This window comes from Drosophila suzukii, chromosome X, assembly GCF_043229965.1.
Source record: "Drosophila suzukii chromosome X, CBGP_Dsuzu_IsoJpt1.0, whole genome shotgun sequence".
NCBI lineage: Eukaryota > Metazoa > Arthropoda > Insecta > Diptera > Drosophilidae > Drosophila > Drosophila suzukii.
The window spans coordinates 25,552,797-25,692,715 of NC_092084.1; the positions used below are offsets into that span (position 1 = coordinate 25,552,797).

The following is a 139,919-nucleotide window of genomic DNA, read 5'->3' on the forward strand; positions in this document are numbered from 1 at the left end:
CGAACGTCTGTATCCTTTAGATGTTTATAGAAATTGGTCAATCCCAAGTCCATAAAATTTTGAACGTGGATATTCAGGCGAACCATCGCCTTCGTAATTAAGAAGTCTCCGCCGCTTTTAATGTTAAAAATGGTTTTATTCCGTTTGCGTGTATATAAATAAGTAAAATCATTGTAGTATCAACATATTTCAACTGTGTGTGGTGTTTTCGCGGGGGACACAGGTCTGTCCCCCTCCCCCCTTTCGCTTAGGCGCTAAAACATAAATAATTTAAAACTTATTCCACTAAGGCCACTTTCCTCGCAGCACTTTACAAAAATTTTAAAACAAATACGTGCTATATGTCGCTGAAAATATAATTCAATATGCTAATAACGCTGCCTTTGCTTAAATTCTCGAAATACCATAGAGTTAAAGTTATAGCAAAAAGTTTTTATCTTTTTCCTTCTTTGTCTATTTTCTCAAAATTGGCTTTAACGATTTTTTGTTAATTTCTAATTATATAGGCCCAGAGATTCTTCAACTTTAAATAGCTAACACTTTGAGCTATAATTATTGAGCGATAAAAAGTGGAACCCCATCCAGTTCAAACCAAAAAACATTTCATGCTTACCTTGAAGGCCCAAAACTATGCATCATTAATTTGGTGACAAAAAAATGATTGTACAATATTTTTTAAGTAAAAGAATAACACTTACAAGTTTGTCATCAACTAAAACTTTTTGTAATAAGTAATAAAGTGAACGTTAGTATAGTTGGAAAACAGTTCACTCTTTTTTAAGAGTCTAAAAATGATACGATATTTGTATATCTTAGCAAGAGCCAGAGTCACCATGCAAGTGAGGAATTCGACTTCGCCAGGACATACTATCAGGATTCGGTAAGTTTCGCACTTGAAAGCTTCCACGAGGCTAAAGAGACGAAAATTCGGCGGCTATGAAGTTGTAGTGCCCTACAAGTCCATTATCGCCGAATATCTGAGCTATTATGACTGCCTGATATCCAGCTCACAGACAACAATAACATTGCAGCCAGGTAAGCCCCTAATTGTACTAAACTAAATAAGATTTTGAATAAAATATAATTCTAATGTATTATTCTTTAGGACCTATTTGGGAAGCTGAAGCTTACCAAAAAGTCCTTCTCTATCTTCGATGTGATCCTGGGTAGCTCGGGAAGTACGCCCAGATGGCTTCATCTAAGAACAAGACAGAAAAGCGCGACATCAGGAAAATGCCTTGAACTCAAGGGTAAGATTAGTTTTCGAAAATTGTTACCCTGTACACTGGGGCGGTCAACATTGTATGGTCATTTTTATACTTTATCAGAGGGTATTATGATTTCAGTCAGAAGTTTGCAACGCAGTGATGGAGACGTTTCCGACCCCATAAAGTATACATATTCTTGATCAGCATCACTAGATGAGTCCATCTAGCCATGTCCATCCGTCCGTCTGTCCGTCCGTTTCTACCCAAAATTGTCCCTCAGTTTTAAAGCTATCGGGCTGAAACTTTACCAAAAGTCTTCTGTCTTTTGCAGGTAGTATATATGTCGGAATCAGCCGGATCGGACAACTATATCTTATAAAAATAAGGAATAATCGGGAAAAAAACAAGGAAGAACGCTATAGTCGAGTACCTCGACTATCAGATACCCGTTACTCAGCTAAAGGGACCAAAGGGAAATGAAGATATGCAAGCAGCAAAGCGAGATTAAAATGCGCCACCTACCGGCGGTAGACCGATTTAAGCGTTATGGGCGTTAGAGTGGGCGTGGAAAATTTTTTTTCGATCAATCGATAGGTATTGACGAGACCAATACATTTAAGCTAAAATTTTTTATCCAGCATGAAAATTGTGGACGTTACAGGTTTGGGGGATTTGTGGGCGTTAAGGTGGGCGTGTCAAACTTTTTTGGGTCAATCGATAGGTTTTGATAAGAGCAATACATTTCAGTATTTCTGTAGAAGCCACAGTTTTGGGCGGTTTGTGGGCGTTAGAGTGGGCGTGGCACATTGCTGAAACAAACTTGCGCTGCATAAGAAGCTCAGGAGTCTGCACGCCAAATCTCAATAGCCTAGCTCTTATAGTTTCCGAGATCTCAGCGTTCATCCGGACAGACGGACAGGCGGACAGGCGGACAGACGGACATGGCTAGATCGACTCGGCTAGTGATCCTGATCAAGAATATATATACTTTATGGGGTCGGAAACGCTTCCTTTTGCCTGTTACATACTTTCCGACGAATCTAATAATCTTAATTTTATCAAAATCGGACGACTATATCATATAGCTGCCATAGGAACGATCGGAAAATTGGTGGGAAAATAATATGAAACAAATTAAAGCTTCGGTGTTTTTTGACATATTATCTTATACTATTGGGAATATCATTTTTTTATATTTTTAAATTTAATTATTATAACTACAAGCGTATACAAGCTTCGGCTTGCTGAATATTGACCGAGACAAAGTTGGGGAGGGGAAATCGATCTATTTGAAAAAGTTATGGCTGGTATACATGTCGTATGAGTAATTTTCGAAGAATCTTTGAAGACGTTTCGCAAGGTCTGAAACTCGACCAAAAATTTTAGTACGCTTAAAAAATGATTAGCACTAAATTCAAAAAATTTGATAACAAAACAGATATAGTTTAAAATATTGCCACGGCTTCTTATAGTATTCTGTTTGTAGCATTTCAAAAATGCTTTGTTTCAGCCTTTAAAGAAATTACTCCCGTAGCAATAGGAAGTAGTCAAAATTACAAATACTGCTTAGCATAGCATTTTGACCCCTGACTAAAATATTATTTTTATTTTTTCAAGAAAGGTACAAAAGTTAGAAGAAAAAAATACATTATTATTATTATTATTACAGATAGAAGGTTTACAAAACTAGACTAACTTAGTTGGTAAAGCACTGGCAACAAGGACTTCGGCTTTTAAGGTTAGAAAAAAATACATACATACGTCTATATACTTGGTTTTCCGAAAATATTTGAAAAGGCTGGAAACACCTTTTTACTTAAAACAATCAACAACGAACAGACTACATGACCCTAAATAATACATAATACTTACATACATAAATACATTGTCGACGACAAATGAGAAATTCGACGCGTTTGCCACCTTAACCTGCTCGTCACAATAAATGTTCACAATATGTATTAATAAATTTAAACATTTACATTTTTTTGTGTGTAGTAGTTACTTAAAATACTTATTATAAATTTCTAGATTCTCCAACGCAATTCCAGAAACAATTTAATTTAATTTTTTTAATCATAATAGAACAAATGATAACCCTTTTTGTATCTGGGTTGGAATTTCTTCATCTGTACGTACTTAGTTATCCTCTGTCTCTCTGTCCGAAAGTCAGACCGTATGAACGCTGAGATATCGGAAACTTTAAAAGCTAGAGGGTTGGGATTATGCACACAGCATACACGCAAGTTTGTTTACCGGAGTGCCATGCCCACTCTAACTCCCAGAAACGGCCACAAAGCTAAAGTCTGTCTGGGGCCCACATTTTTTTTTAATATAACTAATTTAACTATTTTATCCGTATTGGTGAATTTTAACAATTAATTTTTGTTGTGTGAAGTAGTTACAAATTTAATTATATTCATAATTTATTATACATTTATAGATTCTCCAGCGCAGTCCTGAGCAGTTGCATCGATCTGGCCTTGATCATTAATGAGGAAGCCAAGCAAATCCCAGCCCATCCAAAACCCGAATGGGATGAGCCCAAGACCCCAATGTTTCAAGACTAGACTGCCAGACTACTTTGAGGCCATGTCCTTATCCATTACCCCGTCCCTCAAGTGGATTTGGTCCAGCCCTATTTGGGACAGAACTTAGCCTTCAGGTGCGGAACTCACTGGATTCTGATAGCATGTCTTGGCGAAGTCGAATTCAACACTTCCATGGTGACTCTGGCCACCTTATAACAACTGTGCGATTTCAGCTGCGCAGTTTCGATGAAGCCAATGCGAATTTGAGCCAAATTTAAGACCAGTTGGTAATCTCCAATGAAATGGTAGTAGGTCGCAAGAATACTTAAGACTACTGGATGGCATTCATCAACCTTATAGGCCGCATTGAGGGGACTTAAACCATCCCTATAAAGTCTTGGGTCGCGTTGATTCAGTTTCATAACGACCCTTCCAAGTAGCGCATTTTGACATCGACTGTTGGCTTCAGATCCATCTCAAAGGAACGGCGGCACTGTTCAGATCTCCCATCCTAAAATTCGATTCCATTCGAAGTTTGTCCAAGTCTTTGTAGGCCTTCTTGTCAAAGTAGGCCTCCAGCAGGTCCTCTCCAGATACAATTTATAGGAGCTGCACGGTGTTGTACATCTTAAAACCTGCCTTTATGAGCTAGGAACAGACTGCAAGGCAACTAAGGAATCTGTTTGTATATAAAATTGTGTGCAGAAACATTTCCTCCAAGTTGGGACTAATGTCCTTCGACTAAAAACAGCTTCCATTTTTTACAAGCACCTGGCACAAGCACGTTTTTAAAGTCGCGTTGATCCAGTTTCAGAATGACCCTTCCAAGTGGGGCATTCTGACACCGACTGTAGTGCTTCAGAGCCCTTTTAAAGGAACGACGGCACTGTTCGATCTCCTATCCAGAGAAAACAATGTCCTATCACAGAGCGAACATCAGCAGGTCTCCGAGGTTGGGTCACTCTTGAAATAGCGGAAGGATCCTATGTAATCCTGACGCTTGAAGGCCAATGACCCACGTTCAACTAAGTTCGGCGGATTTGGTGACTTCTGGAGAGGGAGGAGGAAAGAGTCGACTCATGTCCGAAGAGGAAAATTGTGATTTAAATGCAAGCGAAATCGAGTCAGCTGATTAAAAATGTGCACTCCAATGCCACACATCTCTAAACCAATTAAATAATTAATAAAATAGGCATTATTTATTTCAAAAATATTATTTGTTTCTAATTATAATAGAATAATTTGTATCTGGGTCATAATTTCTTCATCCGTAAGTACTGTGTTCTTTTTTATGGACCCCGTTCCCATTCTCTGTTTAACAAATTAATTTCCTTCTATTTTATGCTAGCAGTCATAAGTTTGCAACACAGTGGGACGCATTTCGCCCACTCTAGCTAAGACAAACCGCAATCCAATGGCGCACACATTCTTGAAGATTTTTTCAGTGTTCATTTCGTTTTATTTCTTTTATATTTTCGTTTCTTACGATTTAAAGAATGTGTTTTTTTTTAAATCGAACGTCTGTATCCTTTAGATGTTTATAGAAATTGGTCAATCCCAAGTCCATAAAATTTTGAACGTGGATATTCAGGCGAACCATCGCCTTCGTAATTAAGAAGTCTCCGCCGCTTTTAATGTTAAAAATGGTTTTATTCCGTTTGCGTGTATATCAATAAGTAAAATCATTGTAGTATCAACATATTTCAACTGTGTGTGGTGTTTTCGCGGGGGACACAGGTCTGTCCCCCTCCCCCCTTTCGCTTAGGCGCTAAAACATAAATAATTTAAAACTTATTCCACTAAGGCCACTTTCCTCGCAGCACTTTACAAAAATTTTAAAACAAATACGTGCTATATGTCGCTGAAAATATATTCAATATGCTAATAACGCTGCCTTTGCTTAAATTCTCGAAATACCATAGAGTTAAAGTTATAGCAAAAAGTTTTTATCTTTTTCCTTCTTTGTCTATTTTCTCAAAATTGGCTTTAACGATTTTTTGTTAATTTCAAATTATATAGGCCCAGAGATTCTTCAACTTTAAGCAGCTAACACTTTGAGCTATAATTATTGAGCGATTTCATGCTTACCTTGAAGGCCCAAAACTATTGTAGTAGACAGCTAGGGTTTTTAGGCCTGCGTTCACTAGGCTATGGATAACCTAGTGTATAGGAAGATTCGGGTTCGTGCACTTCTAGCATTGCTCGGTGCTAAGCTCGTCGGATTGTCGTGGGATCTTCCTAGTCTTCTCTATAACACGCACCGTACTACGCGAAAAAAGTTTTAAGTGCACTAAGCGGTAATCTAAAAGGATCGAACAACAAAATAATGGGTGTAAACGGACTCAAGGCACGCGGACGGACGTTGAAGGCACAAGCGAATCAGGAAACATTAAGAGTTAGGGTGGCTCGATGATATTGCCGCCCCTTTCTGTACCCTCCCTACCATGATAACTCGTGTGAAATTGTTTGCGGTTATCCCTTATTCAATGTTTATTCATTATTCACATTTTTACTTTATATAGCTGCGGCATAGCAAGATCAATCACGATTCCGCGTTACAAATTTATTCAACCATTGTTGAACTATCAACTTCAATTAACAAAAGAAAATTAGAAACTACAATCATGATTTCAATACAACTTAAATCCTTTCATTTTCAAAAATCAAATTTAACTCAAAATATAACAAGACTCAATCTGACCGAATAATCGTCCGTTTGTTTTGGCACGCATAATCATAATATCATTTATATATATAGGTCAAATGTCAGAAAATCAATATGGTGGTAACAATATTTCACTTACGCAAAACTCCGGCGATGCAGGTTCGGTGGGCCCATCGAAGACGCTGTGCAAGGATGCTTTTAAGACAAGTTATCATATTAATTTCTGACAAGATCAGTTATGTGGAATGTACGGATGGTCATTGTCAGAACTCAAAGAAAAATTACTACTAAGTCAATACAAAGGTACGCTACATGAGCTAGTACCGAGAAATTACTCTACATAGATCGAAAGTTAAACTACACAAAAGTTAGCGCCTCCGACAGCTCACTACATACGAAGGGATCTGCGTCTTCGCATGCCAGACAGCGGGTCTGATCAATCGATGCTTTCCTCCAAATACATTCGCCTATGGCGAGGCTTCTCCCATCGGCAAGCCGCACGTGGCGAATACGGGAAGTGCCGGGTCTGCTGCGCTTACAACACGCCTTCCGAGATACTGCTCACTGGACTAGCCAGAGCTGAGACTTCCTTTGCCGCGCGTGGCGCGTGTTGGTGAGGCGATGTGGGTGTAGCAGCAAAAGTCACATCCGGTATACGTTCACTTCCTTATCCAAGTATGACCACGGCTCCGATCAGTGGTCCAAAAATGACTGATGTACTGGTACCATAACCCTCCAAAATGTCGCTCTATGGCTTAGCCAGAGCTGGGGCGGTGGATGCCGCGCGTGGCGCGTGTGGGTGAGGTTATGCACTAGCCACAGTGGTCACTCAGGTAGACTTCCTTCGATTAGGGCGGTTCTTACAAGGCCGCACGTGGCATGCGGTTGGTGGGATGCCGGGCCAGAGATTTACGCCGTTCGCGGCAATCTGTAGCCTCGGTCACCTTCCAGAATGTTCGCGCCTTTGCTGATCGCAGGGGGCACCTAGCGCGACACGTGTCCGCAGGTGGCAACCCCGCCGTGGCAGGTTGACTTGAACTGACACCCGACAAAAAGTCTCGTCTTGGCCGACCGGTTGCGAAATTAAAAACGGTGTGATCACGCCGCGCTGGCGCTGATGTTGCCGGCCGGCTTCGACAGAACCTCTTCTCCTTTCCTATTACAAAAAAAAAATACATAGAAATACACGCCACTTAATAGCCTGCCTATGCGGTTAAATTTGTGTGTTCTTATTTACCAGTAGTTGGGTGTAAAAATATATATGATCCTCCTGTTAGCTTAGACTTGGCTGGTGCATACACACTTAGACAGAATTCGAACCGCGTGGGTTGTAATTTTCCGTTTGTATTCTACTTACGGCAGCAGCCTTGCGTCCGTTTTCATTCAAAGTTTTAAACGAAGTGAACGAGAACTCTTGACGCGAGAAGCTGGCTGTACGCTGCGGCGTTGCTAAGCACACCTAACGGGATCTTTCCAGATTCTGTTCTCCTTCCTGCCTTCACACGTTTTCGGTGCGCGCGAGAAAGAGAGGCTGTTATGCTGACAGACTATACGTGTAAGCTGGTCAGCTAGACGATATTCGCTGCTCTCTGCTATACTCTGCGTTTAGCTGTTAGACATATGCGACTTTACATGCAAAATGACTTTACTCTAATTTCTCTCAAAAGTTTTTATTTCCATTTACGACTGGCCCCCACACTATGCATCATTAATTTGGTGACAAAAAAAATGATTGTACAATATTTTTTAAGTAAAAGAATAACACTTACAAGTTTGTCATCAACTAAAACTTTTTGTAATAAGTAATAAAGTGAACGTTAGTATAGTTGGAAAACAGTTCACTCTTTTTTAAGAGTCTAAAAATGATACGATATTTGTATATCTTAGCAACCCTTTAAAAGGTTGTATTTTTATAGTATTAATCAACCCTAATTTTACTTGTCAAAAAAAAAATCTGTGTTCCATTAAACGTGCTGGTGATAGGTGCTTGTAAAAAATAGGTGCGGTTTTTAGGGCGAAGGACATTTGTCCCAGTTTGGAGGAAATGTTACTCCACACTTTCATTCAAGACGCGGTAAGTTATTGGGTTAAAGGTAATCGGATTTGGAATTATATATATAAATACATTCCTTAGCTGCCTTGCAATCTGTTCCTAGCTCATAAAGGCAGGTCTTAAGATGTACTACACCGCGCAACTCATATAAATAGTATCTACTCAGGACCTGCTGGCGGTCTATTTCGCCAACAAGGCCTACAAAGTCTTGTGCAAACTTCGAATGGCAACGCTTCAGGATGGGAGATCTGAGCAGTGCCGCCGTTCCTTTGAGATGGCTCTGGAGCCAACAGTCGATGTCAGAATGCCCTACTTGGAAGGGTCATTCTGATACTGAATCAACGCGACCCACGTCTCTATAGGGAGGGTTTAAGTCTTCTCAATGCGGCCTATATGCTTGATGAACCCCATCCAGTAGTTTTAAGTATTCTTGCGACCTGCCACTATTTCATTGGAGATCTGGTGATCTGGTCTTTAATCTGGCTCAAATTCGCATTGGCTTCATCGAAATTGCGCAGCTGCAACCGCATAGTTGCTGTAAGGTGGCCAGAGTCACCATGCAAGTGAGGAATTCGACTTCGCCAGGACATACTATCAGGATTCGGTAAGTTTCGCACTTGAAAGCTTCCACGAGGCTAAAGAGACGAAAATTCGGCGGCTATGAAGTTGTAGTGCCCTACAAGTCCATTATCGCCGAATATCTGAGCTATTATGACTGCCTGATATCCAGCTCACAGACAACAATAACATTGCAGCCAGGTAAGCCCCTAATTGTACTAAACTAAATAAGATTTTGAATAAAATATAATTCTAATGTATTATTCTTTAGGACCTATTTGGGAAGCTGAAGCTTACCAAAAAGTCCTTCTCTATCTTCGATGTGATCCTGGGTAGCTCGGGAAGTACGCCCAGATGGCTTCATCTAAGAACAAGACAGAAAAGCGCGACATCAGGAAAATGCCTTGAACTCAAGGGTAAGATTAGTTTTCGAAAATTCTTACCCTGTACACTGGGGCGGTCAACATTGTATGGTCATTTTTATACTTTATCAGAGGGTATTATGATTTCAGTCAGAAGTTTGCAACGCAGTGATGGAGACGTTTCCGACCCCATAAAGTATACATATTCTTGATCAGCATCACTAGATGAGTCCATCTAGCCATGTCCATCCGTCCGTCTGTCCGTCCGTTTCTACCCAAAATTGTCCCTCAGTTTTAAAGCTATCGGGCTGAATCTTTACCAAAAGTCTTCTGTCTTTTGCAGGTAGTATATATGTCGGAATCAGCCGGATCGGACAACTATATCTTATAAAAATAAGGAATAATCGGGAAAAAAACAAGGAAGAACGCTATAGTCGAGTACCTCGACTATCAGATACCCGTTACTCAGCTAAAGGGACCAAAGGGAAATGAAGATATGCAAGCAGCAAAGCGAGATTAAAATGCGCCACCTACCGGCGGTAGACCGATTTAAGCGTTATGGGCGTTAGAGTGGGCGTGGAAAATTTTTTTTCGATCAATCGATAGGTATTGACGAGACCAATACATTTAAGCTAAAATTTTTTATCCAGCATGAAAATTGTGGACGTTACAGGTTTGGGGGATTTGTGGGCGTTAAGGTGGGCGTGTCAAACTTTTTTGGGTCAATCGATAGGTTTTGATAAGAGCAATACATTTCAGTATTTCTGTAGAAGCCACAGTTTTGGGCGGTTTGTGGGCGTTAGAGTGGGCGTGGCACATTGCTGAAACAAACTTGCGCTGCATAAGAAGCTCAGGAGTCTGCACGCCAAATCTCAATAGCCTAGCTCTTATAGTTTCCGAGATCTCAGCGTTCATCCGGACAGACGGACAGGCGGACAGGCGGACAGACGGACATGGCTAGATCGACTCGGCTAGTGATCCTGATCAAGAATATATATACTTTATGGGGTCGGAAACGCTTCCTTTTGCCTGTTACATACTTTCCGACGAATCTAATAATCTTAATTTTATCAAAATCGGACGACTATATCATATAGCTGCCATAGGAACGATCGGAAAATTGGTGGGAAAATAATATGAAACAAATTAAAGCTTCGGTGTTTTTTGACATATTATCTTATACTATTGGGAATATCATTTTTTTATATTTTTAAATTTAATTATTATAACTACAAGCGTATACAAGCTTCGGCTTGCTGAATATTGACCGAGACAAAGTTGGGGAGGGGAAATCGATCTATTTGAAAACGTTATAGATGGTATACATGTCGTATGAGTAATTTTCGAAGAATCTTTGAAGACGTTTCGCAAGGTCTGAAACTCGACCAAAAATTTTAGTACGCTTAAAAAATGATTAGCACTAAATTCAAAAAATTTGATAACAAAACAGATATAGTTTAAAATATTGCCACGGCTTCTTATAGTATTCTGTTTGTAGCATTTCAAAAATGCTTTGTTTCAGCCTTTAAAGAAATTACTCCCGTAGCAATAGGAAGTAGTCAAAATTACAAATACTGCTTAGCATAGCATTTTGACCCCTGACTAAAATATTATTTTTATTTTTTCAAGAAAGGTACAAAAGTTAGAAGAAAAAAATACATTATTATTATTATTATTACAGATAGAAGGTTTACAAAACTAGACTAACTTAGTTGGTAAAGCACTGGCAACAAGGACTTCGGCTTTTAAGGTTAGAAAAAAATACATACATACGTCTATATACTTGGTTTTCCGAAAATATTTGAAAAGGCTGGAAACACCTTTTTACTTAAAACAATCTTACGAACAGACTACATGACCCTAAATAATACATAATACTTACATACATAAATACATTGTCGACGACAAATGAGAAATTCGACGCGTTTGCCACCTTAACCTGCTCGTCACAATAAATGTTCACAATATGTATTAATAAATTTAAACATTTACATTTTTTTGTGTGTAGTAGTTACTTAAAATACTTATTATAAATTTCTAGATTCTCCAACGCAATTCCAGAAACAATTTAATTTAATTTTTTTAATCATAATAGAACAAATGATAACCCTTTTTGTATCTGGGTTGGAATTTCTTCATCTGTACGTACTTAGTTATCCTCTGTCTCTCTGTCCGAAAGTCAGACCGTATGAACGCTGAGATATCGGAAACTTTAAAAGCTAGAGGGTTGGGATTATGCACACAGCATACACGCAAGTTTGTTTACCGGAGTGCCACGCCCACTCTAACTCCCAGAAACGGCCACAAAGCTAAAGTCTGTCTGGGGCCCACATTTTTTTTTAATATAATTAATTTAACTATTTTATCCGTATTGGTGAATTTTAACAATTAATTTTTGTTGTGTGAAGTAGTTACAAATTTAATTATATTCATAATTTATTATACATTTATAGATTCTCCAGCGCAGTCCTGAGCAGTTGCATCGATCTGGCCTTGATCATTAATGAGGAAGCCAAGCAAATCCCAGCCCATCCAAAACCCGAATGGGATGAGCCCAAGACCCCAATGTTTCAAGACTAGACTGCCAGACTACTTTGAGGCCATGTCCCTATCCATTACCCCGTCCCTCAAGTGGATTTGGTCCAGCCCTATTTGGGACAGAACTTAGCCTTCAGGTGCGGAACTCACTGGATTCTGATAGCATGTCTTGGCGAAGTCGAATTCAACACTTCCATGGTGACTCTGGCCACCTTATAACAACTGTGCGATTTCAGCTGCGCAGTTTCGATGAAGCCAATGCGAATTTGAGCCAAATTTAAGACCAGTTGGTAATCTCCAATGAAATGGTAGTAGGTCGCAAGAATACTTAAGACTACTGGATGGCATTCATCAACCTTATAGGCCGCATTGAGGGGACTTAAACCATCCCTATAAAGTCTTGGGTCGCGTTGATTCAGTTTCACAACGACCCTTCCAAGTAGCGCATTTTGACATCGACTGTTCGCTTCAGATCCATCTCAAAGGAACGGCGGCACTGTTCAGATCTCCCATCCTGAGATTCGATTCCATTCGAAGTTTGTCCAAGTCTTTGTAGGCCTTCTTGTCAAAGTAGGCCTCCAGCAGGTCCTCTCCAGATACAATTTATAGGAGCTGCACGGTGTTGTACATCTTAAAACCTGCCTTTATGAGCTAGGAACAGACTGCAAGGCAACTAAGGAATCTGTTTGTATATAAAATTGTGTGCAGAAACATTTCCTCCAAGTTGGGACTAATGTCCTTCGACTAAAAACAGCTTCCATTTTTTACAAGCACCTAGCACAAGCACGTTTTTAAAGTCGCGTTGATCCAGTTTCAGAATGACCCTTCCAAGTGGGGCATTCTGACACCGACTGTAGTGCTTCAGAGCCCTTTTAAAGGAACGACGGCACTGTTCGATCTCCTATCCAGAGAAAACAATGTCCTATCACAGAGCGAACATCAGCAGGTCTCCGAGGTTGGGTCACTCTTGAAATAGCGGAAGGATCCTATGTAATCCTGACGCTTGAAGGCCAATGACCCACGTTCAACTAAGTTCGGCGGATTTGGTGACTTCTGGAGAGGGAGGAGGAAAGAGTCGACTCATGTCCGAAGAGGAAAATTGTGATTTAAATGCAAGCGAAATCGAGTCAGCTGATTAAAAATGTGCACTCCAATGCCACACATCTCTAAACCAATTAAATAATTAATAAAATAGGCATTATTTATTTCAAAAATATTATTTGTTTCTAATTATAATAGAATAATTTGTATCTGGGTCATAATTTCTTCATCCGTAAGTACTGTGTTCTTTTTTATGGACCCCGTTCCCATTCTCTGTTTAACAAATTAATTTCCTTCTATTTTATGCTAGCAGTCATAAGTTTGCAACACAGTGGGACGCATTTCGCCCACTCTAGCTAAGACAAACCGCAATCCAATGGCGCACACATTCTTGAAGATTTTTTCAGTGTTCATTTCGTTTTATTTCTTTTATATTTTCGTTTCTTACGATTTAAAGAATGTGTTTTTTTTAAATCGAACGTCTGTATCCTTTAGATGTTTATAGAAATTGGTCAATCCCAAGTCCATAAAATTTTGAACGTGGATATTCAGGCGAACCATCGCCTTCGTAATTAAGAAGTCTCCGCCGCTTTTAATGTTAAAAATGGTTTTATTCCGTTTGCGTGTATATCAATAAGTAAAATCATTGTAGTATCAACATATTTCAACTGTGTGTGGTGTTTTCGCGGGGGACACAGGTCTGTCCCCCTCCCCCCTTTCGCTTAGGCGCTAAAACATAAATAATTTAAAACTTATTCCACTAAGGCCACTTTCCTCGCAGCACTTTACAAAAATTTTAAAACAAATACGTGCTATATGTCGCTGAAAATATAATTCAATATGCTAATAACGCTGCCTTTGCTTAATTTCTCGAAATACCATAGAGTTAAAGTTATAGCAAAAAGTTTTTATCTTTTTCCTTCTTTGTCTATTTTCTCAAAATTGGCTTTAACGATTTTTTGTTAATTTCAAATTATATAGGCCCAGAGATTCTTCAACTTTAAATAGCTAACACTTTGAGCTATAATTATTGAGCGATAAAAAGTGGAACCCCATCCAGTTCAAACCAAAAAACATTTCATGCTTACCTTGAAGGCCCAAAACTATGCATCATTAATTTGGTGACAAAAAAAATGATTGTACAATATTTTTTAAGTAAAAGAATAACACTTACAAGTTTGTCATCAACTAAAACTTTTTGTAATAAGTAATAAAGTGAACGTTAGTATAGTTGGAAAACAGTTCACACTTTTTTAAGAGTCTAAAAATGATACGATATTTGTATATCTTAGCAACCCTTTAAAAGGTTGTATTTTTATAGTATTAATCAACCCTAATTTTACTTGTCAAAAAAAAAATCTGTGTTCCATTAAACGTGCTGGTGATAGGTGCTTGTAAAAAATAGGTGCGGTTTTTAGGGCGAAGGACATTTGTCCCAGTTTGGAGGAAATGTTACTCCACACTTTCATTCAAGACGCGGTAAGTTATTGGGTTAAAGGGAATCGGATTTGGAATTATATATATAAATACATTCCTTAGCTGCCTTGCAATCTGTTCCTAGCTCATAAAGGCAGGTCTTAAGATGTACTACACCGCGCAACTCATATAAATAGTATCTACTCAGGACCTGCTGGCGGTCTATTTCGCCAACAAGGCCTACAAAGTCTTGTGCAAACTTCGAATGGCAACGCTTCAGGATGGGAGATCTGAGCAGTGCCGCCGTTCCTTTGAGATGGCTCTGGAGCCAACAGTCGATGTCAGAATGCCCTACTTGGAAGGGTCATTCTGATACTGAATCAACGCGACCCACGTCTCTATAGGGAGGGTTTAAGTCTTCTCAATGCGGCCTATAAGCTTGATGAACCCCATCCAGTAGTTTTAAGTATTCTTGCGACCTGCCACTATTTCATTGGAGATCTGGTGATCTGGTCTTTAATCTGGCTCAAATTCGCATTGGCTTCATCGAAATTGCGCAGCTGCAACCGCATAGTTGCTGTAAGGTGGCCAGAGTCACCATGCAAGTGAGGAATTCGACTTCGCCAGGACATACTATCAGGATTCGGTAAGTTTCGCACTTGAAAGCTTCCGCGAGGCTAAAGAGACGAAAATTCGGCGGCTATGAAGTTGTAGTGCCCTACAAGTCCATTATCGCCGAATATCTGAGCTATTATGACTGCCTGATATCCAGCTCACAGACAACAATAACATTGCAGCCAGGTAAGCCCCTAATTGTACTAAACTAAATAAGATTTTGAATAAAATATAATTCTAATGTATTATTCTTTAGGACCTATTTGGGAAGCTGAAGCTTACCAAAAAGTCCTTCTCTATCTTCGATGTGATCCTGGGTAGCTCGGGAAGTACGCCCAGATGGCTTCATCTAAGAACAAGACAGAAAAGCGCGACATCAGGAAAATGCCTTGAACTCAAGGGTAAGATTAGTTTTCGAAAATTGTTACCCTGTAGACTGGGGCGGTCAACATTGTATGGTCATTTTTATACTTTATCAGAGGGTATTATGATTTCAGTCAGAAGTTTGCAACGCAGTGATGGAGACGTTTCCGACCCCATAAAGTATACATATTCTTGATCAGCATCACTAGATGAGTCCATCTAGCCATGTCCATCCGTCCGTCTGTCCGTCCGTTTCTACCCAAAATTGTCCCTCAGTTTTAAAGCTATCGGGCTGAAACTTTACCAAAAGTCTTCTGTCTTTTGCAGGTAGTATATATGTCGGAATCAGCCGGATCGGACAACTATATCTTATAAAAATAAGGAATAATCGGGAAAAAAACAAGGAAGAACGCTATAGTCGAGTACCTCGACTATCAGATACCCGTTACTCAGCTAAAGGGACCAAAGGGAAATGAAGATATGCAAGCAGCAAAGCGAGATTAAAATGCGCCACCTACCGGCGGTAGACCGATTTAAGCGTTATAGGCGTTAGAGTGGTTGTGGAAAATTTTTTTTCGATCAATCGATAGGTATTGACGAGACCAATACATTTAAGCTAAAATTTTTTATCCAGCATGAAAATTGTGGACGTTACAGGTTTGGGGGATTTGTGGGCGTTAAGGTGGGCGTGTCAAACTTTTTTGGGTCAATCGATAGGTTTTGATAAGAGCAATACATTTCAGTATTTCTGTAGAAGCCACAGTTTTGGGCGGTTTGTGGGCGTTAGAGTGGGCGTGGCACATTGCTGAAACAAACTTGCGCTGCATAAGAAGCTCAGGAGTCTGCACGCCAAATCTCAATAGCCTAGCTCTTATAGTTTCCGAGATCTCAGCGTTCATCCGGACAGACGGACAGGCGGACAGGCAGACAGACGGACATGGCTAGATCGACTCGGCTAGTGATCCTGATCAAGAATATATATACTTTATGGGGTCGGAAACGCTTCCTTTTGCCTGTTACATACTTTCCGACGAATCTAATAATCTTAATTTTATCAAAATCGGACGACTATATCATATAGCTGCCATAGGAACGATCGGAAAATTGGTGGGAAAATAATATGAAACAAATTAAAGCTTCGGTGTTTTTTGACATATTATCTTATACTATTGGGAATATCATTTTTTTATATTTTTAAATTTAATTATTATAACTACAAGCGTATACAAGCTTCGGCTTGCTGAATATTGACCGAGACAAAGTTGGGGAGGGGAAATCGATCTATTTGAAAACGTTATGGATGGTATACATGTCGTATGAGTAATTTTCGAAGAATCTTTGAAGACGTTTCGCAAGGTCTGAAACTCGACCAAAAATTTTAGTACGCTTAAAAAATGATTAGCACTAAATTCAAAAAATTTGATAACAAAACAGATATAGTTTAAAATATTGCCACGGCTTCTTATAGTATTCTGTTTGTAGCATTTCAAAAATGCTTTGTTTCAGCCTTTAAAGAAATTACTCCCGTAGCAATAGGAAGTAGTCAAAATTACAAATACTGCTTAGCATAGCATTTTGACCCCTGACTAAAATATTATTTTTATTTTTTCAAGAAAGGTACAAAAGTTAGAAGAAAAAAATACATTATTATTATTATTATTACAGATAGAAGGTTTACAAAACTAGACTAACTTAGTTGGTAAAGCACTGGCAACAAGGACTTCGGCTTTTAAGGTTAGAAAAAAATACATACATACGTCTATATACTTGGTTTTCCGAAAATATTTGAAAAGGCTGGAAACACCTTTTTACTTAAAACAATCTTACGAACAGACTACATGACCCTAAATAATACATAATACTTACATACATAAATACATTGTCGACGACAAATGAGAAATTCGACGCGTTTGCCACCTTAACCTGCTCGTCACAATAAATGTTCACAATATGTATTAATAAATTTAAACATTTACATTTTTTTGTGTGTAGTAGTTACTTAAAATACTTATTATAAATTTCTAGATTCTCCAACGCAATTCCAGAAACAATTTAATTTAATTTTTTTAATCATAATAGAACAAATGATAACCCTTTTTGTATCTGGGTTGGAATTTCTTCATCTGTACGTACTTAGTTATCCTCTGTCTCTCTGTCCGAAAGTCAGACCGTATGAACGCTGAGATATCGGAAACTTTAAAAGCTAGAGGGTTGGGATTATGCACACAGCATACACGCAAGTTTGTTTACCGGAGTGCCACGCCCACTCTAACTCCCAGAAACGGCCACAAAGCTAAAGTCTGTCTGGGGCCCACATTTTTTTTTAATATAACTAATTTAACTATTTTATCCGTATTGGTGAATTTTAACAATTAATTTTTGTTGTGTGAAGTAGTTACAAATTTAATTATATTCATAATTTATTATACATTTATAGATTCTCCAGCGCAGTCCTGAGCAGTTGCATCGATCTGGCCTTGATCATTAATGAGGAAGCCAAGCAAATCCCAGCCCATCCAAAACCCGAATGGGATGAGCCCAAGACCCCAAAGTTTCAAGACTAGACTGCCAGACTACTTTGAGGCCATGTCCTTATCCATTACCCCGTCCCTCAAGTGGATTTGGTCCAGCCCTATTTGGGACAGAACTTAGCCTTCAGGTGCGGAACTCACTGGATTCTGATAGCATGTCTTGGCGAAGTCGAATTCAACACTTCCATAGTGACTCTGGCCACCTTATAACAACTGTGCGATTTCAGCTGCGCAGTTTCGATGAAGCCAATGCGAATTTGAGCCAAATTTAAGACCAGTTGGTAATCTCCAATGAAATGGTAGTAGGTCGCAAGAATACTTAAGACTACTGGATGGCATTCATCAACCTTATAGGCCGCATTGAGGGGACTTAAACCATCCCTATAACGTCTTGGGTCGCGTTGACTCAGTTTCACAACGACCCTTCCAAGTAGCGCATTTTGACATCGACTGTTGGCTTCAGATCCATCTCAAAGGAACGGCGGCACTGTTCAGATCTCCCATCCTGAGATTCGATTCCATTCGAAGTTTGTCCAAGTCTTTGTAGGCCTTCTTGTCAAAGTAGGCCTCCAGCAGGTCCTCTCCAGATACAATTTATAGGAGCTGCACGGTGTTGTACATCTTAAAACCTGCCTTTATGAGCTAGGAACAGACTGCAAGGCAACTAAGGAATCTGTTTGTATATAAAATTGTGTGCAGAAACATTTCCTCCAAGTTGGGACTAATGTCCTTCGACTAAAAACAGCTTCCATTTTTTACAAGCACCTAGCACAAGCACGTTTTTAAAGTCGCGTTGATCCAGTTTCAGAATGACCCTTCCAAGTGGGGCATTCTGACACCGACTGTAGTGCTTCAGAGCCCTTTTAAAGGAACGACGGCACTGTTCGATCTCCTATCCAGAGAAAACAATGTCCTATCACAGAGCGAACATCAGCAGGTCTCCGAGGTTGGGTCACTCTTGAAATAGCGGAAGGATCCTATGTAATCCTGACGCTTGAAGGCCAATGACCCACGTTCAACTAAGTTCGGCGGATTTGGTGACTTCTGGAGAGGGAGGAGGAAAGAGTCGACTCATGTCCGAAGAGGAAAATTGTGATTTAAATGCAAGCGAAATCGAGTCAGCTGATTAAAAATGTGCACTCCAATGCCACACATCTCTAAACCAATTAAATAATTAATAAAGTAGGCATTATTTATTTCAAAAATATTATTTGTTTCTAATTATAATAGAATAATTTGTATCTGGGTCATAATTTCTTCATCCGTAAGTACTGTGTTCTTTTTTATGGACCCCGTTCCCATTCTCTGTTTAACAAATTAATTTCCTTCTATTTTATGCTAGCAGTCATAAGTTTGCAACACAGTGGGACGCATTTCGCCCACTCTAGCTAAGACAAACCGCAATCCAATGGCGCACACATTCTTGAAGATTTTTTCAGTGTTCATTTCGTTTTATTTCTTTTATATTTTCGTTTCTTACGATTTAAAGAATGTGTTTTTTTTAAATCGAACGTCTGTATCCTTTAGATGTTTATAGAAATTGGTCAATCCCAAGTCCATAAAATTTTGAACGTGGATATTCAGGCGAACCATCGCCTTCGTAATTAAGAAGTCTCCGCCGCTTTTAATGTTAAAAATGGTTTTATTCCGTTTGCGTGTATATCAATAAGTAAAATCATTGTAGTATCAACATATTTCAACTGTGTGTGGTGTTTTCGCGGGGGACACAGGTCTGTCCCCCTCCCCCCTTTCGCTTAGGCGCTAAAACATAAATAATTTAAAACTTATTCCACTAAGGCCACTTTCCTCGCAGCACTTTACAAAAATTTTAAAACAAATACGTGCTATATGTCGCTGAAAATATAATTCAATATGCTAATAACGCTGCCTTTGCTTAAATTCTCGAAATACCATAGAGTTAAAGTTATAGCAAAAAGTTTTTATCTTTTTCCTTCTTTGTCTATTTTCTCAAAATTGGCTTTAACGATTTTTTGTTAATTTCAAATTATATAGGCCCAGAGATTCTTCAACTTTAAATAGCTAACACTTTGAGCTATAATTATTGAGCGATAAAAAGTGGAACCCCATCCAGTTCAAACCAAAAAACATTTCATGCTTACCTTGAAGGCCCAAAACTATGCATCATTAATTTGGTGACAAAAAAAATGATTGTACAATATTTTTTAAGTAAAAGAATAACACTTACAAGTTTGTCATCAACTAAAACTTTTTGTAATAAGTAATAAAGTGAACGTTAGTATAGTTGGAAAACAGTTCACTCTTTTTTAAGAGTCTAAAAATGATACGATATTTGTATATCTTAGCAACCCTTTAAAAGGTTGTATTTTTATAGTATTAATCAACCCTAATTTTACTTGTCAAAAAAAAAATCTGTGTTCCATTAAACGTGCTGGTGATAGGTGCTTGTAAAAAATAGGTGCGGTTTTTAGGGCGAAGGACATTTGTCCCAGTTTGGAGGAAATGTTACTCCACACTTTCATTCAAGACGCGGTAAGTTATTGGGTTAAAGGGAATCGGATTTGGAATTATATATATAAATACATTCCTTAGCTGCCTTGCAATCTGTTCCTAGCTCATAAAGGCAGGTCTTAAGATGTACTACACCGCGCAACTCATATAAATAGTATCTACTCAGGACCTGCTGGCGGTCTATTTCGCCAAAAGGCCTACAAAGTCTTGTGCAAACTTCGAATGGCAACGCTTCAGGATGGGAGATCTGAGCAGTGCCGCCGTTCCTTTGAGATGGCTCTGGAGCCAACAGTCGATGTCAGAATGCCCTACTTGGAAGGGTCATTCTGATACTGAATCAACGCGACCCACGTCTCTATAGGGAGGGTTTAAGTCTTCTCAATGCGGCCTATAAGCTTGATGAACCCCATCCAGTAGTTTTAAGTATTCTTGCGACCTGCCACTATTTCATTGGAGATCTGGTGATCTGGTCTTTAATCTGGCTCAAATTCGCATTGGCTTCATCGAAATTGCGCAGCTGCAACCGCATAGTTGCTGTAAGGTGGCCAGAGTCACCATGCAAGTGAGGAATTCGACTTCGCCAGGACATACTATCAGGATTCGGTAAGTTTCGCACTTGAAAGCTTCCACGAGGCTAAAGAGACGAAAATTCGGCGGCTATGAAGTTGTAGTGCCCTACAAGTCCATTATCGCCGAATATCTGAGCTATTATGACTGCCTGATATCCAGCTCACAGACAACAATAACATTGCAGCCAGGTAAGCCCCTAATTGTACTAAACTAAATAAGATTTTGAATAAAATATAATTCTAATGTATTATTCTTTAGGACCTATTTGGGAAGCTGAAGCTTACCAAAAAGTCCTTCTCTATCTTCGATGTGATCCTGGGTAGCTCGGGAAGTACGCCCAGATGGCTTCATCTAAGAACAAGACAGAAAAGCGCGACATCAGGAAAATGCCTTGAACTCAAGGGTAAGATTAGTTTTCGAAAATTGTTACCCTGTACACTGGGGCGGTCTTCTGTCTTTTGCAGGTAGTATATATGTCGGAATCAGCCGGATCGGACAACTATATCTTATAAAAATAAGGAATAATCGGGAAAAAAACAAGGAAGAACGCTATAGTCGAGTACCTCGACTATCAGATACCCGTTACTCAGCTAAAGGGACCAAAGGGAAATGAAGATATGCAAGCAGCAAAGCGAGATTAAAATGCGCCACCTACCGGCGGTAGACCGATTTAAGCGTTATGGGCGTTAGAGTGGGCGTGGAAAATTTTTTTTCGATCAATCGATAGGTATTGACGAGACCAATACATTTAAGCTAAAATTTTTTATCCAGCATGAAAATTGTGGACGTTACAGGTTTGGGGGATTTGTGGGCGTTAAGGTGGGCGTGTCAAACTTTTTTGGGTCAATCGATAGGTTTTGATAAGAGCAATACATTTCAGTATTTCTGTAGAAGCCACAGTTTTGGGCGGTTTGTGGGCGTTAGAGTGGGCGTGGCACATTGCGGAAACAAACTTGCGCTGCATAAGAAGCTCAGGAGTCTGCACGCCAAATCTCAATAGCCTAGCTCTTATAGTTTCCGAGATCTCAGCGTTCATCCGGACAGACGGACAGGCGGACAGGCGGACAGACGGACATGGCTAGATCGACTCGGCTAGTGATCCTGATCAAGAATATATATACTTTATGGGGTCGGAAACGCTTCCTTTTGCCTGTTACATACTTTCCGACGAATCTAATAATCTTAATTTTATCAAAATCGGACGACTATATCATATAGCTGCCATAGGAACGATCGGAAAATTGGTGGGAAAATAATATGAAACAAATTAAAGCTTCGGTGTTTTTTGACATATTATCTTATACTATTGGGAATATCATTTTTTTATATTTTTAAATTTAATTATTATAACTACAAGCGTATACAAGCTTCGGCTTGCTGAATATTGACCGAGACAAAGTTGGGGAGGGGAAATCGATCTATTTGAAAACGTTATGGATGGTATACATGTCGTATGAGTAATTTTCGAAGAATCTTTGAAGACGTTTCGCAAGGTCTGAAACTCGACCAAAAATTTTAGTACGCTTAAAAAATGATTAGCACTAAATTCAAAAAATTTGATAACAAAACAGATATAGTTTAAAATATTGCCACGGCTTCTTATAGTATTCTGTTTGTAGCATTTCAAAAATGCTTTGTTTCAGCCTTTAAAGAAATTACTCCCGTAGCAATAGGAAGTAGTCAAAATTACAAATACTGCTTAGCATAGCATTTTGACCCCTGACTAAAATATTATTTTTATTTTTTCAAGAAAGGTACAAAAGTTAGAAGAAAAAAATACATTATTATTATTATTATTACAGATAGAAGGTTTACAAAACTAGACTAACTTAGTTGGTAAAGCACTGGCAACAAGGACTTCGGCTTTTAAGGTTAGAAAAAAATACATACATACGTCTATATACTTGGTTTTCCGAAAATATTTGAAAAGGCTGGAAACACCTTTTTACTTAAAACAATCTTACGAACAGACTACATGACCCTAAATAATACATAATACTTACATACATAAATACATTGTCGACGACAAATGAGAAATTCGACGCGTTTGCCACCTTAACCTGCTCGTCACAATAAATGTTCACAATATGTATTAATAAATTTAAACATTTACATTTTTTTGTGTGTAGTAGTTACTTAAAATACTTATTATAAATTTCTAGATTCTCCAACGCAATTCCAGAAACAATTTAATTTAATTTTTTTAATCATAATAGAACAAATGATAACCCTTTTTGTATCTGGGTTGGAATTTCTTCATCTGTACGTACTTAGTTATCCTCTGTCTCTCTGTCCGAAAGTCAGACCGTATGAACGCTGAGATATCGGAAACTTTAAAAGCTAGAGGGTTGGGATTATGCACACAGCATACACGCAAGTTTGTTTACCGGAGTGCCACGCCCACTCTAACTCCCAGAAACGGCCACAAAGCTAAAGTCTGTCTGGGGCCCACATTTTTTTTTAATATAACTAATTTAACTATTTTATCCGTATTGGTGAATTTTAACAATTAATTTTTGTTGTGTGAAGTAGTTACAAATTTAATTATATTCATAATTTATTATACATTTATAGATTCTCCAGCGCAGTCCTGAGCAGTTGCATCGATCTGGCCTTGATCATTAATGAGGAAGCCAAGCAAATCCCAGCCCATCCAAAACCCGAATGGGATGAGCCCAAGACCCCAATGTTTCAAGACTAGACTGCCAGACTACTTTGAGGCCATGTCCTTATCCATTACCCCGTCCCTCAAGTGGATTTGGTCCAGCCCTATTTGGGACAGAACTTAGCCTTCAGGTGCGGAACTCACTGGATTCTGATAGCATGTCTTGGCGAAGTCGAATTCAACACTTCCATGGTGACTCTGGCCACCTTATAACAACTAAGCGATTTCAGCTGCGCAGTTTCGATGAAGCCAATGCGAATTTGAGCCAAATTTAAGACCAGTTGGTAATCTCCAATGAAATGGTAGTAGGTCGCAAGAATACTTAAGACTACTGGATGGCATTCATCAACCTTATAGGCCGCATTGAGGGGACTTAAACCATCCCTATAAAGTCTTGGGTCGCGTTGACTCAGTTTCACAACGACCCTTCCAAGTAGCGCATTTTGACATCGACTGTTGGCTTCAGATCCATCTCAAAGGAACGGCGGCACTGTTCAGATCTCCCATCCTGAGATTCGATTCCATTCGAAGTTTGTCCAAGTCTTTGTAGGCCTTCTTGTCAAAGTAGGCCTCCAGCAGGTCCTCTCCAGATACAATTTATAGGAGCTGCACGGTGTTGTACATCTTAAAACCTGCCTTTATGAGCTAGGAACAGACTGCAAGGCAACTAAGGAATCTGTTTGTATATAAAATTGTGTGCAGAAAAATTTCCTCCAAGTTGGGACTAATGTCCTTCGACTAAAAACAGCTTCCATTTTTTACAAGCACCTAGCACAAGCACGTTTTTAAAGTCGCGTTGATCCAGTTTCAGAATGACCCTTCCAAGTGGGGCATTCTGACACCGACTGTAGTGCTTCAGAGCCCTTTTAAAGGAACGACGGCACTGTTCGATCTCCTATCCAGAGAAAACAATGTCCTATCACAGAGCGAACATCAGCAGGTCTCCGAGGTTGGGTCACTCTTGAAATAGCGGAAGGATCCTATGTAATCCTGACGCTTGAAGGCCAATGACCCACGTTCAACTAAGTTCGGCGGATTTGGTGACTTCTGGAGAGGGAGGAGGAAAGAGTCGACTCATGTCCGAAGAGGAAAATTGTGATTTAAATGCAAGCGAAATCGAGTCAGCTGATTAAAAATGTGCACTCCAATGCCACACATCTCTAAACCAATTAAATAATTAATAAAATAGGCATTATTTATTTCAAAAAGATTATTTGTTTCTAATTATAATAGAATAATTTGTATCTGGGTCATAATTTCTTCATCCGTAAGTACTGTGTTCTTTTTTATGGACCCCGTTCCCATTCTCTGTTTAACAAATTAATTTCCTTCTATTTTATGCTAGCAGTCATAAGTTTGCAACACAGTGGGACGCATTTCGCCCACTCTAGCTAAGACAAACCGCAATCCAATGGCGCACACATTCTACGATTTAAAGAATGTGTTTTTTTTAAATCGAACGTCTGTATCCTTTAGATGTTTATAGAAATTGGTCAATCCCAAGTCCATAAAATTTTGAACGTGGATATTCAGGCGAACCATCGCCTTCGTAATTAAGAAGTCTCCGCCGCTTTTAATGTTAAAAATGGTTTTATTCCGTTTGCGTGTATATCAATAAGTAAAATCATTGTAGTATCAACATATTTCAACTGTGTGTGGTGTTTTCGCGGGGGACACAGGTCTGTCCCCCTCCCCCCTTTCGCTTAGGCGCTAAAACATAAATAATTTAAAACTTATTCCACTAAGGCCACTTTCCTCGCAGCACTTTACAAAAATTTTAAAACAAATACGTGCTATATGTCGCTGAAAATATAATTCAATATGCTAATAACGCTGCCTTTGCTTAAATTCTCGAAATACCATAGAGTTAAAGTTATAGCAAAAAGTTTTTATCTTTTTCCTTCTTTGTCTATTTTCTCAAAATTGGCTTTAACGATTTTTTGTTAATTTCTAATTATATAGGCCCAGAGATTCTTCAACTTTAAATAGCTAACACTTTGAGCTATAATTATTGAGCGATAAAAAGTGGAACCCCATCCAGTTCAAACCAAAAAACATTTCATGCTTACCTTGAAGGCCCAAAACTATGCATCATTAATTTGGTGACAAAAAAATGATTGTACAATATTTTTTAAGTAAAAGAATAACACTTACAAGTTTGTCATCAACTAAAACTTTTTGTAATAAGTAATAAAGTGAACGTTAGTATAGTTGGAAAACAGTTCACTCTTTTTTAAGAGTCTAAAAATGATACGATATTTGTATATCTTAGCAACCCTTTAAAAGGTTGTATTTTTATAGTATTAATCAACCCTAATTTTACTTGTCAAAAAAAAAATCTGTGTTCCATTAAACGTGCTGGTGATAGGTGCTTGTAAAAAATAGGTGCGGTTTTTAGGGCGAAGGACATTTGTCCCAGTTTGGAGGAAATGTTACTCCACACTTTCATTCAAGACGCGGTAAGTTATTGGGTTAAAGGGAATCGGATTTGGAATTATATATATAAATACATTCCTTAGCTGCCTTGCAATCTGTTCCTAGCTCATAAAGGCAGGTCTTAAGATGTACTACACCGCGCAACTCATATAAATAGTATCTACTCAGGACCTGCTGGCGGTCTATTTCGCCAACAAGGCCTACAAAGTCTTGTGCAAACTTCGAATGGCAACGCTTCAGGATGGGAGATCTGAGCAGTGCCGCCGTTCCTTTGAGATGGCTCTGGAGCCAACAGTCGATGTCAGAATGCCCTACTTGGAAGGGTCATTCTGATACTGAATCAACGCGACCCACGTCTCTATAGGGAGGGTTTAAGTCTTCTCAATGCGGCCTATAAGCTTGATGAACCCCATCCAGTAGTTTTAAGTATTCTTGCGACCGCCACTATTTCATTGGAGATCTGGTGATCTGGTCTTTAATCTGGCTCAAATTCGCATTGGCTTCATCGAAATTGCGCAGCTGCAACCGCATAGTTGCTGTAAGGTGGCCAGAGTCACCATGCAAGTGAGGAATTCGACTTCGCCAGGACATACTATCAGGATTCGGTAAGTTTCGCACTTGAAAGCTTCCACGAGGCTAAAGAGACGAAAATTCGGCGGCTATGAAGTTGTAGTGCCCTACAAGTCCATTATCGCCGAATATCTGAGCTATTATGACTGCCTGATATCCAGCTCACAGACAACAATAACATTGCAGCCAGGTAAGCCCCTAATTGTACTAAACTAAATAAGATTTTGAATAAAATATAATTCTAATGTATTATTCTTTAGGACCTATTTGGGAAGCTGAAGCTTACCAAAAAGTCCTTCTCTATCTTCGATGTGATCCTGGGTAGCTCGGGAAGTACGCCCAGATGGCTTCATCTAAGAACAAGACAGAAAAGCGCGACATCAGGAAAATGCCTTGAACTCAAGGGTAAGATTAGTTTTCGAAAATTGTTACCCTGTACACTGGGGCGGTCAACATTGTATGGTCATTTTTATACTTTATCAGAGGGTATTATGATTTCAGTCAGAAGTTTGCAACGCAGTGATGGAGACGTTTCCGACCCCATAAAGTATACATATTCTTGATCAGCATCACTAGATGAGTCCATCTAGCCATGTCCATCCGTCCGTCTGTCCGTCCGTTTCTACCCAAAATTGTCCCTCAGTTTTAAAGCTATCGGGCTGAAACTTTACCAAAAGTCTTCTGTCTTTTGCAGGTAGTATATATGTCGGAATCAGCCGGATCGGACAACTATATCTTATAAAAATAAGGAATAATCGGGAAAAAAACAAGGAAGAACGCTATAGTCGAGTCCCTCGACTATCAGATACCCGTTACTCAGCTAAAGGGACCAAAGGGAAATGAAGATATGCAAGCAGCAAAGCGAGATTAAAATGCGCCACCTACCGGCGGTAGACCGATTTAAGCGTTATGGGCGTTAGAGTGGGCGTGGAAAATTTTTTTTCGATCAATCGATAGGTATTGACGAGACCAATACATTTAAGCTAAAATTTTTTATCCAGCATGAAAATTGTGGACGTTACAGGTTTGGGGGATTTGTGGGCGTTAAGGTGGGCGTGTCAAACTTTTTTGGGTCAATCGATAGGTTTTGATAAGAGCAATACATTTCAGTATTTCTGTAGAAGCCACAGTTTTGGGCGGTTTGTGGGCGTTAGAGTGGGCGTGGCACATTGCTGAAACAAACTTGCGCTGCATAAGAAGCTCAGGAGTCTGCACGCCAAATCTCAATAGCCTAGCTCTTATAGTTTCCGAGATCTCAGCGTTCATCCGGACAGACGGACAGGCGGACAGACGGACATGGCTAGATCGACTCGGCTAGTGATCCTGATCAAGAATATATATACTTTATGGGGTCGGAAACGCTTCCTTTTGCCTGTTACATACTTTCCGACGAATCTAATAATCTTAATTTTATCAAAATCGGACGACTATATCATATAGCTGCCATAGGAACGATCGGAAAATTGGTGGGAAAATAATATGAAACAAATTAAAGCTTCGGTGTTTTTTGACATATTATCTTATACTATTGGGAATATCATTTTTTTATATTTTTAAATTTAATTATTATAACTACAAGCGTATACAAGCTTCGGCTTGCTGAATATTGACCGAGACAAAGTTGGGGAGGGGAAATCGATCTATTTGAAAACGTTATGGATGGTATACATGTCGTATGAGTAATTTTCGAAGAATCTTTGAAGACGTTTCGCAAGGTCTGAAACTCGACCAAAAATTTTAGTACGCTTAAAAAATGATTAGCACTAAATTCAAAAAATTTGATAACAAAACAGATATAGTTTAAAATATTGCCACGGCTTCTTATAGTATTCTGTTTGTAGCATTTCAAAAATGCTTTGTTTCAGCCTTTAAAGAAATTACTCCCGTAGCAATAGGAAGTAGTCAAAATTACAAATACTGCTTAGCATAGCATTTTGACCCCTGACTAAAATATTATTTTTATTTTTTCAAGAAAGGTACAAAAGTTAGAAGAAAAAAATACATTATTATTATTATTATTACAGATAGAAGGTTTACAAAACTAGACTAACTTAGTTGGTAAAGCACTGGCAACAAGGACTTCGGCTTTTAAGGTTAGAAAAAAATACATACATACGTATATATACTTGGTTTTCCGAAAATATTTGAAAAGGCTGGAAACACCTTTTTACTTAAAACAATCTTACGAACAGACTACATGACCCTAAATAATACATAATACTTACATACATAAATACATTGTCGACGACAAATGAGAAATTCGACGCGTTTGCCACCTTAACCTGCTCGTCACAATAAATGTTCACAATATGTATTAATAAATTTAAACATTTACATTTTTTTGTGTGTAGTAGTTACTTAAAATACTTATTATAAATTTCTAGATTCTCCAACGCAATTCCAGAAACAATTTAATTTAATTTTTTTAATCATAATAGAACAAATGATAACCCTTTTTGTATCTGGGTTGGAATTTCTTCATCTGTACGTACTTAGTTATCCTTATTTAAGGGGACTTTTCTCAATCTCTGCTTAAGAACTTTATTTCATTTTATTTTATATTTTAATTGTATATCTAGTCCAGAAAAGCCCTGAAAATTGAAGGTCACAAATTGAAACATTTTCAAAACTTTAAACTTAATTTCATTAAATTAGAAAAATAAATATTTGCTATGCACATTGTTCCTTAGGATCTATCGGGGAGACTTTATCTACAATGAGTTCCTGAGAATCTCTGGAAATAAAGCCAAGGTAGCTGTGGAAAATTTCAATCTAAGAGAATATCAGAATAGCGCGATGAATTGGGACTTATCATCAGCCAAAATGCCTTAAACTTCTACATAGGGGTATAAATCACATGCCTAGTCGATCTATCCATGTCTGTCTCTCTGTCCGAAAGTCAGACCGTATGAACGCTGAGATATCGGAAACTTTAAAAGCTAGAGGGTTGGGATTATGCACACAGCATACACGCAAGTTTGTTTACCGGAGTGCCACGCCCACTCTAACTCCCAGAAACGGCCACAAAGCTAAAGTCTGTCTGGGGCCCACATTTTTTTTTAATATAACTAATTTAACTATTTTATCCGTATTGGTGAATTTTAACAATTAATTTTTGTTGTGTGAAGTAGTTACAAATTTAATTATATTCATAATTTATTATACATTTATAGATTCTCCAGCGCAGTCCTGAGCAGTTGCATCGATCTGGCCTTGATCATTAATGAGGAAGCCAAGCAAATCCCAGCCCATCCAAAACCCGAATGGGATGAGCCCAAGACCCCAATGTTTCAAGACTAGACTGCCAGACTACTTTGAGGCCATGTCCTTATCCATTACCCCGTCCCTCAAGTGGATTTGGTCCAGCCCTATTTGGGACAGAACTTAGCCTTCAGGTGCGGAACTCACTGGATTCTGATAGCATGTCTTGGCGAAGTCGAATTCAACACTTCCATGGTGACTCTGGCCACCTTATAACAACTAAGCGATTTCAGCTGCGCAGTTTCGATGAAGCCAATGCGAATTTGAGCCAAATTTAAGACCAGTTGGTAATCTCCAATGAAATGGTAGTAGGTCGCAAGAATACTTAAGACTACTGGATGGCATTCATCAACCTTATAGGCCGCATTGAGGGGACTTAAACCATCCCTATAAAGTCTTGGGTCGCGTTGACTCAGTTTCACAACGACCCTTCCAAGTAGCGCATTTTGACATCGACTGTTGGCTTCAGATCCATCTCAAAGGAACGGCGGCACTGTTCAGATCTCCCATCCTGAGATTCGATTCCATTCGAAGTTTGTCCAAGTCTTTGTAGGCCTTCTTGTCAAAGTAGGCCTCCAGCAGGTCCTCTCCAGATACAATTTATAGGAGCTGCACGGTGTTGTACATCTTAAAACCTGCCTTTATGAGCTAGGAACAGACTGCAAGGCAACTAAGGAATCTGTTTGTATATAAAATTGTGTGCAGAAAAATTTCCTCCAAGTTGGGACTAATGTCCTTCGACTAAAAACAGCTTCCATTTTTTACAAGCACCTAGCACAAGCACGTTTTTAAAGTCGCGTTGATCCAGTTTCAGAATGACCCTTCCAAGTGGGGCATTCTGACACCGACTGTAGTGCTTCAGAGCCCTTTTAAAGGAACGACGGCACTGTTCGATCTCCTATCCAGAGAAAACAATGTCCTATCACAGAGCGAACATCAGCAGGTCTCCGAGGTTGGGTCACTCTTGAAATAGCGGAAGGATCCTATGTAATCCTGACGCTTCCCGAAGAGGAAAATTGTGATTTAAATGCAAGCGAAATCGAGTCAGCTGATTAAAAATGTGCACTCCAATGCCACACATCTCTAAACCAATTAAATAATTAATAAAATAGGCATTATTTATTTCAAAAATATTATTTGTTTCTAATTATAATAGAATAATTTGTATCTGGGTCATAATTTCTTCATCCGTAAGTACTGTGTTCTTTTTTATGGACCCCGTTCCCATTCTCTGTTTAACAAATTAATTTCCTTCTATTTTATGCTAGCAGTCATAAGTTTGCAACACAGTGGGACGCATTTCGCCCACTCTAGCTAAGACAAACCGCAATCCAATGGCGCTCACATTCTTGAAGATTTTTTCAGTGTTCATTTCGTTTCATTTCTTTTATATTTTCGTTTCTTACGATTTAAAGAATGTGATTTTTTTTTAAATCGAACGTCTGTATCCTTTAGATGTTTATAGAAATTGGTCAATCCCAAGTCCATAAAATTTTGAACGTGGATATTCAGGCGAACCATTCGCCTTCGTAATTAACTAGTCTCCGCCGCTTTTAATGTTAAAAATGGTTTTATTCCGTTTGCGTGTATATCAAAAAGTAAAATCATTGTAGTATCAACATATTTCAACTGTGTGTGGTGTTTTCGCAGGGGACACAGGTCTGAAAAATATATGAAAATGATTTCCTCGTAACTGCAATCGCATACTTTTTAGCTTGCCCAGCGCTAATAACAAGGAAACTGACGTTATGCATAACAACTTGCACCAAATTCTTACGTTCCCCAACACTGAAAATTTAAAATAACGTTTAACGGCCGCTGCTCCCGAATACTGAACTTGGGTATATACGTTTAAAAATCTGTAAAAAATCGATTTACCAACGGATTGTCGTGATCAATGGCGCTTATTCTCCGTTAAGGTTCAGCCTTCAAGAAAACAACATAAAACTAATTTCGGGTTTTAGGCGTGTATTTTTAAAGAAGCCATTTATGCCATCGTTTTTGCATTTTTTCCAAATTTTTCAACTTTGACGAAGTGTAGATTTTAAACTAATGAATGGAACTCAACGATGTGTATAAAAAAGTTAAAGGGCATTCTATTACCTGTAAAATGAGTCTTCGATGACCGAATTCGGTTTATCACAACTCGAGTTAGACAATAAAAAAGTGCGAAAAACGTTTTTTACACTTAAAAAAAAATTGGTACCATAGAAAAAATTTTAAGTGCCCTTTTCTTAATCAGGGAGATGTATCTTAGCGGAAAACAAAGGTTTCCTGAAAGGCGTATTTCATCAATTTTTTTTGTAAACTGGTGTAGTTTAAAACTTATTCCACTAAGGCCACTTTCCTCGCAGCACTCAACGATGTGTATAAAAAAGTTAAAGGGCATTCTATTACCTGTAAAATGAGTCTTCGATGACCGAATTCGGTTTATCACAACTCGAGTTAGACAATAAAAAAGTGCGAAAAATGTTTTTTACACTTAAAAAAAAATTGGTACCATAGAAAAAATTTTATGTGCCCTTTTCTTAATCAGGGAGATGTATCTTAGCGGAAAACAAAGGTTTCCTGAAAGGCGTATTTCATCAATTTTTTTTGTAAACTGGTGTAGTTTAAAACTTATTCCACTAAGGCCACTTTCCTCGCAGCACTTTACAAAAATTTTAAAACAAATACGTGCTATATGTCGCTGAAAATATAATTCAATATGCTAATAACGCTGCCTTTGCTTAAATTCTCGAAATACCATAGAGTTAAAGTTATAGCAAAAAGTTTTTATCTTTTTCCTTCTTTGTCTATTTTCTCAAAATTGGCTTTAACGATTTTTTGTTAATTTCAAATTATATAGGCCCAGAGATTCTTCAACTTTAAATAGCTAACACTTTGAGCTATAATTATTGAGCGATAAGAAGTGGAACCCCATCCAGTTCAAAACAAAAAACATTTCATGCTTACCTTGAAGGCCCAAAACTTTGCATCATTAATTTGGTGACAAAAAAATTCTTCTACAATATTTTTGAAGTAAAAGAATAACACGTACAAGTTTATCATCAACTTTGTAAATTATTAAAAGCTCAAAATATTTTGTAGGTTGAATTTCCGATGTCTGCCTAAAAAAATTGCCCTCGATGTACGCGCAAAATACGCTACTTTAAAACTATTTATTTAAATTAAGCTACAGGGAGGGATGACAGCCATAGCTGCTGAGGCTTACGGCTGATTATATTTTCATCTATTTCTTATTTATTATATAAGATTTAACACTTAACATTTAGCTTACGATTAAAAAATAACACTTAATTTGGAGACATAGAAATCTTAATTTTGATACTTGATATTAGAAAGTAGCTTTAAATTCTCATCTTGAAGCCTTATAGTTCATTCATGACGTTGGCTTTTTTTTAGAAATGTAAGAAGGATAAGTATGTTTTCAGGTTTTGGACTAGTTAAGAAAGGGAGAGATCGGAGTTTGGGGGTTTGGGTCTAATATTGTGGAAGGATGGGCATTCGTTACTTTAAAACTAAGTTACAAGAGAACCACGCATATCTTAAGAAATCGCGGTCCATCAAGGGTAAGTTTTTTTTTTAGACCAATGTTTTGCTCTTTCTTAAACGGAGAACGTTATTATAGTTGGAAAACAGTTTACTCTTTTTCGAGAGTCTAAAAATGATGAATGAAAATAGGTGCGGTTTTTAGGGCGAAGGACATTTGTCCCAGTTTGGAGGAAATGTTACTCCACACTTTCATTCAAGACGCGGTAAGTTATTGGGTTAAAGGGAATCGGATTTGGAATTATATATATAAATACATTCCTTAGCTGCCTTGCAATCTGTTCCTAGCTCATAAAGGCAGGTCTTAAGATGTACTACACCGCGCAACTCATATAAATAGTATCTACTCAGGACCTGCTGGCGGTCTATTTCGCCAAAAGGCCTACAAAGTCTTGTGCAAACTTCGAATGGCAACGCTTCAGGATGGGAGATCTGAGCAGTGCCGCCGTTCCTTTGAGATGGCTCTGGAGCCAACAGTCGATGTCAGAATGCCCTACTTGGAAGGGTCATTCTGATACTGAATCAACGCGACCCACGTCTCTATAGGGAGGGTTTAAGTCTTCTCAATGCGGCCTATAAGCTTGATGAACCCCATCCAGTAGTTTTAAGTATTCTTGCGACCTGCCACTATTTCATTGGAGATCTGGTGATCTGGTCTTTAATCTGGCTCAAATTCGCATTGGCTTCATCGAAATTGCGCAGCTGCAACCGCATAGTTGCTGTAAGGTGGCCAGAGTCACCATGCAAGTGAGGAATTCGACTTCGCCAGGACATACTATCAGGATTCGGTAAGTTTCGCACTTGAAAGCTTCCACGAGGCTAAAGAGACGAAAATTCGGCGGCTATGAAGTTGTAGTGCCCTACAAGTCCATTATCGCCGAATATCTGAGCTATTATGACTGCCTGATATCCAGCTCACAGACAACAATAACATTGCAGCCAGGTAAGCCCCTAATTGTACTAAACTAAATAAGATTTTGAATAAAATATAATTCTAATGTATTATTCTTTAGGACCTATTTGGGAAGCTGAAGCTTACCAAAAAGTCCTTCTCTATCTTCGATGTGATCCTGGGTAGCTCGGGAAGTACGCCCAGATGGCTTCATCTAAGAACAAGACAGAAAAGCGCGACATCAGGAAAATGCCTTGAACTCAAGGGTAAGATTAGTTTTCGAAAATTGTTACCCTGTACACTGGGGCGGTCAACATTGTATGGTCATTTTTATACTTTATCAGAGGGTATTATGATTTCAGTCAGAAGTTTGCAACGCAGTGATGGAGACGTTTCCGACCCCATAAAGTATACATATTCTTGATCAGCATCACTAGATGAGTCCATCTAGCCATGTCCATCCGTCCGTCTGTCCGTCCGTTTCTACCCAAAATTGTCCCTCAGTTTTAAAGCTATCGGGCTGAAACTTTACCAAAAGTCTTCTGTCTTTTGCAGGTAGTATATATGTCGGAATCAGCCGGATCGGACAACTATATCTTATAAAAATAAGGAATAATCGGGAAAAAAACAAGGAAGAACGCTATAGTCGAGTACCTCGACTATCAGATACCCGTTACTCAGCTAAAGGGACCAAAGGGAAATGAAGATATGCAAGCAGCAAAGCGAGATTAAAATGCGCCACCTACCGGCGGTAGACCGATTTAAGCGTTATGGGCGTTAGAGTGGGCGTGGAAAATTTTTTTTCGATCAATCGATAGGTATTGACGAGACCAATACATTTAAGCTAAAATTTTTTATCCAGCATGAAAATTGTGGGCGTTACAGGTTTGGGGGATTTGTGGGCGTTAAGGTGGGCGTGTCAAACTTTTTTGGGTCAATCGATAGGTTTTGATAAGAGCAATACATTTCAGTATTTCTGTAGAAGCCACAGTTTTGGGCGGTTTGTGGGCGTTAGAGTGGGCGTGGCACATTGCTGAAACAAACTTGCGCTGCATAAGAAGCTCAGGAATCTGCACGCCAAATCTCAATAGCCTAGCTCTTATAGTTTCCGAGATCTCAGCGTTCATCCGGACAGACGGACAGGCGGACAGGCGGACAGACGGACATGGCTAGATCGACTCGGCTAGTGATCCTGATCAAGAATATATATACTTTATGGGGTCGGAAACGCTTCCTTTTGCCTGTTACATACTTTCCGACGAATCTAATAATCTTAATTTTATCAAAATCGGACGACTATATCATATAGCTGCCATAGGAACGATCGGAAAATTGGTGGGAAAATAATATGAAACAAATTAAAGCTTCGGTGTTTTTTGACATATTATCTTATACTATTGGGAATATCATTTTTTTATATTTTTAAATTTAATTATTATAACTACAAGCGTATACAAGCTTCGGCTTGCTGAATATTGACCGAGACAAAGTTGGGGAGGGGAAATCGATCTATTTGAAAAAGTTATGGCTGGTATACATGTCGTATGAGTAATTTTTGAAGAATCTTTGAAGACGTTTCGCAAGGTCTGAAACTCGACCAAAAATTTTAGTACGCTTAAAAAATGATTAGCACTAATTTCAAAAAATTTGATAACAAAACAGATATAGTTTAAAATATTGCCACGGCTTCTTCTGTTTGTAGCATTTCAAAAATGCTTTGTTTCAGCCTTTAAAGAAATTACTCCCGTAGCAATAGGAAGTAGTCAAAATTACAAATACTGCTTAGCATAGCATTTTGACCCCTGACTAAAATATTATTTTTATTTGTTCAAGAAAGGTACAAAAGTTAGAAGAAAAAAATACATTATTATTATTATTATTATTATTACAGATAGAAGGTTTACAAAACTAGACTAACTTAGTTGGTAAAGCACTGGCAACAAGGACTTCGGCTTTTAAGGTTAGAAAAAAATACATACATACGTCTATATACTTGGTTTTCCGAAAATATTTGAAAAGGCTGGAAACACCTTTTTACTTAAAACAATCTTACGAACAGACTACATGACCCTAAATAATACATAATACTTACATACATAAATACATTGTCGACGACAAATGAGAAATTCGACGCGTTTGCCACCTTAACCTGCTCGTCACAATAAATGTTCACAATATGTATTAATAAATTTAAACATTTACATTTTTTTGTGTGTAGTAGTTACTTAAAATACTTATTATAAATTTCTAGATTCTCCAACGCAATTCCAGAAACAATTTAATTTAATTTTTTTAATCATAATAGAACAAATGATAACCCTTTTTGTATCTGGGTTGGAATTTCTTCATCTGTACGTACTTAGTTATCCTTATTTAAGGGGACTTTTCTCAATCTCTGCTTAAGAACTTTATTTCATTTTATTTTATATTTTAATTGTATATCTAGTCCAGAAAAGCCCTGAAAATTGAAGGTCACAAATTGAAAAATTTTCAAAACTTTAAACTTAATTTCATTAAATTAGAAAAATAAATATTTGCTATGCACATTGTTCCTTAGGATCTATCGGGGAGACTTTATCTACAATGAGTTCCTGAGAATCTCTGGAAATAAAGCCAAGGTAGCTGTGGAAAATTTCAATCTAAGAGAATATCAGAATAGCGCGATGAATTGGGACTTATCATCAGCCAAAATGCCTTAAACTTCTACATAGGGGTATAAATCACATGCCTAGTCGATCTATCCATGTCTGTCTCTCTGTCCGAAAGTCAGACCGTATGAACGCTGAGATATCGGAAACTTTAAAAGCTAGAGGGTTGGGATTATGCACACAGCATACACGCAAGTTTGTTTACCGGAGTGCCACGCCCACTCTAACTCCCAGAAACGGCCACAAAGCTAAAGTCTGTCTGGGGCCCACATTTTTTTTTAATATAACTAATTTAACTATTTTATCCGTATTGGTGAATTTTAACAATTAATTTTTGTTGTGTGAAGTAGTTACAAATTTAATTATATTCATAATTTATTATACATTTATAGATTCTCCAGCGCAGTCCTGAGCAGTTGCATCGATCTGGCCTTGATCATTAATGAGGAAGCCAAGCAAATCCCAGCCCATCCAAAACCCGAATGGGATGAGCCCAAGACCCCAATGTTTCAAGACTAGACTGCCAGACTACTTTGAGGCCATGTCCTTATCCATTACCCCGTCCCTCAAGTGGATTTGGTCCAGCCCTATTTGGGACAGAACTTAGCCTTCAGGTGCGGAACTCACTGGATTCTGATAGCATGTCTTGGCGAAGTCGAATTCAACACTTCCATGGTGACTCTGGCCACCTTATAACAACTGTGCGATTTCAGCTGCGCAGTTTCGATGAAGCCAATGCGAATTTGAGCCAAATTTAAGACCAGTTGGTAATCTCCAATGAAATGGTAGTAGGTCGCAAGAATACTTAAGACTACTGGATGGCATTCATCAACCTTATAGGCCGCATTGAGGGGACTTAAACCATCCCTATAAAGTCTTGGGTCGCGTTGATTCAGTTTCATAACGACCCTTCCAAGTAGCGCATTTTGACATCGACTGTTGGCTTCAGATCCATCTCAAAGGAACGGCGGCACTGTTCAGATCTCCCATCCTGAGATTCGATTCCATTCGAAGTTTGTCCAAGTCTTTGTAGGCCTTCTTGTCAAAGTAGGCCTCCAGCAGGTCCTCTCCAGATACAAGTTATATGAGCTGCACGGTGTTGTACATCTTAAAACCTGCCTTTATGAGCTAGGAACAGACTGCAAGGCAACTAAGGAATCTGTTTGTATATAAAATTGTGTGCAGAAACATTTCCTCCAAGTTGGGACTAATGTCCTTCGACTAAAAACAGCTTCCATTTTTTACAAGCACCTAGCACAAGCACGTTTTTAAAGTCGCGTTGATCCAGTTTCAGAATGACCCTTCCAAGTAGGGCATTCTGACATCGACTGTAGTGCTTCAGAGCCCTTTTAAAGGAACGACGGCACTGTTCGATCTCCTATCCAGAGAAAACAATGTCCTATCACAGAGCGAACATCAGCAGGTCTCCGAGGTTGGGTCACTCTTGAAATAGCGGAAGGATCCTATGTAATCCTGACGCTTGAAGGCCAATGTCCCACGTTCAACTAAGTTCGGCGGATTTGGTGACTTCTGGAGAGGGAGGAGGAAAGAGTCGACTCATGTCCGAAGAGGAAAATTGTGATTTAAATGCAAGCGAAATCGAGTCAGCTGATTAAAAATGTGCACTCCAATGCCACACATCTCTAAACCAATTAAATAATTAATAAAGTAGGCATTATTTATTTCAAAAATATTATTTGTTTCTAATTATAATAGAATAATTTGTATCTGGGTCATAATTTCTTCATCCGTAAGTACTGTGTTCTTTTTTATGGACCCCGTTCCCATTCTCTGTTTAACAAATTAATTTCCTTCTATTTTATGCTAGCAGTCATAAGTTTGCAACACAGTGGGACGCATTTCGCCCACTCTAGCTAAGACAAACCGCAATCCAATGGCGCACACATTCTTGAAGATTTTTTCAGTGTTCATTTCGTTTTATTTCTTTTATATTTTCGTTTCTTACGATTTAAAGAATGTGTTTTTTTTAAATCGAACGTCTGTATCCTTTAGATGTTTATAGAAATTGGTCAATCCCAAGTCCATAAAATTTTGAACGTGGATATTCAGGCGAACCATTCGCCTTCGTAATTAACAAGTCTCCGCCGCTTTTAATGTTAAAAATGGTTTTATTCCGTTTGCGTGTATATCAATAAGTAAAATCATTGTAGTATCAACATATTTCAACTGTGTGTGGTGTTTTCGCAGGGGACACAGGTCTGTCCCCCTCCCCCCTTTCGCTTAGGCGCTAAAACATAAATAATTTAAAACTTATTCCACTAAGGCCACTTTCCTCGCAGCACTTTACAAAAATTTTAAAACTCTTTGCACAATGTTACAAAAAATACGGACATACAAAAAAATAAACAAAATACTCTTGGATAATTTCAATCAATCGACAAGGGACTCGAATCAAGGCAGATCAGTGGCCTAGCATTGCCAGGCACAACATAGTAGTATATAGTACAATTAATTTAGTTCGATTTAGTAGGGGGCAAACATAAAACGACGAATGCTACGAAAATATCAATAAAACGTTACACTCCTTAAGCAAGTATGCTCTGTGTGCACATTTAGTTTCCCCTTCTTAGCAATACGGTTTAGAAAGCACTTGAATTTCGCTGTTCACGACAAAGGCAACATTGTGTTGGATTAGTGTTTCGATGCGTTCACATAAATTGCACCCGGAGGCTCCGCCGATCTCCTCCAGCTGTTCTGGGACCAGTGGACCGGTTGGTGGCGATGACCAGTTTGGCTCCAGTTAGCCGCTGCAACACAAAAAAATGGGGTAAGTATAACCAAGTTTCGCAAGGGGTACAAGTGCTAGGTGCTAGGTGAGTGGGTGCGGGTGGGGTAGTCTTAAGCGCTAGGGGAATGGGAAACCATCGACAAGGCGACACAACAGGCACGCGAAAGGGAAAGAGAGAGCGAGCTGTTGGATAGAGACAGACAGAGGCGGGGCGAGCAAGCGGGCGAGAGACAGCGAAGATGGGGTGAAAAGTCAGTGGGTCATCGGTACTTCTTACTTCGATCCCGCCTTAGTTGTTCCTTCTCTTTTTCAGCCAGAGTCGCCTCGGTTCTTGTTACTCGCGTCTCGCAGTTGTTGTAGTTGGGGGTTGTGGTGTTGGTGGTGATGTTGTTGTTGTTGTTGGGGGTTTGTTGGTTAAGTGTCTACTTAAATGCAAGTTGCAACATGCGCGCAGCACTTACTTTAGAAAGTCATTCATATTGATGTAATTTTTATAACTAAATAAAGAGAAATCACAAAAATGCATTCGGTTAAAAAAGGAATGGCAAACAAAACAGGTACAGAAACGAACAAATGACGAGTGAGGGTGGTGGTTGGTTGTGGTTGTTTGGGGTTGGCAAGACACAGGGTTAATAGAGAAGCGCATTCGGATCGAAGTAGGATTGTTCATATTTGAGGCGAATGGACGGAACACACAGAAAACATCATGTATAAAATATATCAAAATCATATCCATCCAGTGCGATACCGAATTGTGATCTCGAGGGGCTATTTGCTAGCGGCTATCAACAATCCTACCGGCGGTCAGGGTCATGCAGTTGGTTAGTGGGTGGGCGTGGCCCGGGTGGGCGACCAGAACGACCAGGTGGCGTACCTCTTGGCGGACGTGGTGCGTGAATAGGGATTCTGCAAGATCTTCGGGTGCGTCTCCATCACGCGCAGCAGCAGGTTGTCCAGGTAATCCTCCAACTCTTTTACGCGCTGCCGTTGCAGCAAAGCCTCGTTCTCCATTCCGTTGGCAATTAGCATTAGTTCCTGATGGGAAACAAGAACATGAGCTCTTCAAAACACAGGAAGTACGAAAGAGACCCTTACCTCCCGGGACTTGCCCTCGTATTTCTTGGCCAGCTGGGCGGATATCTCCGAGCGTCGCTCCGCATGTGATCCAGACTTCTCGTGGCCAATAATTATGCGCTCCGTGGACTTGGGACTAGGCGAGTTGCTCTCGTTGTCGTTGTTGTATTTATCTGCGGAGCGTTAAGGGAGCTGGTTAGTGGAGATACTAAAGAAAGGGCAGGCGGATGAGGGAGGAGCTGAGGTGGCTCAAGCTCCGATGCAAATTCACTGGCGGATGCAAAAAACACAACGGAAACAACATAAAACAGTCAAGGGAACAGACGGGAAAGACAGACAGGTGTGGTGGAAAAAAGGGGGAAATAGGAATCGCTTCGGAGGAGGATGACGCGATAGATGACAGCGTTGACTGGAAGTTAGCTTGGTTCGGTTTCGAGTGCGCTTCGCGATCCGCCAGCGATTTGCCCGCCGCCATATTTTTTGGAGAGGTCAGGAATTGCCCTGGATTTGGTTCGGTTTCGGTTTCGGTTTGGTTCAGTTCGGATCGGATCGGGTTCATCAGCTCACCTCGCTTGTTGCCGTATTTGAACTTGCCCAGCCGCTTTTCCCAGCGCTCTCCGCTTCCACTGCCACTGCCATTCGTCTGGAACTCCTTGGGCGACTGCTCGGGCGTGAGGAAGTTGTGCTCCGGCTCTGGCGATTCAACTTCTGGCTCCTCTTTCGGCACAAGCTCCCTATCATGCTTCAGCTCCTCTTTCTCTGGAACTGGCTCCTCTAGGGAAGTGGATCGTTTGGCGAAGCTTAGAAGTCTTTGGTCTTCCTCCCTGCGCTTGGCCTCGCGTCTCTGCTGCTCGTCCAAGTGCATCTGCTTCTGGCGCTCCTTCTCCTCCTCCAGCTCTCTCTGCATAGCCGCCTCCTCCTCGCGCAGACGCTCCTCATTCAGGCGCAGCTCCGCCTCCAAGCGGGCATCTTCCTCGGCGCGCTGTTGCCGTGCAGCCTCTTCCTTGGTTTTCTCCTCCTCTGCCCTCAGATCTGCCGTGGCACGAGGCTGTGGCTTGGGGCGTGCTGTGGGTGTGGGTGTAGCCGCCGGCTTCTCCAGCTCCACGGTCAGGTCTTCCAGCTCGGGTTCATCTGAAAAGATGGCCGTGCTGTTGCGCTGCTCGAACTTGGCGAAGCTGGCGTTGAACGTATCAAAGTTGCGGTGCTCCCCATCGGGGGAGAAGAGCGAGGAGGAGGTGGCCACTACTGGCTCAGCAGCAGCGGACGGAACGGGAATAGTGGCAGGCACGGGCACAGACACAGGCACTGGTGGTGGAGCAGTCTGCGGCGGGTGCTCGTCGTCGTCCTCGCTATCCGAGCTGGAACTAGACGATGAGCTGGAAGAGGGGACTGGTGGCGGCTCTTCGACACTGGCCGGCAGTGGGACCCGATCCTCCCAGCTGCGGCGTTTCAAGGAGTCACTGCTACCGATCTCCAGGTACTTGCCACTGCCATACAACTTTGATGCCCACTCATCTTTGGCGTTCTCCGGCTCGGTTGGCTTCTCCCCGGGCTTCTCCCGCTCCAGGCTTCCAGCAGCCGGCTGCTCGTCGGCCTGCGACAAAGGGATGCGCGGCGGCTTCGAGGGAGGCGGCAGGGTGCTGGCGCTACCGCTGGCGTTGGCGCGGGCGTGGGCACGGACACTGAAATCGAGCTCAAGCTGTTCCATCTCCGCGTCGATGGGCGCGTCCTCATCGAGCGTCACTGGCAAAACCGCTGGCTTACCTTTCCCGCTGCCGCTTCCTACGCCGGCCAATCCGTTGTTCAGCAGGGGCGATGGGTGGCGCGGCGCAAAGTTGGGCGTTCCGACTTGCGGCGGCTGAAGGCCGGTGCGTTGGATGTTGAGCGAGCTGCCCGAGCTCTTGTGTGAGAGGTTGTCGAACACGAACTCGTCCTCGTCCTCGCTGATCACGCCGGGATCGGCCTCGCCCGCCCGCTGGCCGCCGCGTCGTCGCCCACTGCCGCCGTTCTGGCCCCTGCCGTTGGAGCTGTTGGGCGTGCCCAGGCTGGCAAAGGATCCGCCGAAGGAGCTGCTGTCATCGCCCCCAGCCTCCGGGTGCTTCTTCCTGCCGCCGATGTGCAGCTTGGAGCTAATCGACCCAGCCAGCTTCCTGATGCTGCGCCGCTTCTCGCCGTTGCCGATGGACAGCAGGCTGCCGCCCACGGAGCTGGCCAGCTGGCCGATGGAAGACTTGTGCTTGTCCTTCTTGCTGAGGTCGGTCAGCGAGCCGGACTTGACCACGAAGGCGATGCGCACCTCCAGCTCGCCGCGCTCCTTGTTCTTCTTCTCTTTGCCGGGCTTGCTCTCCAGCTTGAACCACTTGGCGCGTGGCCGGTCGTACACATCCATCTCGTTAAGGGGCAGCGAGGCCTGGCCGAGGAACTCATCGATGCCCAGATTGTTCCTGTGCAGGCAGGTCAAGGTGAGCTCAGCGCGATTGCCCTGGTCGGGGATTTTCCTGTGCGAGGAGATTGGAAACATTGTAGATTAAGCATTACAATATTAACTCTCGACTTACAGCTCGCACTCCTCGTTCCAGTTGACGCTCGTCTCGGCCTTGTCTTTAACGGACGTCTGGTACTTCTCCTTGCCCAGCGCGATGGTGACGAAGCAGTTGTTGGTGCCATTCTTGCCCTTGGTGAGCAGCCCCCGCGCTCGCTGCACTGTAATTGAAGGGAAATTTGGCAAAGATTAGAGATTTGTGTTTGCAAGGGTAGTGGGTAGTGTAGTGCTCTAATCTTTACTCGGCACCAGGCGGTTTGAATCACATCCCAACGTATCGGCGACCCACATCAGAAAGTGAGTAACGTTAGTGAATATATCGCTCATGCTACTGATTAATTATACGAGTACACCAACTCTAATGATTAATTCTCACCAAAACAAGTATGAGTTTGACATTTTCAGCTTCGACTAAATGTAACAAATGGAACGTATGATCCACATAAAAGTTTGTGGATCATGCATCATCAACTGGAGAACAAATGCCGATGAAAGAAGAGATCCGCAGGCCATGCATAAATGTATATGGAGGAGTCGGCCGCGTGCAAACAATGCTGGGACTGGCATTTGCCATTTGGGACTTGAGATTTGGGATGGTATGGGATGCGAACCGCGGTTGTGCGGTTGCGTGGTTGGCGTGTCGGTGGTGATGGCTTTCATATCTGCCGGATGCTCTGGTCGGGCGCTCGAGGTCACGAGGCGCTCGAGTGAAACTCGAAATTTGTTTTTGGGTCCGCTGGACGGAGCCCGCAAAATTTGGGAAGTGATTCACTCGAGCGAACGGCGAATGGCGACAATCGCTGGCTTAGATTCGCTTTTTGTTTGTCTTTGGTGCGGAGACCTCGGCGCCGGCTCTGCCGATTCCGATTCCGAATCCGATTCCAGTTCAGGGCTGTTTTGGCTACACAACTGCCGGAAACGGGAACCGAAATGAAATGGAGACGAAATTAAGTCATTGGCAGAACAAAACCGCAGCGAGCAGAACTCGGAGCCATCTATTTTTGGGCTTGTCCCGGGGTGGAGGTCATTCCACTGGCCAGATGTTCACCCCGCATGTGCAAACTCCTCCCCTTTCCCCGGCAGTTGCCACACATTTCGATTATTCAAATGTGATTGTGCACTTGTGCACAAAGTCTGTTTTCGCAATCCCCCCGAGCGTTTCGTAATGCCAAAAAATAAGCAAAGAAAAGAAATGAAAAAGAGTTGTAGGGAAAAGAAGCAATTACCGGGCATAAACAATATGGTAAAAAGTGAAAAGCGGTGTCAACGAAAGGCGGTGAAAATTGCCCAGAAGAAAGGCGGGAAAGCGCAACAACAATGGCTAATGGGCCTGGCCCGAAGATTTGTGCATCTTGTTCGTTTTCGTTTTCGGTTGCAGTTCGAGTGCAAGTGCCACCCAGCCAGCTTGGCCTTTTTCCGCCTCCCGGTGGGCGGTGGGCGGGTGCTCGGCTCATAATTATTATCGCATTAACAGTTTTTCCCGTCTCTCCATGCCTGTAAGCCAATTTGGGATCTCTGTGCTGCGGCTCATTTCTCCCGTTTTCCCGTTTTTCCCCTTTCTGTCTTACTGGCCCATAATTGAGGCTAAAGACGGGGCAAACCGGTGCTTGAATATCGATAATCCAGCCGCCTCCAGAGATCAATGATGCGTGGCCACCGGCTCATCTTCGGGTCGCTCTTGGCTCGGTTTTTCTCCAGCTAATAGCCAATGGTTAATGGCGTTGGAAGACGAGAAGATGGATGTACGGCTGTCAATAACCCGCCCGGCGATTTCGTGCAGCGGTTCATGCAAATCCGCCAGAGATCGATGGACTCCTCCAAATGCCCTGCCTGCCAGGCCGATTCCCTCATAACGCGATGATGAGATGATGGGCTGATGGCTGTTGGCTGATGGCTGTGTGCCTTGCATGGAGGGGCGCCCCGAAATAGAAATGCCAAATGCTAAATGGCAAAGCGGTGGGGAGACAAGGCAAGCAGCGCCAAAAACAAAACCAAATATCAATCCGCCAACGGCGAAACCGTTAAGTTGGTCCGCTTTTATGGCCGCCTCTCGAAACTAATGACGCTGCTCCCACAGTGGGTCGAAATCGAACTATTTCGGGTACATTTATGGAGCATTTAGGGTATTCTGTTTGGGGAGCTGTTCCATACAATCTCCGCTCTCGGAACCAGAGTTGTCACCTTATTTCATACTTAAAAAACAATTTAGAATGAATATCTTAAAATCTTTTTATAATTTCAGTAATTATAGACAGTGATAACCAACAAAATCAAATTATAATGAAAATTTCTAGTTCTTTGTACATATTTTATTAATTGTAGGCAGTAATTACGAATAATTTGACAACTAATTATAGCTAGTATAAATTTCAAAAGTAGCCATTTTGGCCCGTTCCCTCTAAATTGAAATTTTCTGTTTAATTCTTAGCAAATCAACAACTCAAGAGTTTAGGAAACATGGAGATTTTTGGGTTCAAGTAAAGACATTTTCCACCAGAATTCACTCCGCAGCCCACTGTGCCAATTTGTGGCGCATTTGATTTTCGCTTGATGATCACCATGTGAGCACCAGTGCCCCGAGTGCCCCGAGTGCTCCGATCCGACAGAGGGGCGATATAATCACTGCCAAAACAGAAGCCCAACACTCTTTGCACTTTTCCCATTTCAATTTCGATTCAATCACGTGCGAGGGCGGGGAAATCGAGAGTTTTTCGGTGGCGATGATTCAATTAATATCGCCAAACTCGCGGAATTATCTATGGCATGCAATAGAAGCCCGGGAAGGGATCGTCTGGATGGATTACTCATGCCAGTCGAGCACCACAACTCCATGAGTCACCTGTCACTCGATTTCGGCGCGTGGCCCAAATAGCAGCCGAAAATAACGGTCGGCTTCGATGCCAAAAAAGAGAAATCTCTCGGTGCCGGTCGATGCTCAATCGATTCCCAGTTGCTGTCCAGAGTTCCAGAAGTAACCCCCGATTGGAACTGGGCCCATGATGATTTAATCCCCCCAACCAGCCCAGTTTTCCCTTCAGTTTACAGTCAATTATAGCTAAAAGCCTCCTAAACAAGCGACTGCACCTTTGTTTTTTGTTTTATGCGACCCCAGAGAGACGGCAACAATAGAATAAACATCTGCCGTCGCATATTGTTGACCTTTCTGAACTGACTGACTGACTGACTAACTGTCTGTGTGTGGCAAGAGGAGAAGAGAGGCGCAGAGGCGAGAGGTCAACTTTTGGGTTAATTAATTTCAATGAAATCATTTCTCGGTGTGCCTCTGCTTGTTTGTTTGATTTTCCGGCTGCTTTTCTGGTTTCTGTGCCAGCACTGCAGTGCCTTGATGCTCCACAGGTGACCATTTCCATTTCCACATCCACATCCACATCATCCATTTCCCAGAGAAGAGAAACTTCAGGTGCCCGGGCATTGGAATGAAGATCGCACCAGTCACGGGGATTATTCCCGGACTGTGCTTGTGTGTGTGTGTGTTTGTGAAACTTAATTGGCGGGGAAGTCCCCGCCAGCCCAAGAAACAGTGCAGCGATCGTAAAAGAGCCATGTAGCTTCTTCTGGCTTCTTGTATCTCACTTTAAACGTGAAATTCCCAGCACGCACTTTCGTGTTCCACTTTTCCCGCTCTCGCACTCCCCTCGGGGGCGGGGCGGGGGCGTGGCCGAGTGCCAGAAGCAAGGCACATACATATAGTAATAATACCACTGCGCCCGAGGCCAATGCTCCTTGGGGCATGGGCATCCAAGCACGCATGCTAATGAGCCACTGCCTCGTTCCAATTCTCGGTTTGGTTCTTCTAGAGACACTCTTTCGGCTTGCTGGCAGCCAGTTTGGCCAGATATTGAGGCTGATTTCCCAACGGATGCCAGGGGAGCTGCCTCAATCAGGGCGGGTCAGGGGTCATGGGTTACAGGGCACCACTCGAGGGTCAGCACGTGCTACAAGCTCACCCAACTGGGGCCAAACCGGGGGCCAGTCCGCAGCTTTATAGCCCGGCATTACAGCACAGATCCCGTTTGATGAAAAGCATTAGCCACAATTAATGTTGCAACTGCAACATCGAGAAATGTTGCTGTGTGCGGATCGTGCGAAAATGCGAAAATGCGAAAATGTGCAAAGGCGGCGATCAAAGTAAACGGTCTATCAATGGATCCCACCATCTAACTGCGGATCATTTTATTGTTATGCATAAACAATTTCTTTCTCGCAAGCATTGAACCCACGAAGCCGTGCGATTTTGAAATGGAAATGGAAACCATGGAAGAAACATGGAGCACAAAACAGAAAACAGAGTTTTTCCCAAATGAAAGGCAATTAGCATTTGGAGCGGATCAGGGGGAACGGAGAGGGCTTCTGTTTACCGCGGCATGTTTTGAATATGAATGCAAGGGGCCGCGAGAATACGATTCCCAGCATGAATATTCAGGAGGGGACGAGTGGAGTGGTGGACCCGTGGACTGGTGGACTGGTGGAGGAGGGTTTTGGGTAGCGATGCAGGAATGTGGCCACTGGCCAAGAACTGGAACTGGAAAATAATCAATTGCAGACCCGCGATGCGAAGAGAGCAGCAATCGGAGTTTCGGGCAGAGATACAATCCAATGCCAGACCTGTTTTCCGTTCTTCCCCCTCTTCTCCCAACCGATCCGATCCCATTCCATCCGATCCGCTTCAGCTCGGCTCGGTTTGTTTGGTTCTATTCTGGCTAAATGGGTCGGGCAATGGAACGTAACTGTTTCGCATAAGTGCATCGACAGCGCCGCATTAAAACGGTCCCGTGTAGATGGATGGTGGTATTACGGGGAGGGGACCCCAGCGGTGGGCATTATCTCGAGACGCCATCTGCCCGTGACCAAGGTGCACCCTCTCCCGCTCTTATCGCATCGATTTCCTTATCGATTTGTGAAAACAGCGGGAAATATGGTAAATAGAGTCATTGGGAATAGTTCCTTATGAGAATGGTGCTTCAATCAGGGATTATTCCCGCTGAAAACGCAATATATAAACATTATAAAAACTAAATATTTGTAATATTCAATGATCTGATAGTATTATAGAAATCCGATAGTATTACTGAAATCTGATATTACTTTTATGGTTTATTTCGTTCTTTATCGTTTTATTTATGGAGTGGATTTCCCGAAAACCCCCAAGAATCAGCTTTTAATTCTGGGTTCCATTGATTGAATGGTTGAAAGTGAAGTAATATCGACTTGTTTATTGTTTTCTTGCCCTTCCCGATTTCGTTCCTCTTAACAGCCATTCACTGTACCGCCACCTTTCCCTGCTGATAAGAAGGGCGGGGTGGCCCGCTCTGATTTTCACTGCAACCGCATATGAAAATGCGTTGCAAAAGCAAACAAAACATAAAGCCTGAGCCAAAACCGAAATGGAAATGAAAAGGAAAATTAGCCGCTTGTTTTGTTTGGGTCTGCTTGGCTGCCCGCCGCTCGTTGCACAATTTCCCGCTGCGGAATTTTCATTTTCAGGTATTTTCAGGTGTGTCCGTAGATGGGAGTTGGGTGAGTGGCCGCCAAGAATTTACGGCTAAAAATAAGGCACGCAATTGGCCAACTTTGGGGTGGAGTGGCTGTCGATAAGGAACTTTCCTGGGTGAAATGGTTCCAAACAAGTCACTAACAAAAAGGTGAAAATCCAGGTGGTTGGTGGGGATTCAAAGAGGGAATAGAGTAACTGCACACAGAAAAAAACAGTTTGGCCTAGTGCTGAAAATCTCCGGTATTTACATTCTTCATAAACAGGGCGATCAATACAAGAAAGTTAGAAAGATCAATGTTTTCACCTAACACATATAAATCAAATCTTCAAATAGATCTACATTTTTTCTCTGTGTGGGAACACCTTTTGGCTCCAAAGAAGGGGGAACAGCAGCCCCCTGAGAACAGCAGCGCAAACAGCTGTTTCCAAAGCGTGCGCTCATCTTGTTCTCACCAAGAAATTGGCAAATATTGACAGGTGTGCGTGCGTGTGTGTGTGTAAAAAGGCAAACAAGGCGAAACTCGGCGAATTTGGGAGAGCCACGGCGATGATTTGTTTGCTCACTCGCCGTGACGTCAACGGCTCTGGCTTTTAATCGCAGTTTGCTGGAATAAAACACTGTGCGCTGTGCAAATATGCAAAATAAATGACGAGTGGAATGAAGAACGTACTGGCTGATAGCGGGGCAAGTTCAAGGTGGAGAGGGGCATGGCCCAGCAGCGGAATCTATCCGTATCTCGTATCTGCAGGGCCCGTGTTTATCTTCTTGATTTGTGTACACACATTCCACGAAGCCTTGGCAAGTGACTCATTACTTTGGCCATTTAAACCATTTAAACCACGCACACAAGTGGAAACCTTTCCACAGTCGCACTTCCGTAGAGCAAACCCCCATCTATTCTCGCACACCATTGCCAATTAATCGAAGATCGACTTATGGCAGCAATAATTACCCGATATTTGTTTCCATAATTGCCAATTGGCAGGGCCAAAAGTGGGAACAGCCCAATGAGAGCGCGCTTTGTGTTTTGTCACGAATCTGAAGTGGAATTCGCGATTTCTCATTGACATTCAGCCCTGAAGACAGTGAAAAACTGAAAACAATGCCAAAGGTAAACAAGAGGCCCCAAAACAAGCGCCACCAGAGGCGGCGTGCAAGAATGGCAATGGCAGGGGGTGGGCTGAAAGACAGGGGCGTGGGCGACTTGGGCAATTTTCTAGCGATGAGTAAGAATGTGTTGAAGCAAGGCAATTATCTTATCAGCCAGAAAAGGCAAGTCTGATAAAAACTGAAATCAGGAAAACATAAAGAGAGCAGCTGAGAGCCAGGGAGAGAGCTCGCGGGGGAGAAAGTGAAATTTCGAATAGGAACGGTACAACAACAATAACAACAAGTCCGTCATGACAATATTTTAAGCACACACCAACACACTGCAAGTCCCATACAGCACACACACACACACACGCGCACGGCAAACGAGTTTAAGTTTTAATGCGATTTATTCGCCGTAAAAAATAATACAACAAGAAACGGGTGTCCCCTGTTCCTCGTCACTCGCCCCCACTCACCCGTTACACTGCAGTGCGTCGGACTCCACATGTCACCCTGTTTCCCGTTGATCAGCTCTCTCGATCCTTTTCTCGCTCGCTGCGAAGGTCCTGCCTCTTGCTCGCTCGCTGGCGTCTGCTTCTTGCCTTTTGGAATTTGTATGTAGTTATCGTTGTCCGGGTGTTTTTAACTTTGTGTTTGTTGTTGACACTGCGCGCACACTGTGTTTTCTCGCTTGCCAATTCCCAATTCAATCACGCGCGACACGGAATCGTGAGTAAAATGCCAGGAGAGTGTAGAGTAAAAAAAAAAGGAGAAAGGCGGAGAGACGCGACGCGTGCTGTTGTTGTTCAAAGGTGGCCGCTAGAGTGACCGTTGAGGGTGAGCCGGAAGATACCACTGCAGTGGGGCCGCCAAAATACCGGCCCACAACGCGAGAGAGGCGGGTATTTCCGCCCACCACCGGCCTGGTCACACTCCACAGATCTACAGCTGTGCGATCGGTGGCGTCCCGATCAAATTCAACGCTTTTCTTCGACTTTTGAACTGCCCAGCGCCCTCTGCACGAATCCAAAATGGAGCCAATGACCCTGGGCAGCCCTGTAAACAGCCCCGGCTCGAACCAGAGCCAGTACCTGCCGCCCTTCCTGCTGGGCGATCCACAGGGCCTGACGCCGCACAAGAACACGCTATCGCCGAAGCCCAGTCGCTACAATGTCAGTTTCGGTAAGTTTGGCGGCATGGATAGCCCTGATCCTCCAGAGACTGTATGCACATCTTCCCCAGCCACCTCTCCGGGCGGCAGCAGTCCCCACGAGTTCAACCGCTCCGCCCTGAACACCCGCACTTTGTTCGGCGGCGGCCAAGGAGGCCACAATGTCTCCCAGTCTGCAGTTGGCGCCAACGCCTCGCCCGGCCACGCCCACACGCACAGTCACCACCAGGCGGGACCGCCCACGCAGGGACTTTTCGACTCGCTGCGGGATCAGACCACCACGCCGCAGCAACGGCATCTCAGCCTGCTGCAGATGCAGTCGCCGTACCAGAGCTACCAAAGCATCCAGAGCAGCTACCATACCAACGATTCCTTCGCGCCCGGGGCACCCAATGCCATCAACGCCTCCATGCGGGCCCTGTGCTCGCCGCTGGGCGCCACTGCCTCGCCAGGAGTTTCGGGAACGGGCACAGCGGCTAGCAACTCCCGCCTGGCCGACTTCTGGGTCACCATCTTCGGATTCTCGCCCGGAGCCAGCTCCATGGTGCTGCAGCACTTCACCCTCTGCGGGACCATTGTGGACGTGGTGCATGCCCCGCAGAACGGCAACTGGATGCATGTGCGCTTCTCGTCGCGCATCGAGAGCGACAAGGCGCTGAACTACAACCACAAGATAATCGCCGGCAACGTGATGGTCGGCGTGGCCCGCTGCACGGATCGGTCGGTGCTCGACGAGGAGAACAACAGCGGGCTTGCCAATGCGGAGACGACGCGGAGTCCTCCAACCAGCCCCGTCGCTATTCGGCCGTTTGCCCAGCAGTCGTACAAGCTGGCCCGCAACGAAAACACCATCTCGCCCTCGAAGGATGTGCCCCAAAAGAGCTCCGGGCTGATGGACAAGGCCATGAACCTCATGTTCGGCTGGTGAGAATGGAGCAATTTGCATGGCTTTTCCGGCTACTTATTTAATAATTTACTGCGTACATCCAGCATACATACATACATACTTATTAAAAGAGATACAATAGCAATAGCATTAGCAAAGAATTTCAAGGAGTCGATCGAAGGATCCTTAGTGTAATCCCGATCCCGATCCCACCGCATTGGCCAATCTATTTGGGCTCCAGGTGCGCCGTCTCCAGGTTCTTCATCTTGGGATAGCTGATGGAGCGGCTATCCAGCTTGGACTGGGCCCACAAGATCAGCTTGAGCAGGAACATCATCTTGGGTGTGGAGTCCTCGCTGTGCTCGCAGCGCAGGATGGCCGAGTTCAGCTCGCTGGCGATCTTCTGGCGGTACGACTGCTCCAGCAGATCGGCGAATGGGCTCTCCTGCGGCTTCTCGAAGGCGAGCAGGGCCAGCGTGCGCTCCAGCTCAAACATGGCCTCCTCGCCAGACTCGGACAGCTTGCTCTGGGCGAAGGCCAGGGCCTCCTCCACCTTTCCGGCGCGGATCAGCTCGATTAGCTGCAGCTGCTGCAGGTGGAAGAACAGATAGCGATCGCTGCCGAGCAGCTCCGGATGCAACTGGTTGACCAGCTGAGTGGCCTCCTCAATGCGGCCTGCCTGCACCGCCTCGCGGATGAGAATGCGCTCGTCCAGGCTGCTCAGCTCCACGCTGGGCTCCAAGTCCGCCTCGTGCTGGAACTTCTCGGCGGCCTCCTTGAAGCCCTCTGTGGAAATGAACGGGGGTTCCCGGGATTAGCTGCTGATTGTGTGTACTGTGTTTCATGAGCCTGGTGCTCGATGCTCACCTGTGACCAAGTAGTTCATGATCAGTCGATTCATGTCCGCCTGCTTGAAGGGAAACTGCTCCAGGCGCTGCAGCCACTCCTCCTTGGTGATGGCCTCCGATTTCTCGTTGTAGCTCATTTTCTTGCTCTTGCGTATCTTGCCAATCTTGAGGCCGTTTATCGAACCGATCTGCGTCGAATTGTTGTGTCCAAGTAACCTTTCCGCTCTGCCTCGCACTGTTTGTAATCTTTTATTGTTTACCAATTTTCCTGCACAAATGACGCTGGAAATTTTCTTTTCTTCTGCTCAGCGTGACCAGAGGTCATTTCAACATTCAGCAGTGCACTATCGATTCGATTACCGTTGCGATGAATTTGCAACTGCACTTGCACTTCTTCCGATGTTTTTCGGAGGGCGGGAACTTTGAATTCAAGTTTTTGGTATTTTTTTGGACAAGAATTGGGCTTGCATAAATCACATCTCCTTTTCCACTTTGAGGGAAATCTTGGTAAAAGAACCTCTTCCATTAGCATGGACCCCAACTTCACTTTCCCCACGAATGAGAACACGGGCTGCTCCATTGCTGACCTTACTTTATTGAATACTTTTGCTTCTGCCCCTTGGAGCCCACATCCGCCCCTAGCGACGCGGCCAGGTGCCCAAGCCGCCGCCCCCGCCGCGGAAGAGGGGCGCCAGCAGGCGCAGTCAGCCTCAGTTCTTTCGATTGCCCCGGCGCCGCATGGAAGCGGTGCACTTGGGACAGTACCACTTGCCCTTGGGCGGCTGCGTGATGCCCACGCAGGGGTAGTGGAACCACTCGTAGGGACAGGCGTCGTTGTCGCAGGCCACCATGTCGCCGTAGGACACCTGGTTGCAGGTGCAGTAGCGCGGCTCGTTGGGATCGTACGACCATTCGCCCTCGTTGGTCTGCTCCACCACGAGTCCGTTCTCGCCGATGGTCAGGCTGGAGCCGGGCGTCACTGTGGCGGTGGGCAGGTTCATGGCTATCATGCCGGCGGGCACGCCGTCAGCGACACTCTCCGCCAGGTTCGCTCCCCCTGCGGCACCCATGGCGACCAACGCCTGTCCACTGACCGACATGTAGGTCGAGCCCGTCGACGCCGCCATCGCCATGGCCGCCGTAGCGAGCTTGCCCACCGACTCCACGCTCATCGACGAGGACGCGGAGCCAATCGAGTTGCCGGACGAGGAGCCGGCCGGCGGCTGCACCGTGGGCAGTGTCAGGGCAGTGGTTAGCTTCTTCTTCTGCTTCTTCTCCTGGTGGTGGCCGCTGTGGCTGCTGCTGCTGTGGTGGTGCCCGTGCCCGTGTCCGTGCCCATGGCCATGTCCGTGTCCATGGCTGCTGTGGTGTGACTGAGAATGCGAGTGATGCGAGCCGCTGCTGCTGGCGGTGGCTCCGCCGGTGGCCAGCGCTGTGCCGGCAGCCACGGTCACCGATCCAGTCGACGACGGCTGCATGCCACTTTGACCCGCCTGTGTCCAGAACTCCGCCGTAGTGCCCGCCGTGCCGTGGATGGCTTCGTAACTGGCCTTGAGACTGGCCGTTCGCCGGCCCTGCTGCATCTGCTGCGTAGCCACGATCGCCTGGCTGGCTGCCGCTGCAATGGCACTGGACGCGGCGGCTCCGCCTCCCAGCTGCTGCAGGTTGTAGGTGACAGTCGCTCCGCCGGCCGAGTGTCCACTGTGGGCGTGCCCGTGGCCCGAACCCGCTGTGACTACGGGTGTGGAGGCTCCTCCCGCCGCCACTGCCGTAGCTGCTCCTCCCGAGCTGCTCATCACACTGTGTGCCAGGTTCGTGGGCAGTTGGCGCACCAGGGAGCCGGTTCCTGTGGTCAGGGAGCTGCCGGCCAGGCTGCTACCGCCGCCGGTCACGCCTACGGCCACGGGCAGAGTGAGATGAGTGGCGGCGACGCTGCCAATGTGATTGGAAGCCTGCGATTGGGCGGAAGAGACGTTGCCGAGGCCGACTACTGTTGCGGCCGCTGTGGCGGAAGAAGAGGAGGCCGCCGAGGCTGTTGTTACGCCGGCGCCGACCACGGGAAGAGAGTGATTGAGATTGGGGCGCTTCTCCTGGACGGGCACAGTGCAAATGGTTTCGCGCCGCTTCTCCAGCTTGCGGTGCCGCTGGCTGGAGCTCAGCTGGGCCGTGGAGATGCTGGAGAGCGCACCGCCGGTGCCAGCGGCTCCGCTGACCAGGGCAATGGCAGAGGGGCCCGTGGCGACTCCGGAGGCGTGGCCCGTCGAGCTGTTGACCAGACAGTTGGCCGAACTGGCGCCGTAGTAGCGGTTCTCCTTTTGATTCATGCTCAGCAGCAGGGCGGTGGCGGCCGTCGAGTTGCCGTCCAGTTCCAGGGAGCGGCGCTCGAGGATCTCGGTGATGCCGTTGTTGTCCGCCTCCAGCTCGCACTTAAACTTGAAGAGCTCGCTGTCCAGGCGGCGCAGGTAGCGCTCCACCAGCTCGTGGATCTGGGTGGCGATGGCCACCTTCTCATCGGCGTCCTCCATCACCTTGAAGTACTCGCCGCGCAGGCTGTGGAACTCCGTGTCCATGGACTCGTGCTGCAGCTCGTCGCGCTTGCACTGCTTGAAGAACAGGTGGGCCTTCTTGTCCAGGGAGTCCATGTTGTCTGTGGATGGAGTAGTCCGAATTATAGAGACGGGTATTGGGGATTGTTTTGGCCCACTCACTCTGAACTGCGAGGTCCAGTTCGCGCATCTCCGTGAAGCGGTCGCGCAGCTCCTGCGGCAGGTGCTCGATCATCTCCAGGTAGTCCTCCAGGTATAGCATGGTGGCGATGGGTAAGGCCGCGGAATTTACTGAGAATTTGCAATATTTGCGACTTTTTTAACGAAAATGCGACAGTGTTACCAGAGAAGGGTGCGGCTTTAAAACGGAATCTGCTAACGATAAATTATCGATTACCGATTACGCCGAGTGTATCGCACCCGATTTTCGAAGTTACATATCGCTTAGGTATCCAATAATCGAAGTTGAAATTATTGATGGCATTGTTTTCGAAATTATGGTTTGTTATTTTAATTTAAATGGGCATTACCGTTTTAACATTTTGCACTATTTTTTTTATCAACAAAAAATTTTGAAATATTGTGCTATAAAATTCCGGTCCAAAGATTTCCTTCAGAAATGTATACATGTTTTAGGGATCCAAAATAATACGAAATATGGAATTATAAATAATTTTTTTCAAAATTTAACATATCACAAAATTGCCCTGTTTTTTATAAAGATTGAACCATTATCTCATTTACTTTTAGTGATTATGATCATGCGGTGCATCGATAGCTTCAAAATTATTTTGCCAATGCACTATGGGTAATAAACCCGATTTTGGTGCATAAACCTATTTATTTTCTTAATTAATTTTTATGAATGGCCCATACTAATCGAATCTAGACATCTTCATTTCAAAAAAACCGTCCTGCGGTAGAAAATGAAAATTCAACTCCTTTGTTACTACACGCTGCTAACATTTCCGCCAGAAAATCAACAGAAAATGAAATTATTAAAAAATGTGATAGAACTGAATCGCTGGCTCCGAGTCCAATAACTTCTGAAAAGGCATTCGCTTTTTTTATGGAAAATGGATTTACTAAGCAGCAATACATAAATGTAAAACAAATTAGTAAACAACATGGCTGCGATATTTACCCCCCTTATTCGAAAATAGCTGAGGAGAAATTAAAATGTAGACCTGCTGGAATAGCATGGACCGAAAATGAAGCCAAAGTTCACAGAGCTATGGATTCGTCTGATCCCCTATTATCTAGTTTTTGCTCAACAAAAACCAACCGGATGCCTCTGCCAGCAGAGGTTGTAGATCTTTTGGATTCGCCAATCATATCCCCAGGCACAGAAGACACAGATGAAGAAAATTGTAACGATGATGTAAGTGACACTTTTGAAATAGAATTAGAGGAAGAGGTACCAGACGATATTGAATACTTAAAAACAAGGAAAAAATAAAAAGAGTAAGTTAAAATTGTTGAGTTATTAAAAAAAATTAATCGAATTTTTTTTCAGTGTTCTTCAAATGTAACAATGGATCCCAAATATGTTACCGGTTTTTTTCTATAATGTAACACCAAATAGGATTAAAATTATAATTTATAATAATTACTTATTTTAAAATGTATTTTTAACCACTGTGCGGTGGACAAATTAAAAAAAAAACAAAAACCAAAATTTTGTTTAAGTTTAAATAATACACCAAAAAAAGTTTCGAGTCAATATCTTCAAAACTAGAGTTTATGCACCAAAAACGGTTTTTTTGCCCATAGTGCAATGTACAAAGGATTTTTCATACAATGTAATTTTTAGTGAAATAGCACCAATTTTTTAAACCTCCAAAAAAGCCATTTATTTTGGTAAATGATTAAAACACAAGTACTATGCCACGATGAATTATAAAAAAAATCTTTCATATTTTACAAAAATGCGTTATAGAATTCGGGCTTCTCTTTTGGAATCGAGTAAATTCCAGTTCCAAACGAACTGTTAGTTTAAAAAAAAATAAATAATGCAATTATTAAATAAGGGAGAATACCAAAAAAGTTTCAAATTAAACATAAAACCTCTTCCTATTGTTTCAACTTTATCGTTTTATTTCACTTATTGCCTGGCAAATGCGCTTTGCCTGTTCTTAGGTCTGGGATCGTGGATTTCGGGGGCACTTCATCCACTCTCTTCTCTGACCAAACGTCATATACACATGTACTACGTAAATGTAAAAAGCTTAGCTTAAACTTAACGAAAGTATTTAGAGTTTAGAGTCGGTCCGTACGGCTAGATTAACTTATTCGAATGCGAGGGGCGCGGGGAATGATCCAAACGAGGTCTGAACGCAACGGCGCTGAGCGGACAGAAACGAGTCAAGCTGCTAAATGCATCCAGTTTACTATCTAGCGGAAGAGGCCTCCTTCTATCTGCAGGCGGAACGGAACGCGGAAGGGGGAGGCGAAGGGGCAACGAGGAGTGGGAGGCTCGGTCTTGCCCGCGAGCAAGCCGCAGCAATACTAAACGTAATCATAATACACACACATCGTAAAATGCTAATCCCTAGTCACACAGCTCACGCAGCTACGTACAACACAACACAGTCGACTCCCCATCCCACCATCCCGCCTCCGACTACTCCTATATGGACATCTCGGGCATCTTGTTGTGCTTGAGGTTGATCTGGACGCTCTGCGAGAACATCTTGATGATGCCGTAGTGGTCGTTGGCGTACACTTTCAGGAAGCTGGGCACATTCTTGTGGAGCAGCTCGTGGCAAAACTGCGGGTACTTCTGGTACGCCGGCTGCTTGTCATCCCAAATGGACAGCAGGTCGCAATCGTCGCTGCAATGCGAAGGTAAAAGTGTTCATTAGCAAGATCTCTTTGGTTCTGACTATCAAGATAAGAGTTCAGATTCAAGAACTCTTTGGTTCAGACTAATTAACTGGCCCGCCATTCGCTTCGAGTGTCCGTCTCGAGGGCTTGGTCTGCTTCGTTTACTCACCGCACTTCGTTGGTGCACTCGTCCAGCGATATGATCAAGTACTGGATCTTCAGCTGAGCGCACTGGTTATAGATATCCGACGACTGCTGGCGACTGTAGACCGAGTACACGTGCTCCGTGCGGTCCCTGTAAAGGCGAAATATTCCGTTCATGAATGGGCATGGTTGCCAAAGAGAGCGGGACAGCGGGCAGGACTGGCTGATAAGCTATCTCGCTCTTATTGGGACTACTCACGCCATCTGACGCATCTCGAGGTGCGCATGGTTGACTATGGGTCGCTTGGTGGTGAGGTGCACGGTGCCAATGATCTCCACGGGACCGGCAAAGACAGCATCCCGTTCCGTGTTCAGCTTGATCCACTCGAGCATGCTGTCCAGGTCGTCGCCGCTCTGGGTGTAGCGCGTGGGGAAGTACTCCTCCCGAATGTTCTGGGCGGGAGTGGGGAATCACAATTATACCAGAGCCAAATAGAGCTAAGTCCAACTTACCACCATGCCCGGATCAAACATGCTGAGCAGGAAGACGGCCAGAGAGACCGACCAGAAGATGTTGCGCTGGCGGTGGTACCACACCTTGGAGCAGACAGTGGGCGCAATGACGCAGCCCTGCGTGAAGCTGAGGAAGAAGAGTTTGCGCACGGCGAGTCCGATTACGGTGAAGACTAGCATTTGAAGGAAGCTGTACATGTAGTGCAGGTTGAGGATTTGCGCGTTGGCCGTGGGCACCACGGAGCTGCGCCTGGAGGAGCTGCGCTTCGTGCGTCGTTTGCCGGTGGAGGTGCAGCCAGCGGAAGGCTCTCCCTCCTCTTGGCCGGGGGACTTGGACGGCAGCGTTTCAGTGGGATCTGTCGCGGACTCTGGTTCGGCTTCTGGGCTGCCTGACTCCTGCTCCTCTTCCTCCTCCTCTTCCTGCGGTTCCGGGCGCTTATCCCCCTCGGTTGGCAGGCTAGTCCCGTCTCCAGGTGCCTCTTTGGTTCCCTGAGCACGTTCCTTCCGCTGCTTGTCGCTGTTGCGGTGAATCTGCGCCCGCAGCCGCCGGATGTCCTGCATGAAGTCGTCGCGAGCGGGCGGTTGCTCCTTACGCAGGCGGGCCTGGGCGCGTTTGTAGCGCTCGTAGTCGTGGTCGCAGCTCTCGAGCAAACGGAAGCACTGCTGCAACTGCTGCTCCGTCTGACGGTTGGACATGTCGCCCATGGAGACGCGGTGCTCCTCGAGGAAGTCCTCCAGCACGTAGTTGCGAGCTCGCTCGCGCTGCTCCTCACTGGCGGCGGTGGCCGGGGCGCCGCTCTTGCGCCAGCGGCGGAAGAACATGGCCAGCATGACCACGCCGTACATGCAGTATGGTTTCACGATCATCGTCTTGACCAGCTGCCACAGTTCCGACCAGGCGATGCGCTCGTACAGAGGGTTGCAGGCGGAGAGTTGGGCCACGAAGCCCACGTTGACCTGCAGAGCCCAATGGGCCCACAGATCACAGTAGTGCGTGTGAGCGCCATCCGGCACACTAACCACGCCCGCACGGCTAAGCAGTTCCAACAGCTTGGTCTGCATGCTGCTGGCGAAGAGCTGCGCCAGCAGGATGAACTTAAGCGAGAAGTAGTCGCCCTGCAGCGGATCGTGGGCGTGTCCCAGCCGCCGGCTCCGCACCTGGCGCAGTTGTCGCACCACGGTTATCAGGAATAGTGACAGCGAGACGCTCAGCTGCCAGGTGAAGAGCAGCTGGCTGTTGCCGTGCGACATCACAAAGGCCAGCGCGTGGCCCAGCAGGTGTGACAGCGAATAGTCCAGCGCGAAGGCGTTGGCCAGACCTGTGGGCAGGGCGCTTACGTTCCAGGACGTCATCACGATCAGGATCTGGGTGGTGAAGATGAAGGTGGAGAACTGCCAGGACAGCAGGGCGCAGGCGGTGAACAGCGACATGGCGAAGATCTGCAAAAGGCAAGGCTGTTACCCAATGGTCCTCGTTCGCAAACTACTCGATTACCATGAAGAGGCGCGAGGTATGCCGCTGTCGATGTATGATCCTCCCGATGCAGATGCATAGGTAGAACATCTGCAGGAAGATGAACGGGAAGGCAAAGTTCTCCCGCGCCAGGGGCCGCTCGTAGATCTTGGCCACGAAGCTGTGAAACATCAGGTAGGAGATCACGCCGTATATGCCGCCGAACACGTTCTCGCTGAGCAGCGTCCCGTACAGATAGAGGACCAGCAGGGTCACCCCACCCATGAGCCACACGAACTCCAGGTAGAACTGCATGGGCTGCACCATGGGATTGAAGCCGGAGCGCACCACGTGGAAAAAGTAACTTTGGAGGGATAGAATAATGGAGTAGCTGCGTTAGGTGCCTGGATGTGGGGAGAACATCGCCTCCGGATGCCACACTTACGCCGTGACCAACTCCGGCAGCACGTAGAAGCGCTGCAGCACATTAACGCTGTTCGGATACTCGATGTCCGTGACGTTCTTCAGTTGCTCGTAGCCGTGCCAGAAGTCCGGGCCGTCGGCCAGCCGCTTGTAGAAGGCGTAGTACAGCGCATCCTCACGCCGCAGGAGCGCCTCCCGCTCCAGCTGGTTGAGCTGCTGGATGTTGGTGCGCGTCTCGAAGATCACGCGCACATGCTGCACGTACAGGAAGAAGAAGCCGGAGCCTGGACAGGGGATCGGAGCGGGAGGATTGCAATTGGAAGTCGGTCAATGTCAATGTGGGCCCTGATTAACCCGGGTTGCCCCAGGAGGCGGATGAGGCGTGGCAGGGCCATCTGCCGGTACTGGCACTCCACTCACCGATTAGCGCGTGCGACAGGATCACGTACAGATTGGGCTCGCGCATCGTGCTGCGGTTGCGGGTGTCGTCTCACTGGGTGGCTGTGCTCAGAGTAGCAATCATTCTCTATTTCACAACAATTACTATTACTCTTTTTCACAATAAAAAACAGACTCCGATCAGCTGTTTTCGGCAGTCCCCGTGCAGTGTAACCGTTCCGTGCCGCCGATGAATTACCGACTCGGTCAAATTTTTATACCCACTAAAATTTTCCGGGAATCCCTAAACTGTTGAATTGTTGAAAACTCAACAGAAGATTTCAGCGATTGAGAGCACGGCCCTTAATGCTTCCAGTTGAATTATCAAGCCACTGTGTTTGGTTGAAAATATTTTCGGAGGTAAAAACATGTCTAAAATTATATTTAATTTACTTTCCAATTTGATTTTAAACTAAACAATGCGTGGTCATTACAAAAAGTTACAGTTGTCATGGTTTTTTAAATTTAATAAGGGGGAAATACATGTTTTCTGCAATTCTGTAGCTTTGATGTTGTAGCATTACTGAAATTTTTGAAAATGGAGTTTGTATGGAGCAGCTGAGCAAAATCTAACTTTTTAGCAACGCAATGGTTTAGGGAACACCCAATATATTTATTTATTAAATATTGACGTATTTTCATTATTTACCTTCAAAAAATTTAAGTGTATAAACTTTTAAGGACATCCTCAGTTCCATGAATTTGAAAAGCTTACAGATACAATAATATTTAATAATAATAAATACATAAACGATGGAATTGTCCTTCTTCCATAAAGGAATCTGTGAAATACTTTTGCCACAGATCTTGTTTTCCCATCTTTCAGTTGTTGTCTACAACAAATGTCCCTATTTGATCCATCTAGTATTTTCATATCCTTAAATACTGAAGCATATTTTCCCAGCACAGCACAGTGGTATTTCCAGAGGCAGCAGGCTACGGTCTTACCAATCTACCCAGATTACTTCTCCAGAGGAAAATCAAAACCCAAATAAAGCACGAAATCACCATGAACCGCTACGCGGTAAGCTCGCTGGTGGGGCAGGGATCCTTCGGGTGCGTGTACAAGGCGACACGCAAGGAGGACAGCAAGGTGGTGGCCGTCAAAGTGATCTCCAAGGTGAGTGGTGGTGGGCGGGCAGCGGAAGCGCAAGAGCAACAAGTACACCGAGTCCTTTTACCGTCTGCAGCGCGGAAGAGCCACCAAGGAGCTGAAGAACTTGCGCAGGGAGTGCGACATCCAGGCCCGGCTGAAGCATCCGCACGTCATCGAGATGATAGAGTCCTTCGAGTCGAAGACGGACCTCTTCGTGGTCACCGAGTTCGCCCTGATGGACCTGCACCGCTACCTGTCCTACAACGGGGCCATGGGCGAGGAGCCGGCGCGCCGGGTGACCGGGCACCTGGTGTCGGCGCTGTACTACTTGCACTCGAACCGCATCCTTCACCGGGACCTCAAGCCGCAGAACGTACTGCTCGACAAGAATATGCACGCCAAGCTCTGCGACTTCGGACTGGCCCGCAACATGACCATGGGCACCCACGTCCTGACCTCCATCAAGGGAACACCCTTATATATGGCCCCCGAGCTGCTGGCGGAGCAGCCGTACGACCACCATGCGGACATGTGGTCCCTGGGCTGCATCGCCTACGAGAGCATGGCTGGGCAGCCGCCGTTCTGCGCCAGCTCCATCCTAACCCTGGTCAAGATGATCAAGCACGAGGACGTCAAATGGCCGAGCACGCTCACCAGCGAGTGCCGCTCCTTCCTGCAAGGCCTGCTCGAGAAGGACCCCGGCATGCGCATATCCTGGACGCAACTGTTGTGCCATCCCTTCGTCGAGGGCCGCATCTTCATCGCCGATCTGCAGGCGGAGGCGGCCAAGGAGTCGCCCTTCACAAATCCCGCGGCCAAGGTGAAGCTGGCCCAGCCCTCCAACCAGGAGGCATGTGATCTTGACGAAGCCCTGGCCGCTTTGAACTTCGGTGAGGCGCGACAGGAGAACCTTAGCACCTCACGCGACAGCATCAACGCCATTGCGCCCAGCGATGTGGAGCAACTCGAGACAGATGCTGAGGACAACATGCAACGCGTAGTTGTTCCGTTTGCGGAACTATCCTTCAGAGATCTGTCCGGTGTGCGGGCAATGCCGGTGGTCCACCAGCCGCTCGTCAACTCGCACACCTGCTTCGTTAGTGGCAACTCGAACATGATACTCAATCACATGAACGACAACTTCGACTTTCAGGCCTCTCTGCGGGGCGTGGTTGCCAAGCCGAAAGTCGTTCCGGCCGTGCGACAGTCACGAAGCAAGGATCTAGAGAAGCGTAAGCTAAGCCAAAACCTGGATAACTTCTCAGTGCGCTTGGGTCAAAGCGTCGATACTGAGGCGCAACGTAAGGCCACGGAGGTTCTCACCCAGGAGAAACTTACCCAAGAGAAGAAGCCCCCTGCTCCGTCGAATGCACAAACAAATCCACAACCCCCGCAGCAACAGCCACAGCAATTGAAACACTCGATGCATTCCACCAACGAGGAGAAGCTGAGCAGCGAGTGAGTGGCCACATCATCATTTAATTTGCATTGCACTTACTGTCCTGTTTTCCCTTTACAGCAATACTCCGCCCTGCCTGCTGCCGGGATGGGACAGTTGCGATGAGTCTCAAAGTCCTCCCATCGAAAACGATGAGTGGCTAGCCTTCCTAAACCGTTCAGTGCAAGAGCTGCTTGACGGCGAACTGGACTCACTGAAGCAGCATAACCTGGTCAGTATTATTGTGGCGCCGCTGCGCAACTCCAAGGCCATTCCTCGGGTGCTCAAGAGCGTGGCCCAGCTACTGTCGCTGCCCTTTGTGCTGGTGGATCCTGTGCTGCTCGTCGATCTCGAGCTAATTCGTAACGTGTATGTGGACGTCAAACTGGTTCCCAACCTAATGTACGCCTGCAAGCTGCTCCTGTCGCACAAGCAGCTTTCTGACTCCGCCGCCTCCGCCCCACTCACAGTGGGCTCCCTCAGCCGGACGCTGCGAAGCATCCCGGAACTTACTATCGAGGAGCTGGAGACGGCCTGCAGTCTGTACGAGCTGGTTTGCCACTTAGTGCATCTACAGCAGCAGTTCCTCACCCAGTTCTGCGATGCCGTGGCCATTCTGGCTGCAAGCGACCTTTTCCTGAATTTCCTCACCCACGGTAAGGATGGCATTCTCTGTACTGTACTGTAGTTCGTCAACCATTCCTGTTCTCCCGCAGACTTCAGACACTCAGGCTCTGACTCCGCTTCTGTGCGCCTGGCTGGCTGTATGTTGGCCTTAATGGGTTGTGTGCTGCGCGAACTGCCGGAAAACGCAGAACTGGTGGAGCGGATCGTCTTTAACCCGCGGCTAAACTTCGCCTCGCTTCTGCAAAGTCGTCACCACTTGTTGCGGCAACGCTCATGCCAGCTGCTGCGCCTCCTGGCCCGCTTTAGTCTGCGCGGAGTGCAGCGTATTTGGAACGCAGAGCTGCGATTCGCGCTACAGCAGCTATCCGAGCATCACTCGTACCCGGCTCTCCGTGGGGAGGCCGCCCAAACCCTCGACGAGATCAGCCACTTCACTTTTTTCGTCACCTAGCCGGCACTTTCCTTTATTGGCCCCAGGCGTCTCTATCCGAGCAGATCCTGAATGTTGCCCTGGAAGTAGTCGAGCAGCTCGTCGATGTAGTTCCCGAAGCGATCGAAGTTGAGGAGGTAGTCCTCGCTGCAGTCCTGTTCGTACATCTCGTTTAGCTTGGACACATCCTTGTCGGAGAGGCCGCGTCTCTGGCCGAGCGAGGCGTACGGATCCTGAAGCGAAGGAGCGGAATGAGCGGTACGATGCAATTTCATCATAAATCGAGAATCATCAAGGAACCTAAAGAACTTCGAATTTATTCTTTCCTCAACTGAAACTGCAATAACTACTGAATCTCCATTCCCTTTAAAGAACTCTCTGAACCTATTGAATATAGTAGTTTCAGTAAGTCATCTTATATGTCTGGTTAAAGCACCTTTATAATTTCCTTTAAAATACATCCAACAAAACATGGAATTACTCTGCTTCATTTACACAATTTTCTTCATGTGTACTTATACGTGATGTGGCCAAGTATAAATATAGGAATTTAACGAAACTGATTATACTTAAATCATTAATTAGGTCAAATCTCACTCTATTAATTCGTTTCTCGAATGCATATATTACTGTTGAATTAAATGTAAGATGAACTACGAATTCTTTCATTCTCAATAATATATTTATGTTTCCTACTTTGTTAAGGATTACGATTATCTAAGATGGATTGTTAGAACTATAATTTGACATTAAAAATATAAAAATGTTACAGTATTCTTGTTAAAATAAGTGTTAGTCGCCTATATAGGGAAATTTACTGAATGTCTATGCAATTTGTCCAATAATGTGAAGAATTTTTAATGAATGGTATAATGAATATCCCTTAAAATGTTAATCATAAGCACAACTACTCAATTATATAGATGTATGTTCTACGAAGCATATGTTGTATCCTATATTGCAACTGACTTGGAATCCCTTTGGAATTGCCAACATGTTTTAGTAACCTTGTTAAAATAAGGATTAGAAGATAATTCGCCTATAATAGGCAAACTCACTGAATGTCTATGTAATTTGTCCAACAATGTGAAGTATTTTGATCGAATGGTATGATGAATATTTCTTAAAATGTTGCTGATAAGCAAAAATACTCAATTACATGGATATATACCACAAAGATGTTGTATCCTATTTTGCAACTGACTTGGGATCCCTTTGGGATTGCCTACTCACCAAAGGTTCGATGGTGGCCTTGCCGTTCTTACTGAACGCCCGGGAGCTGTAGTGCATGACGCTCTGGTAGTCGTACTCCACCCCGAAGTTGGTGATGTGGGTGCGGGCATACTTGTTGAAGTTGTGCGCGTGCCCGTCGAGGATGTTCTCCCAATTGATCTTGACGTACTCGTCCCGCTCCGTGGCGCTCTGCTGGTGGTAGAAGCCGAGTGCGTGCAGCAGCTCGTGCACCACCACGCCATGGGTGACGCACTTGGGCGTGTTCAAGTTGAGCACCTGGCCACCGGAGCGCCTTCCGACGCTCGACCAGCAGCCCGAGTAGTTGCCCTTGATGAGAATCCAGTGCTTGTCACCCTGTTCGTACGGCCGAAAGCGGATGCAGGTGCGGTCGTGGTACTCCTTGAAGGCCTTCAGGATCACCATGGTCTGGTTGGCGGCTGTTCGGATGGAGAGTTCGGTCGGATTACTTTTGCAGCTGGCTGGCGGCGAATACTCACTGAAGTCTTGGGGATCTATGTAGAAGGGCACGGCGGCTTCTGGCCAGGTGAGGCGCTCGTTGAGCAGCCCGTTCCTCAGCAGCTCGCGGTGCAGCATGATGTCTCCCTCGAAGAGGCCGCAGTGCTCCCAGATGTTTGTCTCGCTGTCCTCCGTCCAGAAGTTGAAGGCGGGACCTGAAAGTAGCGGGTGTTGAGTGTCATTCCTGGCTAAGTTAAGAGGTTGCTCTCAGTAGGGTGACTCACTAAATTATGTGAAGTACCTTTTTAGTTCAAGATGGGAGCTCGAGAATTCTTCAGAACCAACATAAAGTTTTTTAGTCTACTTTATTTTTATATATACCTAAGTGCTATGATGTTTTGTAGTGCTTAAATACGGGTTAAAAGATTTCTCTCAGTAGGGTGACTCATTAAGTTACTTGTTTACCTCAAGATAGGCTCTTTAACATTATAAAAATGTTACATTTCTTTAATAAATATAAATAAAATTCTTTAGTACCAACATAAAGTCCTTGAATCTACTTTATTTATACTTTTATATACTTAAGTGACATAGCATACTATTGTACTTAAATAATTAAAACTATACGAACCACCGAAATTTGATTTGGAATCATGCTGATATGGTATATTTAACCATTTTAAAAATACTGTTTCATATTAATATAAAAAAAATGAGATTGGAGTTACCTGTCACTATCTTTGTAGTGTGTGTTTTAGTAATTATAACTAAACGAACCACCGAAATTGGAGTTGGGATCATGCCGGTAAGGTAAATTCTATCTTTTTAAAAACACTACGTTTTATTTTGAACATAAAAGAGAACCTCTTGCGTAGTTTACTTTATTTGGGGATAACTTTTCCATATTTCTTCACTGACATCGGGATATGGAACTTTTAAAATTTCGGGACACCTTGGGTGGGTACCTACTGTTGTGCCGGCGCAGCATCTGCATGTTGGCGCCCCACCTCGGAGTGGGCGGCACCGCGGGCTGTCCACGAAGAAGCACCCTCCTCGTGGCTAGTGGCTCCGTCTCCGCCTCCGTCTCCTTCTCCTGCTCCGCCTCCAGAGCGGCGCCCAGGGCCAAGGCCGCCAGCCAAAAGCAAATCAGACCGGGAACGATGAGCGCGCTCCTCGGCATTGTGGGGGTAAAAGAAACGTTGGCCAAGTCGCGTCTGGGCTTTTATATGGGACTTCGTAATGGGACTGCGTAATGGGGCGGGGCAATGGCAGTGCGACGGTTCCACAATTCCAATTGAAAGTACGAGTGAGTACCGACTGGCGACCGAGGGCGACTGACGCCCACGCCGCCGGATTTCGGTTTTCGGTCGTCGGATTTCGGATTTCGGATTTATGCATAACATAACGGACTTATTGGCTCTCTCTTTCGGCGCGCATTCAAATTCCCCCGCCTCGGCTTTTACGGCTTTTGATTCCAAATTTAACTGGGATACTGGGTTATCAGGGGGAACGGTTGCGCACCGCGCATATGAAAATAGCGCAGTCACTTCCAGTCGCTTCCCTTCCTGTCCAGACTTGGTCCTATCTCAAGACTCGATCGCGATCTCGGTTTCAATCTCGATCTCACGTCCGCACAGAGAGGTACATATACCTCCATGGAGACCACAGAGACGCAGTGGAAAGCCGGGAGTTCTTTGACCCCCATTCGGCCATCGATTGATGGGCAATGACAGTTGGCATCTGCTCGTGTCTGCCGGCATCTGTTTGAGGCAAAAGTGAACGCTGGCATCGGCTGGCATCGCGCATCTTCTCCCTTTCTCTGACCCAGACCCGGATGGGCCGCCAGTTGAGTGGGTCACTGCAGTCCAAGTGGGTCGCGCAGGCACCCACAAGATCGCCAGAACACGATTTCGTCAAGTCGAGATGGGAATGCGATTTATTCGCCAGCCCACCACCAGCTATTTGGCCAATCTGTGGCCCACAATCTAGATCCACAGCGGCTTTCTTGCGCAGCTCGGCAATTACCGGCGATGGCAGCGATGGAGTGCCACACATATCTTTCTAACTAGTTGTGGAACGACTGCTGCTGCTGCCGCTGCACTTTCACTACGAAATTGCACCGAAATCTAAGCCACATTGCAATGGATTTTGAGAACATTTTGGTCATGGCAACTGGAAATGCCTGGCCTGGCCAGCGGCAAGAGCACCAAAATCAGCGGATGCAGAAACTCCGGGCACCGGGCACAAGACTCCAGCAACTCCGACTCCGACTCCGCCATCAGGGGCAACGACAGCAAAACACATTTGACGTACTATCTGCGATGTACTTGATCTTTGTCGAAAACTTGACACACTTTTTTCGGTCAACGGCTGGCGGCGGCAAATGGCAACGACTTCCAGCTCGGCTGCGGAAAATTCGAGGGAAATCGCTAGCTATACCGAAAAAAATTTCAAAGAAATCGGTTAAATTTGGTTTTGTTTGAAAAATCAAAAGAAATAATATGTAATAAATACTTGACAATATCAGTTTGGTTTTTTCTGATAAACATCTTTGGATTTTAAAGTTAGGAACAATATAATATATATATATATAATTATTAAATATAACTTTAGATTGTATCTTAAAGGGATGAAAATTAGGACTTTCCCAAATTTTGTTGTGTGAAGCACGTATTTTGTAAATATAATTTATTCTTTATTCTCTGGTTAACACTAACCTATATTTTTGTAGCTATACTGTGTGGACTTGAGCTTGTAAATATAATATTTTTCTGGATATTAATTTTATGTGACCAATCTTCAATTTTTTTAATATTTCAAATTTTAAAAATTTGTTAAAATTCGACGATAATTTCGAAACTAAAAATCTTTCGAAATACTAAAATGATAGCTCGTACCCTAATTGTTTGTGTGTAGCTAGCAAAATAGCAAGCTTTACAGCTGCGTCATCAGCATCGTTTCAAATGCAATTTTAAATTGAGAAAGTTTAGCGGGCAGAGATTGTGAAGTTGCGACAAGCGGGGCCGCAGATGCAAAGATACAAAGATACATGGATGCGGAGGCCGAGTCTTTGGCTCCAGGCGGTAATTGACTTCCTGCATGGCGCTGAGAACGATAGCTCTTGGTTTGGTGGGTGGTTTGGATGGTCGGATGGTTGGATGGTTGGATGGTTGGATCTTGGATGCTTGGGTGCCTCGTTTGATGGTGGGTTCTTGGTCTGTGTTGTTTTTCACTTTTTGGCAGCGGCAGTCACTTTCTGCGCCACTGGCCCAGAAACGGGCCTTGTTTGCGGAGCCATCAAGAGCTAGGAGTCGTTGTCGGCGTCGGAGTCGGTTCCTCTCCAGAGATCAGATTTCTCCACTTCCTTTTGGCCGCTGCTGACACAGAACTGTCATTTCGGCAAATCGAGGCTTTCGGGGAATGGCAATGGGAGTCTCAATCTCAATCCGAATTCCAAATCCAATCCAAAGTCGAAGGGGAATGTGAAGTGGAACAAAGGCTGCTCCTCCTCAGCGGGCTGCCCAATAGACCAGAAATGCGTGACAGCTGAGTTTCACTCGCTGGAAAAGCAGATCGGCTTTCCACAGCTTCCCCTGTTACGGCACCAAAGCGAAAAAACAAAAAAAGATACAAAATGAAATCCGCAACGGCAGCAACCACTTGCCAAAACAAAACCAAACGGAGGCCCAAACTGAAACCAGTTGCGGCAGTTTCCTTCCGGAATCAATTATTTTTCACTTTGCTGATTTTTCACGTTCATGGCCACAAATGTGCAGCAACAACATGCAACAGCGGCAGTGTGTCAGTAGTGGCAGCCACTAAAAGCCACTAAAAGCCGGCAAAAGCACGACCGACTGCCTTGTTTTGTGTTTTGTATTTTGTATCTTGTAGTTTGTATTTTCTGCGTGTTTCGGCTTCACCGGGCTTTTCGTTTTGCACATTTTTTAGGCTGATGCCGCCTTTTAGCTGGCTTTTCGTGTGCTTTTCCGACTGCATCGCTATCGCTTCCCCTTTTGCGTTAGCGACAATTTGGTCGACTGGCAGAGTGACGGACTGGTAGACTTTTCCAAGAAATTTCTATCGCCAACTCGACATTAGTTTAATTGGTGAAATTGGCTTCGGATTGGATTTGGATTTTTGTGATGTTCGCCTTGGCGCTGCTTTTGTCTTCCACAGCGGCCCGAAACGCATTGGGCGAAAGTATCTGCTAGCCATATTCGGTCATCCAGATGGGAGCCTGATTAATGAGATATTGCGGGCCAGTAGGGGACTCCCCGACGCGGGCCAAAGGGCAGGGGTCTCGGCGACTGCTCATCACCTTTGTTGTAGTTTCAGCCCATCTCCCGCCTTTTCGAAATCGAACACCTTTTTAAAACGAAATGAACAAGTGTTCACAAATTGGAAACTGACCCTCTGAGTAAAAACTAATGTGTCGAAGCTGTTCGTAACATTTCTTGTTACCCATGCAACATAAGTTTCTTTGTAAAGATTGAAATCCGATTAAAGTACTTACCCGCTATGGCTCTTAAGGAAACAATCAGTCAAATTTGCATATCTTGTTGTCTTTATTACGCTGACTAAATTGATTTATATATTTTATCTATAACTGCATTTTCCTTAGCTTATTTTCTTAGCCTGTTTGAGGTTAATAGCTTTGAATACCTATAACTTTTAAGCGAAATTAAATTTTAAGAGCATGGTTACCAAAAAGGGTGTGAAGTTCTCTTCGATGTCCAAAGAATGATAAACTTTTAATATCTAAGTGCACCCATATAAGCCCTTCTTTACTAATGCTAGAGCTCAAAAAAGTTCTTTGAGAGCGTATTTAAGTACTCCACATCCCTTATCGGCAGCGAACGGCGTCGATTTCCCCAGATTCTTCAGCAGGGTCCAAGCGAAACGAAAGACTTAGGCAACGAACTTGCTAGAAAAGTTGCAGCAATTTGCAAGCAGAGCGAAAGTTATCTCGCAATTGATTGATTACCAACTTTCTACTCCCAGAGAAATTATAATATGTGCAATTTGCGATAATTCTGAGAGAGAGAGAGGGGGGAAAGGCAGCTATTAGAGCCGGAGCGAAAGCAGAACATTGCAGTGGACTACCGGTATTGCTATCGCTATTGGGTGCACTTTTTTGCATTGTGCATGCAGGACGCCTGTGAGTCCCCAAAATGGGGCACATACCCCTCCAAATTGCCATTGAAAGCGCAGGTCGTGGGGTCAGCTTACCTAACTGGCCACTCAACCCGAGGCCAGGGCCTGTGCCCCTTTGTGCCACACATTGCGTATACGCCACCGATCCTCAGCGGGCCACTCTCTTCGGCCCACTCTTAGCTGCCCAAACTCTCTTCTCCCGCGGTTTGAGCGCTTTCTCGGCCCCACTCCGCTCAAACATGTTTGAGCCGCCGCCGGCTCGATCCGCCGCTGTTATCACTTGGCGCGCCATGGCAGCAGGCCATTCGGCAACGCGCCGCGACGCTGATAAGACGCGGCTCCAACTGGCCACTCGGCAGCGGGGCAACTGCAACTTCAACTACAACTACAACTGCAGCCAGTTGCGTCTGATGTCTGATAACAAGCCGAATGCCAAATGTATGCCAAATCAAGTGCATTGAACTCGAGCGGGGCCACGACGTCGCTGCCGACGCTGGCTGCGACTGCGACGGCGACTGCGACAGCGACGGCGACGGCGACGTCGACTGCAGCAGCAGCAGCGACAGCGCATTCGTAGTCCACATATCCTGTATTAAATCCTTCCGAATTTCCGATCATTTTCCGCCTCTGCAGCTTCAGCTTTTGGTGGCGAGTTCAATGACATTTCACCTACTTGTACACAAATTCGGAAATGGTATTTTGAGGCACTGGCTTTACTTGCAAAGCTGAAGATAGAAAATCTGCATTCATTTTTCATAGGAACTGTTTAGAAATATTACCATCTGTAAGTACATATGGGCTTTTTTTATGACGTTGTTGTTAATGGATCATAGAAAAATAAATATAATAAATCTAGTATATTATTTTATTTACAAAAAATGTTTTTTGACTGTTATGCTTTCTTTGTAGCTAAAAAAAGATTTCTTAAATCCAGTTCTACCGAATTTAAAAGGTTATAACACTTATGTTTTGTGTGAGTACTTACCTAAGATTACTTACTTTAGAAAACACATAATTTTGTAAATTGGCTTTGGGATCGACCTGTATATTTTGATGACGTATTCCAAAAATAGAGGTTAAAGAAATTTTAGAAAAACTATATATTATGCAAGTGATTCCAACGAAAAATGGTCTGCCAGGGGTTCACTTTTACTTTCAGGACATTTTTCGCTGGGCTTGCGGTGGGGGCGGGAAAAATAAAGATCAGAGACCCCCGCTGGACCCACGGAGATCCCCGCCAGCTGCTGCTGCCTAAAAGCAAATTTATAACCAAACTTTCTAAAGTGTGAAAAGAAATAAGAAACATTAAAATTAAACAAGAACTGCTGCTGCTGCTGCTGCGCGCAGAATCTGCAGCCGCAACGCTATGGCAACGGCAGAAAGAAATTTTACGGCCTATCTGAAGAGATGGCTCGTTGTTGTTGCCGTGGTTGTTTGTGGTTGTTAATGGTTGTTGGTTGTGCCGCTGCCGCCGAGGCCCCGTCTACGATCCGCTTCCGCTGCCCCCTCTAAAAGTGCCTCGTTTTTTCTTCATTTTTTGAGTTTTGAAGTCGTTTTTTTTTTTTTTGAGGGCAATTAAAAAGTTGTCGAGCTGCGTTGTCGATTGTCTGTTGTCCGTTTGTCTGTTTGCCAGTTGTATTACGGCTGTTTGGCCAAAAATGTACCGTTGTCGTCTTCTTGGGGCCTTTTTAACGTACACGAGTGTATATTTTTGGCCACTTTTGGGCCTGATTTGTGTAGGCCTATCTGCTGGCTTTCTTCTCTCCTCGAGCCATGCGAAAAAGCGCGCTGTGTTTGCCCTTAGTTCCCAGCAATTTGCACTAAAAACTGCGGCAAATTGTTTGCCGTAACACCGACTTCCATGCGGGTGGGCGGGAGGTGGCTGTCGTTTGTTTGATTTGATTGAACATTTTCTGTTTGCCAGCTTTTATTTGGCCAACACAAACAGGCGGCAGCAGCAGCAGCAGCATCAGCGAGAAAAAGCGACAACAGTGGCAAAATGAGAGGGGATGGTACTGCGAAATTTCTCTTCCTTGTGTCGTTTTTCTGTTCGCACATCATGACCTACCTTCAGAAGGCATTAGCCACATATCTCGGGACGTATTCTGCGCTACCCGGCCAGCTTTTCTCTTCCCTCAGGACCTCCTGCAGAACCCAGCGCCTAGATGAGCTTTCTTCTTGGCCCAATCGAAACCAATTCGGCGGCGCATGTCCGCACATATTCATATTTAACAACTTTCGGAGATGCTTTCACTTCCATGCCAACAATTTGGCAGCTGCTCGGCGACTTCTTCCGCGTGCGATTTGCATACTGCATCCGCCAGGGCAGTTGGCCATCGCATCCGATGGCATCGGGAGTGTGGATGGCATGGGATAGGATGGGATGGGATGGGCTAGATCCGAAAGATAGATCCTGTGCCCATCTGGAGCTGGTTGGATGGTGTGGCAACCGCAGAGGAGGATGGGGAGTAGGAAGACGGGGCCAAAACGAAGGCAATAACGTGAATATGATCATTAGCATAAATAATGGTGAAAAAATGAACACACACTCGTGGCTCTATCTGTATCTGTATCTGGGTATCTGTGTATCTGAGTATCTGCGGCTCTACCCGTGCCCATGTATCTGTATCTGTATCTGTTAATGTAGCTGTATCTGTATCTGCGGCTCTTGCCTGTGTTTACAACACACATTTCAAAAGTCGGTGACTGTGGCACTGAGTTAGTAGTGCGTTAAGTCAACGAACGCAGTCGCGCAGACGTCCACAGAGGCGTCGGCAGAGGACGCTGACAGAGGCAGCGGGCCTGGGATTTCGAGGGGGGACGATGGACGATGGACGATGGTGCTCGCACTGGGACGATGTCATATGGTATGATGGCAGGGGCCCCAGTGCATTGCAAACGCACTTACCAGCTCTTTGGATTGGTTTGGATCGGTTCGGTTTGGTTTCGGGTTGGCTTTTTCGCCTGGTTTTGCATGGCTTTCACAAAAACGTTGCAAGTTTGCTTCATGGCGCCGCAGTCAACGGTGATTTTTGGTCTTTTTTAAGTTTTATATATTTTTTTCCCCATTTTTTTTTGGCAAACTCTGGCACACAGTTTATTGAACCCTGGCCGGGGTTCTCAGCTGGGCGCCATTCATCATTACCATTCTCATTCTCTTTGTGATTATCGCTCTACGCGGCGCACGAGACTTTCTCCATCGTCGTCATCTCAATATTTATTTATTATTTGTGGGAGTGGGAGTGGGCAGCGAGTTGAGTGCAGCTGGCGCCCTTGTGGAATTCCTTGTTTGCTGACCATGTTTGCCGGCGATTGTTATCGGGAGGAGAAGTAAGCAAGTAGCTCTCTGTATCTGTATCTCCGTATCTATATCTCTGGGCCCGAAAAGTCGGTCAAAATGTTGAGAGCAAATATTTGAGGTGCGGAGACTGAGAGTGTGTTAACTGCAGCCTTTTGTCCGCCCGATAACGTGGTTATACAACGTCCCCACGTGACCCAGGGGGAAGGGTAGCCCCGAAAAAATCGGACTAGGCGGTGGCAACTTTCGGATATGCCAGCCCCTCAGATGTGGCACTTGCAGACCCAGTGGCACTACTCGCATTATTGATGCTGCAACCGCGCGCTGGGTTTCCGTTTCCAGTCGGCCGGGTCAGTTCCAGTGGTTATGTGACTTATAGACCTGCGGACGGACTCAAGTGTCGTTACAGTCAAATAAAACAAAGAGAAACACGCACAGTCCCAGTCCGATGGCGGAGAGTAGGAAAAATTTCACCGCTTTTTAAGTTAACGATCGCTGCACGTTCAAGGGCCTTACGTAAAGCCCAAGTTGATCCGATCCGATCCGATCCGATTCAATCCGATCCGATTGGGCCGCATTAAGTCTTGGCCCTTTATGCACAATGCGCATGAAATTAGTTTTATGGTCGCATATTGTCCAATGTCGTCCAGCACACCCCCAGTAGCAGCCATTAGACCCAGTTAGAGATGAGGCCCAGATCAACGGCCGCAGCTCAAACTACGTTATAGTTGGTCGATTTAAAATTCAGTGTTTTCCATGTTTTGCATAATACAAATGCCTACCACACGAAACAAAAAAATTGAAAGACAGATCGTTGAAAAAATCATTCGAAAATTAATGTAACTGGCGCTTGAATGCGCCTGTGCCTGCTACCTTAAATGTACGGTGGGTATGTGCGACTAATCAGCGGGCTTGCCAGCCAACCTTGCCCAACTGAAAAAGGCTAGCTGGTATCTCCTTCTATATCGATATTAGTTACCCGATATTAGTTAATTATTCGGTCTTGTGCCCATCCTATACAGGGTATTCCCAGATCGGAGTGGCCAGTAACCAGCTTTGGACAGATTGTGACATGCTTTTAGGGTCGCCCCGGTGGCTCTTTAGGCAATATTTCTACTTTGCATAAGTAGAAATTTTTGTTCGACTTTGGTTTTGAGTTTGAGTTTGGATTTGGTTTGGTTTGCCTTTGTATTTTATTTGCATTTCGTTGCCATTGCGGTCATTAATTTTATTTATTTTCGTTTTTAAATCAAAACTGGTTGGACACTCCGATTGTTTGCTGTTGTTTGCCGTTGTCATGGACTCTGCTTTTGGCTTTTGGTTTGACTTTAAGTTTTAGGTTTGGTTTTGGGCTTGGAGCGTTGTCAACATTCATAATTTGTCATCCAATGCGTTTGTAATTTGAAGTGATTAAGCATTTTTGTTTCTGTATGCGTCTTTTTTGTTTGCTTTGGTTTGGTTTGGTTCGCTTTTTTAATTTTTCGATTTTCAGGCGACTTAATTTTAGTTTCTGTGTGCGTGAGCTTTTATGATTTTATTTTTATTTTCTTTATTTATTGGGGCTTTGCACTTTCTCCAATTAAAATTAAATTAAATAATCGCTTCAAGTTTTGGCGCTCTTACTTTGAATGATCGGGGAATACTTGATATGAATTCTGCATTCGGCCCTTTTGGTTTAACAGTCCAATAAAAGGTATGGTATCGCACTTTGAGATTTACTTTTATGTTAAGTAATATCGCTCACTTTTATTCCTGGTTAATATCTATACCTATTATATGCGATTTTTTGTTAATATGGCTTTTAAATTCCCTGCCTTAATTTGAAATTATAATGAATTCGTAGTTTAAGTCATAGCTTCTTGAACCAAATCCAAACTGCCAAAACATCTTTTTAATGTTTTATTTATTAGTATTTGTTGAAGTATGAACTTAAAAGATAACTTTATTGAAAAATTTAATATATTTCTTGCTCATGGGAACGTTTTCCGCCTTGTCAAGTATAACTTTTATGCTAGGGAAGCACCGACGTGGATATGGATCTAGGAAGGGGGCAGCAACTCGAAAAGGAAGTGCGGCCTATCCCGATTTCGAATACGATCCCTGTCCCTGTCCCTGTCGATTTATCGAGCCAGAAGCCCGTCCAATGGAGCGCAGCAAGTTGAACAAACTTTGCAAAGAGCGTGGATAAAAATTAAGCGCTTGAATTATCGTTTTGAAGGCCATCGCGGTATGAAAATGATCGGCGAACGAGGCTAGGCATGCGCAATAGTGGAGAGACCCCCCCCCCCCCATGCTCCTCATCGATGGACCAGACCCGACCAGAAGCTGGAGCGGAGCGGAGCAGTCCGCTCATCGCCCGCCCCGCCGCCAACGCTCGAGCTTTGGGAAGTGGGAAGTCGGGGAAGTTGCAGGGCGGGGTGGGTGAAGGGGTGAAGGGGTAAAGGGGTGTAGGGGGAGGGGGAGGTGGGACGGGCAATGTGGGGCGGAGCGGTGCGAGGTGACGCTCAAAGTGCACAAAAGTTCAATAAACTAAAAAAGTGTCTTTTAAAACAGGTAAGCACACACACACACACGGGTAGAGCGGCATGCCCGGTGTGTGTGGTATGTATAGTATGTTTACTATGTGTACATTGTTGCTGCTGCAGTTGAGGTGTAAAGCGAAATGCCGTTCTTGTCAAGCAAGCTGCTGCACCACCACCATCGCCACCGCCACCGAGAATCAGAATATATAGCTGACGTATCCGATCCCAACCAGAATCCGAGTGCGCCAACGGTGCGTATGAGTGATATGCAAACGGAAGCACTGGAGCATGGATAGCACGTAGAGCATAATCCAAACCGATCCATATAAGCATATAGTAATGGACTAAGACGTAGGGTGTAATCCAAATCGATCCATAAAAGCATATAGAAATGCTCTAAGCATTTGAGCGCCAATTTTTGATTTGTAAAAGGTTTCTTTAACAAAATATTCTGTAGTATGCAAAATAGCTCCTCGGTTTCAATTAAGATTTATAAAGCATGTTTGGGATACAAATTTAAATATTTATCAATCACATTATAAAATAGATATAGTTAATATTCACTTTGAATTTAAAACAATCTTTGTCAATCTTTTTACTAATAATTGTTAATGGCAAATGAGGAAGTAGAAAGCATTATTGCTTTCCAAATCTATAAATTAAACAAAAATAATCTATAGAGTTCATGAACCACTCTTTGAATATTCAATGAAAATAATAGATAATAAATACAAAATCATTAAGTTCTTTAATTAAATCTTTAAGACTGTTTGTAAGTCGAGATCATAAGATTCAAAAAGAACTCCTTCAGACTGCGAAACTGCGGTCAGTGACTCCTAGTCCGCCCTCGCCACCGAACTCGCAGCTGTGCGCGATTTTGAAAGTACCCAAAAAGCCTGGCAGAGATTACCCGACCCGTTTGGCCAGCCCCACAGGCCGGTCGAGAGCAGCACTTCCTGCCCAGGATCCAGAGCCCCTCGAACTGCATCTGCATCTGCATCTGCATCTGCATGTGGATCTGGTTGAGTTCCGCTCGGATGGAGACCCCATTCGCAGCGCGTATTGTTTGTCTTGGCCAAGTGCACATACATTGATTAAGATTCCGATTCCGACTTCAACTCCGAGTCCGATTCCGATCGGGCCGAAACTTTCTCGCTCTCGCCAAGTGAAATGCCCCCGAGTGGAGTGGATGGCCGGCCATCAGAAATCCACAGCCATCAACCTTTATTGTGCCACAAAGAATCTTGGCTGTCTTGGCTCTTGGGGTTTTTGAACTTTGGAGCTTTCCTTTTTGTCGGCCAGCTGATGGGCGATTCTATGCCAATGACCGGCAGGCTGCTTCTATCATATGCTATATGATGTCTCATGTATGCCAGTCCTATGGTCCGAGTGCTCCAATTCCGATGACCCAAAGCTGAGGGCACGGGTATTCAAAATACTTTCATATTCAAAGTATCTGTAGCTGTTGCTGTATCTGTATCTGTATCTGTATTTGTATCTGTATCTGTAACTGTGGTGTGGCTGGAAACTCCAAACTCGAACCCGAGACCCACTAAAAAGTGAAGAAGCGAGAGTTGGCGGATGATGATGACGTTGGTTGGCGATGGTGATGGTGATGGTGATGGAGATGGCTCTTGAGGTGGCTTTCTAATTGTTGTTGCTGCTCGCCAGCTGAGAGCTCAGTCGCCGAGCAGCTGATTAGAAGTTCCCGCAGCCTCAGCCTCGGCCATGGCGATTGGATTGGCAAAACCACTTGGATGTGGACGTCGGCTGCGGCGGCAGGGGGAGGTGGAGGTGGCGGCGGGGGCAGGGGCAGAGGCTTCGACCGCGGCAGAGACTTCAGCTTCGACGGCGACGTCGACGGCGACGTAGCGGCAGCGGCAGCGGACTGGGTTTGTCTTGGCTTGAATACAGATGCGGGTTCGTTGACCGGCAAAGTTTTTGAAGTTTATTGCTGCGCCGCTGCCTGTCCGTTGGCCCCGCTTTCAGTAAGCCAAATATGCAACCAGGAACCTAGAGCGGTGTCACCCCCCAACCCGCGCCCCCTTCCCCCTTCCCACTCCCCACTCTCCAATCCCCGCCATCTGAAAGATACGCTCCTGGGTCAGCTGTTCCGTCAGCTGTTCTAGCCAAAAGCTTCCGCTTTTCGGCCGCGTTCATTGCCTTCTCTTTCGTTCGTTCGCTGGTTCGTTGGTTGAGTAAACTCTCGCGCAGACCAGACCAGACCGGACCGGACTTCATCTCCGGATCGGATCAACGAACGGAGCACACCGAAAATCAAAAATCAAGTGGCTTCTATTTCGGGCACGGCGCTTAGATATTTTTGGCACGCTTCTTCCGGTGGCTCGAGACGTCGTCGACCTTTTCGACTCGGATCTGAATCGAAATTGGATTTGGAATTGGCTTTGGAATGGGAATCGGAATCGGAATCGGACTGGGAATCTCTACCCGCCGCCACCCACAAAATCGAGCGATTTGTATTCGATTTGTTTTGTTTTCGAACGCTTGTGCTGGGGTTGACAAACTTTTCGGTGGCTGTTCGTGTTGCTGGAGCTCTGCCCAGATCAGCTGTGCTGTGTGGCTCCGCTTATTATGTAACACGAAAAGTCAACGCAATTTTTGAGTTTATTGACTGTACGGTTTAAGTTTTTTCCTTTTTTTTTTTTTTGGGACTTTGGTGGGATGCTGAGCCGCATCGATGATGAAAGTTTTTCGGCGAAGGGGGTGGCGCCTGGTGGCGAGAAAGTTGCCCGAAATAACCACAGTTAAGGTAACGCGGCAACGATTGCCCAAAATTCGTATAAAGTTTATTGACTTTTGATCCCAACGCATTATTGTTGGGGTGGGTAATGGTTGTTTTTGTTTCATTTTTTTCGCCAGTTGCCGCCGCTGCTTGCGCAATCCTCTGCCGTTGTTGTTTTGACTGCTCGTAATGCATATACGTAACGGTATCGACAGGAAGTCGTCGTGGATGTGGATGTGGATGTGGATGTGGCTGTGGATGCGGTTTATCCGCCGCAGGAGTTCATTCAATGCCGGCTGCGGGTTCCAGTTTCGAGCAGGGGTCGTCGTCGCATTTGTTGTGACTGCTGGCTGGGAGCACGTGCTGCACTTGCGCGGATGCGGGATGTGCGGAGCGGGGATGCGGGATGCCCAAGGTTGGCCAGTCACTCGAGGAAGTCGGTTTCGCCTGTTGGGGCAGATGCTTGGTTAAGGCCCTCTAAAAAGCGCCAGCAAGTTCGTGCCATTGAAGTCTTTCGTTTGCAGGGGAATTCGACTTAAGGTAAGAGTCAGTGGGCTTCCTTCGTTTGCCTAGCAAAAAGCTTAAAGGCCTTTAAAAAATATAGATTCCCTAAGTTTCGCTGCACAAGTACGAACCCTCGAAAAATCCCACCGCCCTGGCCACTTAAAAAAGATTTGCCACCAAGTTCGTGCCATTGAAGTCTTTCGTTTGCATGCGCAGCAAGAGAACGCAAAATGTTCTGGAGCGCTCGGAGCGAAAGAGACGGCACTGTGGGTTCTGTTGTGTTGCCAACACAACAACGCGGCTCCAATGTTTCCCGCCAACCCCTGCCCCCCTCTGCCTGATCCCCCGATCCCCTGCTCCATCTCCAGTATCAGCGTGTTGCCATGTTTTCTGGTTTGGCAGCTGCTTCTTGGGAACACTCACGCTCACACTGGCACACGATCGCCGTAGCCGTCGCCCCTTTGCAGTGGTATATGTAGGTCTACGTCCGATTTTACTTTCACTTTTAAAGGTTTACGAACTTTTCTGTTTACAAGTCAACGCTGCTGCCGGCTTCGTCAGCAGCAGCGCCAGCGTTGACGACGACGTCGGCGTCGCCGAAGAAAACGTACACGGGGAGAAAACCCAGATGGATGGCTAATTTCATATCTTGTTGATGGGGGTATAGTTTAAATATTCGATCTAAAGCTCAGTTGGTATAATAATTTGTGTAGAAGAGAGCATCTTAAATATTGTACTTTGTTGATGTGTGAATTTAATATATCTTATATAATCCTATATAAAAAAAAAGTCTGTTATAGGGAGGTGATATTAAACTCCTACTGCTGACGTAACAGTTTGCATCTTTTTCTCAAATCAATAAATACTTAAAATGTACGATTTCGATGGGCTGACTTTTAGTTCAAAATAACATGTAGGGTCACACAAAAATACTTGATTTTATAAATATTAAAATAATATAATTGTAAAAATAAGGAATTAAAAAAAAAGATAATATTTTTGAGCTGGATCTTACTGACTCGCTCTCCTTCTGGCAAATCAATAACTTCTTTGCACCTCTCGAAGTTGATACTATAAGATAAAATATTAGCATGATATTGATCTCATATTTTCGAGTGGTATTGGATTTAATATCCATTTTTCTCTCCGTGTAGCGCACATTTCAAATGCCGCTAACCTGGGGAGTAGAAGGAGGAGCAGGCGGAGCAGATGGAGGGGCATGTGTGATCCTACCTCCGCTGCCCCGTGGCCCACTCCTCTGCACAAGGAAGTCGCCTCCGCGGCGCTTCGACTTCCTTGACATTGAAGCAAGGATTTTGGCCCCGCCAAAAGCGCACTCGCCTCGGAAGTCGCAGCGTGTGTGTGTGGTGTGGTGTGGTGCTGCGGTGGAATGGTGATAGTGTGGTGGTGCGGTGTGGTGCTAGCAATGCTGTTTTTTAGTCGGTCGGTCATTGACCGTTGCGGCTGAGACGCAGTGACGCCGCTGCCATTGGCATGGCCGACGCGGTGGCTGCGGCAGCTGCGGCAGCTGCGACAACTGCGGCGACGGCGCTGTTATCCTGCCATCTAACTGGTGGCCAAGAGCCAGAGTGAGATGCGGATACCCAGAGATCTCTGCCTCTGATGACGACAACATTAGCTGGTAGCTGCTGCTGCTGCCGCTGCTGTTTCTGCTGCTGCCGCTGCTGCTGCTGCTGCGGCAGTGTTGTCGTCTACCCAACTTGTTGGACAAGTTGACGGCCTACGCGAGTGTGCATTGCATTGATTGGGCGGGGGATCAGGGGGAATGGGCGGGGGATCGGAGGATCGGGGGACTGTGGCAAGCGAGGGGAATTGGAGGCTTGTGCGTTTGCGTTTGCGCAAAAGTCAATGAACTCCCGCTGCAGCAGTGGGGGCGTCTTGCTGCCAAAGTGGTGCGATATGTGCTGCATGCTGGTCGTGATGGTGGTGGTGGTGGTGGTGGTGATATAGCCGTGTTGGATGGAATTCGCACGCAGACCGATGCAGGCCGGGAATGTAGGTAAGCCACTTGTTGTTGTTTCTAACCTTTTTGCAATGCATTAGGCAACCGACTCACTGTCAACACTTGGCGGAGTGCATTGATCTCGCCATTGAGTGCGAGTGTTTGGCTCCATTTGGCAGTGCGTGTTTGGTTTGGGAATGGTAATGGTAATGGGGAATGGGTAATGGGAATGGGGAATGGGGAATGGGGATTGCATGACACAGTGACCGGGAAACGGATTGGCTTAATGACTGACTCTTTCGTTTTTCAAAATCAATGCTCTGGCAATTAGAATGCAAGCTGCCAAGCGAAGCCAATCCGATCCAAGCCAGGCCAAGCCGACCAAGCCAAGCCCCTCTTTCACCTTCTCCACAATCTAAGTGCGAGTGGGTGTCGCAGCACAGTTGCGGTACTCGACTGGCATAATACCACAAGCCAAAGCCATATAGCCATAGCAATAGCCTACGGTTGTAGGCCAGCGGTCAACGACCGCCAGCAGACCGACGACAAAAAGCAGCCGCAGAGTCGCCGCCGCTCGGCAGCGGCAGCTCAACCAGTTGAACGACCCACTGAACCAACTTGTCATTTGACCATGTCGCTAAGCTGTTGCTGCACCACCGCCACCACCACCACCATCGCCATCGCCATCGTGATCACCAGAAGAAGTCAGTCAGAGAAGCCGCCAACGGCAATGTCCTGCCGGTAATTATCCCACTCCTTAATGGGGCAATTACGCACGCAGACCCATCCGGCTAATGGCATTTCACCCATTTGTCAATGCCCGTCACCTGTAGCATACCTCCTGGGGTATCCCAGGTCTCTGGACCCTGGACCCTGCCCTGAGTGCTCCCAATCCATGTCAATTACCTTGCGAAAGTAGTCGTTGCGGATATGAAGCAATAATAAAACCATAATGAGAGAAACAGCACGAAGAGGTACAGAATTTGGCAATTACTTATTATTGAAGCGGCCTCTCTTGCCCAGCTGCCAATTTTCTGAGTTTCACGAGGCACTGGTTGGGGTTGAGGTTCCTGTTCCCGCTGCTGCTGCCGCTGCTGCAGTTGTTGCAATTAAATTTGGCCTCAAAAAGCCGCCACGCAGCAGCCGAGCGAGGAGAAAACCGGGAGTGGCTGCCACAATCTCAACCACAATTTTTGGCGCGGGTCAGTGGCGATGTCCGTTGGGGTCAGAGGCGTAAATGTGGCGCTCATTTTATGCAACATTGTTGCAGGACTCAAGTGCCCCAAGCCGCCCGGTGCAACTGGTTGCCAAATGTATCAATCACCGCACCAGACTATCAGCTTCCTGCGGAGATAGGTGAGTGACGCACTCAGCAGGTCAGTGCTGCCAAGTCATCCCTCTTCCGTGCTTGTGCGATTTTGTGCAACATTGTTGCAGGACCCAAGTGCCCCCAGCCACCCGGCGCAACTGGTTGCCAAATGTATCAATCACCGCACCGGACTATCAGCTTCCTGCGGAGATAGGTGCGTGACCCACTCAGCAGGTCAGTGCTGCCAATCGATTTTCGGACATCTTCCGATAACTCAATAACGTGTTTTTGCATGATATGGCTTTATTAAAAGGAAGCGACTCCTACAGTCAGGATGAACTAAAAAATGTTTCAATTCAAGATTAAACTAAATGTTGTCGCGTTTTCGGCCTTACATTTAGCACTTTATTATATCAATAGTGGTTGTGACTAAATGATTTTACTTAGATTGCGGCTGCCACAATCTCAGCCACAATCTTCGGCGCTGGTCAGCGGCGATGTCCGTTGGGGTCAGAGGCGTAAATGTGGCGCTAATTTTGTGCAACATTGTTGCAGGACCCAAGTGCCCCAAGCCACCCGGCGCAACTGGTTGCCAAATGAATCAATCACAGCACGGGACTATCACCTTCCTTCGGAGATAGGTGCGTGACCCACTCAGCAGGTCAGTGCTGCCAAGTCGATATTCGGACATCTTCCGATAATTCAATAACGTGTTTTTGCATGATAAGGCTTTATTAAAAGGAAGCGACTCCTACAGTCAGGATGAACTAAAAAAAGTTCCCTTTCAAGATTAAACTAAATGTTGTCGCGTTTTCGGCCTTACATATAGCACTTTATTATAGCAATAGTGGTAGTGACTAAATGATTTTATTTAATAATATGTTGGAAAGCCTAGCCGCTAATTGTATATACTTAATAACGCTTATCAAAGTATAGCAGATACTATTTGTGGATTTTCTATTAAAGCAAATATTTAAATGGCATTTGGAATTGGCATTATGTTTAAGAGAAACATGTACCATTAGGATGCACCATTAATAGCAATATTCTTGTGAGATAATTTGGCCATTTAATCTCCTTAGATGTGGAGAGACTCCACAGGTTAAATATGCTAACAAACATTAAGACACACAAGAAAAATTCAGTTTTTCATAGCATTTTTTTTGGTCGATCTGTCATGTTTTTGGCGCAGGTAGTTGGCAGCACTGGTGCAGTTGCCGGTACTCGGGGGAAGTCACGTGTACAGGGTGTTCGGGGCTTCCCACTTAGCCAAAAGTAATGCCAGTCACACAGTCGCGGTCAAAGCAATAGAACCGAAAAACAGTATTATTATTATCAAATACTATCTGACAGTTAAAACTTTAAACTAGCTGGGGTCTATTATGAAGCTAGAGCAGGTCGTCATAGATAGGGTAGGTCTTAATTATAATTCTTTTGGAACTATGGAACTATTAAGAATTGAGATAATTGTTAAAAAATATATTTCTGTTTGAATTGATATATGTATATATTGGATAGGGTTATGATACCTGAACAATGCTGTTCCTTGGTTTATTGGGTCGATGTTGCAAAGAATGCGGATACATGGAGGTCCCTATTCTCTTTATCATGATTTGGTATCTTCTTTTAGTGATGTGTCTAGGCAGGAATGATATACTTACTGAGCCCCAGCTGTTTGGCGTGTGTTGTGCTAAGCTGTTTTATGTTTTGGGGCTGAATGCATTTAAATGCAGCGCATGCACCGCGGGGAGCCGAGTCGCAATTGCATGCTGATGCGGATTAGCATGCTCCGTCCGTCCCGGTGTCGACTTGGTGTTTGATGCTTGGCTTGTCACTTTATATAATGCCAGGCACTGGGGGCTGCACCAGGTGCTTCCCCTAGTTCACGGCCTCGAGCCACCCTCGCATTCTATGTGGCTACAGGGTAGCAAGTTAGCAAGCTAGCTGGCAAGTGCCGCATTTACATTGAGGTTTGTCGCCGTAATTGAATTGCCAATCGCTGACATTGTAATTGCCCGAGAGCGCGATTCATGCAAATGGAAAATGGAAATGGAAGCGCTCAAGATGAGATGCGTTAATCTCGCCCCCTGATTAGAGCCCCCTGCCTCCTGCCATTCTCATACGGCATAGTAAGTGCGAGTCCGTGGAGCGTTGCACAATCAGAATGGATCGCCGCGTTTCATTGAGCTTGTCAATCGAGCTGTGCTAGCCGCTGATCGATCGATCGATCCTGGCACTGGCACTGGCACTGGCATTATCCAATGCCTAGTCCAAGGCCTGGTCGAAATTATAATATTATTATTCGATCGCCATTGGAGTGCGTAGTCACTGGCGCTGGGGAAGATCTTGGCCAGACCGCGAGGAACCTGCAGCCCTTGCCCTTGTGGGAAATACCCATTAATATCCAACAGCCACAATGACGCCACAACCTTGGATGGGTTTTCTTTGTGAAGCCAAGAGCCAAGAAGGCCCGAGATCTTAGATCTGAGATGTGAGATCTCAAATTTGAGATCTGGTTAGCTGGCCAGCTATCTGGTCGAGATCAACGAACGCTTTCAATAGGAAATTGAAATTGAAATCGAAATCTAAAAACGAAATGAATACAGCCCGCATTTTTTTTTTCTTTGTCTCCATCATATTGATTTCTGTCGCTATTCACGCTGTTTTCTTTCTGTAGTTTCTGCCACTAATATATGCGATGATTAGCGGATTAGTGGGCTGGTTATGAGCGATTAAGCAGCTTCGATTCGATGTGGCTTGGAATTGGAATTGGAATCGGCATAGGTATAGGTATAGCTGTAGGTATTGGTATTGGAACTGATTCAGTTTCAGCATCGACTCGCTGCGATTCGTTGACCCCGTCGATGCAGAACCTTGGAATTAGCATAAAACGCTGCTGCTCCACATATGTAGGTCCGACTCTTGGACACTCCTTGGGCAATGCGTGGGTTCCCCGGATCAGGGTGATGCATTTGAAAACAACCATCGCAGTTGGACCCACAAAAAACCCAGCAAAAAGGATAACATTTTCCAAACAATTATTACATTACCTTTTTTTAAGTAAATTATCAAGTTGAATGGTAATTTGGTAGTGTGCAATTCTAATGAGTGTATTAACTTGCCATTGTTTAATGACTTAAATTTAAATTTATATTGAATAACAATTAATTCAATTGGCTGGCTTAACTGGTGCTTCTGAAAAATGTAAAATTTTATTTTTTTTTGTACAGGATATATGCTCCGTGGTTTTGCCTGCAAACACAGATTTCAATCCTTCTAAAATTCCGTAAGGAACTGTTGCAATCGCACTTTGAGTGATCTTCTTAAGCAAAGTAATATCGGTCACAAAATAATCATTACTTCTGAGCGATCAATTTTTTTCTCTTACAAGTAATGATTATTACTGATAAATATATTTTAAGGCTCAAAAATTTTACTTCTGAACCCAACATAACAGAACTTAAAAATAATTATTATTTTTGATTTATTTTAATATCGCTTATAATTTACAGTCCCTGGAAATATGACTAGGGCTACGGTAAACTTAAATAGAAAAGAGAAAACATGAAATTTGTACAATTAAACCAACCAAGGATTTATTAACTAGATCATTGAATTGAGCATACAAATCAATTTAAAACTGATTACCTTCCAGTTAGAGTTAAAATGCATCTGGGAATCCCGAATGCTGGAGAAGGACGGCTGCTTCCGGCCAAGTCGATTTGCATACGTTGGGACTTTTTCGGAGGAAGGACAAGTGACGGCACGGCTGGCTGGCCAAGATCCGCGGTGCTTCCCCGGCACGCGGCCAGAAAACCCCCAACTATTTTCCACGATGACTTCATTAACGATATCAGGGTATCGCATCGGGCATTCGTGTGTGTGAGCGGCACGTGCAAGCGTTTGCTTTTGTTTGCTGTTTGCTGTTCGTGTTGATTGTTATTGTTGTTCGTGTGCTGGGCGGGCAGGTGTCGAAACAATGTGTGGCGCGCAGCTTAATTAGAATGTTGCCACATTGGTAAGGCAGCAAAGCAGCAGTAAGTAAAACGCGCCCGAATAAAAGTGTCAGAACAAGTTGAGGCGGCAATTTGTCAACCGGCCGCAGCGGCAACCAGCTAGACACGCGGCCAAGTCAAGTCCCCACTTTACATTCGAAATGCATTTTTTTGCATACGACATACAGATGCATTTAAAGATACAGCTACAGATACAGATACAGATACAGATACGACCACATATCCGCCAGCTCTCATTTTCAGATTTTATGATTTTTTCAGATTTTTTTCCGATTTGCCAGACAGGCTCGAACTGGCTAACTTGGCTCACTCACACGGTGAGTGTGTGTCCATGTCCATGGATCCGTTCATGCGCAAGGTTTTCGGCTGTGGGGCCCGATCTTTGGCCACCCGCCACCCCAGCAGCCCACTGCCTCTACTGCCACTACTGAATGCACTGGGTGCATTGACCTCAAAATGGCTCAAAAGCCATTGAACTGCTGCAGTCGCTCTTACTGCGGCTTGGCTCGGCTTGGCTTGGCTTGGCTTGGATCGGATCGTTTCGGATCTGATCGGACAGAACAGAACTGCACTTATTCTCATAAGTAATACAATAATTTTCGCAATGCTAGACGGCTTACGACTCGAATGGCAGATGGTTTTCATTGCCGAAATGCAATGAAGATCCTTTAGTTCTCTTAAAAGGGTGGAAATAACTTTCTATATACACGGATCTAGAAAAATAGTTATTATATTATAAATCATATTTTAGATTAAATCGAACAAATATAGCGAATAGAAATATGTTAATATACAAAATACGAAATGGTGGTACTAAAAAGCCTATTGTAACATAATGTTTATTGATATTGATAAGTACCATTTTCTGATCCTTAAATGATCCTCAGGAATATATATATGTATATATAGTTTTATATCCGTTACTTGTAGAGTAAAAGGTTGAGTAGATTCTTCGGAAAGTATGTAACAAGTAAAAGGAAGCGTTTTCGACCCCGTAAAGTATATATGTTCTTGAACAGGATCACTAGCCAAGTCGATCTAGCCATGTCCGTCTGTCCGTATGAACGCTAAGATCTCGGAAACTATGATGTTGGGACTTGGCATTCAGACTCTTGGGCTTCCTGTGCAGCGTAAGTTTGTTTCAGCAGGGTGCCACGCCCACTTTAACGCCCACAACGACCATAATACTAAAACCCGTTTACCTCCCACATTTTTTTAGATCTTGTAAAAATTTAAAAAAGATTTTCTTTTTAATATCAATACAAATGTACATGCCAATTTATGGGAATCGGACCAGATATTAAAAAGTTATAGCCAAATAATAATTAATATTTTGCAATAGAATAGAGATTTCACACTACATGAGGCAAATAAGCTGTTTTTACTAATACGCCACCAAGCCGCTTGGGGAGCTATAAGCTAGTTGGTTAGGTGGCGCTATAGGCTAGGTGACGGTATAGGCTAGGTGCCGCTAGGTGGCTCTATAGGATAGGTGTGTTAGTGAAAAAGGCAGAGTTGCTTCAAAGATATCTCCATCCCTCTCGCACTCCCTTAAGCTGAGAAACGGGTATTTAATATTCGAGGCCACCGACTATAGCGTTTTCTCTCGTTAAGGGTATAAGCGCTTTCTTACGCATCATCGGAGTCACAGCAGAAGTCGATATAGCCATATCTAAGCAAACTAGTCTCAGTTTTAAAGTTAGCGGGATAAAACTTTCCCAAGTCTTCTTTCTATTGCCTACACATTGGCAACAAATTAAGGGTTTAATGTTTTAGATCATATTTTCGAACGAATATTTTCCTTTCTGGGAAAGGATTAAATTAAGTTAAGTTAAAATTAAGAATTAAGTTATACTACATATCATAAAGCTTTTATGGGAACGATCGGATATCGAATATCGCCCTAGCTTGGGCTTAAAATGTAAAATAAAATGTAAACTACGTCGACATGCAGTTTACAATTTTATATTATTTTAATATTTTACAGTACGTCTTAATTTAAAAAACCTAATAAAATAACTGACAGCAATGGATCAATTGTAACTATAACACATGATATTAATCATAATCATGATATTAATGATATAATCAATTGTAACTATAACACATGATATTAATTTTTTTGCAATCCCCTTAAATTATTTTTCATAACAATTTCACCGAACAAATAAAAAACTGTTAATAATATAGTGGGTTCATTTTATCTTTATTGGGATTACAGATTTTAACTAAACATTTGATGCAGAAATTATGTATTTTATTATGTATTGCATTTTGGATCCGAATCTGATTCTGATTCTGAGTAAGAATCTGAATCCGAATGCGAAGCTGCAGCTTTTGAAGCCGAGAATGAAGTGAAAATGTGACCGAATGTAAATTGTTTTAATTTTATTGCCAACGCTGCGCCGGCTGCGGCTGTTCTAAGACCCGAATGTAGTCACTGGAATTCACCGGCACGTTCTTTGGGTGGCTGCCGTAGCCGTAGCCACAGATATAGCCGTCGGTTGAATGGGTTAAACGAACGCTCGCTTGGCCTATGAAAGATGTCAAGGTATCTGTAAAATTCGTATTCGATTTTGTACGCCAATCACATCCATCCGTCCGTACGTCCGTCCGTCCGTCCGTCCGTCCGTCGTGCAAACACAGCCACAACTCACACAAATCACAGAAAACAAAGCCCCTAATTGCTGAAGTCGCAGTTTTTGGAAGACGCCACTGATGCACAGCCCCCCCAAAATAGAGATGGGTCGGATGACCATAGGCAGCTGACTTTACTCGGGTGTCTTCTTCGACGGATCGCCTTGGTTTAACCGATTCGTCGGCGCATTCCGCTGGAGAGGCCCACCTTCCAGCGCCGACTGCCGGATGCACTGCCTCGAGCAATTGGCCATGGGGCCAAAGGGCCCCTCAGCTGGGGTATCCAAAATGCGACTCGCGACCGCGGGCAGCGGGAAAAGCGCTGACTCGGGGTGAAAGAGCAGACGAGGGCCTGGCCAGCGGTTCTGGGGCTCAACCTTGGACTTTGCCACCAAATGCGAGATGCTCCATTAATGTCGCCGTGCCAGCGGACACAGCACATGGGGGGGCTTGAATTACCATTCCATTCGCGGCGCGTGCCATAAAACCTCGTCGCATAGAAGCAGCAGAAAAAAAGCCAAGCAAACACATATATTGGATGAGTGTATAAACATTGGAATTGGGTTAAAAAATAAAGCATGCAAACTACCTTGACACATTTTTCTGCACTGGAGCAGCAGCTCGGGTGGAGCAGCAGTGGGCTTTCGACAATATTGGGCGTGCAAAGGGTAAACATGATGGGATGCGGTCGTACAGAAGGAACAAAGCCCCCGGCGGGTGGTTCTGGGATGGGATGGGGGTTGAGGCTGGGGCTGAGACCACCCCACAATCAACAATACGCTGTTGCAACTGCAATAAAAGCGCCTGACGAAACCCGTGTCTCTGTGTGCCCGGCCTGATAAGAGAACGCGAATACGCCACGTGAGCCGGGTGCCATGGGGTGCCCCCGATTCGATTCGATTTCCAGTTCCAGCACACTCCGAAATTTCGTGAGCAATGCGCTGATTAGACGCATTATATCAGCATGAGTGTGTGGAAATGCGTCGTTCGCTATCTCTGGAGTGAGGTGGCCGCCCCAAGTCCAATTGCATGGTCTTCTTGGATCTTCGAGCCCCAATCCTTCCGGCTGTATCACCCTAAATGTTAGGAAATGAGTTAAGGTAACTAAAGTAACTAGGTATTTGAAGATCCATAAGATTTATCTTACATTTAAGAATAAGCTAAATTTATAGATAGAAGTTCTGGAGCTCTGATGTTGTATTGTTGCCAAATCTAAGATATAGAGTTTTGAATTTGGGTTTTGGTGAACCAAGTCTGCGATTTTTAAAAGGTTAAGATCTAAATTATAACCTAGTAGTGATTGAAATAAGTGATTTAAGGTAGGTAAGGTAACTAAGTATTTGAAGACCCATAAGACATATCTTAATGTTTACAATATGGTCACTTTATAATCAATTGGAGGCGTGATATAGGTACTGGAGCTGTGATGTAGTATTATTGTCATATCTAAGTTATAAAGTTTCGAATTTAGGTTTGGTGACCCCGACCACCGTAGACCCAATCCCAGTCTCCTCTGCGATTTTTAAAAGATTAGAGCCCAAAGTATAACCTAGTTCCGAATGAAAGTTAGTTAAGGTATCTAAGCTAACTCGTTATTTCAAGACCCATAAGACTTAAATGCTTAGATGAGGCCCAATTTATGATCAATTGGTAGTTCGACAGAGGTACTTTAGCTATGATGTCGCATTATTGATGTACCGAAGTTATCAAGTTTCGAATTTAGATTTGGTGACCCCGACCACCGCAAATCCAATCGCAGTCTCCGCTGCGATCTTCGAGTCTCGCTCTTTGGCGGGTCCTTCAGCCACACTGGCAAGTCAGTCGAAAGGGTTTAAAAATAATTCAGGCCGCGTTGACAGGCAGCATCCGCTCGCCTTTGGGTTCATGTCCTTTCCCTTTGCCATAGGATGTTGCCCCGACAGGCCAATGATCTTGGCGTCTGTTGAACCGTCTGCCACTCAAGAACATTGTCGCTGCTCGGTGGATGTGGATGTGGAAGTGGCTGTGGATGGGGATGGGGATGGGGATGGGGACCCTAGTGTCTGGACAATGGAAAGGTTCGGCGACCGCTGCACGCAGCCAGGTCCCAGAGCCCGTTGCCACTGGCGGGTCATTAAAATGTACAGGTAAATTTCAAGTTAATGCCACGGCTAAGGCTAAAGCGGCGATCCCAGTGATCGTAGATCTTGATGCCGATGCCGGTGCCGGTGCCGATGCTCTGCTCCTTTGTCCACAGCCCGCGCGAGGAGTCAACGGCCGGCGGATCTATTTTAGCGCATGCCATTGGCCCTGAACTTGTTTGTCCAGCCTCGCGAGCCCTTTCCACTTCCTTTCCCATTCGCCATTCCTGTCCAGAAGTCGTAGCACTCACATGACTCAGACGGTTCAGGCCGCTGGAAATCCCCAGGCAAAGGCGTTTATCCAAGAAGCTCCTAGTCTTTTCCACACAGAGAACAAACATATTGATGTTTAGAGGCGAACTACATCCTTATTTTGTTTTCTGATTTTCTGAATTGTTGGATGGCTACTGTTGTTGCACATTTCTTTTTCTCTCTGTGCAGTGAAAACCCCGCCATATTCTAAGGCCTCCTGTGGCTTGGGTAAACCCAAATTGAAAGCAATTCAGCAGCCGCGAAATTAAGGAACACACAAGAAAAGTGCAAATGTGGCAGAAATAGAAATGGAAAGGCCGGCAGACAGACGGCCGATTGAATAAATATATCTGCCCGTAGAACGCCGGAGTTAGGTACTCGAGATGGGCCAGCAGGGTCGCTGAATACCCTTGCTTCGCCCTGGCACACATGCAGATCCATCTATCCAGATATCTGGAAATCCAGATCCAAAGGTACTCAATAGCTCAGCCTTTCGATCTCGGTGAGTGGGTGTAATGAATGTGCATATGATAAATACCCGAATGATTTCATTTTCAAATTTCACTTTCGCACTCTCCTTCTTCAATGCCGAAACCCAAGCCCAATACCAGGCTCTACCAGGCCTGGTATATTGGTATTGCCGAGACCGATGTTACCATTGTCTGGACGGCCTTCGGCGGTCGCTCTTCCTCCGTTCCCGTTGCTGACGTAGACACACGTTGACAGCTCGCCGCTGCCCTGTTTGCATTTCTGCGGAGCCCGAGAGACTCGTTTCAAATTCTAAAGAAATTCCAGTAATCGCAGAGCTCTGCTGGCGACTGGACGTCGGGATCCGAGAATTCGAGAACACTCTAACAGGAAAGGAAGGCTGTCTGAGGCGTGGGTAAGGCAAAGTGAGAGTGAGAGCGAGCGGAAATCGAAAGTGATGACGGGGACCATCGGCGATCTTGTCCACACCGGTTGGATGTCCTCGGTGGAGAGCCTCTATGTCACCCTGCTGGTTCCGTGTCTGCTCATCCCGGTGATCCTCTATTTGTGCGAGCACCGCTACGATGACATTCTGGGGGTCTCACCGCCGGGACCCTGGGGTCTGCCCTGGCTGGGCTACCTGCCCTTCCTGGACGCCCGGGCTCCGCACAAGTCCCTCCAGGCGCTGGCCAAGCGGTATGGCGGCATCTTCGAGCTGAAGATGGGCAGGGTGCGGACAGTGGTCCTGTCGGATGCCGCTTTGGTGCGGGACTTCTTTCGCCGCGAGGTGATGACCGGCCGGGCTCCACTGTACCTCACCCACGGCATAATGGGTGGATATGGTGAGATAATATGCTAGTACTCAGGGCCTTTCCAGCTCACTGGCTGCCCGTCCTTTCTCGACAGGAATCATCTGCGCCCAGGGAGACATCTGGCGGCATGCCCGGCGTGAGACAAGCGAATGGCTCAAGGCTCTGGGCATGACCCGTCGTCCGGGAAGGCTTCGTGCCCGGCTGGAGGAGCGCATCGGGCGGGGCGTCGACGAGTGCGTCCGGGTAAGTGACTCCACTTCCACCAACAACTCGCTTGGGTCAGCAAAAAATAAAAACGACATTGCATAAATTGGGCGAGCTCTTTGGCGCGTTTCCATGCCAAACGGCGGAACGAACACCTGGAGAGCAATTAATTCAAAGATTTCTAAAGAGCTTTCAGCAAAACAGCTTTTGTAATTTTTAGAATCTGCATCAATCGGTCAGATTATCTAAGTGTTTGAAGAGGAGTTGAAAAATACAGTGGCTAGCTCTTGAGCGGAAAGTTATGGTGGGTATACGATTTAGGAACTCACTTATGATGCGCAGTCCAAATCTTGAATTCTCAAAACTGTTTTTAAAATCTGAATATTCAAGCAGTAAAATTCTGATTGCAATTTTTTGTAGTTTTATTTGAAACATTTGATGGTTTAATGATAGATAAATGTACTCATTGAGTTCAATTTCGAAAGGTCAAGTTATGATATGGTGATCACAAGTTATCATGTGAACCAAAATCTTGATACCAGTTTTGGATTTTTATCCTGTATAAAACCATGTAAAGACAAGGAAGAACGCTATAGTCGAGTACCTCGACTATCAGATACCCGTTACTCAGCTAAAGGGGCCAAAGGGAAATGGAGATATGCAAGCAGCAAAGCGAGATTAAAATGCGCCACCTACCGGCGGTAGACAGATTTAAGCTTTATGGTCGTAAGAGTGGGCGTGGATCAATCGATAGATATTGACGAGAACAATACATTTCAGTTAAAACTTTTATTCTAGCATCAAAACTGTAGGAGCCACAGTTTTGGGCCGTTTGTGGGCGTTAGAGTGGGCGTGGCACTCTGCTGACACAAACTTGCTAGATCGACTCGGCTAGTAATCCTGATCAAGAATATATATACTTTATGGGGTCGGAAACGCTTCCTTCTGCCTGTTACATACTTTCCGGCGAATCTAGTATACCCTTTTACTCTACGAGTAACAGGTATAGCTAGAGAGAGCTCTATAGTAGACGTCCTCGACTACGAGATACCCATTACTCAGCTAAGGGGAGGGAGAAGGAGATATGCAAACCACAAAGCGACTGTTTTCAAGATAGCACAACATTTGATTAATTTTTTTTAATGGATGGTCCGATTTATTGATAATCAAAACAAAATCAATTTTACACATTTACAAAATATTCAAGGATGTGGGCGCTAGACGGGTTTTAGCATTACGGGCGTTAGTGGGCGTTAGAGTGGGCGTGGCACTCCGCTGAAACATACTTGCGCGACTATAGAACCCCTAGAATCTGTATGCATAGTACCAGTTTTCTAGATTTTATAGTTTCCGAGACCTCAGCGTTCATACGGACATGACTTTATATTATTAGTATACATACTTAATAGAATCGGAAACGCTTCTTTATACCTGTTACATACTTTCCGATGAATCTAATATACTCTTTTACTCTACGAGTAACGGGTTTACCTATGGAAACGATGAGGAAATATGATTATACCCTAATTTTCTCCTTTAGCTTTACGAGGCGGAGGCGGAGAAGAGTTGTGGGTCTGAACTGAACCCGCAACCCGCCCTGCACCACACGCTTGGCAACATAATCAACGACCTGGTGTTCGGAATCACCTACAAGCAGGACGATCCCGACTGGCTGTACCTGCAGCGGCTGCAGGAGGAGGGCGTCAAGCTGATTGGTGTCTCGGGGGTGGTCAACTTCCTGCCCTGGCTGCGTCATCTGCCTTCCAACGAGCGCAACATCCGCTTCCTGCTGGAGGGCAAGGCCAAGACGCACGCCATCTACGACCGCATAGTGGACGCTTGTGCCCAGCGGCTGAACGAGAAGCAGAAGATGTTCAGGGAGCGCCAAGAGCTGAGGCGACAGGAGAAGCTGCTGGAGGAGCAGCGTAGCCAGCCGGCAGAGGAGCAGGAGTCTGGACAGGAAAGTAGGCCGGAGGACAACGAGGAGTACACCGATGTGGATTTGAGCGATGAGGACGAGATCGACGAGGATGAGTACGAGCCGGAGTGCATCCTGGAGCACTTCCTCATCCACCGAGATCGGGAGTCGCAGCTCTACTGCGACGACCAACTGCGCCACCTGCTCGCCGACCTCTTCGGTGCCGGCGTGGACACCTCGTTGGCCACCCTGCGCTGGTTCCTGCTCTACCTGGCCCGCGAGCAGCGCTGCCAGCGTCGCCTGCACGAGCTCCTCCTCCCGCTGGGCCCGACACCCACCCTGGAGGAGCTGGAGCCACTGACCTACCTGAGGGCCTGCATCTCCGAGACGCTGCGCATCCGCAGCGTGGTGCCACTGGGCATTCCGCACGGGAGCAAGCAGAACTTCACCATGGGCGACTATCACATCAAGCGCGGCTCGATGATTGTTTCCCTGCAGTGGGCTATCCACATGGACCCGGAGGCCTTCCCGGAACCGGAGGAGTTTCGCCCGGAACGCTTCCTGACCCCCGACGGAGCTTACTCGGCGCCCCCGCAGTTCATCCCCTTCTCGGCGGGCAACCGGATGTGTCCCGGCGACGAGATGGCCCGAATGATGCTCACCCTCTTTGCGGGACGCATCTTAAGGCGCTTCCACCTGGAGCTGCCACCGGGCTGCGAGGTGGACATGGAGGGCGAGAGCGGCATCACCCTGACCCCCCCTCCACACAAGCTGCGGTTCACAAAGTTGCCGTTGGTGGAGTTGCGCGAGGAGCCCGACGGAACGGTGTCCAAGGACTAGGTTTGACATCCTAATAACATTACTTTTTTTATCCCAATTTTTTTTGTATTTTATTAACGATTATATGATAACCTTTTGTGAATGGGGGCCTATTTAATGCCTTTCTTTGAATGGGAAATGCTTTTCTTTGGGAGATCCGAATTGAGGAGCAAACAATTTTGAACTTTCCAAAGCTTTGACTTGGCATTTTTCGGAATAAATCAATTATCCTAACCTTATTTATATGCTGTCATATATGGCACTAAAATGTATGTACATTTTTAATATAATAAATAATCTAATAAATTGTAAAGGGGTGCTTTTACTAAGAGGCCAAAGTTAAGCTTAAACATCGACCCCAGTCTTTTCTAATAATTGAAATCATTTCTGCAAAAAGGCATTATTTGTGGACACTTAATTGCTAATGCCAATTAAAAAGTCGAATGCCCTGTTTATCGTTCTTTATCGTTCTTATAAATTACTTGAAATACACACCAAGAATCTTTTAGGTAAAATTTACGGATATAGTTGAATGGTCCCAAAGCATTGAATTGTCAATATGACCAACGATAAGTTACTCTCGCAACAACAAAACAGTTACGTAACTATTCGTATTGGTCTAATATACCCGTACCATATTTTTGTGTGTAGGTATAAAACTACAATTTAAGATTACGCTCCAAAAACTACGGTAAGACAATCATTTAATTATTATTTGTTATTCTTGGAATGCAATTTTCTGAGTTGCCTATGGCTTTTCATACGAAACTTTATAACAAAAAAGTTTATTTTCTATATATGCTGGCAATTCCTGGTAATTTTGTAGACTTTTTGATTGCGGTAACTATGAGTTATTGGTTATTAATTATTGTAAACTACTTTTGTCGATAACATTTTCTGTTCTATTATTCGCTTTTTAATTATATGGTTGGTTTGAACGAAGTGTCATTATTATGTTTAAACAGAGAAAGTCAGGAAAGCAATCCTCCAGCTCAGAGTGATTCAGGTAGCTAGAAATAAACCGTCGAAATACTTATACAATTAAAATCTTACGTCGTGGGATATTGTGACCTCCAATAAAAAATGTAAGAGTTATTTGCACCTGTTTTTTAATTATTTTTTTCACAAGTTTTTCTTTATTTTCGAATTGTTGCCTATTTTGATGTGTGCTTGTAAGACTAAACCACAGTTTGTTTTGTTGTTTGTTGTTTGGACATTAAGCTAGCACTAATACTAGGAATAAACAAGAACGTTAGCTAACTACACTTAATCGGCCTGCTGGCTTTAGACATAGCATTATCGTAATATTAGCGGTAATAATAATTATGGTAATAATAATAAAAAACATTAACATTAGCGATAGAATCGAACGTAACTAGGCTACAACTAGGGGTGTAATTACAATTAGTTGAACACAGCTTCTTGGGGGTGAAAGAATAGAATTGGTTGCAGTCCTCTGCAGTCCTCACAGCTTCCGGCTGCTCTGCTCCTTGTCCGGCCAGGATCTGGCCAGGATCAGGATCTGCTCCTCCCACGGGCGGATAGCTACTAACTTATGGCTAAATGGATAGCTCGGCACGAAGCCCGAATGGAATTGGCCTCTCCCTTCTAGCTTTGTTTTCTTTTTTTTCTCTTTTTTTGATGTTTGTTTGTGTAGGAACAAAACCGTGCTCTGGAACGGACCGGAACCGCATCCGCATCCGCATCCGCCTCAGTTGGCGCCAACGTTGCGCATGTGGTGCGGATCGGCGGCGGTGGGCGCCAGGGGGCGGCGCTTGAGGCAGACCTTGAAGGCCTCCGGCGTGATGGTGGCCCCCACGTTGCCCTTGAGGCTGGGCAGCGGCTGGCCCTCGGGCAGGGCGATGTCGAAGCAGTGCATGAAGGAGGCGAAGAACAGGAAGAGCTCCATCCGCGCCAGCACGTCGCCCAGGCACATCCGCCGGCCCACTCCGAAGGGGATGAAGTACTCCGGCTTGCGCACCTTACCCTCGGTGTCGATGAATCGCGAGGGGCGGAACTCCTCGGGCTTCTCCCACAGGTTGGGGTCCATGTGGACGCTGTTGATCAGCGGGATGACATGCGAGCCGGCCGGTATGGTATACCCGTTGAGTTCCACATCCCTAGAGTGGACGAGAGGGGGGGCGGACAGGAAGGGGAAATTGTGATTAGTTTGTGATCGGCGCATCGGCGATTATCAGCGAGCGGCAGGGGCTGGGCCCACTGCGCACTGCCACTAATCTGGCTTCGGAAAAAAGTGGGCCACGCACTGCTGAGGTCTCGATGCAGTGGTGGAGCTTGGGGAGCGGGGCACCAGGGGCTCCGGGCACGAGCCAGCTGAATGGAGGAAAGCCACGACAATGAATGGCAATCGCAGAGATCTGGTGTGAATGAACGGACCTCGCGGCATTTGCGTAGATCTCTGAACGCCAGTGCGTAAGCACTCCATCTGCTGATAGCTCCTCTGGCCAGATCCCCCATCCCCCGATCCCCATTCCCCCTTAAGTGAATCCCAATCTCGTTGGAGGCTTACCTTGTGGGCGAGTGAGTGGTGGCCAAGGGAACGATGCTGGAACGGCGCATGGACTCCAGGATGGTGGACTCGGTGACGGGCAGGTACTGCAGGTCCTCGATGGTGGGCAGGCGGTGGCGTCCCACCACCTGATCGAGTTCGTCCTGGACGCGGCGCATCTCCTTGGGGTTGCGCAGCATGAACACGTTGATCCACAGCAGAGTGGTCTTGATGGTTTCCATGCCGGCGGAGAACAGGTCGATGATCACCTGCACCAGTTGCTCCTCTGCGAGAAAAAAGAGACAGGGAGAGCGGAGGTCAGAGGAGTTCCGGGTGGACACAACGGCTGCTGGTGGGGATGGGAACCGAAGGGACTGTGACTTGAACTTACCGTGATTCTTGCCGTCGAAGAGCTCGGCATCGGTGCCCTCGGCCTTGGCCTTCTCGATCTCGCACAGGTAGAAGTCGACCAGGTCGCGGATGTTGCTGGGATCGAAGCTGCGCTTGTGGTCATCGATCACGTCCTGGTAGAAGCGCTGCATCTCGGCGCGGTTCTGGGCGATCTTGTTCTTGGCCGTCGAGATGCTGGGGAAGCACTGCATGGTGGGGATGTAGTCAACGGTGTGGATCTCGCCGAACAGCCGCATGCCCTCCTCGATGAGGAAGTTGAAGCGCCTGAACTTCGGGTCGTCGATGCTGAACCGGGTGGACATCATCAGGCTGCAGATCACATTGCTGACGGCCACCGAGATGACGGGCGACATGTCGACGGGCTTGCCATCGCTGGCGTGCAAATGGCCGATGAACTCGTGCACTTCCGTCTGTTTGGGGGAGGAGAAGAAGGTGGGGAAAGGGCAAGGGTTAGCGGCTGCTCCTGGGAGGCTCGGCGGGATTAGCTGGACTCACCATGATGCGCTTCTGCATCTGCTGCTTGCCGTTGCCCATGTAGGTCATGCCGAACTGGCGGAGCTTGTCGTGCAGAAAGCGGCGCTGATCCTTCCACAGCTTGCCAGTGCTGTTGATAATGCCTGCAAGGGAAGCGGAGTGGTACTGAGACTTGGGTTTCAACGGATCAGATGGGATCGGGTCGTATGGGATCGTATGGGATCGTCTCCAATCGAATGGCATGCGCGCGCTTATCTTTATTTTTAATTTTTTATGTCGCCATTTCTACATTTAATTGAGGTAGGCTCTTGATGGGCCCGATGGGACGGTTGCCCTACTTCGTCAAAACGAAATACCAGAAAAGAAATCCCAGCGAAAAGTGCGCAAAACACAAAAACGAAGCAAAAGCCAAAAACGTGATTTTGCGGCAGGAAAAAAGTGCAGCAATGCCTTATCATTGGGTGTAATACGTACATATATGAATAAGTGCAGCTAAAGGCAATCGAAATCAAAATAAAATTAAAAATGAAAATAAAATCGAAAATCAAAGAGAGCGGAAAGAAAATAAACCGACCGAGAAATGCGAGTGGAATTTCTTCGCTTAATAGGGGGCCTTAAGTATTTAATGCACGATTACGCCTTACAATCTCACAAGATCTCAGGTACTGTAAGTGCTATATGTACGTATATATTGCTGAAGCCTGGACTTGGCTCCCGCAGATGGGTTGATAACTTTTCGCTTTCGCAGCGGAATTGAGGAAAATATTTCCAGCCTACGAACTCTGGGTACTATAGGTACGTAGTAAACAGAGTAGTAAAAACTAATTTGTCACAAACAGATTGCAGGCAGGTGGGTTATCAGGCCCTAGTTATATCACACACCCGTCTTGGGGCCCCACAACACCCCCAAATCCCGATCCCAACTCACCATAGCCGTTCAGCGTCTGCATGAAGGGGGTGTCCGGGCGTCCGGTGAACTCCTCGCGCCGGAAGCACTCGCGGATCATCTTGTAGTCGCTCATCACGACCGTAAGCTGGCTGCCCAGTCGGGTGGAGAACAGGGAGCCGTAGCGCTTGGCCAGCTCCATGAAGCGGGTGTGCTTCTCGTTGCCCATGAACAGCAGATACCCGATCACGGGCAGGCCCCAGGGACCCGGGGGTAGCTTGCGCAGCTCGCGGTAGTTCCGCAGCAGCCACTGGAGCAGGCTGACGAGGGCCAGCAGGCCCAGGAAGACCATCAGCAGGTGCTGGGCGTCGCCATCCTGCTGCACCTGCAGCTGGCGCAGCAGGAACTTGATCAGGTACGAGTCGGCCAGCATGGTGCTTCCTCCTGGTGCTTCCTCCTGGTGCTTCCTTTCTGGGTTCTGGTGCTCGGTTCTTGGCTCGGTTTCTGGTGGCTAGCGCCTTCTGGCTTGTTTCCCCTGGTGTGGCGTCTCTCTTATTTACTGCACTGCTTGGCGGCCATTGGTCACTTTTGCTTTTATTGGCTTTCGACAGGCACTTGAAAAAAAATTCAATTCAATTCGAATCGGATCCTTGGGATACGGTTCGTTTTTGGGGGTAGGCTGACAGAGCGAACAAAAAAAAATTGTATTTATTCGTAACGTTGGCGGTTGGCTTTTGGCGGTTGGCGTATTTTTGGTTACGGTGGCTACGGAGACGGAGACCCGGAGACGATTTCGCGTCGAGCGTTTATAGTTTTCGACTAATGGCTCGACCGTATGTCCTTGCCACTTTTATAACAACTCGAGCCCGCTTCGAGCGCGCGAGTGAGCGAGCGAGCAGAGCGCCAAACGAATGATCGACGGCGATCGAAGCGCGCGGCGCTCGGTCTCGGCTTCGGATTCGGCTTCTCGGCGGCCCCAGCTCTTCAGCTTTAGCTTCAGCTTCAGCTTCAGCTTCAGTTTCAGCACGAGCTTCAGCTTCAGTTTCAGCTTCAGCTCAGCTCAGCTTCAGCTTCAACCTCAGCTTCAGCCTCAGCTCTTCAGCTCCAAGCGCCCGACGACGTCTGTTTGGGGTCTGTGCGCTCTGCCTCCGCCTCTGGCTTTTGGCTCTTGGCGCTGCCTCGACGCCGGCAGAGGCCCGCTCCCGGGTCCGCTCCGCAACACCCCCCTCCCCCCTCCCCACCATGCCTCCAAAAAGTATCTGGTGAATCTAAAGAGGGGGCGGGGACCAGGGCGCCCCTGCCCCGGCGACCCCCGCCCCCGGGTCACAAGCTCTCTAGACGAAGCCGCGCCAAACAGTTCAACAAGTTTCCCCCCGGAGCAGCGCAGCCTCAGTCGACAGCCTCGGCGGCAGTGGCCACTATCACTCGGTCGGATCGAGCCGGCAGCACCGATCCAACATCGAGCCACGGCGCACAACATGTCGGAGCGACCGGGTTTGAGTGGAAATATCCAGAGGTGGACTTAAGAGATCCGAGCTGGCACTCTCACTCTCTCTTTCTCTTAGCTTACTGATTTCTTTGGGTGCTATTATCAGTTCTATTTCTTTGGGTATTACTACTTACTATCCTTAGAATTTAGCAAAAATATTTATATCTTACATTATCTTAAAGATTTATTCGTTTTGTTTTAAATTTTTAACTTAGGATCCCTAAATTCAATCTTCTTGCAATCTTCTTCTCCTAGTGAAACCATCTGTCATTCTAACTATAACAGTTTTTGGGCAATGTTCCTTTCAGATCCCCAATTCCGATCTTCTAAAACCCTTCAGTATTATTTTCCTAGTTAATTTACGTACGTCTAAACTATAAAAAACATACTTATGTTAAGGTTACATAATACTCTATGTAATCAAATAAAACAATCTAATTTCTTTAAACAAAAAAAGAAAAAGACCAGGACTGTTGGTTAAAAGTAAAGAATCCTATGTTTGTTAAGGTTACATAATAGTCTATGTAATCAAATAAAACAATCTTATTTCTTTAAACAAAAAAAGAAAAAGACCAGGACTGTTGGCTAAAAGTTAAGAATCCTATGTTAACCCTCATATACATAGTTAAGAAGAAATGTTCTGCAAATCTTCAAAGAGGAGATTACCAACAATCTTTAAAGTTTAAGTAACCTTTAAATATGCTTTTAGTAAACGAGTGTTGAGATATGATATTTTGTTTCTTTTCCTCTTACATGTACTTGAACTCCTTTAAGGGTTTGTGTGGTTTTACAATATTTCACATATGTGAAAGTAATTTCCCAACATATTGCTGTTCGCAACTTTAACACTGAACCGATCTACTACGATACGATATGGAAATGGATTTGAATCGATGGGTAATAGCGTGTGGAGGAGCGGCGGCTTTATAAAGAGTGACCCAGAGCCGCGAAGCGGAAGCTGCTGCACTGGAGACCTCATCCGCGGATGGTCTGCAGCTCGGGCCAGGCGGAATCGAAAGACCGAAATCCAATGCAAATTTGCATTTTGGGTCAATAGCGAAGCCTTCAGCGAGCTATCGTCGATCTAGAGTGGGGGCTCGAGAGTAGCTTTTTCGAGCTGGATCTGCGGGGACTCGAGGGGTGCGGACGGGGGAGGCCGGGATCCTACTCCCCCTCCTCCAGTGGGCTGCGGAACGCCCACAGGCCGTTCAACGGGTTTTCGGATTTCAATCTCTGGCGTGTGACGTCAACGGCTTGCAGCGTATTCAAGTTCAGAATCGATATTAACAATCAACATAACGATATAAACCATCAAATGACAACAGAGACCCACCTGAGCTCATTTTCGGAATTCAACATTCAAATTCAAATGCATGCATCTGTAATCAATTCTGCAGAAGTTTCTGTGTCTGTTTCTGTTTCGGCTTCGGTTTCGTTTTGTATCTCTGGCCTGGCCCGACATTTGTTTGTTTTCGGCTGTTTTGGCTTTTAATATTTATCTGTTATGCCGGTTCTTTGGCTTAAGGACAAGGTCCGACCCTCGGATTGGCCGACGTCGAATACGGAAAATACGCACCGTCAAGACAAATTTCGAAATATTCATATGCATATGAAAATGTTGTGATTGTCATTGGAATCGCTTCGAAGCACCGAGACGCGGGCCAAATGGAGCGGCATTTCCATCGAGTTGAGCAAGAAGACGTCGCGTCGTCTTCGAAGGTCGTCCCGCTGGAAAACCCTAGAAACTTCGCTGCCTTTGACCCAGTTCTTCTACCTGGAATCGCCCAGGGCTTTTGCGCCCTGCGATGGAGCCATGCCACGGCTATGATCCGGTTGGGTCCAGAAGCAATTAGCAAATATTTATGCAAATTGCAGCTGGTTAAACTTTTTGCTTTGAACAATTTGTATACTGCTCTGCGGCCAATGAACTAATTTGCATCTGCTCAATTTGGGTTCGGCTCTGTTCAATCGCCATTAGAATACCGCGCACACTCTCGCCGAGGACGGATGACCCGGGATCCGTCGATCCGGTGATCTGGCTATCTGTGTTGTTGTCAGGCGATTCGGTTGGGGTTCCATTAGACCCAAGACGGCACGAGCCAGAGAGCTGGATCGGGTTGCCATCCCGATTCAGCATGCAAAACTCAAAATGCCAAATGTGAGATGCAAATATCAAGGCCAACACGCGCCATAGCAGCACAATGGGTAGCACAGCTAGGGGATGTCGATAGGGATATCCAAATCAAATCATAGCATATCATATCTTATCTTATCAGCCAGGACAGTTGTACAGCACAGCCCTTGTCCCGGAGGCAGGTACAGATTGGGATACAGATACAGTAAGTAGTCATTGAACCCGAGTAGTCGAGATCGAGATCGAACTGCCAGCTGCAGCTTAGGACACTCAGGTTACCCCGGAGGCAGAGTCAAACTCACTTACCGCCTAGGAAATGAAAAACAAGGCACTTGAGACGCAGAGACAATGGCCCCGGGGTCGATGACACCTAGATCAGGACCTGCCGTCCACTCCCAGTCAGGATTAACGAAGCAGAGAAATGAAAAACGAGAACAGGAAAACTGTTCATCTCTCTCCCGAAATGGCCTTGAGTGCGGTCATTGGCGCAGGCGCAGCGTGCCCAGAAGTTTCCAGGAACTGCTGCCAAAAGGCTAATGACTGCCCGTCGCGATGCGAGCAGAAGGCAACTGGCAACAGGCAACAGGCAACTGGCAACAGGCAACTGGCGACTAGCAGATTCAGAATGATCCCAGCTCTAAGCGTACAGTCACGAAGGGCCTTCAAGGATGCCGCCGGGCAACTCAGCCTGGTGACTCACAGCCGAGGAATGCGTCAAATCAGGAAATCTCTAGACGGGCCCAGACAGCAAAGGAATGCGAGGAGCTGGTTACTGGACAGGGGACATGGGATACTGGATACTGGATAGGATACTGGATACAAAAGGGTTGCGATGGCTGCTTCCGTTCGGTCTGGCTTCCAGGAATCCCTGGTGATTCCCTCTTTCCGAATCAAAGACCCAGTGTTAGATCATTAACAGCAGAACGATCGCTGCGATAGCGACATCTGATTTGATAACGTGTTTCGCCACTCGCACTCTCATATCTCTCGGTGCGATTTATGCATACTATATTATATAGTATGGTGATTTCGCACACATATGTGGAAACATTGAATTAATGCGCAAGTGAAGCGCGCCGGCGACTGCGAGCGCAATTCTATCAATATATTCCGATGCGTATTATCTTCCCAGTACCCTATCAAAGGTGCTTGGGAATTTGGAATGAGGTAAGTACTGTCTCGGCATGGATTTCCCCATGGCACTCGCCCCAGGTGGGTTGCTCACTTTCGGCAGGGCATCTCGGCGTCGGTGTCCCCCTGCTCCTTGGCTCGTGATGCAATATTTAGAATTGTTTTCTGATGCTGACGGCGCTGCTTTAATGCGCGGCGCGACCTTGGGCAGCCGAACAAAGCACCATTCTATACTTAAACACAGAACGCAATAAATAACAAATTTGCCACCGCCAAAAAAGCACACACTCGGCATTAACTACCACAAGCTCAGTTCGGGATGGGGATGGTATGGTATGGTATCAAATGGAATCGAGTGGAGTGGAAAGGGGTCGGGTCCGAATGGACAGAGTTTTGCACGCCTTTAACATACCCAAAATACGTGCAGTCCCCGCGGGCAAAAACAATCATCGATTGAAAGCTCTATTATTGCTCTAATTTTTTCCCGTGCGCCATTTGCATTTTCAGTGCGCTTCATACTTGTCGGAGATTATAATAATGAGAATAATAAATACACAATATTTGTGCATATATAATAATATGTCATTTTGACTCATTAATAACCAATTATTTCCATTAAATCTTAGCATAATGGATCAATTTTAAAATCATTTCAAAGGGGCTTACATAAGTAAAATTACATATTTACTTTTTTTTTGTTTACAATTTAAGGGAGCTTTGTAAAAATGGACCATAATTAGATACATGGCCAATGGCCATTGACCATACCTTTCGATTCTCAACAAATCGAGTACTATGCTTCATCAATAGATATTTGCTTGCTGCAAATAGCAGTACAGCTTAGAACTCGAATCACAAACTATTGAGGTACGCCAATTAAAAATATGGTTTCAATGGGTCTCACAAGTGCAGACCAAAACAGAATAATAGAATATTTAACAATCGACATTGTCTAAATGTGGTGAAGAAACCGAGCAAAAACATGTTGTGCTGATGAACGCCAGAGAAATAGACTGCAAAACAGAGGAAGAGTCATATTTAATTGGCAGAGTATGTTTTTTCATGATTACCAAAACTAAAGCCGCTTATCGAACGGCAAAAACAACACGTGTATGCATTCAATAGAGCAATTTTTCCACTTTAATGGCTCCTTTGTTATCGACGTTCATTGAAGATTAATGTAGTTTCAAATGCGTGCGAGCACCATTAAGGGAAGCCCATGGAACCCACGAGTCCCGGTGGATCCTGGATGGGCACCGAACCGGAGTCCAAGTCGGTTGTTTATTTCGGACTCCAAGCCATGGAATGCGGCAAGTGAGTCGGTGGCCGACAAGTGTAAACAATTTTTTTTGTGCTTCCCGAAAGTTCGGCGCAGAAGGGAAAAGAATGCCCATCATGGTCCTAATGGCACATAACACTAAACACTCGCCCCATACGATTTGTGGCGCGAAATATGCTAAGCAGCACCTCATTATCGAGGTGCTCTTGAACTTGAAAAGCGACTCGAATTCCTGGTAAGCAACAAAATCATAAACAACGAAGAATTAAAGAGAAAAATACAAATAAATACAGAAATAAATGCGAGAGCCTCATGACAACAAAGATGTCGCAGGCGGCCGCTTGTGATCTGGACACGGCGGAACGGGAATCGAGTGGAATATTATGAAATCCGCGACAATAACAAAATAAATCAGTCCGCTCGATCGGATCGAATCGAATGAAATGGAATGGAATGGGTCTGCGGCTCATCTACATATTCCCCAGCGCACCCACCGCTCTCACTATAACCCCCGTCGCCCAGTTCATCCTTGTGGCCTTGAGCATTCATTAGTTCCCATTCACCATCGCGAAGCCGGGCCAGAAGCCAGAAGCAGAATTCTAAAAACGCCGCCACTCGAGACGTCTTGAGAATTTCACGGCAATTGAGCGGACAAAAAATGTGAAGAGCTTCGTGCTGGTATGCCGGCAGGTGCGCTACAGCGATTATACAATCGCCCCAGCTCACGTAGAGCGATGCCAATTATCACCAGATAAGGCATGATTCTGGGGAGATTTACTCACCCAGCTGTGCCCTTTCAGTCGAAGATCGGGATCTAATTTGAATTGCCTAAAATATAGATGATGCCGTGGCATATCCTAGATTAAATCATGTCTACAACAGATATGGTATTATACCGTGTACATTATATTCAGTAATATCACACAATCCATATAACATTTGAAACTGTGGTTTACTATTTCATATATGAATCGCTACATCGATTATACAATCGCCCCAGCTCACGTAGAGAGATGCCAATTATCACCAGATAAGGCATGATTCTGGGGAGATTTACTGACCCATCGGGATCTAATTTGAATTACCTAAAATATATATGATGCCATGGCACATCCTAGAATCAAACAAATTTACAACAGATATGGTTTAACCCTGTGTACATTATATTCACACAGTAATATCACACCATCCAAATAATATTTGAAACTGTGGTTTACTATTTCATATATGAATCGCTACATCGATTATACAATCGCCCCAGCATACGTAGAGCGATGCCAATTATCACCAGATAAGGCATGATTCTGGGGAGATTTACTCACCCAGCTGTGTCCTTTCAGTCGAAGATCGGGATCTAATTTGAATTGCCAAAAATATATATGATGCCGTGGCATATCCTAGATTAAATCATGTTTACAACAGATATGGTATTATACCGTGTACATTATATTCAGTAATATCACACAATCCATATAACATTTGAAACTGTGGTTTACTATTTCATATATGAATCGCTACATCGATTATACAATCGCCCCAGCTCACGTAGAGAGATGCCAATTATCACCAGATAAGGCATGATTCTGGGGAGATTCACTGACCCATCGGGATCTAATTTGAGTTACCTAAAATATATATGATGCCATGGCATATCCTAGATTAAATCAAGTTTACAACAGATAAGGTATAATCCCGTGTACCTTATATTCACACAGTAATATCACACTATCCATATAATATTTGAAACTGTGGTTTACTATTTCATATATGAATCGCTACATCGATTATACAATCGCCCCAGCATACGTAGAGCGATGCCAATTATCACTAGATAAGGCATGATTCTGGGGAGATTTACTGACCCATCGGGATCTAATTTGAGTTACCTAAAATATATATGATGCCATGGCACATCCTAGAATCAAACAAATTTACAACAGATATGGTATAATCCTGTGTACATTATATTCACACAGTAATATCACACTATCCAAATAATATTTGAAACTGTGGTTTATTATTTCATAAATGAACATAAATATTCTATGCAATTCACTTGGCTTAACAAACCAAAAGATATAATTCGGATGAGATTATATTATCTTGGGTATATTCTTTCATTACTTTCATTACCTAAAATAGTATTATTCTGACTTCCCAAGCTGTCACCCGAGACAAGAGCCAAGCGAAATCGGACACCCTTCGCCGTTTGATGGTCAAAACAAATCGGTGACCGCCCGTACTACAGGGTAATTTGTTGTTTTACGTAAGCCAAGTCATTCATGCCGGGCGTGAAAGAACCCGAAAAAGCGCACGATCATCAGAATCCGCTCCTGGTCCCTTGCACTTTTGCAGAGGTGTGGTTTTCCGTTTTCGTCGAAACAAGCTAGGAATACGTGTGAAAATGCCTGCAATTCATTGAACCCGTCTGGGCCGGGAAACCAAAAAAAAAAAAATTGTTTGCGCTGCATTATGCAACCAGAACTTCTGGTGGTGGGGGTGGGATCCACTGCGTCGTCCACAATTCGCGGTCAAGCAATATAAAACAACAAGCAGAAAGCACCCAAACAGAGCGCTCCGCTCGTAAATATGCACAGAATATGCGGTTCAATAAACTGCCAGCGGCTACTAGCTTGTTGATCGGCTTTAAGGGCCCGTCCGAAACCGTAAACAAAACTGCGACGTTTCGAGATCCGGCGGTAGAAGGGCCCGCTTGGAGGCTGTGGGGCGGGGGCACTGGGTGTTTTGTATTTGGAATTGGCTGTGGCTAGACGTCACTCAACCTGTTGTTGTTCCGGCGAGGCTGACTCGTGACTCATGGGGCTGCCGTTCGTTGACAGCCCTCGGCGACCTTGAATCTCTCCGCTTCTGAGTATCTGATAGATGCGAGCCCTGGCTCACTAAAATGAGCGAAGAAAGTGAGGGTGAAAGTGAAGGTGTTAGTGGGAGAAACGCCAAGCTTTATCCGGTGGTCTTGGGTACGGGAAGTATCCTAGGATCATAAAATAAGATAAGAAGGTGTTTTTGAACGAAAGACTCATTAGCATTAAGGGTTCTCAGATCTTTACCATCTGAAGTGTGACCAGAAGACTGTAAGGGAGTGACCAGAAGCATGTAAAGGTGTGACCAGAAGAAAGACTAAGTGCTATTTGAAGATCTTTATATTTATTATAGTTATTTACAACATTATCCTAGTTTTAGATATAACATAATCACTTCCAATAAGATCAATAGGGGCACATTACAATGAAATGCTTAGATCTAGATTAACATTTGTTGAGAACTTAAAGAAAGGATAAGGTCTGTAAGGATCCTGGGCGACCATAGAGCCCCCGGTTTTATTCCCCAGTGAGTACACCTGCTCGGTATTACTTTGGGTTCTTTGGGGCCTGTGGCTTGGGGCTCTAAGGGCGCGTGGCTGGGTTGCTGGGTGGCAATGAACTCTGGGAGGGGGAGGCCCTGCCGCCCTGCCTCGCGTAATTATTCAAACGGGTTCGTCGCGCATTCCCGCGCTTTCCGACCCGAAAGACTCATTATAATTACCAAATGAACTGCTGCCGATTATATAATGACGAGCGATGCGCCACTCCACTCCATAGACGAGCGGCCTTGAGCGCGGACGCTGACACCTCCAAACGGAGCCGGACCAGGCATCATCGGCATCGTCTCAGCCGGCCAGCTTGTGTTTCTGAGCTAGAGCTCGAGCATGAGCTCTGGCATGGGCCTGAGCTGCGCTGGTGGCGGTGACCAGAGTTGGCAACACGTCAATGCCCAATCTCAGTCTCAATCTCAAGCGGTTTGTTTAGCATTCTTGCCGTGGTTCTGGCTATTGCTATTGCGCCATAACGGGCTGGGCGGAGTGGGTATTGGGGGTTCTCGTGGTGGCTCGGTGGCTTGGTGGTTCGGTGGCTCGGTGGCTCGATGGTGGTGCCTGGAACTGTGAACCCTGGTTCAAGCACCTCTGGGGTGGCTTGGCCGACCCTCCCCCTGACGGCCCACCGCCTCCTCGCGCATAAAATTAAGTATTCCGCAGAATCTGTAAGCCCGCCGCCGATCCGATCGATCCAATCGATTTGCGTAAATGGGACCGAATAACACCCCGATATCATCAAAGGCAGCGATCGGATAATGGCGGGTGGCGTGGCTGGGGTTGAATGTATAGTCCAGTCGAGAATATTTAATGCGAATTCTTCTTTTTTGCCAAAACAAATGACAATCCAATTTCATCGCGCATTCCTGTTTCCCCATCGGTATTGGTAACAGTTCGAAAACAAAACAAGCTGCTGTGCGGGGCATACCTGATTTTCTGAGGCACCTGTGAATGAGGGAGACCGATCGTAGATTTCCGGATTACGGTTCGGTTCTAGCATTCTAAAATGACCATCTGCCGAGCCCGCCAAAATGGCAAAGATGACTGAAATGCTCGGTGGGTTTTTTCTCCATGTTCTTTGAATGGCGCTCGTATCCCCCCGTGAATTTCCCCTGGCTCCGCAGAGAACTAGATCTGCGTGCGTGCGTCCATTGAAACCCCTCGTATTGGGTTGTAAAAAAGGTGGAAAAAATAAAAAACTATCCGCGAGGAGACCAAAACAGAAAAGAAACCGCGTGGACGGTCGGTGCTGGCCGAACCCGTCTATATATCGAGTGTTTACGTTTTGGTTCTGATAGTTTTCTGATTTTCTGATTTTTCGGCTTTCAAGGTTACTCTTGTTTTCATGTCCATTGACCTATTTGGTTTGGCTTTACAGGCATGCAAATGAGCTTTGGTTGGCTGTTTTGGGTTGTTGTTTGCCTGGTATGGTGGCGCATTGGTTGCTGGGCTTTCGGGGTCTTGACGTCAGGTCTCCTTATCCAATTCTTGAAGGGCAGTTGAACAGCAGACCGCAACTCCGTGAATGAGTCACCCAAGTTGCATACCCGTAAGCCCTAGGATGACGCAGTCGGATGCACGTTCTGGAAAATAGGCCCTTAGTCACTAGGAAAAAGTGCTGGGCACAGCACAAAGTGTCCGATTGCACTAGTCGTGGTCATGGGCAGTCCGAGTATTTTTAGCTTTGAACTTGGAAACCTTCGTTTTCGACTCGCCAGCACGCAAAACGTTCGGTTTGGCAGGTGTTTACGCCTCTTTACGTGGCCCCGGGCCAGAGTTTCTCACCTGCGATGACCGGAGGGCAAGATGCAATCTCGGCGCTCCCAATTGCTATCGGACCCATCGCCACTATCTGGTCAATTTGTTTTCGCACTGGGAAAGTGCGTCATAGAATATGTATATTGTACACATTCCCCAGGCAACATTTGCTGGCGGCCTCGATGCTAGAGCAAACTTAGAGATTTCCAAATATCCTTGGCTTCAGCTTCCGATGAAGTGGCCAGCACGCCCCTAAGCTGGCGAAATAATCAAGTAATCAACGTCTTGAATCCAAAGTTGCTCCTTTGGCTGGACGAGCCGGGCAACCCAATCCCCCGGATTGCTGTGCCTGCTCCTCCTAATCGGATTAAATCGACATGTGCACTCGTCCCCGGGTGAACACAATGCACACAATGGACTGTCTGTCTGTGGCCGGCAATTTAATTAAATTTCTATTGCAGACATTTTTGCAACAGACATTTTTTGCCCGGGGACCACCGAGTTGATCCATAAGGACCTGCAAATTCTTGATTAATTTGTGCTGCTGATGGAAATGAAGTGTGGTTTTAATTGGCACTGCTGCTGCACTTTCATTTGTCTGCTGAAAGGGGCAGCGATTTTGAAAAATATCTAAAATATCCCTAGAGGGGATATCCATCAACATCACTCATACGCAATGGTGACTGATGGCAAGGCAAGTGTGTATTGAGGCATTTCGGGTATTAGGTGTAAAAATGAGTTGCCAAATCTACCCTTCCATTTATCAAACCCCGGCACTCTAAATTCTTTTGTAATCTTAATAGTTGCTGCGTAGGTGTAAATCACTTTACTGCCAAAATTACTTTTACTTAATATTTATTTTGCATTTGAAATCTGACAAAAAATGGTTGCTAGAACAAACATTTCATTTCGAAATTAATGGAAAACAATTCGATAAAGCTTATTTATTTTTGTCAGATTTATGTTGTTTTGAAGGGCTTCTGGTTTTTGCATAACAGAAGGCCCTTGTTTTTCTTCATCGAAAATATTGTAAATTGGATCAGTGCCTTCCACAGCTAAAGTTGTAAAACGTTCTCTTATTAGTTGGGCTGGAAACAAATCAGCTGCAAGCAAGAAAGTGCTTTTCCGTAAAAATGTATAGATTTAATCGATTTTACAGGTATGAGGGATTTTGTTGAATTGGTAAGGAATGCTGTACTATTTTCATTCAAATGGGATTTGCCTGTTTTGTAAATATTTAATACTGAACACATTTTAAAATGATTTCTTATAGAGTTTGCCCACCATTAATAAATAAAATAGAAGTGACACACGTTTGATGAAATCCCGTATCACTTTGGTATTGACATGGGGCGTATAACTTTGATATGGTTAAGAATGCATAAAACTATATTTAGAATTTAGAATATTTAATCGAAAATTTTTCTTTATACAATGATTTCTATTTAAAGTAAGGGAGAGAAATTATCATATTGATGTGACTAACTTGTAGTGTTAGGATATAAATGAAATAAATGATTGAAATGATACGTGGGTAAAACAAGTTCATTTCATCTGTGAATGTTAGATAGAAAATGTATTTATCTGTTCAGAAGTTCCCAGATTTTGGCCAACCTTTGTGTGAAAACTCTGACCCTATAAAGAACATGTATTCTTATCGCCATCACCAGTTGGTATGCGATTCAGGAAAGAGATCGGCTAACCAAAGTTACCCTAAAGCACACACCATACCAGAACCATCTACAGGTTCTGATCTCGGCTGCACTGCCCCATCATTGACTGCGTCATCCGGCCACCAGGTGGCGCTATGGCTGGGATTCTGGACCCAAATTCGCTTCCCACTCGGATCGTCTCTTTTCCAACCTTTTCGGGCCTTTATGCAATGAGCCGCGCTTGCCACACCTGGCAGGTAGCCGGGCATCTGGCCGAATACTTGTAGGCCGACTTTAGTAGGCTTGAGAAACTTTCACCGAATTTTTCAAGTGACAAGCACTCGGAATTCATGGATCAGCGACGACAAATAATGGGTAGTACCTACTTATAACCGAAATGAAGGCAAATATACTCGTGCATGTCGGTCCGTCGACAATTTCGCTCGTTCGAAGGTCAGATGTACGCGCTGGTCGCGAAACTTCTCCCAAAAATACCGATGCGGCGTTTCGAAATTTAGCCAGATAAACAGCATAATTAATATACAATTCGAAACCCGTTTCAACTGGGGTCCGTTAAGTAAACGGCCCGCCGACAATTGTATAATTGTATAATTTCGGGCAAAAAGGGCGTGTGGTGTGTGCATTGCGCAAATCCGCCTCCATGTGGTCTTTGCTGTTTTGCCTCTGCAGTCGCCTTCACCGTTAAAAGGAGGGAAAATAAAATTAAATTGAATTAAATGGTATGAAAAGGCAACACAATCGAAACCTGGTCAAGGTCGAGTGGCTTTGAGCGGCCCAATGGGACCAGACACGAGGTACCAAACACCAGACACCTAAGCTCTAAGCTCGGTGGCTCAATTAGCTTCAATTCGATTGTGGTCGTCTTTGGCGATTAGTGTCTGCATGGAGTGCACAACAGGCACCCATGGAGCACCAAAGAGGGGAGGACGAGGCCATAGTCCTGGACCCACTCAAATGGCATGGGTATGGGTATGGATATGGCATCGGTGGCCAAATCAATAGGCCCCATTACCGAACTGGGCAAGGGTAATCATCGCATGCGATGACCTGGCACTGCGTGGATTTCCAAAAATTCCGAAATTGAATCTGCCGGGCCAGGCACCGTCGCTGGGCTTGTGATGTGGTTGCATAATCACATCCACGCCGAGCTCTTTGGCCTCATGCTCGTAATTTCATTTGGGTTTTGTATTTTCGGGCAGGCACGTGTGGCGGGGCATTACTTCGCCGCTGCCCCCGGAGCTGACCATTGGGATGTGGAAAGTCGGCCCGGTGACAGCGCAGCCCTGCCAAAAAAGGACGAAGTACTGGCCCTTCCATAATCATGAGAAATGGGAGTTTAAGTCGGAGTTTAAAAGGTTTTCGGGAGTTAATTATGTGCAATGTGGAGTGACAAATGAGAAACAGCCGAAGTGTGTACTTGCCCCAGGACTTATCCCTGCAGCCAACACGTACTAAACATTTCTCAATGAAAACAAATTTGCCCTAGGCCTGTTAAACTAAAAGCAATTTTTACACCTGAAAAACGCATGTACTTTTAGTAAAAGCCATTTCAGGTGAAATCCAATGGATAGCTTTGTGTTCAAAAGTATGCTGCAGAAAATTTTTTCTAAGAACCCACTTAATCAAATCCTGCACTGATAAAAATAAATGTCTGCTTATTAAATTCAATATTTTATATTAAATACATGAACTAAACACAAAAACTTAATGTTCAACACAAAATATAATAAAAAGCAAATATTTAAATGAAGGTAGAAAATATTAGTTTTGATGTTAGTCATATTTAACTTTAAAATTTTACGTCTTTAAAATACGTCAATAAATCCATATTAAATTCAAATTTTAGAATCTTTAAATTATCTATAATTGTTGATTTAAATATTTTCATATTTTAAGTAGATAAAAACTGCAATAGATGAAAAACATGGCAAAAAATATTTAAATTGAGTATGGAATTTTTTGACCTACTATTTTTTTCTTGTCAGTGTAGATTTGCATTTCTGTTTTACATTTTGAATACATTTTAAGCCCTTCCAAGTACCAAAAAATTCATTCAAATTTTGTAACTCTTTTTGAGTATTTTATGAGCTGCTGGGAATTTAAATGTTTTTAATTCTTGGACAAACATGGCTGACGAACAGTGTTATCGCATTAAGGCATTCGTAAGTTTATAAACGAAAATAGCTACGTGGAAGTATCTGCTGTCAATATTTTTATTCGTTTAATAAATCGGATTACGTTGGGCAATCTGTTACGAGGGCTCAAGAAACGCAGCACGGCCCGAGTCATTCGTTTTCCTAACTGCCTTCTAAGCTGAGTACATCAATAAAATTGTCCACAGCCCGGGTCCCCCGGGAACAGAGCGCAGTCATCTGCGATTTACAGCCCCATCAGCGACCCCGCAGCTCTTTCTCCTGGCACTTGGCAAAACAATAAATACTTTATAAATTTGCTCCCGCTGCGGGAATGCTTGTTTATTAGGAATTGCCTGGGAATTTCCGTCTGCTGACTAGTAGGTTGGAATTGGACCGGCGATCATCAGGAGAGGCATACGTGACCCGAGAGGCATGGCCATCGTGGCCCAGATGCCGGTTGACCATGATCTGGTTAAAATTCGCAGTGGGCTGGGGCATGGCTCGAATGCCTGATAGCAGACAACAGTAGACTCAAAGTCTTGCCCGGCTCCCTGGACACTGGGTGCTCCATTTATTACGTGTAATAGCTGCGGTAATTGTCACGTAGCCAACGAAAGGACACTTCTCCGGCCGGCCAGTATCGATTGTGGGGTCGTTTTGTCCTAGGAACAGAGGCCCATGTGCTGATATATGAGTGATATGTGAGCCTTAGTCGGACCAGGAACCCACATTCCACATCCCACATCCACAACACCCATCGCCCGATTACACATGCAGCTACAGTGCGTGGCACCTTGCAGTTGGCCCAAAGCCAGCGGCATACGCAATTAGGCATTCGCCAATCGGGAGTGATTGCCTGGCCAACCGCAAAGGACCAGGCGACGCACCTGCGACGGAAACAGAAATGGGAATGTGCTACGGATTTCCCCGGCCGCATCCGCAATCGAGTTCATCAATCAGCACCCAGGCTGGCACAGACCAATTCATTTGCTGTCCTCGGAGTGGCAATTGATTTATACCAGTCGAGCCCATTGATCCGTTTTGGACTCATTCCAACTTTGGTCGGATTCGGTGTGCATCATTATTGTTATTTATGGAGGCGCCTTACATGGGCTTGGGACTTGGGATGGATGAGTCCTGCATTTAGACACTTCTTTGTGGGCCGGACGCTCCACTCTGCGGCTGACAGCTCAATAACCAGAAGCTCTGGTGGCCACTCGTTTCACAGACCATCGCATGCAGCAGCGAAATTAATGCCCAACTCATTAGCAGGAACTGGTCAACAATGTGAGCGATTTGCATCTCCATCTCGGTCTTCATCTCCATCTCCCTGCACTTGTGCCAAAATCCTCTGTCCGGGCTCAGGAGTTAATGCCGGGGTGAAGCCAAACTGGCAGGCAATCAATTAGCCTCCGACATGGACTTTTGGGTGCCCCAAGTAACAACACATAGTCAGCTGCCCAAAAGTATACAACGCTTGGCTGAATGAACCCGAATTAAGATGTAGTTTTATTTGATTTGATTTTATCCTATTTACATAAAAACACTGAGATTTATACATCTATAAATACCATCATAATAATTGCAATTGCCAAGTTCGTTGAAGTGTGTGGGAGCTAAAGTGAAACGCTTGAGTGTTTAATATTTATTTGTTTTGCCAAAATTCCATTAGTCTGCATAAAATTGGATTTTTGGCCCCCGCTGACCCACTTTGATTTCGTTTCGGGTCTTATATTATTTTTGGACCTCGAAGTGGCTGGCACTTCCTAAGCTCCGTCTGACAACCTTTTTTGAATGAGGGGAGTCCCGTGAGAGGGTTCCCTGTCTACCCTGTAAATCAGCCTGCTGTCAAATGCTTCTTGGTTCGCTGAAACCTTCCACTGCACAGCGGAACTTCTACTTTAGATGTATAAGGAAAAGTTAGAAAAAAAATTGAGTTGTGGGAGTAGCACAATGGTCTGAAAGCTTTGGTAAACATCTAAATATGACACCTACAACTAAAAATACTATTTCTAATTACCAGCGACTCTAACAGCTATCACTATCAAAAGAAAAGGAAACCTATTCATTATTTTTATTTACATTCAGAAACATTTTTATATTACACAGAAAATACTTTTAAAAAAATGTTAAATAAAAGTCAACCATAAAAATCAGTCTGAGACTTTTATCATTTTGTAAAAGTCATAAGAGGACCTTAATTTGTGAGCTGTAATAAAATTCAATTAAATCTTTCAAACACTCAAAAACACTCAAAAATAACGACCAAGAAAATTTAAAGTTAGTATATTTATTCTTTATTCTATTCTTGTTCTTAGGAAATATATGTCTTGGGCCGTTCTGCCCCGAAGAATTCGCGGTATTCTTTAAATAATTACATTTCTTAGTCTTTTTGTATAAAAAAATAAGTATTAAAAATAATATATTTTTCTTTGCCTAAGTAAAAATATAGGATTTTAAACAATAATTGATCAACTTTGAAACCATTGTGCCCACTCTAAAACCCATATACTTCGGTTAATCTTTTATGCCTATGTAAATTTGTATCCCATTGATGTTCGTTCCATTCTCTCACCTTAAAGGTGTTAGAACCTGAAACGCGAGGTTAAAGTCTAATAACTCACACTGAATAACTCGCATTAGCGCAACTCTGAACGCACACTCATATATTAAAAGACTATTTGGTAATACTAAGAGCATTTGGGAGGGGGAACCGCCATGGTTCCTCGCCTGGAACCTACTTCCGTCACCCCAACAACATCCGGCCACATCCACACACATTCAGAACGCGGCGGAATCGTTGACAACCACAGTTTCTATTGCAGTTACATTGCATCATCACAAATGGACGCACCCGATCCGTACTCTTTGGTATACTACAGTGACTCCGACTCCGCCAGTTGCTGACGCCGGCGGCTGGCTCAGAGGCGTGGGCTCTCCAGGATCGTGTGGCTGGACATGACCGAGTTGGCCAGCGCAATGGAGTTACCGGCCACGGACAGGTTGGTCTCGTTCTTGGACCGCCTTCGCCAGAAGCAGCAGGGAGCGCACAGGCGCTCGCACACCCGCATCCCCTTGAAGGTGTCCACGAAGGCGCGCCGGAAGCTGGCGTTCATGAAGCAGTAGGTGATCGGGTTGCAGCAGCTGGAGGAGTAGGCCAGCAGCTGCAGGAAACTGATGGCCGTGTAGTCCACATACTCGTACACCGCCGGCCCCAGGAGCATGGTCATCGTGTTGATCACGTACAGCGGTGTCCAGCAGATGAAGAACTCCAGCACCAGGACGAACAGCATCTTGACCACCCGCTTCTTGCTCTCCAGGCTCTTGCTTTCGTTGGACCTGCACGGCACAATTGGCAATTTGCATATCCACCTGGTTTGCATTCCTCTGGAGGACTTACCTTCGCAGGCCCGCCTCCGTGATCCGCAGACTGGGTTGGGATAAGGATTTCCGCCGGGATTCATTGTCGCTCATGTAGCCCTGCTGTTGGGACTGCATCTGGTGGCGCATCCTGTAGACCCGACTGCAGCAGTCAGCGTTTCCGGTTCCGGTCACGGCCGCGGTTCCACCACCTCCGTTAATCTGCTGATGGCGCAGGGACTTCACGGAGGCACTGCGCATGCAGTAGAGGTGCCTTCGTCCTTCGCAGGGAACTCCTCCTCCGATCAGCCTGCGCTTGCTGCCGCAGTGGGTGTAATCCGCTGCAAGGAGCAGGGATAAGAAAGTTAGTTGGAGATTAATAAAACTTAAAAAAGAAGCTTAAACAAGCAAGTTAAAGTGCCTTTTAAGCATGGTGCATCGAAAATGTTGCATAATTTTTGGCAATTTTGATGGTTATTGAAAAGTAAAATCCAATCCAGTTTACATTTAAACGAATCTTTATAAAAGCTTGGTATATTTAGATATCTCATCCAATAGGAAGAAAACATAAAGATTTCTGTGAGGTCCACTTTGTGTTACAAACAGTCAGTCAATTCAACTAACTGCTTAGTCGGATAGTCGGATATTCCCGATACTCTGTTAACCGATTTGAAAATAAAATATATGTAAATAAATAAATTAAATGTATTCAAAACATCATTTTAATTCTGACCTCAATCAAAAAGGCAACAAAATGAAAATCTCCATACAAAAATGACAGAATAAAAATTTCATGAACGAAAATTTTTATGCAGATTTTCATTTCGTGGGGTTTTTGATTGAAGCGAGTACTAGGCACAAGACGATCCGAATTGGCAAAATAAATGCTACTAATGCAACATTTTAGTTCTAACATCAGAACGATTTGTAGGCGTAACAATGCTCAATCTGCGTGTAAAACCTCATCTCTATAGTTTTAATAGTTCCCGAGATCTCAGCGTTCATTCCAAGGGACAGACAGAGGAACTAGCTTAGTCGACTCGGCTAGTGATTCTGATCAATAATATATATGCTTAGCAGGAAACGTTTTTTTACCTCTTACATAATTGCATGATACCCTTTTATTCTACTAATAACGGCGCAAAATCGATAGATAAATTAAAAAAAATTTGTTTACTCAAATTAAATTAAGAATAGCAAGGAACCACAGTTGATCTAAAATCGGTGTTAGCCTACATTTTGAATGCTCCCACTTAACTGCACTTATGACTGACAACTACGTGTCTCTAATCTTGCGTGATTGAAGCATTCAAGTACAGTACAGGTAAGTTGATTGATATATACAGCCATCAAGAGGCTAATGAGCCGTAATCATGAGTCGGAATCACGCACCTCCAAAGTGACGTGGGTCACTCTCAGCTGTTTCTAGCTTCCTGACTCAATTGCATATGCCTGATGTAAGTCGAGTGGAAGGGTGCATTTTCCGCTAGAGATCCATCGATGTTACTGCCACTGCTCTTGTGCCTCCTTCTGGTGGCCACTCTACTGCTTTGGATATGGCAGGGCAACCACTGGCGACGCCTGGGACTGGAGGGACCATTCGGCTGGCCATTCGTCGGGAACATGTTGGACTTTGCTTTGGCCCGGCGCTCTTATGGCGAGGTCTACGAGCAAATCTACAGGTGAGCTAATGTGCTCCAAAGCTCCCCAATGATTTTCCGACTCTTGCAGGCAGAATCCCGGCCTAAAATACGTGGGCTTCTATCGCTTGTTCAACGAACCCGCCATTCTGGTGCGTGACCAGGAGCTGGTGCGTCAGATCCTGGTGGGCAGCCACTTTGCGGACTGTGCCAATAATGCTGTTAATGTGGACCACCACCGTGATGTCCTGGCTAGCCACAATCCCTTTATTGCCAATGGTGACCGTTGGCGACTCTTGAGGGCCGACCTGGTGGCCCTCTTCACGCCCAGCCGCGTGCGTCAGACATTGCCTCATGTGGCCAGTGCCTGCCAGTTGCTCCGGGCTCGACTGCCGCTTAAACGCTTCGAGGCCAAGGATTTGGCCACCCGCTACACGCTGCAGGTAGTCGCCTCCGTGGTCTTCGGTCTGAATGCCCATTGCCTAGGCGACCAGGAAATGGAGGAGGAGACTACAAGTCGCTGGCTGAAGTGGCTAGCTCCGCTTTTTCAGCCAAGTGCCTGGAGTTTGCTGGAGACCATTGCACTCCTGCACTCCCCTCGTTTGGCCAGCCTCATAGGCCATCGGTTGGTAAAATCACTTCCCAATTTGTAATATCTCATCCATTAACTCCGTACAGATACGTGCCCCTGCCCCTGCAGAATTGGTTTGTGGAGTTGGTGGAAGCGAGGAGTGGCGGCGACAATCTCCTCCAATGGCTGGCGGAGGGCAAACGGACGTTGGGAAAGGACGAGCTAGCCGGGCATGCCACCACTCTTCTCCTGGAGGGATACGAAACCTCGGCCATGCTCCTAGCCTTTGTCCTATACGAATTGGCCCTCAATGAGAACGTCCAGCGAAGTCTACACTTCGAATTGGATGAGGTAGCCCAACGCCACAATGACAATTTGATGGACCACTCGGCCCTAGCCGCACTTCGCTATACTGAAGCTGCGCTCCTTGAGGCACTGCGTCTTCACCCAGCCATGCAGGCTCTCCAGAAGCGCTGCACCAAGCCCTTCACCCTTCCAGCCCAGAAAGAAGGATCTGCCTGCGATCTCAGGGTGTCTCTGGGCACTGTCCTTGTGCTGCCCGTCCAGGCCATTCATCTGTGGGTTACCTTCTACAACTTGAACAATCTTATAATGGTTTTCCCTGCAGAGATCCCGAATTGTATCCTGAACCCAGCCAGTTTCGTCCAGAGCGCTTTTTGAACCAGCCACCTATGGGCTGCCGCTTTCTAGGTTTCGGCTTTGGACACCGAATGTGTCCAGGAATGCGTCTTGGCTTGCTACAGACGAAAGCTGCCCTGGCCACACTCCTGCAGGATCACTGCGTCCTGCTGGTGGGTCAGGACCAGGCTAGGGTGGAGGTTTCCCCGCTAACATTCCTTACCGCCAGCAAGGGGGCATATGGTTGCGTTTGGAGAGAAGGACTCCCGAATAAGAATAACTCCTTTAGGGGGCAAAGAAATCATGTAGCTTCTGGTTTAAACAAATATTATAGGTTACACAATAAATCAAGCTCGTCGTGGAAGTTACTCTTGCAGAAAGTAATAATTTAAGCCAAAAGTTTGCATGGCGCTGAGAGAGACATTTGCGGCGCCATAAAGAACATATGTTCTTTATCAGCATCACCGCTTGTCACCGTTCTTGATTAAAAAAGTTAAGGATTTCACAAGTGGAAGCAAGGTGGTATTTGAAAGACTTATTTCAAGCAACGAGACTTATGAATTTAAAATCATTCAGCAAAGTTCCTGTAAACGTATCCGAGCACAGCAGTCTTAACTCCACCCAAGGAGAAGTTTATTCAAACGAGTTACGAGCCATCCAGGAAGACGGAAGCTTTTATCCCAAAAGGATACAAAGTCGAAAAAATTCTTAAGTTTATCGATAAGAAACCACCTGAAACTAATAAAATGTTCTGTCGCAACTAAAAGTCTTCCAAATACTTTAAAAATCTGCGCCGAGATTGTTAAGGTATGACCCTGTATCCCCTTGATACTCAAATGCCGTAACTGTCACACGCTCGGATAAATTGCAAAAGTATGAAAAAGCCCAAAACTATGCTTCACTGAAAAATAAGAATGTTAAAAAAATTATTTTTACGACGGAAACGAACTGTAAGAGCACAGCTTTCCTGAAGCAAAAAGAGATTACGGCCGTAAGTGTCACTGAGAAAATCGACTTTGAAGAAGCCATCAAATTATAACCCACATAGTATTCAAAGATATCTGCCACCCAAAAATCAACCAACCCGTAAAACCAATCTCACCGCACTAAACTTAGCACTGCTAATCCAAAGTCTGATTCCACCCAACACTAACAAAGGCCTTTACGGATCTAAGACGACATCCTTAGCAACGAATTCAAACCCTTTAAGGCCAAAGACAAGCCAGAAAGGTCTACACATAACATTAATAATCTCACGAACTCAAGTACACAGAGAGAAAGATTCAAAAACATTGTTATTGAATTGAGAACATTCGTTCTTAAAAACCGTGTAAGTAAATTTTGATATCAATGTGCTCAATATTGAAACGAAATAGTGAGAGAAAAGTTAAATTGAGCTTATTTAACTATTTTTAAGTATACACTACGGACTGAACTAATAGTTTATTTGTTGAGATATACAATGTTAATAAATACAAACTTGATTCGAGCAAAATAAAAACATTTTCATCTTAACAATGTTGTTATATTTTTAAGAACATTTTCAACTCAGATGAGAACGTCAGAATTTTCTCTGTGTAGTTAATAAATTAATTGCTATACTCTCTATTCTACCCAATGGCCTTTCCTATTATCTAACGAAATTCCAACGGCTACCTCAATAATTATGCACACTTCATGAAACCCATATCCACTCCCTCCACAATACAAATAAACTTTACATTAATAACTAGAAATTGGATAGCAATGCTAGTCCAGAACGCAATTCAATATGACTTTAAAACAATGAAGCACGAGTGTGGTGCAGAAGGCACAGCTCTACTGTACAAAATAAAAGTGTGTACAGTGTACATCCCTCTAGATATTCAATTGAGAATATAATGATGACGGGGGACTTCAACAGCTGTCATCAAAGTTGGGGTTCATTGAGAAAAAATAGGACAGATATGGTTATATTTAAATATTTCACTGAAACCAACATACCTACTCTTAGCGAGAGAACTCCAATTTACATATTATCGCAAAATGCACTGACTCACATCGATCTCTCTATAAGCACGCCAAATCAGTTGCCCAACTAAAGTGAAAAACGGATCAAGACCTCTTTTGTAGCGATCATTTCACCTTACATGTAACTCCTTTTAAATATTACATAGGAGATAAGCTCAAAGGTGGTCAAACATCAACACGTTCTGTGGCAGAAAGCCCAGACATGACAAGCACTGCTAATAAGTCCCAACTGACCCATCACGAAACATTAAAAAAAAAGTGGAAATCGCACATACCTTTGCATCCTAATGGTCAGAGCAATCATCTGACAAGAAATCAAAAACAATGTTTCAACTGAAAAATGTCTAGGTAAAATAGTAAACTGTCTTCTAATAACCACCCGTAGAGGCAATTGTGATAGATGACATCTATATCTATGTCAACTATCTTCTATCAACTATATAGTACAGTTTAAAAGTTGCGCATTAAATTCCGTCAAATGTGGCAATCAATGCTCAAGACCCTATCCTATCTACTTGGAAACATATACAACACTACTCTTACCCGCCATATAACTCAACGATTTAAAAAAACACCGCCGTCTTACACATCCACAAACCTAAATTCCTGGAATCCAAGAATTAGTTGAACTGATCAGATAGAGAATAGCGGCAACAGGAATATATCAGAATAAATAACGAATACTCAGAGACCAAACATTCAGACAAAAAGTATTAGGTCAAATTGACTAATGTAATAGTTAAACGGTCTAACCCATCGAATTGTCAACTTAATCAATGAAATGGTTATCAAAAAGTTACCAAAACAACAACAAAATACACATCACTATTTTGAATAGTTGTTGACTTTTTTATAGTTACGTAACTATCCGTATTGGTCAATTTTACCCATAACTTTGTTTTATGTGTTTGTATAAAGGCATCACCCAAAAATCGTCGAATTGTGCCACACGATTGCAATCGATAAAGAGTTAAATTTCCTTTCCAACGCCAACAACATAGTGAAGCATTTCATACTTTTTAACGAATACAATGTGCTTTTTAACGAACGCAATGTACCCTTTTACTTTATGAGTTACGATTTTAGGAAACACTTAACGAACTTTAGCTCATTTTTTCGTTGAGAATGTCTAAAACGTGTGGTGATACAACAACTTGGCCATTAATCCTGCTAATGGAACAGATGTGTATTAAAACAATATACTTTCGCAGTTTTATTGCCGCTTGCGGTTCCGAAAATAGTTAAATTGAGCATAATTTAAATTGCTATTAAAAGCGCACTTTGCGGGCGATAACATACGAGTTCATAGAACGAGCTGTGGGGGTATTCCCATATTCCCAGCTACTAATAATATGGCAATTCCGATGAAAATGTTCAGCCAGCGAAAGTCGTTTGTGACCCGGCCAGCACACAAGCTCTGTGCTCCGGGCTGGCAATTTATGACAGGGTAATGTCAAGCGACGGCCGTAAACGAAGGCAGAAGTTTAAAAATGTAATCAAATTTATTGTCACACAGCACCGGAGTAGGAGTATGTGTGAAAATGAGTGGAGGGATCCCACAGCCTCCTCTGGAGGGCCTAGAAGTGGGATAACGGCCTTTAACGAGCGCTTAAATGCTCGTCTCGTGCATAATTTACGGCACTTAAATTGACCTTTTTAGCAGCAGGCGGACTCCCATGGTCCGGGTCAGGCACCTAGAAGAGCACCAGGAAGTGAAACACTCGATGACCTCCGTGGAGTGTCCGCCCTCGAGAGCCGTGATAATTCCGTGTTCTAAGTGGAGGTCTATGCAAATGCGCACTTTCCATTTCCCATAAAGGACTTAGCACGGAACCCTTTCATGTAAATGAGTCGCTTCGGGACTGCCGTCGGCGTCTTCGGAGAAGGACCTCCTCCCCTCCTTAATTGGAGCAAAGACAAGGAGCATTACATTCTGCTAGATGAAAGAGAGTCTGCTGCCAGAGGCTCTCTGTGATTTCCACGGGGATTCTACGGATGACTCCGCTTTGCGGGTGTGCATTTGTCATACACGTCACGTTATCCACTCGCATCCACGGAATTCGAGGAGGCTTTTGGAAAGAATCTCCACTGGGACTGTTCTATATTTACAGCCATCAGACATTCGCTGCAGCCTTGGAATATGTGTGTTAGGAACGTACTTTAAGCCGGCATTAAAGGCGAATTAGAAGAATTGATTTGCGCCAGCTTGCCTTGGGCTGCCTAGAATTTTTGCGTCCATAATCCGGGGATTATTCACAGCCTCGGCAGCTGGCGAGGGTTGGGGGACCATCTAGCCACGGGGAGTGCTCTTAAAGCCGTCGATGCGAATGCAAATGAAAGTAAAAACGCTGGGGGCTTTATTTCGCTATTGTCTCCCGGTTCACCTCTCCTCTTCATGGGGAACTTAGTTAGGGCCCCTCCAGGCTCTGGGATCCAGCCACCCATCCAATTCACTTCCGCGACTTAGGATGGAGTCGTCGACACTCGAATCCCTTCGTGCGTGGCAAACGTGGCCGTGCAAATTGTGTGTGACGCAGTTTGGGGGCTTGTGTAAGCCCAGTAGTTGAACTAATCTCGTGTGGCGCCTCCCCCGGGAACAGTCACAACTAATAAAGCTCAGGCATCTGTGCCACAATGCCCCTTGACCCCCGGGACACCCAAATTTAAACAGGAGGCCCTTACCGTAGTAGTAGGACTGGGAGTGGTGCTGCTGCTGCTGCTGGTGCGGATTGTGCTGGTGGGTCACAATCGGGTCGAGAGACTGGCAGTGGCCTCCGTTGACCCGCCGCTGGCTACCGGGTCCCGCGGCGGAGGCGGAGGTCACATCCGGCCCACTGCTGCCAAAGTTCATGGCCCGCTCGTTGCGCATGCTCACGTACAGAGTGCGGGTGATGAAGAGGTAGGTGAAGCTCAGGGCCAGCAGGGGCAGCACCAGGAGGGCCAGGTCCAGGAACAGGTTGTAGGCCCGCTCGTAGTTGAGGCTGTCCGCCGGCCATTGCTCCCGGCACTTGCGCAGTCCTGCGGGGGAAACAGGGGGGATGGGGTCCCAGATTAGCCGCCTCCAGTTGGAGGATCCGGGGCAGGATCACCGGTTCACACTCACCTGGGCGGCTGGTCGGCATCAGCTGGCTGAAGGCGGCAATGGGCGTCATGCACACCAGACTGCCCAGCCAAATGATGGCGATGATCTTGTTGGCGTGGTTGATCGTCTGCCAGGTGCGCGACCTCAGCGGATGGCAGATGGCGTAGTAGCGCTCGCAGGATATGGCCACCAAGGTCCAGGAGGAGACGGCCACGGAGGCAGCTGCAAGAAATATGAAGTTCGATCACACAGTGAAGAATTGGGACTAAACACAGGAGACATTTCAAAAAGCTATATATATAAATAGTCATATTAGGCAATATCATACTTTCCTAGTCCTCAGCTCAACGATCTTTATCATCTACTTAGTAAATAGTATTTACAGCCAAATAATCAAATTAGTACAACATGTACCAGCCCTAAATTTGAATGCTACACATATGATAGTTTAGTTCATAGGGAAAATTTGTTGTATAGTGCAATTCTTTTTTAAAGTGTTTAATTTTAAGCTAAGTTATTTTTTCAAGTTCCGATTAAGCTATTTCGGACATCAAGGGCTCTTTTACTAATAACAATAAGAATAGCACGCACATTGTATTTAAATAATCACTTTAAAATCGGGATACGAATGGTCAAGTTAGGGTCACCTCGTTGAAAGGCTTTGAAAACTTGAATAAATCTCAAAAAAAAAGGGGAGGAAAACAGACCAATGATAAAACGAAAGATAATCTTTGTGCAACAATCCATATAATTGGCCAAAACCCATTGTGGTGATCCTTTGTAAGAAAACAGTTTTCCTATTAAGAAATCTAAGAAGCAAATCGAGTTTTCATAATTCTTAATACTCGTTTATTTTTCAGAATAAATTCATAATCAACTTTGTGGAAAGAAATTACTTAAGTCAATTTCCTGGTAGAATCAAAAATATTGCAAACCTACTGCTGCCATTTGCCACCCTCCGTAAAGTTTCGACTTTTATGGCCCCAATATTAATGGCCATTTCCGGACTGCCCTTCGTTTCCCCCATAAAGTTTTATTCGGGCACTCATTGGCAATTGTTCCGCTTGGACCACGACTCCATTGCGTCCCCGGGACAATTAAAATGTTAATGTCTTTGTCAGCTCCAACTTGTTTTTTCGGGACGGCGCTGTGATAGCAATGGTGCCGCATTTAATCAAAGTCCCTAGCCTACACGGACAGTTTTCAAGTGTTGCCGGCAATGGGCCATGGTCGTTCTAATCGCCATCACAATCGCAGTCCCCAATCCGAATCCCAATGCCCAGCCTAATCCTGGCCGGAATCAACAGTGCAATAAAGGCCGAAACATACACATTCGCATAACTTGGTAAGTGGATTCTGGGACCACCTCAAAAACGGGTTGAGTTAGGGCTTGGGCTCGGGTTTTGGCTTATATAAAATGCGGCTGGCCTCATTGGCGGGATGATGAAATGGAACGTAGCGGAACGGGCAAGCTCATTAACAAAATTAAATTTAGCTCGGTCGCGAGGCTGCTCCATACGCATCCTTTACCCTGGGAAAACGGAGCCTAGACCGTAGACCATAGACCGTGGACCACGGACCATGGCTCAGTGATTTCGAGTCCGCAACAAAAATGTAAATTTTATGGAAATGCTGAAAATAGATGCCGGACCGCAAGTGGGGCAACAATGAATTGAATGAAACGCAAATACTCGAACGCCCACGGACTTTTGAAGGTGTGGCATATGGGGGTTAAAATGGCAATGGCTAAGCGGAAAACTGTGTCGACGGCAGTCGTAAATAGAATCGCTGATTGAACACAAACATCGGAGAGCATCGGGAACTTTGACTTGACGTCGTGTTTGGGTTCTACGTGCTCCACACGAACTTTCCATAATGCCAGCTAAGTCCTACACATCTCGATGATATCTCTGATAATCGCTCCTTAAAACCTGTTTTACTGTCCTTACTTTTTTTCTGGATTATTTTGTCGCAGTCGTAAAACAAGCTAAGCTCCCTGGGACCCTGCTGAATGGTGGAATAAAATTATTAAATATGCATTTCAAGTCTGTTAGACAGTGCTGTCAACGACCTATTTCAAAAACATGACAGATCGGTACAGAAAAAATCGCTATACAAAACTGACAACCTTTCTCCAATTTTGCTTCGTCTTAAAATGAATGAAATATGAATCTGTATAAATAAAATGTATTAGAAGGTTAACATACAAAATCAATTTCAGGCGCAGAAACATGACTTTTAAGCTGCGATTAAAATATAAATAAATTTGGAAAACCATTTCAAGCACTTTAAAATCATAAGTACATTACAGAAACCGTATAAATTGTAATAGGTTCGGTAATGTGTAGTTCACTCCGTTGCAAAGATCTGACTGAACTTATAATGCCCTTTGCAAGGGTATAACAATGATTTGAATAATCAATGAATAATTCGGCACTCATTAAGTAAATTAATTAAAATGCTTCAAGGACGATCTACGAACAGAGGAATGGGATGTTCCACTAATTTTCCGGCCAAGTTCTGTCCGGAAAAATGACAAATTGATGGCTCTGTCGACGAACAGCCATCTCGAATGGAGCCTGTGTCCACATTCGGTCGACAAGAGGCTCTCAGGTGCCCAAAGCCAACTCGGGTCGGGAAATGACAATGAGCTGGGTTCCCGTTTCCCTGGTGGCAACATCCCAAATCCCCACCTCCTCGCAGCCTGCACTTCGGTGCGTGTTCGAGTGACAAACTCGAAATGGTTTTGCCATGCAGAAATATCCTGGCGATGAAGTGGGTGTGGATACAACTTTATGTGTGCCTCAAATTGTGGGAAACCCAATGAAAGACCGGGATTTTAAACGGAAAATCTAACATTTTACTTCCTTTGTTGCACATTCCACCGAAGGATGGAGCATTAGTATCGTTTGGTCTGTGGATAGCCTAAAGAACTTGAGGCTAAAAGGTTTTTCCCTTCGTCTCCTGGTGCGCAATTAAATATACCGCTTCCAGGCTCATATTTCAACTGTTTATTGTCGCCTACGGCTTTTGGCTAAATTATACTCCGAAAAGCTCAATCCACAATGAAGAATACCTGACACAAATGATGGGGTTGAGGTGAAAAGGTCAGTGTGAACTTTTCTGGCTTTTCACGCTGCATGAAATGAACTTTCAACTTTCATAGCTGCTAATTGTGCTGTGCGTACTGTTCAGGAGTCCTGGTTACCACCCATCCTTCCCAAAAGCCAAGTGGCTTCTCTGAGGGTTGTGGCCAAACATTTTCTAGCTGGTTATTTGCTTTTCGATCTTCTGCAGGTTCTGCGCTCACCTTTCGACTCTATTTGGCATGGTAAAAGTTACATTAAATTAAGCTAACAACCGCAAAAGTATAACTGGCCTCTGCCCAAGAGAACCGGCTGCAGTTCGACAGGCTTTCATTTCTGGGAAGCCACCTGCCACGGGCAATTTGGCTGCACTCGGGGGGTGGTCACCTAACCTACACAGGAAGAAAAATCTATCACGAATTTCTGACTATTTTGTACCCCTTTCTAAAAGTGTTTAATGGTATGCAGCGATAAAAGAAATAAATACTTTCAAACTACAAATATGTAGCATACTTTTAGATACTTTTATAAGTAACTTCTCTTGGTGATTAATAAGTTTTACTTCCGTACCTCTATTTTGATATTACTAATATGCGTAGAGGTAGGAACAATGAAAATATCTATTTGATTTTTCTGTGCACAAGTCGACGGCAAAAACTAGGTAAATAAACGCAACCGTTGAGTGCGGTCTTGTGAACAGTCTCTTTAGCCTTTGAGGTGGCCAAGGATGCCAAGTTCAGCTCCGGACCGCCTCTACAAGTCGCTTATTTGGTTTGTAATTTACGCCAAAGTTGTGGGGTCAAAGGAGAAAGTTGAGTACCAATTAAAAGTACTGGCACCTCCAAAGGAGATTCATCACATCAAGCACGAAAAGGATAGTAGTTTGCAGTCCACCTTCCTTTGCTCGGATCAGATTTAAAACTTTGATCCGAACCCCTTGCTGCATTATGGTTTCGCCTGATTCGTGGGAGTAATTTAATGCAAATAGTGTGGAGCACAATGGAAAGCAACCACAGAGCGTGATGGCAGCAACTAATTGCCGGGCCCGCGTTTTGGCTGCGAGAGTGGATCGAAACGTTTGCCGCGTGCCGAATGCTTATGGCCTTAAAACTATTACGGCTAACCTCTGGGGCTGGATTAAAATGATTTTCATTTTCAGCGTAAATATTTGGAGTCCAACTGGCTCACTCCGGCAGCAGGTTTGTTTGAACAGGATGTGGATAAGTGGACATACAGCAGATATACGCTCCATGTGTTTTCCACGGCTGACGTAAATATTTAATGTAATTTATATGCGAAAATTGCAGTACAAAACAGCTTCATAAATTATGGTTATCAAATTCGAAATGACTTTAAGCGGCGCATGCAAATCGATTGCCAAACATATACCATTTTCAATTTTCCAACGCAGTGCCGCTTCCTGTCCCCACGACGGACGGATTTCAAACCCAATCCAATTCCGCATTGCCCTCTGGTCGTTGGTTTTGATTTAGCGCCCCATTCGCAACTCAATGACAATAAGTCCATCTTTTGCTTTTTCCAGTTACAGTTGCACAACTGGCAGACATAACTGAAAGTGGAATTTCATGGACTCGACGCGGCCCGATGTGCGTGTGCCTCTGTCGAGTCCTAAATAAAAATAATTCCAAATTTGAGACAACAATAAAAAACGTTTGGGCAAAAGTTTGGCCTGTCGACGCAGAAAAGATTGAAAAAGCACAAGTATATCGGGATGGATGATATGGACGAGTCCTTGCCCTCTACTCCAGGCCCACACAAAATGTGGCGCCCACGATGGTTGGGGGTATCAGATGGTCGATTTGCCGCTTATTGTTATTTTTCCGGACTTCTTCCTTTTGATTTCGCCCGACGCTCGCCTTGCGAAATTGTGAAATTATATAAAAATTGGGTCCTATTGTTTTCCCCGTATTGATGCGTAAAGTTATGGCCAACGAAGAGCAACTTTTCCGCCTGAGGGCCCCTGCCTATATGTACTCATATGAGTGTCTGCGTGGCATAAAAGAGCCATAAACCGAGCGGACCCAAGCGAAAGCCCCCAATCGACATGAATTTGTAAGGGCAAATTTTAAAACACAACAAATTAAAATGTCCTACACAGCTATTCGAAAATCGTGTTCCAAGGGGTGGGCCTGAAAGTTTTACGAACAGGGGGATTTTTGGAAACTCTATAGCTTTGCATTTTAATTGAAAAACTAGATGGGACTGACCAAAAAGCTGTTGCATGTTTTTCGTAAAATTGGGCAAGAGAAGATCAAACTTATGGGAAACTTATCGAGAATCTATAAGAAACTGGGTTTAATGGGGCTTCGCTCAAGAAAGGGTAGAGGCACCAAATCGATACACGCCAGGCATTAAGGATTCACTTGCTCCTCGAAAACTCCAATTCGCATGCATGACCTGGCTGCGGAGAAGGTTCCCACCTCCCGCCCCCTGTTGGTGACCTGTTTATGTCACTCGGCTTACGGACATTCGAATGGTCGCTGCACTGCATCACCAAGGAGCTGGAGCTGCAAGTGCGAGAAGTTGCTGTCCCTGCTCGACTTTAAACTCTTGAACGGGGATTTTCCCATGGAGTGGCAGCAGTGCAGGAAAAAGACATAAATTTGAATAATGCATTTCGCGTGCACCGTGTGCCGGTGCAAAGTTCACAGAAGATCGCCTTAATTAATCATTATTTTTGGTCATTCTACTGGCTCGTCCACATTCAAATGTCTTTGTCCTAGACTCTTTAATCTGCTGGTTTCTAGTCTTGTTTCAATTTACAGGACATTTTCGTGCTTTGAGTACAACTATTTAAGGTTTGCTGACCCAGATTCAATTTATTCGGTGACTTATCTTGAGCCGTTCCCTGTCAAAGCCAATTTTAATTTGCCACATTAAAATATTATAACTTTATTTGAATCAATATTTACAACTAATATAACTGCTGAGAGAGAACATGTTTTTGTGACCCCGATTTCCCTTCTCCACCCCATTTCCCTGCTATTTGTATTTATTGTACAAATTTTGCTGAGATTGAAAATTAATTTATTTTAAGACAAGTTAAGATATTCAAATGTCTATGGCCTAGACTCTTTAATCTGCTGGTTTCTAGTCTTGTTTCAATTTACAGGACATTTTCGTAATTTGAGTTCAACTATTTAAGGTTTTGTGACCCAGATTCAATTTATTCGGTGACCTATCTTGAGCCGTTCCCTGTCAATGCCAATTTTAATTTGCCACATTAAAATATTATAACTTTATTTGAATCAATATTTACAACTAATGTAACTGCTGAGATAGAACATGTTTTGGTGACCCCGATTTGCCTTCTCCACTCTATTTCCCTGCTATTTGTTTTTATTGTACAAATTTTGCTGAGATTGAAAATTAAATTATTTTAAGACAAGTTAAGATATTCTAAGTTCCGGGGTTGGTGACCCACAGTGCTGGCACAGTGTTCCATTTGAGACTTATACCGGGCTTTTCTCGGTTGACGCAAACCATAAACAAGCTTTTGTGCTGGCAAACGGAAAGAGATTTGCATCGCTGGGCAAAGTAGAGGTCCACGGCGTGACTTGCCTCCTGACGAGCTACTTTAAACACCCCGTAAATGTTGCCATGGCAGTATTTTTTCAATATTCTGCTCCTCCACTTTGAAATGCCTTTCGCAGTCGTTTTTTACCTCGCGATAAATTGCAAAATAAATTGGGTCCACAGAAATTGTACGGGCGGGTGGGGGAGTTGAAAACAGGTGGCTCAGAGGTGCCGCAACGAGCTGGACGACAAGTTGACCCGCAACAAAGGCGGATAGCTGAGGCGTGTGTGGCTGACATCAATGCAGTTGGCCATGAGTTGCATATAAGCCATGTTAATTTCACATTAGGCCCTGTCAACCGCACTTTGTGGCTGCCCCCACAAGCGAAAAGGGTGCCACTGGAAATCCTCAAAGGCGAAAAGGAGCTGAAAAATCACCTTTCATTTGTATTCCCTTTGTGCCGTGTGCCCTCAAGACGCCGGTCCGCAGAACCCACCCACTTTCGCCTCCCGGACTCATTAATTCGGCTCAAAAGTATATTTCATTCGCCCACGCAAATAATACTCACACGCAAGAACTGGCATTAAATATCGTTTTAATTTGCCCAGTCTTTAATGGTTTTTTTTTGCAATCCATTTAATGGACGACAGCTTTGATTATGATCTTGATAAATACATAAGCTGTATCCGTGCAATCAATTGGACAGGGTTTTAAAATTAACGCATTAAGCCAACACTTGTTTCGAGCAGTGCATTTGGAGCGGGAAAAAAGTGAGGGTGGCGGAGAACAAGGATCAATTGCATGGGGGCCACGGGAATCATTGCGGCATAAAGTTTATTAGGAACACATTTCCATTTTACACATTACCATTGCCTTTTCATGGGGGTGTATGCAAATCGGAAAATGGAAAACACAGATTTCTGATGAAAACAATGTTTTAATGCTTTTTGCCACGGACACACTGCAGATACAGAGATGAAGTTGACGTGGCCATTATTGCCGGCAGAGGCTTTTTTCCTTAGTTGCAAATACTTATATAATTGAAAATCAATAGCCATGTCAATTTCGTAACTGTGGGTGTCATAACTGGCCATTATTTCGTTTCGAAACAATTTCTGTGGGCAATAAAGTGTCGATTTCCACATTCAGATAGGGTCTGGACCGGACTGTAAAGGATGGCCATCATAAAGTTCAAACTGTGAATGTGGACGTGGACAAACAGAGGACAATTGCAGCCTCATGAATGCCAGGGACTCATTATGATTGAGTAGGATTAAGTTGAGTGGCACATTCATATTCATCGGTTGCCCCGGAGTTCGAGTTTTCGCCCAGTTAACTCTCATTAAAAGGGGAAAACAGCATGGAGAGCACACACATAAGTTCGAGTAATTGCGCCCCAGTCAAATAAGACGGTTTCCTTGCGCCTTCTGTGCAAACTTTGGAGCCAAAAAGCGTGGGCGAGAGGTCATGGGCTCGGGGTTAAAGGTGGGGCTGGGACTGTGAAGAAAAACAGCCCCTTCCCTTCCACAGCATGGTTAGTTTTTATTTCAATTCGTCTTTCTACTTATGCCATTTGGCCTGCTTAATGCTTTCCAGGCTCCAAGAGTGTGTGGGCATAAATTTGCTCATTACTGGTGCCTTGGCTGCTTGAAAAAGTCGCTGGAATTGCATTGCGGCCAGATTTTGAGACACTCGTAAGTATGTGGCTCCTTCTCATTTCCTCCCAGCTCGCTGCTAATTAATGATTACGTCGACCTAGCGCTGATTTGTGTTGCCAAGAACTCGAACAAGTGTAAAAACAAAGGAGCAAACAGCATCGCTGAGCGGTACAAATGGCAAGAGCACAAAAACAAAGCTTGCCAGTGCTGAGGAAAATTCAATTAATCATTAATTTGCTGAGCTGTCAGCGACGAGCTGGACAAGCCCAATGGGAGGTCCGTCCACAGGTCAGGGTTCAAGGCCACCAAGGCTGGGGGCAACAAGTGCAGCCAGGTGGACCCTCAAAGGAAACACGGCGAAGTGGAAAGGCTTGAAGCCGTAGATTCTAGGCTGCCAATTTCACCTTTCCGGACACAATCGTACCTTTTGAATGTCCTGAATAGGGAACCCTTTCCTTTTTTCAATGGGAAAGCGTTACCTACCACACGGTAATTATTTGGGCCCTGCCCTAGAATTTTTTTAAGATATCGTAGTGTATCTTAAGATCTCAACATGCAAAAGAAAATGCCATTAATATTGTAACTCTTTCAAACAGATGAGGAAATATAATGAAAACGAAATGGAAAACCCTTTCTTCTCTTAATAGGTTAGCGGTACCCAAACAGAGGTACAGGTACAGAGTAATTATTTGGAATCTGGCTTAAAGAATGTTTAGACCCAAATATTTATAGATGAAGAATATATATTAGATCCTTCCAATTTATGATGCATCAGTAATCCCCATTACTTGTGTTCCTCTTTCAAACAGATGAGGTAATCTAATAGGAAAGCGTTACCTAACACACGGTAATTATTTCGGCCCTGTCCTAGAATTTTTTTTAGATATCGTAGTGTATCTTAGGATCTCAACATGCAAAACAAAATGCCATTAATATTGTTACTCCTTCTAATAGATGAGGAAATCTAATGGAAATGAAATGGAAATGGAAAACCTTTCTTCTCTTAATAGGTTAGCGGTACCTAAGCTACAGAGTAATTATTTGGAATCTGGCTTAAAGAATGTTAAGACCCAAATATAGGTAAAGAATAGATATTAGATATAGAAATGTATCCTTCCATTTTATTATGCATCAGTTATCCCCATTACTTGTGTTACTCTTTTAAACAGTTAAGATAATCTAATGGAAATGGAATGGAAATAGATAACACTTTCATTTTTTAGTAGGTAAGCCTTACCCAAGCTACATAGTAATTCTTTGGGATCTGGCTTAAAGCATGTTTAGTACCAAATATTTAAAGGTACATAGATGTTTCGATAAATATTATATAATAGATGTAGAAATGTATGCTTCGATTTTATGATGCATCAGCAATTCCCATTACTTGTGTTGCTTTTTCAAACAGTTGAGGAAATCTTATGAAAAAAGAATGAAAATAGAAAACCTTTTTTTCATAGCATAGAGTTACCAAAATCATAGTAAATTTTAAAAATCTGGTCCAATATATATTATGTTACAAGTGCCATTTCTAGTGTTACTCTATTAAACAGATAAGAAAATCTAATGGAAAAGGAATGTAAATAGAAAACTCTTTTTTTACATCGTAATTATTTAAGGTCTGGCTTAAAATATTTGTAGTACCAAAAGTGTCTAGCCTTGTACTTTTTATTCTGATCTTGGGCGATTTGTCATGCTTTAGACATATTCGTTTATCCTCCGTTTTAATTTGCAAAAATAATGGCCATTAGTAGTGTTTCTCTTTGAAGCAGATGAGGAAATCGAATGACAGTTGGGCGAAAACAGCAGTCCGAGGGAATGCCACTGACCACGAATGCATAATTGGGATCATAAATCAAAGGGCGTGGCCACGACCACGGTGGAAGCTAGAAAGACAGGACGTTGCAGGACGTGGCTGCACCTTGACGTGATGATGGCCATAAATTGGTGCCACAGCCCGGCCAGCGATGACATTTTCAGATTTACGACCAAGTCGACGCCCCGTGCAACAGATGGTAAGGAACGAGGGGTCCTGGGAGGTCCTGGGAATGGGTTCCTTCTGGACCTTCCCGGGCCCCAAGAAAACGCTGAGTGCTTGCTCAACAAATTGGCATGTGTGTGCCTGTGCGAGTGAAGCGCTCAACTTGTTTGCCCGCCATTGTTATTATGTTGTTAATAAGTTAGAGCGGGGGCGGCCAAGATGGATAAGCTGGGGATGGCGGGACCGGGTATGGGGATGGGGGATGGGTGATGGGTGATGGGGGATGGGGGGATGCCAGCCAGCAGCGGCGGTTCCGGCAGCCCCGAAAACAAACTTGCAGCAAGACAAACAACATTACCATCACGTCTAAAACGGCGCAGGAAACAGGAAACAAGTCATGAAAGTGCAGGGGCGGATAAGCAGGATGATGAGGAGGGGGAACACTCGCAGGAGGAGCGGAACAAGCAAAAGGCGACGTGACGTTGCATAGCGGAATGATTTTCGCAATATTGCGATGGTTAAAAGCAATTCCAGGCTGCTTAGGCTGCGACTTGAGTGCTCCGCCGGCAGAAGGATCGATTATGGGGCTGTGTGCATATGGAAATTGGCCAGAATGTTGAGTACATGCAGCTCCCGGCACCGAGTAATTTGCAATGGAAATGGGGATCAGCCTGGATTAGTCGGGTGCGGCTAGGGGGAGCCGGATGTCGCTTCCATTTGGCTGCTCCTTCAAGGAGCAGCAACAGGACCTCCCCCATAAATGATGAACGAATAATTAGAATGCCCTTTGGCATGCACTTTGATTAAATACGCACAGTACTGCCACTCCGCCTCTGGCTTCTCGAGTCCTCTGACCTGGTGGCTCCCAAATGAACTGCCCAGAATGGTATGCTGATGAGCATTTGTGACAGGTGTCAGGGCCACTTCTACGCTCAGCCTCGGGAAAGGATATGGAATCACGCCCAAGGCAAGCCGTATCACAGATGGGTGAACCAGGGCCATCGGATAGATTCCGCACCCACATAATCTAAGTGTGCTGGAGACACAAATTAATGTCTGGCGAGCATGTTTTCTCATCTGACTGGACTTCTCAAGGACTTAACTTGTGTTCGGGGTTCAGTCATTGAGTTAAAATGGCTTTAAAGAGCCTCCCGCACATATACTGTCTGTTTGTGACTGTGCGGGGCCCATTTAATCTTTTGAACCCTTGAGGATCCCAAAACCCCGACTGTCGTTACGCAGATGCGGGCCACCATAAAGGAAGGCCATTGACGAGCGGATGCGGAGATGAGATACAGCGTGTTCTTGGCAAGGAAATATGATTTAAGCCATAAATAAACGCGGAAATTGTGCGTAAAATCGATGGAAAACACAGTTTTCATGAGTGGAAAGGCGATGTGCATAAGCGCACAATCTAAAATACTTAGTATGGTCATCTAAAACTTATGGGACGAACGTGTGTCTGGGTCTCGGGAAATTGTATTTCCCCCACTCGCACCCACTTTGTGTATTAAATTTAGTTTATGTGGGTGCTCTTTGGAAGGGGTTCCTAATGAGCACAGTGAAAGTAGAAGAAGGACATCTTTATTTTTTGTCAAATACCATTTACCGATGACTCTACTAGAATTTGTTAGGGATCAACACGAAGACATCGTGCGAGGCCCCGCAAGTAGTAAATCCACTTACTCCCCTCCTCCTGCCGCACTTTCATTTCCAGTTCAGATGACCTAGGAAGCTTTGGGGAGCATTAAGATAAGTGACCTTATCCGGGTGAGTCCCAGGTGGTCCGTGGAGCCGGGGGAGAGCAGAGCCAATGGACTCAGACTTCTCCGATTGGGGAGGCTGGGAGGACTAGCACATGGCTATCTACAACTTTTATCGGTCTACTTGTTCCTCTGGAGGT

At 44.7% G+C, this 139,919-nt stretch overlaps 12 protein-coding genes and 8 long non-coding RNA genes across 29 annotated transcripts in view; 11 read left to right on the forward strand and 9 right to left on the reverse strand.

Moving 5' to 3' along the window:
• The first annotated feature begins 827 nt into the window (after window positions 1–827).
• LOC139353456 (uncharacterized) lies at window positions 828–4,236 on the forward strand. The gene is made up of 3 exons (XR_011604740.1): window positions 828–1,035; window positions 1,106–1,250; window positions 3,652–4,236. It is a non-coding gene; the product is annotated as an uncharacterized lncRNA (long non-coding RNA).
• A 3,933-nt stretch (window positions 4,237–8,169) lies between these two features.
• LOC139353459 (uncharacterized) lies at window positions 8,170–11,995 on the forward strand. Its single transcript, XR_011604742.1, has 4 exons — window positions 8,170–8,478; window positions 8,539–9,216; window positions 9,287–9,431; window positions 11,831–11,995. It is a non-coding gene; the product is annotated as an uncharacterized lncRNA (long non-coding RNA).
• Window positions 11,996–15,032: 3,037 nt separating this feature from the next.
• Window positions 15,033–19,057, forward strand: LOC139353393 (uncharacterized). Its single transcript, XR_011604684.1, has 3 exons — window positions 15,033–15,173; window positions 15,244–15,388; window positions 17,788–19,057. It is a non-coding gene; the product is annotated as an uncharacterized lncRNA (long non-coding RNA).
• A 40-nt stretch (window positions 19,058–19,097) lies between these two features.
• LOC139353392 (uncharacterized) lies at window positions 19,098–24,814 on the forward strand. The gene is made up of 2 exons (XR_011604683.1): window positions 19,098–20,318; window positions 24,372–24,814. It is a non-coding gene; the product is annotated as an uncharacterized lncRNA (long non-coding RNA).
• On the forward strand, window positions 20,626–23,817 carry LOC139353391 (uncharacterized). Its single transcript, XR_011604682.1, has 3 exons — window positions 20,626–21,129; window positions 21,200–21,344; window positions 23,516–23,817. It is a non-coding gene; the product is annotated as an uncharacterized lncRNA (long non-coding RNA).
• A 970-nt stretch (window positions 24,815–25,784) lies between the features above and the next one.
• On the forward strand, window positions 25,785–30,087 carry LOC139353390 (uncharacterized). The gene is made up of 4 exons (XR_011604681.1): window positions 25,785–26,065; window positions 26,126–26,802; window positions 26,873–27,017; window positions 29,786–30,087. It is a non-coding gene; the product is annotated as an uncharacterized lncRNA (long non-coding RNA).
• Window positions 30,088–33,872: 3,785 nt separating this feature from the next.
• LOC139353433 (uncharacterized) lies at window positions 33,873–38,656 on the forward strand. Its single transcript, XR_011604699.1, has 3 exons — window positions 33,873–34,368; window positions 34,439–34,583; window positions 37,358–38,656. It is a non-coding gene; the product is annotated as an uncharacterized lncRNA (long non-coding RNA).
• A 418-nt stretch (window positions 38,657–39,074) lies between these two features.
• Window positions 39,075–50,776, reverse strand: Rip11 (Rab11 interacting protein). Of its 10 annotated transcripts, none has more exons than XM_065868085.2 (7): window positions 50,415–50,776; window positions 43,347–43,491; window positions 41,356–43,286; window positions 40,810–40,961; window positions 40,589–40,749; window positions 39,992–40,211; window positions 39,075–39,733 (listed from the first exon to the last, which is right to left on the reverse strand). In XM_065868085.2, the coding sequence occupies exons 1-6, from the start codon at window positions 50,443–50,445 to the stop codon at window positions 40,172–40,174; spliced, it is 2,460 nt and encodes an 819-aa protein (XP_065724157.2). In that variant the 5' UTR covers window positions 50,446–50,776; the 3' UTR covers window positions 39,075–39,733; window positions 39,992–40,171. The 10 variants fall into 10 exon arrangements, with proteins under 10 accessions (XP_065724157.2, XP_065724156.2, XP_065724160.1 ...); XM_065868084.2 differs by having other exon boundaries at window positions 40,513–40,749; XM_065868088.2 differs by having other exon boundaries at window positions 42,553–43,286; window positions 50,415–50,775.
• A 79-nt stretch (window positions 50,777–50,855) lies between these two features.
• Nup35 (Nucleoporin 35kDa) lies at window positions 50,856–52,140 on the forward strand. Its single transcript, XM_017067926.4, has 2 exons — window positions 50,856–51,120; window positions 51,181–52,140. Exons 1-2 carry the CDS (start codon window positions 50,970–50,972, stop codon window positions 52,035–52,037), a joined length of 1,008 nt encoding a protein of 335 aa, XP_016923415.2. The 5' UTR covers window positions 50,856–50,969; the 3' UTR covers window positions 52,038–52,140.
• On the reverse strand, window positions 52,055–53,167 carry Hou (GID complex subunit 8 homolog protein Houki). Its single transcript, XM_017067928.4, has 2 exons — window positions 52,863–53,167; window positions 52,055–52,781 (listed from the first exon to the last, which is right to left on the reverse strand). Exons 1-2 carry the CDS (start codon window positions 52,978–52,980, stop codon window positions 52,222–52,224), a joined length of 678 nt encoding a protein of 225 aa, XP_016923417.1. The 5' UTR covers window positions 52,981–53,167; the 3' UTR covers window positions 52,055–52,221.
• Window positions 53,168–53,418: 251 nt separating this feature from the next.
• Window positions 53,419–55,759, reverse strand: Ing3 (Inhibitor of growth family, member 3). Its single transcript, XM_036820075.3, has 2 exons — window positions 55,552–55,759; window positions 53,419–55,490 (listed from the first exon to the last, which is right to left on the reverse strand). Exons 1-2 carry the CDS (start codon window positions 55,649–55,651, stop codon window positions 53,554–53,556), a joined length of 2,037 nt encoding a protein of 678 aa, XP_036675970.1. The 5' UTR covers window positions 55,652–55,759; the 3' UTR covers window positions 53,419–53,553.
• A 1,704-nt stretch (window positions 55,760–57,463) lies between these two features.
• LOC108004850 (C-mannosyltransferase dpy-19 homolog) lies at window positions 57,464–61,368 on the reverse strand. The gene is made up of 7 exons (XM_017067932.4): window positions 61,169–61,368; window positions 60,771–61,032; window positions 60,368–60,689; window positions 58,873–60,312; window positions 58,619–58,812; window positions 58,385–58,510; window positions 57,464–58,223 (listed from the first exon to the last, which is right to left on the reverse strand). Exons 1-7 carry the CDS (start codon window positions 61,212–61,214, stop codon window positions 58,019–58,021), a joined length of 2,595 nt encoding a protein of 864 aa, XP_016923421.2. The 5' UTR covers window positions 61,215–61,368; the 3' UTR covers window positions 57,464–58,018.
• Window positions 61,369–62,106: 738 nt separating this feature from the next.
• On the forward strand, window positions 62,107–65,954 carry fu (STKc_STK36 domain-containing protein fused). The gene is made up of 4 exons (XM_017067933.4): window positions 62,107–62,306; window positions 62,377–63,740; window positions 63,802–64,376; window positions 64,437–65,954. Exons 1-4 carry the CDS (start codon window positions 62,196–62,198, stop codon window positions 64,796–64,798), a joined length of 2,412 nt encoding a protein of 803 aa, XP_016923422.2. The 5' UTR covers window positions 62,107–62,195; the 3' UTR covers window positions 64,799–65,954.
• Window positions 64,831–67,801, reverse strand: LOC108004852 (hatching enzyme 1.2). The gene is made up of 4 exons (XM_017067934.4): window positions 67,436–67,801; window positions 66,508–66,681; window positions 66,011–66,447; window positions 64,831–65,010 (listed from the first exon to the last, which is right to left on the reverse strand). Exons 1-4 carry the CDS (start codon window positions 67,644–67,646, stop codon window positions 64,831–64,833), a joined length of 1,002 nt encoding a protein of 333 aa, XP_016923423.1. The 5' UTR covers window positions 67,647–67,801.
• Window positions 67,802–93,675: 25,874 nt separating this feature from the next.
• Window positions 93,676–97,555, forward strand: phtm (cytochrome P450 enzyme phantom). Its single transcript, XM_017067929.4, has 3 exons — window positions 93,676–94,294; window positions 94,359–94,507; window positions 96,009–97,555. Exons 1-3 carry the CDS (start codon window positions 93,910–93,912, stop codon window positions 97,224–97,226), a joined length of 1,752 nt encoding a protein of 583 aa, XP_016923418.2. The 5' UTR covers window positions 93,676–93,909; the 3' UTR covers window positions 97,227–97,555.
• Window positions 97,556–98,297: 742 nt separating this feature from the next.
• Window positions 98,298–102,353, reverse strand: Cyp18a1 (Cytochrome P450 18a1). Its single transcript, XM_017067906.4, has 5 exons — window positions 101,528–102,353; window positions 100,621–100,742; window positions 100,106–100,535; window positions 99,736–100,000; window positions 98,298–99,325 (listed from the first exon to the last, which is right to left on the reverse strand). The coding sequence occupies exons 1-5, from the start codon at window positions 101,916–101,918 to the stop codon at window positions 98,917–98,919; spliced, it is 1,617 nt and encodes a 538-aa protein (XP_016923395.2). The 5' UTR covers window positions 101,919–102,353; the 3' UTR covers window positions 98,298–98,916.
• Window positions 102,354–106,721: 4,368 nt separating this feature from the next.
• On the reverse strand, window positions 106,722–107,936 carry LOC139353504 (uncharacterized). The gene is made up of 3 exons (XR_011604818.1): window positions 107,810–107,936; window positions 107,310–107,750; window positions 106,722–107,252 (listed from the first exon to the last, which is right to left on the reverse strand). It is a non-coding gene; the product is annotated as an uncharacterized lncRNA (long non-coding RNA).
• An 11,152-nt stretch (window positions 107,937–119,088) lies between these two features.
• Window positions 119,089–139,919, reverse strand: part of CCKLR-17D1 (Cholecystokinin-like receptor at 17D1) — a 22,170-nt gene continuing 1,339 nt past the window's right edge. Inside the window, exons 3-6 of the mRNA XM_070997381.1 lie at window positions 127,778–127,978; window positions 127,357–127,692; window positions 119,855–120,155; window positions 119,089–119,793 (exon numbers count right to left, since the gene is read on the reverse strand). Of these exons, the coding sequence (XP_070853482.1) occupies window positions 119,376–119,793; window positions 119,855–120,155; window positions 127,357–127,692; window positions 127,778–127,978 (1,256 nt within the window). The 3' untranslated portion in view covers window positions 119,089–119,375. The remainder of the gene's footprint in view (window positions 119,794–119,854; window positions 120,156–127,356; window positions 127,693–127,777; window positions 127,979–139,919) is intronic.
• Window positions 121,241–123,032, forward strand: Cyp308a1 (Cytochrome P450 308a1). Its single transcript, XM_017067937.4, is given in 5 exon segments — window positions 121,241–121,496; window positions 121,546–122,079; window positions 122,133–122,603; window positions 122,654–122,895; window positions 122,898–123,032. Coding segments are annotated over 5 exon segments (1,470 nt in total). The 5' UTR covers window positions 121,241–121,314; the 3' UTR covers window positions 122,939–123,032.
• Window positions 139,585–139,919, reverse strand: part of LOC108004857 (mitochondrial import inner membrane translocase subunit Tim13) — a 797-nt gene continuing 462 nt past the window's right edge. The window contains exon 1 of the mRNA XM_017067939.4: window positions 139,585–139,919. This exon is cut by the window's right edge and continues 462 nt beyond it. The gene's annotated coding sequence lies outside the window, so the exon portion shown is untranslated.

Bases quoted from the DNA above. Each gene is read 5' to 3' on its own strand.
- Ing3 (XM_036820075.3), bottom strand. From the start codon at position 55,651: ATGCTATACCTGGAGGACTACCTGGAGATGATCGAGCACCTGCCGCAG. The intron at 55,491-55,551 runs GTGAGTGGGCCA...CTCCATCCACAG, and splicing joins ACTGGACCTCGCAGTTCAGA to ACAACATGGACTCCCTGGAC.
- Cyp18a1 (XM_017067906.4), bottom strand. From the start codon at position 101,918: ATGCTGGCCGACTCGTACCTGATCAAGTTCCTGCTGCGCCAGCTGCAG. The intron at 100,743-101,527 runs GTGAGTTGGGAT...CTTCCCTTGCAG, and splicing joins GCAGACGCTGAACGGCTATG to GCATTATCAACAGCACTGGC. The intron at 99,326-99,735 runs GTAAGCCTCCAA...CGTCCACTCTAG, and splicing joins ACCACTCACTCGCCCACAAG to GGATGTGGAACTCAACGGGT.
- phtm (XM_017067929.4), top strand. From the start codon at position 93,910: ATGACGGGGACCATCGGCGATCTTGTCCACACCGGTTGGATGTCCTCG. The intron at 94,295-94,358 runs GTGAGATAATAT...CTTTCTCGACAG, and splicing joins CGGCATAATGGGTGGATATG to GAATCATCTGCGCCCAGGGA. The intron at 94,508-96,008 runs GTAAGTGACTCC...TTTCTCCTTTAG, and splicing joins GCGTCGACGAGTGCGTCCGG to CTTTACGAGGCGGAGGCGGA.
- Hou (XM_017067928.4), bottom strand. From the start codon at position 52,980: ATGAGCTACAACGAGAAATCGGAGGCCATCACCAAGGAGGAGTGGCTG. The intron at 52,782-52,862 runs GTGAGCATCGAG...TCATTTCCACAG, and splicing joins CATGAACTACTTGGTCACAG to AGGGCTTCAAGGAGGCCGCC.
- fu (XM_017067933.4), top strand. From the start codon at position 62,196: ATGAACCGCTACGCGGTAAGCTCGCTGGTGGGGCAGGGATCCTTCGGG. The intron at 63,741-63,801 runs GTGAGTGGCCAC...TTCCCTTTACAG, and splicing joins GAGGAGAAGCTGAGCAGCGA to CAATACTCCGCCCTGCCTGC. The intron at 64,377-64,436 runs GTAAGGATGGCA...GTTCTCCCGCAG, and splicing joins CCTGAATTTCCTCACCCACG to ACTTCAGACACTCAGGCTCT.
- Rip11 (XM_065868080.2), bottom strand. From the start codon at position 43,657: ATGAGCGATATATTCACTAACGTTACTCACTTTCTGATGTGGGTCGCC. The intron at 43,287-43,346 runs GTAAGTCGAGAG...CTCCTCGCACAG, and splicing joins TGGAACGAGGAGTGCGAGCT to GAAAATCCCCGACCAGGGCA. The intron at 40,750-40,809 runs GTAAGGGTCTCT...GTTTCCCATCAG, and splicing joins ACGAGGGCAAGTCCCGGGAG to GAACTAATGCTAATTGCCAA.
- Nup35 (XM_017067926.4), top strand. From the start codon at position 50,970: ATGGAGCCAATGACCCTGGGCAGCCCTGTAAACAGCCCCGGCTCGAAC. The intron at 51,121-51,180 runs GTAAGTTTGGCG...CATCTTCCCCAG, and splicing joins TCGCTACAATGTCAGTTTCG to CCACCTCTCCGGGCGGCAGC.
- LOC108004852 (XM_017067934.4), bottom strand. From the start codon at position 67,646: ATGCCGAGGAGCGCGCTCATCGTTCCCGGTCTGATTTGCTTTTGGCTG. The intron at 66,448-66,507 runs GTGAGTATTCGC...CCATCCGAACAG, and splicing joins CATAGATCCCCAAGACTTCA to CCGCCAACCAGACCATGGTG. The intron at 65,011-66,010 runs GTGAGTAGGCAA...CCTTCGCTTCAG, and splicing joins AGGCCACCATCGAACCTTTG to GATCCGTACGCCTCGCTCGG.
- LOC108004850 (XM_017067932.4), bottom strand. From the start codon at position 61,214: ATGCGCGAGCCCAATCTGTACGTGATCCTGTCGCACGCGCTAATCG. The intron at 60,690-60,770 runs GTAAGTGTGGCA...ATCCCTCCAAAG, and splicing joins CTGCCGGAGTTGGTCACGGC to TTACTTTTTCCACGTGGTGC. The intron at 58,511-58,618 runs GTGAGTAGTCCC...TCGCCTTTACAG, and splicing joins CTCGAGATGCGTCAGATGGC to GGACCGCACGGAGCACGTGT.